Source organism: Heloderma suspectum, chromosome 3 (assembly GCF_057233095.1).
Source record: "Heloderma suspectum isolate Gila_16-S chromosome 3, 16-S_ref, whole genome shotgun sequence".
NCBI classification, from domain to species: Eukaryota; Metazoa; Chordata; class Lepidosauria; order Squamata; family Helodermatidae; genus Heloderma; species Heloderma suspectum.
This window is the reverse complement of record NC_139460.1, coordinates 175113555-175236676: the sequence shown is the minus strand read 5'-3', so window position 1 is coordinate 175236676 and position 123122 is coordinate 175113555. Positions and strand designations below refer to the sequence as shown.

The window sequence follows — 123122 nt, the reverse complement described above, 5'->3', positions numbered from 1 at the left end:
TGGAGCACTTGTATAGTAATATGTAATTTCTTTGAGGGCCATTACGAGGGGGAAAAAAGCGTATGGGGACAAATCAGGGTTATTTTCGATGTCTGCCTCCACATATTTTCCTCCTCAAGATGGTTTATTTGGAACCATTGTCTCTCTTCAAAATGGTGTATGTTAAATGTAATAAATCTGCTGCAACAGACGTTGACATCAAGACAAAGACTCTTGCGGCACCAATTTTAGCTATATGGAGTGGAAATGCTATAATTAAATGTATTAAGTCTTTAAGGTGCCACAAGACCCTTTGTTGTAACGTAAACTAAATGAGTGTGTGTGGAAAATTCCAAAAGTTTTCAGTATTGTTAACAGGAAGCTGGAGCACGTGCCTTCTGCATTTTCAGGAGCAGCCACTAGCTGGAGGTCTCTTTGTGAATACACTGTTCCTGAAGAGCTGAAAATCAGGAGGGCCTATGTTTTGTGTCTGTGTGCTATTAGTCTGGAGACAAGGCCTGTAGCAACACTTACACATGTAGATTTTTAAAAACCCTATTTTCACAAACCTAGTCACTGTCATCTCAGAACCTGGCTGGCTGAGCTGCTGAAGCAGGCCTCAAAATATATAGCTGCTGTAGGTTAAAATCATCTTCACCTTTATTAAAATGGGGGAAAGGCATATATAGGCAGCCTGCAAAAATTGACAGGAATTGCACAATAGTGTGAATTTCTCCTTACCTAAATGTTGGTTCTGACCTTGTAGTTTTCAGACCTATCCACAGCCATGAGACTTAATATAGGATCGCCATTTCTTTCTTTTCCTGGTAGCGTTTCTGAGTATGGTATGCAAAAATCCAACAGGTGGAACTTTATAAAAATATGCAGGTACAGGGGGAGGAAAAATGTCACTTGCTGAATGTACACGTCATGCAGCTGTTAAAGGTATGGGAGCTCTACTGGGAAGGAAGGGGGTGCTGATAGCCCCCTGGATTGGCCAGCCGGCATCCTGTCTGCCTCTCAGAATTGGGGAGGGCGTGTGCGTGTGTGGCCGTGCACACTTTCAAACTATATTCCGTCTCAGCGGGGCTTGTTACGCATGATATTTTGGGCTACTGCCCCGAAGCGTGCGAAGGATCTGCTTGTCTTGTTTCTCCCTCTTTATGAAGAGGTGGGCAGCCGCTGCACGTTGGGCAACACGGTTAGTGGGACAGGATCATTTAGTTCTCTCGTGACCTCTTCTAGTTGAGACTGGGTCACCGTCTTCTCCGCGAGAGAGGTGGTAAACTGGCACATTTTTCGTGAAGAGGGATGGGCGCGGCACCCGCTCGTTCGAGCCGGACGCTGCTGGACGGCTAGTTTTCCCAAGAGCACTTTCTCCGGGAGGAGGGGAAGGGTACCCGCCGGCTATGCTGCGTCAGCACGCCACATAGCCGAAAACCCTTCCTGCTTTTAACCGCCCCCCCCCCGGCTTGACCGACGGCTGGCTCTCCAATCAGCTCCAGCCCCCGGCCGCATCCTAGGAGCGCGCACATGGCAACCGCGCGGCACAAAAGAGGCGCATGCAAGCACGCAGCGGTTCTTAAGTTGGCTTGGCACAAAGAAGGCTCCTCCCTTCTCCTGTCCCTCGCCGTGGAAAGCGAAGCAAAACCTCCGGCGGGCAGACACGAAACCCCAAACGCTCGCCCGGGGTGGGGAGAGAAGGGAGGGACTGAGGCAAAGGTTGCGAGGAGAACGGCAACGCGGGGGCCCGGAGCGCCCAGTCAAATAACAAGCACGGGGGAGGGGGGGGGGAGGACGCTCTCTGGCGAATTGACCGGCCGAAGCCAGCCCCCGCCCGTCTCGGCAATTTCCGCCAGCTGCAGCCGAAGCTCTTCGGCCGCCTTCCCCGCTCCAGACGACTCCTTTATGTCTGTGCCCTGGCTGCGCTTGCGCCGCCAGCGCCATCTTTGGCCGCCGCCGCCTCCTCCCCCCTGCTCGCCCGCCCGCCCGCCTCTGGAGCAGGGAAAGCGGGGAGAGGAGAGGAGCGGAGCGGAGAGCAGGGGCTGGGGCTGAGAGAACGCCAGGAGCAGGGGAGCGCAACGTCTCCGCCGCCAGCCCGCGGGGCTGGCTGGTTGCTGCTGCGGCGGCGAGGAAGAGGCCGCCACGACGACGCAGGCGGGCAGAAAGGAGGAAAAAGAGGGGACGCCCGGCTGCGCCAGCCTTTGCCCGCGCGTCTCTCCACCCTCGCCCGGGATGCCCCTCATCTTTCGCTGCCGGCGCTGCTGCCACTGCTCTTGATGGGGACGCGTCTGGCGCACGCCGGCTCCAGCGGGACTGTACGTATCCCCGCCGCGGCTGCCTCTGCCCTTCGAGGGTCTCCTTTCGGAGGCGGCTGCTGCTGCTTTTCCTCCCCGTCTTCCCCCCCGGGAAGCCTTTTGCCGGAGAGATTTGGGGGCTGGGCGGTGGGGGCCGTCGGAGGCTTTCTGATTTAGTCGGGGGCGGCGGCGGCGAGGATTATTAGTCCCCTCCCCCCGCACTGCAAGCAGGGAGGGAGCTGTGCTGGGCGACGAAGAAAGTGAATGGCCAGGGCTTGAGTGTCATATTCCCGGAGGGGAGGGAGGACGGTGCTCGGGGTGCCGCCGGCTGGATCGCCCTCGGAGCGTGTGTGTTTCTCCGCCCCTCCCCCTCCTCTGGGTCGAGTGCCCCGGCTGGCCGGCCAGCGAGCTGCGCGGTGCGCCGGTCTCTGCCTGGTCTCCCTCTCTCCCCCTCCATTCTGGGGAATTGCGCTCCTTAAAATAGCCCTTATTCAATGCACCAGCCTGACTCAGCTGCAGACACTAGTGCGAGGAAGATGGCGCACCCGGCGATGCTTCCCCGAAGGGGCAGCAGCAGCAACGTCGTGCCGGCTCTGGGTACAGCAGGCACCAGCAATGTCGGAGGCAGCAGCTCGGAAGATTATCCGCCTCCCTTGCTCATTCAGCCGCCGCCTCCTACCGCAGCATCTTCCTCCTCGTCCGGGCCACAGCCGCCGCCCCCTCCACCGCAGAGCCTGACCCTCCTCTCCCAGCCGCCGCCGCAGCCCCTCTGCCAGGCGGGGGCCCAGATGAAGAAGAAGAGCGGCTTCCAGATCACCAGCGTGACCCCAGCCCAGATCTCTGCCAGCCTCAGCTCCAACAACAGCATTGCCGAGGACACGGAGAGCTACGACGACCTGGATGAGTCCCACACTGAGGACCTGTCGTCTTCGGAGATCTTGGACGTTTCCTTGTCCAGGGCCACTGACTTGGGGGAACCTGAGCGGAGCTCCTCCGAGGAAACTCTGAATAACTTCCAAGAGGCTGAGAGTCCGGGGGCCGTCTCCCCTAACCAGCCTCGCCTTCCGCAGCAGCAGCAGCCCTCTTTGCCATATCCGTCCCAGCAGCAGAGTGTGGTAATCAATGGGAGCATTCACCCTCTGCACGGACACCATTACCACCACCACCACCACCACCATGGGCATCACCATGCGTCACACACTGGAGTGGGAGGCCCAGCGGCTCCCGGAGGACCTCCGTCCAGCCCATCATTTAGAAGACTGTCTGCAACTGGAAGCATCGACGGTGCCACGGTGGCTGCCATGCCGGTTTCTGCTGCATCATCCACTGGTACACCTGCAGCCACTACGGTGCCTCATTTCCGCACCACTGGTACACCTGGGGTCACTTCTGCCAGTGGAGCTACTACCAGCACCTTAAGCAGTGTGGGGAGTGGTAGCCCTAGCGTGGTGAGCAGCATGCCTGGTCATGTTAATAAGCATTTAAGTAACATCTCAAGTACTGGAGGTGTAACTGCTTTGTCAGGAACGAGTGGCAGTGTTAATGTCACTGTCTTAAGTGGGGCTGGCAATGGAATGAGTGGTTCCTCCAGCACTGTCAGTAATGCTAGTAATCCAGTTGCAGCAGCATCTAGTCATCTGCAGCCTGCAGCCAGCACATCAAGGTTTAGAGTTGTGAAGTTGGATTCTAGTTCGGAGCCGTTTAAGAAGGGTAGATGGACATGCACAGAGTTCTATGACAAGGAGACCCCTGCGCCAGTTATAGAAGGAGTCGCAGTAAATAAAGCGGTAGACACTCTAAAACAAAACCCGCTTGAAGCAACTTCTGAAAGGGAGAGCACCAGTGGGAGTTCGGTTAGCAGCAATGTAAGCACACTGAGTCACTATACGGAAAGCGTGGGAAGCGGGGAGATGGGAACACCGACTGTGGTGCAGCAGCAAGCCTTTCAAGGGGTAGGTTCTCAGCAGATGGATTTCAGCAGTACTGGCCCTCAACCTGTGTCAGTACCTAGTATACCCCAGAGTATTTCTCAGTCGCAACTTGCACAGGTACAGCTTCATCCTCAAGATGTAAATTACTCTCAGCAAAAGCAAGGGGTCCAGGCTCCTGCATCAGCTGTTCCTCCACCAGTGAATATAGCAGGTGGCCATCAACAGCCGGCCATGTCAACTATGGCAGCGCAGCAGCTGCCATACACCCAGGCAACGCAACCTGTGCAGACTGTTCCAGTTGCACCACAACCACAGCAATTGCCATACGGGCAAGGACAGACACAGCACACAGCACCATCGCAGCAGATACCTATGCAGATGACCCCGGGGCATATTAAGCCAGCTAATCAAAGTTCTGTTGCAGGGCCTATGCCAGATTATATACAACAGCAGCAGATGCTTCAGACTCCAGCATCTATGCAGACTGGTCCTACAGTGGTAGGAACAGGCACACCTGTGCCTGTTGCTCATGCACCAGGTATGCAGCCTTCTGTACAAGCACAGCTGGCAGTGGCATCCTCTCACCCTGTTGCACATGCCCAGACCACAGTGCCGACTGTAGGAGCTAGTGCTCAAATGATGAATGTTGGACAACAAGGAAATGTACCTCCTGTGGTGCAGCAGCCACCTGTTACAAACCAAATTGCCCCGTCAGTGATTGCGCAAAGTGCCGCTCCTTCACCTTCCCAAATGGGACCCCCTGTTCCAGCAGGGATCATTCATCCGGGGCCACAGAGCAGCGCATCAAGCCTTCCTCAACCTTTGGTCATTGCGCCACAGAGTACTTTGTTACCAGTGCAAGCAGCAGAACCTCTTCAAGGAATGGCTGGTCAGCAGTTGCCTCCTGTTAGTCCTGTACCTCTTGTTAGTGGTGTTTCGGTCCCAGGCCATTCTGCTGCAAATGTGCCCCCTACTCCTATGAGCTTGGCTCCCTCAAAGAACGTAGCACAATCTTCAAGTGTGCAAAATGGGAACTTGGTCCAAAACGTACCTCAGCCTTCCTTGATATCCACTAGCATCAATTTGTCTGCAGCCCAAAATGTGCCACAACAGATACCACTGAACTCTACCCAGTTCTCTGCACAATCTCTTGCTCAGTCAATTTCGACCCGAGGTGAAGATGCCAGGCACTCCACAGAACCCACCTTGGTTGGTTTACCCCAACCTGCCAGTTGTGAAAGTGGTGTTGGAGCATCAGCAGCCATTTCAGATGGGGGCAGCAGCATGGCATCCTCTCTTTTCCCCCTGAAGGTACTTCCGTTGACAGTGCAGCTTGTTGATGGTGAGGATGAGAGGTAAGAGCATGCCAAAGAAAAATGTTGTGATATATTGTAAACTGCACTTACCTTATTGATCCATTTCCAACCAAATCTAAGCTTTATAACAATAGCTTCAACAACTGGTGTTAACAAGAACTACGTTTGTTTACAGACCAGAGAGTTTTATGCTAAGCTAAAATGTTTGATTGCATCCTTGCAGTAGTGCCAAAAGGACTAATGTGGGAGACTTGAGGTGGGGGAAATAACTGTGAACTATGAAGAAAACATGGTATATTCACAATCCTCCTGCGAGGTAGGTTAGGCTGAAATACCAGGGTCACCCAGTGAGTTTTGTTGTGGAGCAAGCATTTGAGCATGACTTCCAGACTCAAAACCTCAAGCTACTGCACTTGATTGGCTGTCTTATCACACATTGCAAGAGCCTGCTAATTTCCTATAAAGCAGTGGGATAGGGGCAGTTTAAAGCACAACATGCTTCCACTCTCTGAGCTGTTCTTTCTCAGAGCTTTGAGAATGGAAATAACTAATGGAGAAAAAAAAATTGAATGGGCAGGGAAAAGGTTCAGCATTCTCTTCCCTTTGGCCCTTTAACATGGCCAAAAGGGCAGTTCTCTACACACTGTAATGGAAACTTGCAGGAAATTGTCCTTCTGACACACCAATTTTGTCTTTTTGATATCTAGTTTTGGCCCTATTGGTTATGGATGTTGTTGCCCAGGTTATGGCGACATACAAAATTGAGGGTTTTTTAAAACTTAATTTAATTTTTTCTTGGGGATCTGCAGATCTCCAGCAAGGCTAGATTGTGTGTTCCAGAAATGACAGCATAAAGGCCCCATATTTTGTTGTTGTTACTGTCAGTATCTAGAAGTTGTCTTACTGACATTATAGTCTCAGTTTGAGATGAATATGGGACTCCTCTTTCATAGAACTGCAATGGAAAATGGAGGTGTTCCAGTCATGGAATAGATTACTTGGTTAAGACAGAGCAGAGCAAAATAACCCATGAAAAACATGAGGAACAAAATGATTTCTTAATGGAATTTTGGACTAGAGGTGGGGGATTAAATATGAATTCTTTATTGTACTTATTTATATAATTTTTTTATCACATCTACATCCTGTCCTTCCGAGGAGTTCAGGACAGAGTACAATGAGTTAGCCCAGTTTTTCACTCACAATAACTGTGTGACTCGGGTTATGCTGAAAGACAAATGATTAGCCCAAGGTGTGGGCTTTGTGGTTAAGCAGGGATATGATGCCAGGTCTCCAAGTCCATTACTGTATTCTAGCCCTAAATACTTATCCTAGTTGCAAATTACATGGCCTCAAGAGGAGCTGAAAGTGAATGGGAACAGACTGGAATGCCATTCTTGCAAAAGATTTTGAGGCTCCCCTTTTAATTCCCTACTATTTGAGGAAGGAGGGGATTTTCCCAAACAAAACAGTGGTGTCAGCCCAGCAGTTCCTGGTGCAAGCATAACAATGAGCAGCTTGGTGGTGGGCACAGGAAGCACTGGTGCATTGTGGAGTCCAACCTTTTATTCCTTATTGGCTTCCTGGTGAGAGAGCTATCAAGAGCGTTTTTTCTACTTCCATCATTGCTCTCCAGTTCTACCAGGTAGGACAAACATGTTCTGCTGGTCTTCAATGCTTGTTTAACCAAGTAAGCGCATCATGGGAGGTCTTTTGGTAACTGTTAACTGTATGGTACTTGAAAGAGCAGTGGGAATTGTTTAAGCAATTCGAGAAAAGGACATAATTATTCTTTGTAAGATATACCATAGGTTTCTGATGGCCAGATACTTCTTCTTGTTAAAGATATGAATGGGATTCTATCAAATTCATCCAGTTTCTCATTCCTCAAGATTACTGCTGTTTTGTGATATGGACTGTGACAATAAGGCAGATTTGCATCTGTGAAGCCCTATTCAGGGCACAATTCTATGCGTGTTTAGGCAGAAAGAAGCCCTACACCTCTCAGCATTCTCCAGCCAGTATGGCTGGATGGGGAATGCTGGGAGTGGTAGGACCTTTTTCTCTCTAAACATGCGTAGGATTGTGTTTTTAGTATGGTTGAGATCTGCTCAAAGGAGCTCTGAAAGCACAGGGAGAAGCCACTCTTTTTTCTTCCTTTCTTTTTTTAATAGTATGCAGGTGTTTGTTTTCCATTTGCAATGTGCTTTAGAATCTTGTTACAATACAACAGCCCCATGATGTAGGTTGTTGCTATTTCCAGTTTATAATCAAGGCTGAAACTGTGTGTATGTCATGCCCAGTGCTACCCAGGATTGAACCTAGCATCTGGGTTCAAGTACAGCTATCCATTTGGTCTATGATTACTCTGTTCATTGTTGTTTTCTTTGGGATAACTTTAGCTGGATGTACACAGGTGCTCTAGGGTCTGTCTTAGCTCTGTTGCTGTTTCAGCTGAGCACCACACTGTAGCTTTACTGCCTGGGACGAGACTTGATTAAAAATTCCCCATGACTTTCTACTTTTGAATTAGACAAGTGAAGCCATTTCGGCTGGCAATTCCCTTTGTAAGAAATGAAAAAAAAGAATTATTTTCTACTGGTACTACTGTTCGGCTATTTAAGTGCTCACAGTTTGCTAAATATGCTTTTTAGAGTAGCTGATGTTAATTGAGAAAGCAGCCATGACTGTCAAACATCATATTAGTTTAGGTCAATTTGTGCTGGTGGAAGAATATGCAGGCCAATATCAAGTAACTGAAACACAAAGTATAATGGAAAACTAGCTAGTTCAAACAGAGCAACAACAAAGAAAAAACTGCTGCAAGTATCAGTCACTTGAGGTTGATGGTGGGATAACTACAAAACTCCAGATTTTTAAAATTGTAAACTTCATATAAACCTTGTAACATAATTGTGGTTTTGTACAAACATTGAAAAAACTGAGCAAAGAAGCAAAAGTTCCTGCTTCCAGTGTTGTTCCTTTAACTTACCAAGTTTATGAACTTTAATTTTCAGGCACATCTCTGAAAGCTTGCATTGGTCCACTGATCGCCTCCAGTTGGTACTAGTGTGCCAACTAGTCTTACTGAGAGTGGTATCTATATGGCAACAGTTTCATTTGGAAGATAGAGCTGAGCATACAGGCTGAATCCCTGCTTGACGTTCCATCTGATACATAGTGAGTTGAGAAAGAAACGACTTAGCTATCATCTGTAAACTCTTCAGCTTGGACCAATGGAGTAGTGAATAGATGTTGGATCATTAGCTGGTTACAGATGACTATGAATGACTTGACAATGAGGTACAGTAACAAAAAGGATGAAATTATTCTTTCATTAGGTATTCTTTGTAAAGAGAAGGAAGTTTACATCTCCAAAGTCAAAATGATCCTCAGTTTTTGGAAGATGGAAAAAATTGTATCCAGCCATGTCCTTCTGCCAGTGGAATGGACACTGCTGGCAAATCAGATTCCCCCCTGCCCTTCTCCATGCCCCCAAATCTGCTCCAGACCATTTGGAGATCCTTCAAAGCAGATTTGAGAGCATAGGGGAGCTGCAGGAGGAAAGACGGGAAGGGACGCTCCCATTGTGTGAGCTGAATTCAGCTCATGTAATGTTGGATTTATTCCCAAATCATCTTGTTGATCTGTATTTTGTGTAGAATTGCTCCAATTCATATGATGCTACAGATCTCTGAAGATGAAACTCTGCTATGAAATTGTTCCAGTCACGACTATCAGGTTAAATTTCTCCGTGCCCTAAATGACTATGCCCTAGAACCAACTATGGGGGAAGGCGACCCTGGACAAGTGGTGCCGTCTAGGACCTAGTATGAGATGTGAGTGTTGTCAAACCAATTGGAAACAGTGACCACAGTGCTATCAAATTTAATTTATATTTAAGTAGAAAATTGCCAAGGAAGTCCAACACAGTCACATTTGACCGCAAAAGAGGAAACTTCTCTAAAATGGGGGGACTGGTTACAAGGAAGTTGAAAGGGGGAGTCAGGGGGGTTAAATTGCTCAAAAATGCTTGGAGGTTATGCAAAATCACAATAATGGAAGCTGGTTAAGATGGGTAGCACCAAGTCTAAGAGGTTACCTGCATAGTTAACGAGGAGTGTCAAGGAGGCTATTAGAGAAAAGAGGCTTTCCTTCAGAAAATGAAGGTCTTGCCCAAATGAGGAGCAGAAAAAGAAACTTGCACAAAGGAAATACAAGCAGACAATAACAAATGCAAAAAACGTTTTAAGGAGCATGCTCTTAATAACATCAAGGCCAACAATAAAGAACTCTAAATATATCTATAGCTAGGGAGGCTGTTGGATGACAATGGAGTTAAAGGAATACTAAAGGAGGATAAGGAGATTGTGGAGAAGTGAATGTATTCTTTTCCTCTTTCTTCACTGCAGAAGATGTAGGACAGAAACTTGTGCCTGGACTGAAGTTTTCAGGAAGGGAGTCTGAAAAACTGAGGCAAATAGTGGTGACAAGAGATGAAATTCTTGACCTTATTGACAAATTGAAAGCTAACAAATCACCAGGCCCAGATGGTATCCATTCTAGAGCTCTTAAAGAACTCAGATGTGAAATTGCTGATCTTCTAACAAAAATATGTAACAAAAAAGAGGATTGGAGAATGGCCAATGTTATACCAATTTTTAAAAAGGGATCCAGGGGGAATCTGGGAAATTACAGGTTGGTTAGCTTAACATGTGTTCCAGGTAAATTGGTAGAAAACGTTATTAAAGGTAAAATTAGTCAGCATATAAAAGGACAGGTCCTTCTGAAAAAGAATCAACATGGCTTCTGCAAAGATAAGTCATATTTCTCTAACCTTTTAGAGGTCTTTGAAAGTGTCAGTAAACATGTGGACAGGGGGTCCAGTGGTTATTGTTTACTTGGACTTTCAAAAGACTTCCAAAAGTCCCTTACCACAGACTCCTGAGCAAACTTAGCAGGTAACTGGTTAAAGAACAGAAAGCAGAGAGAAGGAATAATTTATTTTATTTTTGTATTATATTTCTATACTGCCCCATAGCTGAAACTCATTGTAAATTCTTTCAATGGAGGGATGTAAATATTGGGGAGGTCCCATATAGATCTGTATTAGGACCAATGCTTTTCAACATATTCATAAATGATCTGGAATTAGGAGTGAGCAGTGAGGTGGCCAAGTTTGCTGATGACACCAAATTATTTAGTGTGGTTAAAACAAGAAGGGATTGTGAAAAGTTCCAAAAGGATATCTCTAAACTGGGAGAATAGGCATCAAAATGGCAAATGTGGTTCAATGTAAGCAAGGGTGAAGTGAGGCACGTTGGGATAAAAATTACCAGCGTCACATATGGGATCTGATGGGATCTGAACTAGCGGTGACTGACCAAAAAAGAGATCTTGTGGTTGTGGTGGACAGCTCATTGAAAATGTGGCTGCTATGAAAAAGGCAAATTCCATGTTAGGCATAATTAGGAAAGGCATTGAAAATATACTTGCAGTTAAGGGCATACTGCCCTTACACAAATCAGTGGTGTAACTATACTTGGAATATACAGTTCTGGTCACCACACCTAAAAAGGGATATTGTAGAGTTAGAAAAAGTGTGGAAAGGGGCAACTAAAATAATCAAGGGGTTAGAGCAACTCCATTATGAGGAAAGGTGTCCTGGACTGTTTAGCTTAGAAAAAAGGTGAGTAGGGGAGACATGTTAGAGGTGTACAAAATTATGCATGGTGCACATAAGATGGATAGGGATCCATTGTTCTCCCTCATAATACTAGAACCCAGGGTCATCCCATGAAGCTGATTGGTGGGAGATTCAGGACGGATGAAAATACTTTTTTAAACAGTGCATAGTTAAACTGGAATTTGCTACTACAGGAAGTAGTGATGGCCACCAATTGCCTATGTACACCAGTTGCTGGAAAACATGGGTGGGGGGGCGCTATCGCACTCATGTTCTAATTATAGGTTTCCCACGGGCAGCTGGTTGGCCACTGTGTGAACAGAATGCTGGTCTACATGACTCTTCTTATGTTCTTATTGGATGAAATTACATTTTTCTAAAAATTCTGGGTGTTATTTTTCCCCATTACTATCTGTCAACATAATGAAAAAGAGGAAGTCTCTTCTTCTTAGCTTGTTTGGAAGATTGGGAGAACTGAAGAATACTTACAAGAGTGAACATTTGTATGATTTGTATTTTATATACATAAACTGGGATCCAAAGCACCATGTACAAGTTATCTTAGCTTCCCCTACCAACAGCTCCCTGTAACTCCCCACACACATCCCTGTTAAAGGTTTGGGTATTAGTGGAGTGAAAAACCAGTTTGGGTGGAGTTCTGATATTCAAAGGGAAACCAGATCTATAAAACCAAGTTGGGAAACTTTATAAACAAATCATATCCCATTGGTCCAAATTAAACTAACATTTCCTAGGAGACATCACAGTTGTAAAAATGGTAGTACTCCCCCAAACGTGTTCATTTCAAGCAGTTCCAATAAAATGGATGAAAATGAGCTTATTTTGTGGTAAAATATTTATATTTATTTGATATGTATCCCACCTTTCTACCAAGAAAAATGGCACAAACCAGCTTATAATAGTAGATGAAACTTGATTAAAACAATAATAAAATAATATTGCATTAAAATACAATAAAAACATGGCTACAACAGAAAAAAACAGCACCCAACCCAACAGATCAGCTTACATGCAAAAGCCTGCTTGAATAAAGCGGTCTTTGCCTGCTGATGGAAGGACAACAGAGAGGGAGCGAAGCTAGCCTCCCTTGGCAGGGAATTCCACAGCCTGGGAGCAACCACTGGGAAGGCCCTCTCGCATTGCCACCAAACGCATCTGAAGTTGGCGGTCACAAAAGAAGGACCTCTCCTGCAGATCTTAAGGCCTGGACAGGCTCGTATGGGAGAAAGTGGTCTTTCAAGTAGCCTGGTCCCAAATCATCTAGAGTTTCATAGGTCATAAGTGGCACTTTGAATTGTGCCCGGAAACAGACCGCTAGCCTGTGAAGCTGTTATAACAAGGGAGTCACGTGTTCTATGTAACCAGCCCCGGTCAACAGTCTGGCCGCAGCATTCTGGATCAGCTGAACTTTCTGAACACTTTTTGAAGCCAGCCCCACATAGAGTATGTTACAGTAGTCCAAATGGGATGTAACTAAGGCATGTGTGACCATGGCCACCTCAGACGTTGCTAGGAATGGGCACAGTTGGTGCAAACCAACTAGCCTCAGCTGTGCAAATGCACTCCTGGCCACTGCTAAGGCTTGGGTATCCAGGTTCAGAGCTGAGTCTAGATGTACACCCAAACGGCAAGCCTGGGTCTTCAGGAGGAGTGTAAACCCATCCGGCACAGGTTGAATCCCTATTCACTGATCTCCTTTTTGACTGACCAGAACCACCTCTGTCTTGTCTGGATTAAACTTCAATTCGTTTGCCCTCATCCAGTCTTTTACTGATATCAGACACCGATTTAGAACTAGAATAGCTTCCTTGGATTTAGATGGAAACATGCCACATGTGGGGGCCAGGTTGGATATGCAACCCCTGGTCGGGGGTTGTCATGTTGTGCGAACCCAGCAAGTGTGAGTTCTGGGAGGTTTAACCCTCACATAACCCTAAAACACTTTAACCCTCGCATAATCCACACTCGCTGGGTTCACACAACAGGAGAACCCCTGACAGTGGGTTGCATATTCAAAACGACGGACACACATACTTCAGCCTCACAGTGGGCTAAAGAATCCATAGTGGGATGTCATGTCATACAAACAGCCCCATAGATCCGAGTGTCATCAGCATAGTGGCACCGAACCCCAAAAGTCTCCACAATCTCAGTAGTTTCATGTGTGTGTTAAATAGCATGGGGGGATAAGATGGAACCCTGAAGGACAGCACAGGCCAATGGACATGGCGTTGAACAGGAATCCACCAGCATCACCTTCTGAAATCTCCCCTCTAAGAAGGACCAGGAGCCACCGTTATACAGTGGCTTCCAGTCCAATCTCAGAGAGTTGCCCTAGAAGGATACTGTGGTTGGTGGTATCGAAAGCTGCTGAGAAGTCCCGCAGAACCAACAGGGACACACTCCCCCTGTCCAGTTCCTTGCGTAGATTGCCCACCAAGACGACCAAAGCAGTCACTGTTTCATAATCATGCCTGAAGCCAGACTGACATATGACACTCGATTTTATATAGAACAGAAAAAGCACAGTCTGAAGAAAATAAATGGTGGGCTCTCAGTACCAAACATTAAGTTTTGTTATTGTGCAAAATGCATTGAGTAGATAACATTTTTAAAATGTCTAAAATTTGGAACAGAACCTTGGAAAATAAACCTACCAGCTTCACTGTGTTTCAAATCTAGACCACCTGCAAAAAATATAGAATATAGTTTCTTGATGATAAATGTACTTAAAATATGGAACAGATATAAGGAGATAAAATCAATAGCACCACTTATTGATAATGAAGATTTTTAATCCTCATTAAAACTGTGTTTTGTTTAAGTCTGGGAAAGACTTAACTATGGTTTAGATGGATTAATATTGTACAGTAATATTTTGTGTTTACCTATGATGAAGTAGCAGTAAAGATGGACCACCACAATCCTCCATAGTTTGAATATTCACAGTTATATTTTTAACTTAATTAGTTGAAGGTCCAACAGTTAAACCTATGACCCCTTACAAAATTTGAAAAAATAATTCTTGCCTGTGATACAAGGCACACCACTGCAAAAATAATAAAACATTATAAAATGTGGATAAGTAAATAATGTACTTCATTGTAAAATGAATGCAAGATATGGGAGAGATTATTTTACATATTATGTATAGGAATATGCTAACAGCTTCTTGCTCTGCATTAACACATATGAAAGAAGGTAGCTATGAATTTATGTAAATGCTTGAAAGAAATCAGTGCATCTCTTCAATCTTTGGTCCTGCAGAAAAAAATAAATGTTGGCTACAGAACAAAGGAGTATTAAAAAGATTATTTGTTTAAAATTAGAATGGATCCTTTTACTGTTTCTGTTGACATATGTCAAAAGCAAGGTGGCCAACTTGTTCCCATCAGCCGTAGCCAGCATAGCCAGTCGTGAGGGATGATAGGAATTGGAGGCAAAGACATACGGTGGGCCACAATTTGCTCACTCCTGTAGAGCAATAAAAGGAGAAGATGCAAATTGCTGATATCGTGTAGTGGCTAAGAGACTGAGCTACAAATCGAAGTCGTTATTCAAATCTCGCCTTGCCATGATCTTGCTAGGTGATCTGAGGGAAGCCAGTATCTCTCAGCTATCCATCTGCAAAAAAATTTCATAATTGTAAGCTTTGATCTGCTGGAGTACAAGCGTTGGTGGATATTTTTATTTTTTACTTGTTTGCCTTCTCTCTGCAGTAACTTCTTCTTAACGAAGTTGGAGGAAATTTTTCTCTCCTGCATTTTAAGGGACTGTTTTCTGCAGTATATATGTTGTTGTTTATTCATTCAGTTGCTTCTGATTCTTTGTGACTTCATGGACCAGCTCACGCCAGAGCTTCCTGTCGGCTGTCTCCACCCCCAGCTCCCCCAAGGTCGAGTCTGTCACCTCCAGAATATCATCCATCCATCTTGCCCTTGGTCGGCCCCTCTTCCTTTTGTCTTCCACTTTCCCTAGCATCAGCATCTTCTCCAGGGTATCCTGTCTTCTCATGATGTGGCCAAAGTACTTCAGTTTTGCCTTTAATATCATTCCCTCAAGTGAACAGTCTGGCTTTATTTCCTGGAGTATGGACTGGTTTGATCTTCTTGCAGTCCAAGGCACTCTCAGAATTTTCCTCCAGCACCAAAGTTCAAAAGCATCTATCTTGCTTCGCTCAGCCTTCCTTAAGGTCCAGCTCTCGAATCCATAGGATACTATGGGGAATACCATTGCTTTAACTATGCGGACCTTTGATGTCTCTGCTCTTCACTATTTTATCAAGATTTGTCATTGCTGTCCTCCCAAGAAGTAAACATCTTCTGATTTCCTGGTTGCACTCAGCATCTGCGGTAATCTTTGCGCCTAGAAAGACAAAGTCTGTCACTGCCTCCACGTTTTCTCCCTCTGTTTGCCAGTTATCAGTCAAGCTGGTTGCCATAATCTTGGTTTTTTTGAGGTTTAACTGCAACCCAGCTTTTGCACTTTCTTCTTTCACCTTCGTCATGAGGTTCCTCAGCTCCTCCTCGCTGTCAGCCATCAAAGTGGTATTATCTGCATATCTGAGATTGTTAATGTTTCTTCCAGTGATTTTAACTCCAGCCTTGGATTTATCAAGCCCAGCACGTCGCATGATGTGTTCTGCATACAGGTTGAGTAGACAGGGTGAGAGTATACAACCCTGCCGTACTCCTTTCCCAATCTTAAACCAGTCCGTTGTTCCGTGGTCTGTTCTTACCGTTGCTACTTGGTCGTTATACAGATTCCTCAGGAGGCAGACAAGATGACTTGGTATCCCCATCCCACCAAGAACTTGACACAATTTGTTACGATCCACACAGTCAAAGGCTTTAGAATAGTCAATAAAACAGAAATAGATGCTTTTCTGAAACTCCCTGGCTTTCTCTATTACCCAGCAGATATTGGCAATTTGGTTTCTAGTTCCTCTGCCTTTTCTAAACGCAGCTTGTACATCTGGCAATTCTCGTTCCATGAATTGCTGGAGTCTACCTTGCAAGATCTTGAGCATTACCTTACTGGCATGTGAAATAAGTGCCACTGTTCGATAGTTTGGACATTCTTTAGTGTTTCCCTTTTTTGGTATGGGGATATAAGGTGATTTTTTCCAATCTGGTGGCCATTCTTGTGTTTTCCAAATTTGCTGGTATATGGTATGCATCACCTTGACAGCATCATCTTGCAAGATTTTGAACAGTTCAGCTGGGATACCGTCATCTCCTGCTGCCTTGTTATTAGCAATCCTTCTTAAGGCCCATTCAACCTCACTCTTCAGGATGGCTGGCTCTAACTCACTGACCACACCATCAAATCTATCCCCGATACTATTCTCCTTCCTATACAGATCTTCTGTATAGTCTTGCCACCTTTTCTTGATCACTTCTGCTTCTGTTAGGTCCTTGCCATCTTTGTTTTTGATCATACCCATTTTTGCCTGGAATTTGCCTCCGATGTTTCTAATTTTCTGGAAGAGGTCTCTTGTCCTCCCTATTCTATTATCTTCTTCCGCTTCCACGTATTGCTTGTTTAAAAATAATTCCTTATCTCTTCTGGCTAACCTCTGGAATTTTGCATTTAATTGGGCATATCTCCCCCTAGCACTGTTGCCTTTTGCTTTCCTTCTTTCTTGGGCTACTTCCAGTGTCTCAGCAGACAGCCATCTTGCCTTCTTGATTTTCTTTTTCTTTGGGACGTTTTTTGTTGCCGCCTCCTGAACAATGTTGCGATTTTCTGTCCATAGTTCTTCTGGGACCCTATCTACTAAATCTAGTCCCTTAAATCTATTCTTCACCTCTACTGCGTATTCATTAGGAATATTCGTGAGCTCATATCTAACTGATCTGTGGGTCTTCCCTATTCTCTTGAGTCTGATTCTAAATTGTGCAATAAGAAGTTCGTGATCTGAACAACAGTCAGCTCCAGGTCTTGTTTTTACCGACTGCATAGATGTCCGCCACCTTTGGCTACAAAGGACGTAGTCAATCTGATTTCGGTGTCGACCATCTGGTGAAGTCCATGTATAAAGTCATCTCTTAAGTTGTTGGAAGAGAATGTTTGTTACACACAGTGAGTTGTCTTGGCAAAATTCTATCAGCCTATGTCCCACTTCATTTTGTTCTCCCAGACCATGCTTGCCTGTAATTCCAGGTGTCGTTTGACTACCCACCTTAGCATTCCAGTCTCCTGTAATGAAAATAACATCTCTTTTTGGCGTATTATACAGTAGGTGCTGCAGATCCTCATAGAACTGATCTACTTCTGCTTCTTCAGCGTCTGTGGTTGGGGCGTATATTTGGATCACTGTGATGTTAAATGGCTTACCCTGAATTCGAATTGAGATCATTCTATCATTTTTTGGATTGTATCCAAGCACTGCTTTAGCCACTTTATCATTAATTATGAAGGCTACTCCATTTCTTCTGTGGTCCTCTTGTCCACAGTAGTAGATCTGGTGGTCATCTGATGTGAAGTGGCCCATTCCAGTCCATTTCAGTTCACTGACACCCAAAATGTCTATATTTAATCTTGACATCTCCCGCATTATACATAAAGTGACCAAATTAGCAAAGGTCATGGACTTCTTTTTTGAGCCTTCCACTTCCTTATCAGTTTGTAGCACAGACACAGCAGCACATGGGGTATATTTCACACTGTTCAGTCTTCTTTTTGCATTGCTTCCAGTATTGCTGTTGGCAGTTTGGAGATCCTCAGACAAGAACCTTACTGTCTGCTATTCCTGTCTCTTGACTCGCCACTTTGAAAATGCAGGCAGAAGGCACTTGTATTCATTTCTTGATCTGTCTTTCAGATTGTTTTTGTCCCGTAAAATTGAATCACTATAGGCATTTGTAAAAAAAAAAAAGGACTATGATTGTGTATACTTGAAAAATTGATTGTTAAGTAAGTGCAGACTAGCAAATTATACAATTATTTCACAACGTTTAACAACCTGATTGGGGCATATAACAAAATGTGTGCATTATGTTAGCAAACTGGGCCTCTTTATCCTTAGAAAGTCATCAATAATTAATTTGTGGCTCAAGCTATCTGTTCCTGTTCACGAGAAGACAGTTTCTGCAATATATGTCATCTGCAAGCAGCAAATGTGACGTTCCTTTAAAAGAGAAACAAACAAAAATCAGTAAATATACTGTTTATGAGATTTCTGGAGTGACTTCAAATTATTGCATCTTGTAATCGGACAGTAGGTGAATTCTGAATGGAGGATCCGTTTATACCATAGAGATATGGGACTTTGGTAAGCTTCAAGTTTAGTTATGTTGTAGAGAGAGGTCACAATTGAAGTGAGATATCTGTTCTCCTACAGCTTAATTATTCAAGGGTGGCCGTCTGGCATATCAAACTCCTTGTAAAATGTGGAGCTCTAGCTGAGTTGGTTGTTCTTGGGGAAACTGAAAGATTAGTATCTTTCAGCAAGTCCCTGCCCAATATGCCATGAGAACATCCCAGACCTAGGAGACTTCAGGTGGGATTATAGGAGAAGAAAGCATCTCTACTCATTTTGGTTCCTGGGTGTCTAGATTTTGAAAGTTTTTTAGAGCCCTTTGCAGGCTGGCACTTGAATCTATGCTAACTTCTTAAAATCCTAAAGCTGACACCAGATAATTCAAAACAGTGTTATAGTCTTGTTGGTCTACATTTATGAATTGAAAACAACCTCTGTGCGTCTTAGGATATCAGAGTTGGAATACAAGACTCATTTGGAGTAAAAGACACAGTGATTGGTACACTCTGAAGTAAACATTTATTTTACTGGGTACTTGTGATGTTGCAGCTGCTTATGGGGGATAATTTGAATACTTACAGAAGAGGTTATCAATAGTGTTACTCTCTCCATTTATGCTTATTTGGGTCAATGCTACATCTGGACAGTGCAGAATGGGCCTTTTTTTAATGAAAGACTAGATTTTGTGGAGGAGTTGGTAATGTTTCCTTTAAAAATAATTCATCCTTGCAGTCAGTCACCCACAAATTATCCCAATTCCATTTTAATTTTAACTAATCAGAGGTCAAATTATGCAGTATTTCATGCAATATTTCATCCACATTCTTACGTAGATTCTTTTTAGACTGTTATTGGCAGTAGAGTGGCTCATAGCTAGATACCTTCAAGGTTGCAATGAAACTGTGTGTTAGTGATACCTATCTGTGCCTGTTGCAATCTTTGTAAATGTGAAAGTTGTTAGAAAACACCTTTTCGGTCAACAGCTTGTTTCATGTAACTCACCTGTCCTGGATATAGTTGGTAGTAGAGGGAAAAAAGTTGAAAGGCTCAGTAAGAATAGCCTGTTCCAGATTAGATCCAGGGTCTATCAAGTCCAATGTTCTGTCTTCAACTGTGGCCTTGGGAGCAGAGCAGAATGGAGGTCACCATCTCTTGTTGCTTGATTCCAGCATTGGTATTTGTTATAAAAAGAGAAGTTGCATTTAACTGGCATGTCTAATAGCCTGTGACTTTCCGTAATGTTTTTTAAAGAGCCTTCTAAGTTAGACATCATCATCATCTCTTGTAGCAATTAATTTCATGTGTAAAGTATTTTATATAAAGTATGTATTTTATGAAAGATGTACTCCATGGCAATCCTGAACCTGCTGTCAATCAACTTCATTGAATGGCTCTAAGTATTTGTGTTACAAGAAAGGGAGAAAAATGCTCCCTACTCTCTCCACACTGCTCATAATTTTGTTAATCTCTAAAATGAGTCTTTTCTCAGTCCCAGACACACATTTTCTTCAGACTGTCCAGGATTTTATGAACCTCTATCATGTCTCTTCTCCCACCCCCTTCCCTGGTCATTTCCCCTTAACTGACATCTAATCATTTTCACATAGGGAAGATATTCTAACCTCTTGATGATGCTAGTTGCTTTTTCCTTGCACTTTCTCCAACTTTGCCCTTTCTGAGATGGGATGACTAAAGTGTACACAGGTATTCCAAATGTGTCCCTCCCATATAGACATATATAAAGGCTTTATGGTACTGGTCGAGTATTTCCCCATTCTCTTTCTTCATAATGGAATTTTTTTCAGAATGTCAAAATACTGATTTGCCTTTCACTCTGCCGCAACACACTGAGATGTTTTCAGCAACTTTCCTACTCTGTTGAGTGAAAGGAAGAGTGTAGGGGGTGGAGACATTGATTATAGACTTTAGTGCACAATGTGTCTTGATGTTTGAATATGTGGCAAGGCAGCATTTGCAAAACAGCTACTTTTATTATTGGTATTGATAGCATCCTGGCGCTAATGGTAGGGGGTGAGGTGGAGAGAAGGTGTGCTACTCCAGTTTACTGTATGGGCATGTGTGCATCTAACTCTTCAAAGAGCTGTAGTTAATATTTCATAACCTTAGAAAAGTACTTCTGTGAACTCTCTCCAACATTACCTAAAAGGACTTATCACATGACCTCGCACTTCAGATGTTGCCACAACAGTGTGGGAAGGTCCCAGCTCATGATGTCTCACACTGCCACCTCAGTGGGGAGAGTTACTTCCCACAGGTACTGCGCTTTCCAGATGGCTGGATGATCTCAGAAACTCTCCTTTAAGAAGTCAATTGCTAACAACTGTCAAATGTGTTAGCCACTCAGCCGGTCAAAAAAAAAAAAAAAAAAAAGATCAAATACTGTAAAACATTCTTTTAAAAGCATTAACTTTATTAGAACATTTTATTATTGGTCAACTACTTTAATCAACAACTTTGATATTTATGGTAATTATAGAAATGAATTAACCCTTGCTGTGAAATAGTTATTTAATTAAAATAACTAACCCATTATTATAACTTATCGCTAAAATGAAATGGTCCCCTAATTGGTCCACTACAAAGGGGGGGGGTTGTTGATTTTTGTGGTGGGGAAGTTCTTTTAATGGCTTTGGCAGGGGAGCAAATGGCTTCCTCTTGCTCTCTTTTTTTTAATGGGGAAAAATGTAGTTTTGCTAGTGCCTGTGGTAGCTGTAGTGGTCAAACTACATTTTTTTCTAGTTTAAAAAAAAAAAGAAGGGGAAAAGGAGAAGAAGCTGCTGTCACGGTAAGCATCCAGCCCTACTGGAAACATTCAAAACAAGTTTCAGTCCTTGCTCACCAATTTCATGGGCCCGAAATCACCCATGTGCTCCCCGCCCCCCAATTTGCTGAAAATTTGTCTACTCACATTTATGGCCCAGCCTTGGTTTCTCCAAATATGAATGATCCACTGAATAGATATTCTCTTTGGCTTTTATCCTGGAACTCCAGGGTTGTTGTTCTTGTTGTTGTTGTTGTTACTTACAACATTTGTATACCACTCCACATCCAAACAGATTCTGAAAGTTATCCAAATTTTTAAAAAAGAAAATAAAACAAATAAAGTAACAGCAATGATTAAGAAGTAGAATCCAGCTTTTAAAAACATTTGTGTTAAGTAGGCAGCAGGCCAATTCTTTAAGCATCATTGACATCAGCTTTGACACAGTGGGATTACTTCCTGGTTCCTGCAGCAAGTAAGATGGAAGCCTCCTTCAGAAGTTACTCTTCCATGCATTGAAAGAACCACTGCAGGGCTAGGGGGCAACTGGCACTCATTTCTGCCCTTGCTAACAAAGATAAAATTAACATAAAATAAAGATGGCAAACTGCCAACTACATAGTGGCATTCTTGGCTTCATGGAATATTTAACTGACTGGCATTATAACTCAAATGAAGAACAAATTGGGGATTTTCTGTCTACTTGTATTAAATCCTTAAATATTTGGGCCATTGGTTTTGAACTCTTCTCACATTATGAGAACTAGGAAATTGTTTATTTTTAAAGCAAATTTCCTTGGAATTCTGTCAAGAAAGTACAGGTAACACAAAGTACTCTCTGTGTGCGTGTATGTGTGTGTGAGTGAGTGTGTGTGTGTGTGTGTGTGTGTGTGAGAGAGAAAGAGAGAGACATTTTGAGAATGTCTCCCAGTTGTGTGTCTGGAAGTAAAAGTTACTGGTTCTTAGTTTTGGTGAACCTGATCAACTTCAGAAATGCTGGTAGCAATTACCAGCTTTGTGGTTAATAATCTTCAAAGCTTTATAATAAACAGTAGTTGGCTGTGGTGATTATACTGAGCAATTACCAGTTTGGGGATAACTGAAAAGATACTCTAAATGCTGTAGTATATTTATGAATTTGGCAAGTGATATAATTTTGTTCTTAATGCAGAATTGCCTGCGATAGATAATATTTGCTTTGCTTAACCAAATTAAAACAACGAGGCTTATGTCTGATTAGACACATAGGATTGCACCTTTGGAGTATTGTAGCAGCTCAGTAAGGCTAAAAGTACTTCTCAGAAAGTGAGTTTCTAGGGTTGTAATGCAAAAGCTGGACATGTCACCTTGTTTATTAACAGCCTTCCCCTGTCCTGGCTCGCTCTAGATGTTTTGGTCTACAACTCCTGTTATCCTTGCCTGGGGCTGATGGGAGTTGTGGGCCAAAACATCTGAAGGGACGCAGGTTGGGGAAGGCTTCCACCCAGAAGAGGGGTGGGCATCTTGTGGCCCTCCAGATGTGACCCTCCAACCAACGCTGGATTATCCATTGGGCAAAATAGGCACAGTATCTAGGGCCTACGAAACTTCCAAGGGACTACAAAAAGGGTTTAGGGACTACAAAAAGATTCAATTCCATTAAAGCAAATTGTTGTTTGATTCAGCAGTTTATTCATGCTGGTGTAATATGTCTTAAGTAAATATAAATTAAATATTAACTTTGTGGCTTTTTTGTTAGCAGAATCACAGATTACATCTTCAAATTTTATTCTTTTACGAAAGCTCATTTTCAGTTGAGAGTAGTGCAAGTGAAGATAGTTGTTTCTGTCCCATGGTTGACATTTCAGCTTTGAAATGCAGCTTTTATACATTTCAGCTTTGAAAAAGAGCATTGCCTTTCATGACTATTTCCAAAAATGGCAAGATACATTTCAAAAGCAATGTTGACGTTTGGAAAACACGTCACCAACTTGTCCATTATTTGTGCAATAATTTCTTCTACAGGTTTCCTGTCGGCATACATAGGTAAGAACAGTAGAAATTCATCTGTGAAAGCATTTTTGCGATCTGATAGACAGGTATCCATTAATGCCCTTGCTCTAGAGACCGCATCATCACTGGGCATAGACCTATCCACAAGAAAACTAAACCTTTTATTCAGTGTGGCTTTCTGCCCATCTCAATAAGTTTATCCATTATACGATAGAAAGATTGTGTATGGAATTTGTCACTGGCACTCAAACCCAAGTCAGTATTATCCATGTAAACTTTATTTAAAAAGAAGATTCTCAGTCGCTTGCATTGTGTAGCCTCTGTAGTTGGATGGTGTGAGTTCTGTTGCAGCAGCTTCTCATTGTCTAATGGCTAGGCAAGGCTTTCAGAGTTTAATCTTGCCAAATTTTGTTAAGGGCAAGTGCAGCTATCTGTCTGTCCTAATTGGTCAGTGCTCCAAACTGTTGAAAATTGATTGGGGGGTGGGGGTGGGGGTGGGGAAGGACAACTACCTGGCAAAAAGTTTCCCCTTCCTGGAGACAAGGAATAGGATCTCTCTGGATCACCATAGTAACATTTCCAATTAGGTCTACTATATAAGAGCAGTTGGTGCAACTGCTCAGGAGAAGGCCAGAAAAGTCAATATGTTTCACTGAAAAGATATGAATGCGGGGGAGTATCTGGGGACTCTGGGCTTCCCTCTGGATATTTTGGAGGCTGGAATCTTCCCAGGGCTGTGCCCCACTAGCTCAAGGTAACACACACACTGCCCCTGTGTATAGATGGTTATGGGATCTATACAGTGTAAATATTTATTTATAGATCTATCTTGGGGGCCTACAACTATGAGAGTGCCTAGGTTCTACAAAGACTTTAATCTGGCGCTGCCTCCAGCCTCCATCACCCCTCAGCATTGGCCAAGCTGGCTAGGGCTGATGGAAGTTGTAGGCCAAAATATCTGGAGTTGCCCACCCGAGCCATAGATAATTGAAATTTTTTGCTTATAATTCTGTTGGAACACTAGCTCAATTCAGACATCACTCCAAACCATGGCTTGTGCCAACCGTAGTACAGAACCCAAACCCTGGTTTGAGAACCTAAATCTGCTTGTCTGCTTCCATTTTTCTCTTTCTTGATACTCCGTGTCATATGTTGACTCAAATCTCCATGGTACAATAGAATCTGTAAGCTGAGGAGTTCCTGTAATGATGGTTTCTCAGTTTAGTTATCATGCAAAACCATGGTTTCTGATTGCAAATTGCAAATTAATAATTGTTTATTAATTGAGATCTTGCTAAACCGTAGTTAAGCTTCCTTAACGGTGGTTTGCTTTGATGTTTGAATTGAGCCCTGTGTTGGTTGCATTATGTCATATGTGGCCTTGTACCGTAAATTCCTTTTATTATTTCAGCTTGTACTTTATTCCTGAGTGAAATGACAAGAAGACAGTTCTAGTGGTTTTTAAAGAGCTTATATTATAAGCCTTATAACATAGAACTTCTAAATGTTACCACTTCTCACAAAGGTACATAAAAGTATTAAAGTGGTAATTATGAAATTACAAGTTCATTATGAATTATGTTCATTATGTAATTATGAAATTACAAATTAAATTGCATCCGGTTGACACATAATCCATGACTACATTCAAAGTGCATTAACTTTAATTGATATGCATTGTTTGCTTGTCTGCTTCCACTGTCAGGAAGTAGAATTATGCTTGGCATTTGCTATCAGGCACACAATAGTTAAAGGAATGTGTGGGACCCCAGAAATGGAGGAGCTGACCAGGCCTGATGAAAGAGAACCTTGTTTTGTATTGCATAATCCATGATGATGATCTTAGACAACCACACTATCACATTACAGTTGTAACTATTATAAAATAAAGACTGGTTTTCCAGACTGGCACTCCAGAAGGTGTTTTTAGTTAATAAATGAATTTGAACTGGCTCATATTAAAAACTCTAAAATAGCAAATTAATGGGATATCATATAATATACTTAGACACCACTGTCTGATGGAGTTATCAAAACTAAGGTACTTCCAGAACACACAATTGAAATTTTGAATGCATATAGTCCTGAGATTTCTAAAACGTCTGAAAATGAGACATGCTACCCCTCTCCCCATCTCAAAACTCAAGACATGAATTCTTTCTCATAACAACAGCCAGCAAAGATTTGATTGCTTGGTTTTGCTTTGCCTAATTTGGTGTTAAGCAGACTGGTGGTATCTTAGCTTTGGGGGCAGGTGTGTGTGTGCAAGGAAGTTAGGATGGAGTATGAGAAGAGGTGCATCTAGTTAGATGAGGGTATTCTCAGAGTGGAATGAATGCATAGTTGAGATACGTATAAATGATGTTTAGCATATGAGTACTGTATGCAGTTGGAGAGTTGACAGAAATGGGCAACATGGACTGTGTACTATTCAGGGGATGCATTCATCTCCATGGATAGAACCTGGATGTCTTGAGGTAATGACAGTGAAGATGGGAAGCAAGATTGATGTCATCAAAACCTGATGGGATAACACTATCAATAAGCATGAAGATATTATCTAGGTGGCAGAGGCCTGGGTGATGCTTTTCCCCCCTTCTCCTCCCACTCTTGATTGTCCCCTCCTTTTGTACTCTTCCATTTTCTCGGTGCTTTGCAATTTACACAATGGCTTAGTTCACATGTAACGACAACTTAGAGTATGGTTGAGTATGGGTTGTTGAATTGTGGGTTGTCGTTATGTGTGAAACCTGCACTGTGGTTTAATCATGGGTTGTTAGCCACAAACCCATAGTTCATAACCAACAATAAACCATGGGTACTCTTCCTGGGTTGTTCATGGTTAACAGCCCATAGTTAAACCATAATGCTGTGTTCGCACATAACAACAACCCACAATTCAACAACAACCCACAATTCAGTGACAGTTGTACTTAACCCACACTCTGGATTGTCGTTATGTGCAAACCAGGTCAATGATTCTGCAAGGTAGGCTAGGCTGAGAGTGAAGTGCCCAGGGGTACCCAATGAGTTTCATCACCGAACAGAGATTTGATGCTAAGTATTGTAGATCTTGCTCAGGGGTAGGCAATGTGGTGCCCTCCAGATATTTTGAACTAGAACTCCCAGAAACCCCAGCCAGCATGGCCAGTGGTCAGGGATTATGGGAGCTGTAGTCCAAAACATCTGGAGAGCACCAAGTTGCCTACCCCGATGTAGCTGTTGTGAACCATTGTCTCCACTTGCTCTGTCCTATAATCATCCTTGGGATCTTGATCTCTGCTGTGAACAAGCTGTTCATCCAGAACAACTGTCGTGTTGTCATGACATGTATTGCAGTGTTGAGAATGTGAAATACATGCCTCTGAATCTTACATTTCTAAAGAAAAAAAAAGTTTGAAGTTCAAAATCTCTCATTTGCAACTCCTGCATGTCCTGCGTATATGAACATATGAAGCTGCCTCTTATTACAGAGTCAAGCCATTGAACCACCTAGCTTAGCATTGTCTCATCTGACTGGCAACAGTTCTCCAAGGTCTTGGGTGGATGCCAGCAACTGAACCTGGGACTTTATGCATAATTAATTCAAGCATATGCTCTACCATTGAGCTATGGCCCTACCAATGTGAACTCATATCTGAGCTCTATAGGATGTTTCCATGTTAATTTCCCCAAGTTATGTTCTTAATGGAATGTGCAGAAAAGCACATTCAGAACACAGGAAGTTTCCTTATACTGAGCTTCCTTATGTACTTACACTATGGGGCCATCTAGACCAGCATTGTCGACACTGACTGGCAGCAGTTCTCCAGGGTTGTAGGCAGGAGTTTTTCCAGCTCTACCTGGAGATGCCGGGGATTGAACCTGGGGCCTTCTGCATGCAGGGCAGGTGCTCTACCAGAGCCACAGTCCCTCCACTACATTGTACCTGCTAAATCTGTTTCAGGCCTTGTTATATCTTGATTGGTGGCAGGTCCACTTCTTAATGCCAGTCTGATCCCTGTAGAGCAGAGTGCTTAAATCTCTGAAGGTGGGTTGAAATTTCCTGCCTTTTCAGTGCCTTATATGTAACTCTTTACACATCTGAACTTGGACCTTCTGTTCAAGTCAAGAGGCCAGTCTGACAGATTTGGCTGTCTCCCCAGATCTACACCTTGCTTTTTGCTTCTGACAGGTTTTCCCAATTCATTTGCTGTTCTAATGACTTGAGATTCCCTTGAAAGATTATGTCCATCTTGATGACTTTGCGTAACTGTATTCATTACAGTATTGGAGAGTGATAATTTGTTTCTGTGACCCTTGGTCATAGAAGGAGACAGAAGTCCAAATATGTCATTCTGTCTTTAATTTATGAAATAAGCTGCGTGAGGCACTTGGTTCATTCTAAATATTTTGCTGCATACTAGCGTTTCCATCTAGTCCAGAAAGATTTGTGTGTTCAGATGTGTTTGGTACTAATACTGTGTGGCAGTGGGTCAGCAAACAGTCTGCAAAAAGTAAATGGCTATGCTACTGAAAGCTATTCATTTGCTGTGTTTTAAAAATACAACAGCCAAGGGTAGGTAAAGCATCTCTATATGAAATAGGCATTTATTTCTCCTGTTTCGCTGCATTCTTACTGTATTGAGGCTGATGGTGTATGTGCAAGTTCACTTTAATCCTGGAGTCAACCATAGGATGTGCTGCTAAGCTTATGTTGGTCTTAATGCATACTGTGACTATAACACGCATGAGTTTTAAGCTACTTGTATTTATCTTTTGTTTCTGGGATACTATGAGAGCAGAAAACACATACACTTTTAAAAATGGCTTTATGTTTCTACTGCATTTTTCTTTTGTAGTTGTTTCTTCTAATTTGCTAAACTCTCTTAACTTCTGACTGGAGAAATGAATGGAGAAATGACTTCTTCAGAGGCAACAGACAACACTTTCCACTGCCTTTAGAGACTGCCATGAAGGATGCATTCCATAACTTGAATGCAAAGTGGAACACAACCCTCCATCCCAGGTGTGTGTGTGTGTGTGTGTGTGTGTATATCAAACTGTGTTTAAGTTTGAGAACAAACACTGGCTTGATGTTGGTAATGGAAGGCAAACTAACAGTGATGATTCTTTAATCTGAAACTTAATGGCAGGCAAGTAGCTAGAAAACCCCCGTAGGAGCACATTAATGTTGGGACATGAGTTCCACAGTATTGTAAAGAGATTTCAAAATAGTTAAATTGATAGAACCATAGGCATAGTCTGAAGGCACATGAGGCAGCCACCTTGCTGAAGCTGGGCAGGTTTGGGTCTGGTCAGTGCTTGAAGGGGAGACTACCTGGGAACCATATGTAGCCGCCTTGAGTTCCATGATGGAAGAAAGGTGGGATATAAATGTAATAAATACATAAATACCATATACTTAGAACAGGGGAGATTCATGGGGTATTATGCATCTGGCCCCTTGCAGGGGCAGTAATAAGTGCCTTGATGGTATCTGGGGCTAAAAGTGCAGAATTAGTATTGGTGGTGTCTTCTTCTTTTGCTATGGATATGGTTCTGATAGTGATGAGGAGAGTTTCTCTATGAACAAGAGCCCTGCTGACATGTGCAAAGAATCATCACTATTTGCCCCAACTGTGGGGAAAAATGCCCACAGTTCTTCCTTTGGGGTACTTACTAGATCGCAAGTCAGCAACCACCAACATCCTGTTCTTTAGTTGTGGCAGTCTATTGATGGGATCCAATCAAGTGATGGAAGTGTTGGCAAAATAAAAAGTTCTGGCTAGAATAATCAGAATATTCAACACATGTGTTACTCTGGCAACTCCAGAGTTGCAGGTGGGGGATGGATATCGATAGTTCTTGCCTTTTGGAGCGTGAGGATTGCTCTCCGTTGTCCCCTTTGTTTCCCCACCAGTGTGCCTAGGAAAAATACTCCTGTGTATCCAATAAAAAAGACAAGTGTATCATTATTTGATAATGTGGGAAGAACCTGGGGCTCTTGCCCTTTTAGTAACCAACAAATGTAATTCATAACCATGATCATATGTGAATTGACTTTTCCAATGCATAGAACTGAATGAGGAATACCTTCTGTGTTGGGAAGTTCTTTGAGTGGCCCAGCACCCTATAAACAGTTCATTGGATATGTATTGAAGCTTTGTATAATTTTTATTCAAAGCTCCGTCAGCAAATGAGACAATATAAATGCATAGGAAAACACAGTTAGCGATAAACCGTATTTCCCCCCCCCTTTTTTTTCTTCTTTTTTTTTTTGGTGTAGATCTTTTGGAATTTTCACAGTGAGAATTTTGTGTTTTAGTACATATGAATGCATGTGCTGAAGGGACATCTTGGTTTCTGTCATAACTACACAGTTCTGCCTGCGTTTAAGGAAGAGATCAGGAAATTGCAGTGGTAAAAGTAGCAATTCATCAAGTATAGCTGTGCCAGGAATTTTATTTCCAGAGGGACTGTGTGATCACTAGAATAGTCATGAAGGATATTTAATAACAAAGTAAAATTGTGTGCTGGGAGGCAGCTAAATCTGAACTATTTTGGTTGGGCTTTGGGGAACATAGGAAAGGCCACAATTGTCTTCTCAAATGGGAATATGATCTCAGTTAAGTCTCTGCTTGCATGAGGCAAAATTATGATGTGTCTGTTGTAGTCATTTATTTCTAATGCGCCTAAACAAATAACTAGCTGTACAAAACTGAAGTTGATAGAGTTTCCTGCTAAGCACATAGCCCTCCCACATATGAGCCCTTGAAACTGATTTTTCCAAAGGATACAAAGTTTGGAGTTTGTCACCTGGCCTTGTGCAGTCAGTTCTCTTTGTTGCAAGGGTAATTGTGAACACAAGTGGTGTGTTTCTTTCTTATTATTGAACCTTTCAGACATTGAGCACCACATCTATTTTCCTTTTGATTCCTGTGATTTCTGTCCTGTTTCTCCCCCCACCCCCGGACCCAAAGATCTCACTTCATGATTTCGACCTTTGGGGGGGTGGGGGGGCGGAATGGGAAATTTCATTTTAGTCAGCATTGCTGGTGGGAAATTTAACTTGGTGAGAGACCACATATATCCAACTTGTTTTATGCATCCCTTGTGTTTTATTTTGTACTTTAAAGATGAATTCCTGTTTTGAAGGGCTCACAATACATGTTAGTATCTCTATAATGGAGGGTCATCTTAAAGATTGACCACATAAATGAGTAAGAAGAGTGACTAAAGGAACATGAAACTGAACTGGTGTTATCTACCTCTATTTTGGGGGAACACCTTAGTGATCTAATTCATAAGTAGTCTCTCTTTATTCCCAGAGAACCCAAGAGTGTGTTGTTGAGAATCTCCCCTCTTATTCTCACACTATTTCTTTGGTCTCCTAGCCTTCTTAGGTGGAATAACCTGCATGTGTAGTTGCCATGACCCTGTTTCTTGGATGAAGTAGGGAAGTGTTACAGCCCTATTCATTTTCTTGTGGCTTCAGTCTGGCTTGGGGACATAGCCTCTACAAGCCATGGGGTATGATAGGGACAACAAGTATGTGGCTAGGGTGAAGTGTGGCCCTGGGGTCAATTGTTTTACCTCCCTAGGAGCAGGTGTGGCCATGAGAACAAAGGAAGAGGAGACCGCAAAGAGTCTTGTGGCACCATAATGTCTTGAGAGAATTATTATGGCAAAACATTACTTGGCCAGAGATTAGGCCTCTTGCCCAGAAAATCCGCTACAACAAAGCTTAGTTTTTGAAGTGCCACAAGACTCTTTTTTGTGTGGTTTTTCCAAAAAACTAACATGGTTAGTCTTCTGGAATTTTGCCATGAACAAGACAGTGTGTATTATGTGCAGTCTTAATATGTTGGTGAAGTACTTCTCTCTGGCCTATATGTTCACAACAATAGATTTCTTGCTTCTGACACAAGGGATCCAGAGAGATCAGTAAATCTCCACAGTTGATCAGGTCCTAAAGCCAAAATTAAACAGTTACATTAAGTTAGTAGTTGATTTACCACATTGGTATCTTGGCCTTCCTGCAATGACCTCAGGGTGGCATACATGGGGTTATCTCATGTCTGACAGCATGAGGTTAGGGCTGAGTAACAATTGTTTTTCCCAAGGTCAGCCAGTGGGATTTCAAGTGGGATTTAAACCCAGATTGCCCACAACACCCTATCCACTACATGACACTGGCTCTCAAGCTGATAGGAATGTTCATATGTTTTCCTTGATCTGGACTAGACATCTAGGCCTCCCTGTCTCTCTGATTTTTCCCACCCTTGTTTTTTTTCTTAACTTTAATTTTTTAAGTGATCTAAAATGAATGCTAATATTTCAACAGATACAGAATGACTGAGTCTAACATTGCACAGTAGTATGTCCATGAAGAGGCACTGCCAAAGTTAATTATGTCTAGTGCAAAAGCTGGGAGGTCTGACTGAGCCAAGCAGGTAGGTAAAGATGCTTCATATGTGGAAGGAAAATAACACCAACACATACTTGATTTCCAGTACTGCAAAATTGTACAGGAATCATTCTGGAGGTGATTCCTTAAGGACAGAGTAAAATTTAATAGGCCTGTAGGTAGTGCTTTGCTTTGTTGAAGCAGTGTTTGTACTTTATATACCCCCCCTCCCAATCCCCCAACATCCTATAGGAGTGCTGTATGGCTTTGCTGGTTTGACATGCCTTTAGGAAAAAAGGAACTAGAATTAAGGATACTATTATGATTAGTCTAAAACATGTGTAAACTATTTAGTAGTATGTTTAGCAGCAGTTCTAGAAGCAGTGGCTCATTTACAGACATGTCAAATTAGCAGATACAGAATGCACTTCTGTACTTATGTATGTATGTTTAAAAGGAAAAGGCAAAACCCAGCCTTCAGTCTTATTTTAATCAAACAACTACAAATATTCAGGAGATATTGTATGATTTGATGAATAATCCACTTTGAGACTTCAGCTAGAGATCGTCTTCCATGCATAAGAAGATCAACAGCAGTGTTCATGTAGTGTGATAAGTTAGCAAGGAAGTTGGATAAAATGTCATTAATGTAAAATTATGGTCATACTCTGAAAGATGACAGTATAAACAGTTTTGAAAACTTAATGCCTAAAAAGGAGAGCCACTCAAGAACAACAGTTTATCTCCCAATCTTATCTCTAGTGTGATGTTATAGCACTGTAGTTCAGTAGTACTAGTACATCCATGGAAACAACCCAAATTTTAATTGTTTCAAGTAGGGGATCTAGCCATAGCATAACCCGCTCATTTTGGATGCTACTAAAGATAAGATTCTGATGTCCCAATTAAGCCTGTAACATTTACTATTCTGAAATTAAGTTGCTGCTGGAGAGCTGGACGTGTTTGAAACCCATTATTTTATGAAATGTGACAGTGCCACTTTTTATATAGTCACTGTTCAGAGCAAGGATATGTTCTATCAGCTAAGATGTTAATTAAGGAATCATTCTTTCTTGAGTGGATGTGTACCATCTGGCTAGAATTAATGGGACCTTCTTGAACATTTTAAAAACATTTGTGATTGTGTGTAAAGAAAGCAACATTTCACCATCACTTACTGTATTTGAGTTCTCCGTAGAAAATAAACATCAGAAGAAGTCATGAAGAACCAGGGATAAAAGGAGTCAGTAGTGAATCTGCTAAATCCAGTTTGAAGAATACAGATAGAATAACTGGATAGTACATCAAGCACTACTAACAGGATTTCACTTAGAGTTCGGCCGATCCTGGAAGTAGGGGAAACAACAACAACAACAGAAATAAAAAGAGGCAAACAGTGGGATCCTGCAGGACTTGGACAATTGTATGGAAGAACAGCAAAAATGACGAGCGTAATTGAAGAATTAAAGAAGCCTACCTCTTCTGAGAGCCATTTTTCAGACTCCAAAATGAATGGCATTGTGGTTTTTAAATATTCCTTCAGAGTAATTTTAGTATTGGTGGGGGGAGCCTGTTAGTACAACCTTCCCCAACCTGACACCCTCCAGATATGTTGGACTAAAGCTCCCATCATCCCCAACCAGCATGGCCATGGTGGCTGGGGTGATTGTAGTCCAACACATCTAGAGGGCACTAGGTTGAGGAATGCTGTGTTAGTGTTTTAAACAGAAACATTCATTCTTTTAAGTGTTTTGCGGATGGGAGGGAAAGTTTTTAATAAGTTCAAATAACATTGAAAATGCTTTAATGTGCTCTCATTCTTGCAAGGTGACTATAGGTTATCACTAGCAGAGTAATTGTATTACTGCTAATAAATCTTTGAAAGATGCCTTTTGAGTGGCTTGTAGATCTGTATAACTTCATTAACATTTAGCAAATTAAACATGGGAGGTGATAATTCATTTTCATCTAAGGGGATTTAATTAAAAAACCTTAAAATTTACTTGACTAACTTTTTAAAATGAAGCTTTGTGATTATTTAATATAAAATAAAGCTGAGGTCTGACAGTATTTTAGAACAGAAGAAATAACTGAGATGTTGAGAACTGTGATCTTATTGTATGTACATGCAGCATAACTATTCCTAATGGAGTCCGTAATATGGTTTACATGGAAAGAGTAGCATTTATTTCTAATGTGTTAATTCCATGCAAGAAGCGGGACATAGCTTCTTGGTAGTTTACATGCAAAATGCCCCAAGTTTAAACCCCATCAACTCCAACAAAAGCATCTTGTGCAGCAAGGTTCAGAAAAGACTTCTCGATCTGAGACCTTGGAAAGCTTAGCAAAGATAATACTTTGTTTAGGTCAGTCTTCCCCTAACCTGGTGCCCTCCACATGTTTTGGACTATAGCTTCCAGGATTCCTAACCATTGACCCATGCTGGCTGGGGCTGATGGGAGTTGAAGTCCAAAGCATTTGGAGGGCCCCAGGTTGGGGAAGGCTGGTTTAGGTGGACCAGTGACCTGACTGTGTAAAAAGCACCTTTTATGTATATGTAGTAGTCATAGGCCTGGTTCGCACATAATGCTAATCCATTGTTTTGGTTGTTGAATTCTGGGTTGTTGTGTTGTGTGAACCCAGCCACACTAACCAACAAGCCAGAAAGAAAACTTATGGTTTGTTAATGGATTGTGAACTCTGGTTAGTTTAAACCATGAGTTGTTGTAACATATGAACCTAGAACCGTGTGTTGTTTCACTGGGCTACAGAGGCCTCAAGCAAGAATGGTTAAAAACAACAACTGTCATTCTACATGCCAGTACTACAGCACCACAAAGGCATATGGTTTACAGGGAGGGAGTGGGCGAAGGAGGAGGGAAACAAACAAGCCATGGTTTGTTCAAATGTCTGCCAGACAAATCCTGGGAGGGGCAACAAACCATGGGTTAAGTAAACCATGGGTTAAGATTACATGTGAACATGGTCATTGGGTATGTTTGTCTTCAAAAACTTTTTCTTTCATTTTTTTTTAAACAACTAAGCATTAAATGTGTCATGCTAAAGTTATGCAAAATGGCCTTAGCGTGGCTGTTTTAGAGGGTGGGCCTCTCCCTTTAATATCTTGAACTGCAGGAGTAAAATTATAAGGAAAAACATTTGATTTATTTTCATTCCTGTTAAGCTAGTCAAAACTCTGTGGCCTATAGCTCTGCTGGCTGTGCTCTTGCAAAACATTCTGCTTCACATAAAGCATAGATGACATTTGAGGAAGAGATGCAGGGAGGATACCTCCATGCATCAGTCTCTCTACATAAATGCTTTTGAACATCCCTTGAGATCTTCATCAGTCAATCATTTAACTGTTTGTGAATGTTCAACTATCAATCAGGCATGGTATGTCTGGTAGAGTGTGGAGTAGAGCTAGTTGCAAGCTCTTGACATGTCAGAAAATTGCAAACAAAGATGAATTGGTATGTAAGAAAATATCGCTTTAAAGAGCCTGATCTTTGGTTTGACTGTTTGGGGAATTTACCTGGGTTAATAAACTAGATATCCTGTGTTAAATTCCATTTTGATAAGAGGTGAGAGTTTTTTACCCAAGGACTGGCTGGGGTAAGGTTGAAGGTTCTGATATTGGCTCTGTGTGTGTGTGTGTGTGTGTGTGTGTGTGTAAATCAAGGGGTGGTGGACAGGAGGGGATCATTACCTTTCTAGGATTTTTTTTCTAGGTTTATATCCCACCTTTTGTCAACTTTAGCCCAAGGTGGGTTAATTCGAAGCAATAAAATACAACAAACCTCATCCATATCATGTTAAAGACACTGAAAAAATTATAAATAATGAAATGCAGGAAATGGTTCTAAAATAGCTAGATTCACTTCTTGGCACACTGCTTTCCTAAATGAAAGAGGATCTGGCAGAACACCCTCAGAAGGAAATCCAGAGATAAAGGGTCACCTTGTCTAGTCTTTCTACTTGTAGTTGCCAATTTGATGAGATACAGTATCTCATCTACCGTACCAGATGCAGGAGTTGTAGCTGTTAGGAAAAGCCTTGTAGGATCTGGTAGGTTTTGACAGTTATTGTTGCTGGGTTTGATTTTGTTAAGAGCATATTTGTGGACTTCTCTCATGTCTCTCCACAAAATAGTTGTAGCTGTTGTTTTGGGAGAGCTTAAATGCTTGTCTGAAACAATAGTTTTATTTCCTGAAATTTCAAAGTTTCATTGTCAGCATGTATTCTTTTAATGTAGAGCTGTCAGTGGCTGTTTTAATCTCTCTCTTTTTTCATTCAGAATATCAGCCTGGTGTGTGTTCTCACTTTCCCTGCTGACCTTTACTCACTCCAAACACTTGCATGCTGTTTTTGTTCCGTTTTGAATTTTGTTTAACCAGCCTCTCTTTCCTTAGTTACTCCAAATTTAAATCAGGATTTCTAGTTGAGGAAGACTTTTGTGGTGATTCTGTTCCAGGTGTAGCCTTGGCACTGCTCTTTGGAAAGGAAGTTGCCCTGTTAAAGGTACATAATCACTATGTTTATGAATGTCAAGATTTTACATTGTTGGAACCAAAACTATAACTACAACTATAAACTGCAGCTTGGATACTACGTTGGGTACTTACTGACTGGATAGTGATGCTTAGATGCTGGTATACATCATAACCAAGAGACCTCTGCAAGAGGCAGATCCAGCCCTCCCTACAGACTCAGCTGTGTGTATGTGGGGGGGGGCGGCATTCAGCAGATTTTTCAGAGGCCTTGAATGCTTCTCATTTTCACTGAATTCAGAGAGCAGTGGACATAGAAACTGCAGCCCCATAATGCACAAGAGTGTTCAGAACGTCTGCAAATGCCTTGCATCAGGGAGACTTGCCAAAACCTACTGCAGAATCTGGAAAATGGCCCCCCAAATCACTTCTGGTAAGCCACCTCAATCTGTTTCAAGCAGAACTTGAATAGCCAATGCAAATCTCAACTTGAAGCAAGACTTTAGCTGCATTGTGGTTGGGGACTGGGACTAAGTTATGTAACCAAATGTGTCTGTATTCTGTATCTCAGGTAAACTAGATACTGTAGTGCAGAGTAAAGACTATTGTGGTGGTCAGTGGGTTTTGTTCGCCCAAGAATAATGTTGATCATGGTTCAACAGGTAAGCTTGAAAATGTAATAATGTGTGCTCAAGACTCAGAAACCAGTAGGAAGATTGGAAGAAACCCAGAATCAGATTTCATGATTTTGAATCAAATTCTACATTTTTTTATGCTGGGGAAGTACGCCTCCCCCCCAGTATTTCCAGCTGTTAGTTGTCTTGGCTCTTGTTCTGATCTCTTATTTCCTTGTACCCCTTGATCTTTTTTCCAGTTCCTTCTGGTACCTCCCAGTTTTAGTCTTTGTATGTTTGCATTTCATTCATCTTATTACTAGGGATTGATTATTTATTTAAAATATTTTATACCACCTTTTTTCACAAAGGGGAGGGTCCATAACATCAGTGGGAGGCACATGCTTTGTATGCGTGATGTCCCAGGTTCAGTTGCTGGCATCACCGGGTAACAGGTACAGAAGTGAGCTCTGCCTCAGACCCTGAAATGGGTACCTTGAATTAGACCTAGAAGCCTATTGGCAGAATATAATTCTGCACTGACTGGCTCCTCCAAAGAAAAGTATCCTTGAGATTGCATAGTATACAATATAACAAGGACATAAATATTGGTACCAAGATTCCTGTTTTCGAAGAAGTGACACCTCTGGCATTTTGGATGTAGCAGCTAAAGGGACTCCATAGCCACAGCTACCACTTTTTCAAGTAGTAAGACAGGGTCCACAAAACCCCCCAGTCTGGTTATCTGTTCTCTACAGAGGATCTATCACCTATCAACCAGGTTAACGTAATATCAAGACTGATGCTGAATGCAAATAAGACAAATCTGCTGGTCCCTGTAATTTTGACCAAAGCTTCCAGGCACTGATTCAAATCAACTAATGCTGCTTCTGAATCATTAGATAAAGAAAGAGGTGGTTTCCATAAGCATACCAGTTGTACAGGATACTTCAGATCCTACATGGGGAGAGGGTTAATTTCTTTCAAGCGGATTATTTTACTTACTGAGCTGTCAGTACCCAGCTTTTCAAGGCAAAAGACAGCTTACAATACAGCTATGATACAGTTTAAAAATAACAAATCAATAAAGATAAGTAATAGAGTAAGAGCAACAGCAGTTTAAATCAAGAGCCAGGTAAAAACAGAACAATCAATGGTAAAAAAAAGCCTTCTAAAATAGGAAGTTCTTTATAGAATGGCTAAAACCAGGAAGGAAGTGGGCTTGGTGAATCTCCCTCGAGACTGAGTTCCGTAACGATAGGGCTGGTCCTGAGAAGGTCTTGTGTTTGAGTACCTTCCAGTTGATGGTGGGACTGAGAGCATCAATTCCAAAGCTCATATAGGTTTATGTTATGCAGAATGTTACTTCCTGGATGGCTGGGTATTAAACCTTCTCGGTGAAGGTTCTGCATATAATGCAGCTCTCGACCTGCTAGTGAGAGTTGAGGTGGACTTGGTGGGCCACCAAGTGAGAGCTGGCTGTGTTTACTTGGAGGTTGCACTGTGTTTGATGCCACCCTCTTTTACTGAGAGTAGAGGGTTATTTGTTGGAAATTCGTAGGGAGGGGAGCAGAGATGTGGAATAATGTGGTGCTGGCTTAGCTTGTTTTCTGGTGTCTTCTAGTGGTTGCTTTAATGGGCTGATTTCATTTTTCTTCCAAAGCTCTGGTAGTGATTGGGACTGTGTCTCAGCAACCAATTTGTAGGTGGCTTGGAGAGGGAGCAGGAGCCCTATAGAGATTGTTATAGGCAGGGGGAGAGATGGGGCGGAGGATGAGACACATAAGCAGAAGAGAATTTTGAGTATTGGTATTGAGGACTCTTCGCCCTTCTGGCCCGTTTCCTAATCACCTGATTCTGGATGTTAGGTCAGTAGTTCATTAGGCCTGTCTGTATTGCTGCTAAATACAGACTAAATACATACTGGTGCAGCAGTAACATAGGCCCAGTGTCAGGGGAAGTAGAGTGCTTGTAGCCTGTATCTCTTTTTAGGTGACTTCTTGAATAGAAGCTGAATTTTGAGTGTACATATCTACTGTTTGTGTCTAGGACAGGGATTTTGCTAGTGCACCTTGGCACCCACCCAGCTGCCTAATGGATCTCATGACTGAGCAGGCAGAGATGGAGAATCTTCAGACTTTGGGTAGGGGAAGCTCACCATCCATATGAGTTGCCTTGTCTTTTACAGTCCAAGATGTCATAGCTGCCATGACAACAGTAGAACTGTCCCAAAAATTTGGACCAACACATGGCTGGTTATTCATGTGAATGTGATCTTTTTGATAGGTAGGATGACAGTGATCTGGGCAGGTGGGGAATGTCTTTCATATACCTTCTTTTGAGCAAAGCAACATGAATCCATTTAGATTTAGGCTTCCAGAGACTCCTAATCTCCATGGGGTGGTGGACCATTTAGGATGGTCTGTCCATGGAGCTGGTGGATCCAGATGGTTTCCTGACTGCCCTTGAGGAATTTCCTGCTGAGATGGCTAGCTGTTCTGCTCAATAGCTAGCCATATTTAGCCTATGGAACAGGAAATAACCCAGGCGACTGATGTTGTCACTCCTAGACTCCTCCTCCCACTGCATAGTCTATTCAGCTGTTTGGAGGTACACTGGGGAGCTTAGGGCAGTGAAACAGCAGGGACAACCACTAGAGTATAAGTGGACTCATCCTGAGTCTTCCTGCAATCAAACACAGCCTAAAGCCCATGTTAAGGCCTACTCTGTCACAGTGATGGAAGGCAGCAATTTTTTCTGCTACCATTGCATCTGCATGGTGCTATCCTGCACAGCATTTTCAAGTCATAAATGATCTTTAACAATCTGGTATTATGTTAAATAATAATAATGCTTGATTACAGTCAATTATTTGTGAGGCACTTTGTAGATAAAATAACTCACATCTACTATGACACGGATGTCACATTGCTTGCAAATAATGAAGCTTTGGAGCTTTAGACAACTTTATTCACAGGTGCTTGTGAGTTTCAGATTGTACAGCCTGAGATCATATATAGGAGGCTTGGACTATTTGGCCAAACACTTCCTTATTGGACACCTGCTGCTTTTGGACACTTGCTGCTTTTGATGTAATCATCCATAGTGTTCTGCTTTTCTGTGTGCGGCTTCTCCCACCTGGCAGGGATATCTCAGAAGGTAGTGCTAGGGGATTTTTGCTCCAACCAATAATAGTTGCTTTGTGGAGTGTCCCAGTGTTCCTTCTTACCCTCATTGCTATTTAAAATCTATAGGAAAATGCTGGGTGAGGTGTCATTGGTATGCCATCCAGGCTCTACTTTTCCTTTTCATCTGACCCAAGTGAAGTGTGTGTGGTCCTGAATCAGTACCTGAGAGCAGTGATGGGCTGGATGAAGGCTAACAGGCTTAGTTCAGAATAGAGAGGTTGATCTGGTGACCTTGGAGTAAGGGCTTACCCTGATTGATACAGGGTTGCATTCTGTCTTAAAGTGCATGGGTGGTCCTAGGCCTAGCCTCACGTTCATGTGGTAGCTGTGGCCAGGAGTGCATTGGTTGCTGCACTTGCTGCTTTGAAATGATCTTGCTACTGTCAGGCATGTATTGATAATCTCCAGCATAGATTACTGAAATGTAGTCTTCATGGGGCGTCCTTTGAAGACTGTGCAGAACCTGCATTTGGTCTACAATGTAGCAGCCTGACTGTTGATTGGTAACCACTTATCTTTACTTACTTTCTCTCAAGCTCAAAGCAGTTTGCCCACAAAGAAACAAACAATATAAACAAAAATCAACACTTCTAAATCACAATAAAACTGCAAATAGGATGGAGCATGCTCAGAAAATTGAGTTCCTCATTTAAGAGCTTGATGAAATAAAAAGGTTTTGCAGCCTTCTCAAGAAGGCCAGGGATGTTGGAGCCTTCCTAATGTTTTCTGGGAGGCTATTTGGGGCAAAGTTTGGGGGCTATCACTAAAAAAGCCAGACCCCTGGCCTCTGCCATCTGAACCTGTCCTGTGGAGGAATGAACAGCGAGATTGACTGACTGGATCTTACTTGGCAAGTGAACTCATATGGGAAGAAGTGGTCCTTAAGGTATGAAGGTCTCCTGTGCAAGGCTTCAAAGGTTAAAACCAGTACCTTTAATTTGGTCCAGAGGTGAATTGACAAACAGTGCAGCTGGTGCAAAACAGGTTGAATATCCACCTACTGCTCAATATCTGTGAGGAAGTGTGCAGAGGGATTCTGCACCACTGAAGCTTCTGAGTCATCTTCAAGGACAGCCCCACATAGAACACATTGCAGCTTCTAAGCCTGGAAGTTCTGATAACAAGGATCAGCATAGCAAAATCTTATCTGTCTAAAAAGAAGGAAAGCTTCCTGATTAACTGTAGTTGGAAAAGGCACTTCTACAAATAGCTTGATCTGCTTCTCAAAAGTGAAGTTGGATCTAAAAGCACATCTAGGTGTTTTACCTGGTCTGATTCTCATGCATCACCAGTACGGCTGTCCCCTCAAGACCCTGGCCGCTTCTTTCTGGTATCACCCCCATTTTGTCTGGATTTAATTTCAGTCTGTTTTCCCTGAACCACTTGGGCACAGCCTCCCAATACTGGTTCAGAACCAAGACAACTTCATCTGGGTGAATCATTTTCATCTACCAATTTAGAATATAATGTTTGTATCGATTTTTGCTTCTTACTGTTCCCTCAGTACCCTAGTGTTGTGCTTTTATTTTAAATATTTCTACTTCTGTTTTCTGTTCTCAAAAGTAGAATGTGAATCACTTGACCACTTTTTTTTGGTCACAATGGTGATTAAGCTACAACTCCAGGGCTTGCCTGTGTCCACAAACGTCCTGTACATGTATTTAAGTAAAATGTGTGCACACTAGGCCACAGGATAATTCCAAGTTACTGAAACATATACCCTAGTGCTGCTATTTCGAACAGTGTCCATTCTGCAGTGTGTCAGCTTTGCCAAAAATCTGATGCAAGAGACAGAAAATTTGCAACGGCAGCTACCCAATATGCATTGGTTGGCTTACATTTTTAGCTTGGGTTTTAGCCACAGTATTCTTTAGGTGCACTGTTGGAGAAGTTTTAACAGTAGCCTTGTTAAAATGTAAGGGAATCACTTAAATGTAGGCAAACACATACAGAAACTACAAAAATAAATTGGTTAACTTTTATGGAAAAAATGTGTTTTTTAAAAATGTAATTAATTAGTATAGCTTACATTCTATGTTTCTAAAATGTGAATGATTACCGGGACAGTTCTCATTCTGGATCATCAGATTGTGAACATGGTAATCTGGGAAAGGATTGCCATCTTTCTCTGGAATCCCCCCCCCCCCCGATCACCATGTGGAATTTCGTGTGGGAAATGGGTGGATATTTAATACCCCCTCCCAGATCGCCACATTCCTGATCCAAATTGGGACTATACATGCTTACACCAGAAGGAAACCTATCACCCATAGCTAAACTATGCATGATTACCAGTTTGGTCCTTAGATTCCTCCATACCCACTTTTTTTTTTTTTACTCTTCTCCTGTTCCCTCCCCACCTAGGGTTTTCCAGGGATCTGGTGGTGGTATTGTTCTGCAAAGGAAGTTCAACTTTTGCAGCATAGAAATCTACAATTGGAACCAAATGTGGAGGCAGAAGACCACAACTAGCAGCCTCTTTATTAGCCTGTTACTACTGTTCAGTGGTGCAGCTCAGCAGTTTTAAACCCTGGACTTAATGGTCTTATGGGAGAGCCTTTTAGATAGTTGTGTATTACCTTGGTTGTGTAAGTTAGACACAAGTAACACACACATGCACAATCACCATTCCATGCTTTTCAACTGCTTCTGCATTCCTCATACTTTAGAACAACAACAAAACTGTTTGCCAAACCTGATTTTTGTAAAAAAAAACAAAAAAAAACCCTTGAGCATGTGCAGTTTTTGCACTTTAAACTCACTTAAACCATAGCACCATAATGACTGCAGGAGTAAAATGGAGTTGGCTTCTTCTGCCTTCATCACCTGCTGCTCTCTGTGTGGTCATTTGTGGCCTGAATCGCAGGGCCCTGGACTTTGGTCCCATGGTCCAGCCATAACTGCACCACTGCTAACCATTTAACATTTATTTAGCACACAATATTACAATGTATTGAAATTAAGTATATAAAGTACTTGCTTGTTTCATTTTAAATCTACCCCAAACCATTAACGTGATATGGACCTAATAGGTATTTTCCCACAAACTATTTGTAGAAAGCAAAATTGTTCATTCCTTCTCAAAGGGCTTAGCATGAAGATTCTGGTACTTATTTCTTGCAAGCACCTATCACACAAGCTCATCTTCCATTTTGTGCTGTCTACCTCCGTAGCATCTATCAAATTGCAGACTCTTCAAAGCCTTCTGCCACTGATATAAATGAAGTTCTTGCTTCAGAAGACCTGTTTTATGAAGTGGCAGTGAGGGCTGAGGTTAGGGTTATGCATGTTTGTTGACCTAATTAGGTCTCAGATATTGGCATGACATTAAAGAACTAAAATGAATTAGCACTTTGCCCTCCCGATCGGCTCCTTTCAACTTTAAACAAAGTGTTTGTTCTTCCTGGTGGTGGTAGAAGCACAGGGGTGTAAAAGCACACACACATGGTTTAGGAGTTAACTCAGCTACAGTTTTGTTCTGTAGTTCCCACTCTGAGCTCTGATTGGGTCACCTTATTAAATTGTGGGTGACTTGGCAACATGAATAGGGGAAAACTGAAAGCAAAGCTGACGATCAGTAGAATAAGTTGGCGCATGCCTAATTGACAAGTTTAAGCAGTTCCGCTTGCTTTTGATGGATGCCAACAATGCTAACAAATCTCATTGGATAGTTTTCATATGCCCACAATCTGCAGAATTCCTCAGACCTCAGTGCTGCATTCAGTAATGTGTCATAAAAAGCAAAGACGTGTTTTAGCTCTACTATTGTTTTGAAAAATATTTGACATGTGATGACAGACACAATATGCTGTGCCTGCCATCACACAAGAATTATTATCGTGTTCTTTAAATTATTTTTCTTTAACTATGGTGCTGTATACCCACAGCTTAGAGAGCTCCTGTTCAAAATACTATCTAAAAAGCACATGAGGCCAGATGAGTTCATTGATCTGATTGTTTATCCATCTATTTATAAGCTGATCTTTAGTGCAAGACTTTCTGGGTAGCATACAATTTAAAACAGAAAAGACTATAAAAATCTATATAAAACATTAAGCGCAGGTGCAGCAGTCATAAAACCAGTAAGATCCAGCAGAGCTATACAGGCAGTAGTAAAATCAGTTATAAAACAAGCTGAAGGTCTAGGCAAAGTTTAGAAAAAAGTATTTGCCATTTAAAAGACTTCAGAGTTGTCATTGGGCAAGCTTCTCTGGAGAGGTCATTCCATATTTGAGGTGTTCTGACCTAGAAGGCCCTCTTCCTGGTTACCACCCATCTAACTTCAGATGGCAGAAGGACCCCAAGGTAGACATGTGATGCTGAATGAAAGGTTCAGGCAGAAAAAAGCAGTCATGCAGAAAAAAAGTCCTAAGTAGCCAAGACTCAGACCATTTAGCACTTTATAGGTAAATAACCAACACTTTGTATTGTGTCTGGAAATGGACCAGCAGGACATGCAGCTGCTTAAGCATTGGCAAGATGTCTTTCCTGTCATTAATCCTAATTAGTAACCTAGCAGCTGTATTTTATTATCACTGACATAAGGCAGCCCCACGTACAAAACATTACAGTATAATCTCAAAGGTGGGAGGGGCTTCTTTGTTTGATTTTTAAGCAAAGGCTGCATGGCCAACACATCGGGGATGCTGTAGCATTGGATTTCCCGCATTAGCAAGGGTTTGAACTGCATGACCTTTGAGATCCCTGCCAACTCAATGACTCTGTGAGCAGTAGTTACTGTCTGGAATCGGCCATCCAGGGAGTGGAACCACTGAAGTACCACACCCCCAGTGCTCAAGCCATAAAGCCCATCTGGATGATCAGTGGGATTGAAAACTGCCAAGAGGTGCAGGAGAGCTGTAGTCACTCTCCCCCCTGTTGTTGTCCTGGCCTAGATCATCATGGCAGTTTCTGAAAAGCCTGAAACCAAGGGATCCAGATACTTCAGTTCCACACACACTGGTGCATTGTATGGCAACTGTTCAGTTAAGCACCTTGCCCAAGGCGGAGCTATTTTTTGCAATAGGTTGAAAGTTATTACAGTCCTCAGACACCAACAAGGCTTACTTTTATGAGCAGCTTCACCATAACCACCTCCCTGGTGGTAGACCCTGTCCTTGGAGTCAATTTTTTTAAAATAACCAGGTTTTCAAGGAGAATTCACAATCTGTTTCGTATTTGTCACATGTCATGTTTACATTTACATTTTTATACTATATTCAAATTGTATAAATATTTGTTTTCATTACTAACTATATATTGGACACAAATAATATTTGAAGATTTATCTGTAATGGAAAACTAGTCGAGGAAACTAACGTTCTCCGTATATGTCAAGCCTGGGCAACACAAGACCCATATGCTTGCTTCTTCTTGACTTAGCAGCCCATGGGGGAATTTGAAATACGCATTGTTTGTGTTCCTTTCCCAGGTCTTTGTGGGAGCATCCAAGGCACACCCAAGTCAGCACCACTTCACAACTGCTCCTTCTCTCCCTGGATCCAGAAACACATAATGGAGCTGGCTCTAGTTTTTTTAATGTCACAGGGAAGGGAGTAGCACCAGATGTACAAGGCCCAAAAGGAGGTATTCCAACTGGTGTAGGAAATAGCTTTACTGAACATAGGTCTTAACATGCTTTCAAAGAATGTCTCCCTTTGGTCTACTCCTTTGAGGCCAAACAAGACCTGACACTGTTAATAGAAGTAGCAATTGTGTGAGCCTTAAAAAAAAAAAAAAAGTGGGGGACCTAGAATAGATCATAGAATAGTAGGGTTGGAAGGGGCCTATAAGACCATCGAGTCCAACCCCTTGCTCACTGCAGGAATCTAAGTCAAAGAATCCCTGACAAGTGGCTGTCCAGCTTCGTCTTGAATGCCTCCAGTGTGGGAAAGCCCACCACCTCCCCAGGAAATTGGTTCCATTGTTGCTCTGTCAGGAAGTTTTTCCTGATGTTCACCCAGAATCTGGTTTCCTGTAACTTTGTGCCCATTATTCAAAGATCATCCCTGCCCTCTGGGATGATCGAGAAGAGATCCTGGCCTTCCTGGCTCTGACAACCTTTCAAGTACTTGCAGAGTGCTATCCTATCTCCCCTCAATCTTCCCTTCTCAAGGCTAAACATGCCTAGTTCTTTCAGTCTCTCCTCATAGGGCTTTGTTTCCAGTCCCCTGATCATCTTTGTTGCCCTCCTCTGAACCCTCTCCAGTTTGTCTGCATCCTTCTTCAAGTGTGGTGCCCAGAACTGGGCACAGTACTCCAGATGAGGCCTAACCAGTGCTGAGTAGGGGGGAACTAGTACTTCCCGGGATTTGGAAGCTATGCTTCTATGAATACAGCCCAAAAGAGTATTGGCCTTTTTTGCGGCCACATCACATTGTTGGCTCATATTCAGCTTGTGATCGACAACAATTCCAAGATCCTTCTCGCTTGTAGTATTGTTGAGCCAAGTATCCCCCATCTTGTAACTGTGCATTTGGTTTCTTTTTCCTAGGTGCAGAACTTGCCATTTATCCCTATAAAATTTCATTCTGTTGTTTTCTGCCCAGCGCTCCAGCCTATCAAGATCACTTTGAATTTTGTTTCTGTCTTCCAAGGTATTAGCTATCCCGCCCAATTTTGTGTCGTCTGCAAATTTGATCAGCATTCCCTGCACATCCTCATCCAAGTCATTAATACAAATGCTGAAGAGCACTAGGCCCAGGACTGAGCCCTGCGGTACCCCGCTTATTACCTCTCCCCCACCTGATCTGGATTTGGGACCCTGGCAGAGGGTGGGAAGCTTTGACACTGTGCCCCCTACTGTGGTCCTGCTCTGGATTGGGACCCCTGCATTGCTACTTGCATTGGAAGGAAAGCTCCCATTTGCTGTAATCCAATCTCAATTTTCTTTCCAATGAACCTGATCTGATTCAGAACTATAGCACAAGGCAAAGGGTTAAACTCTACCCACTTCTCAGATCTTGAACTGCTATTTACTTGTATGAATTGTGTTTTTTTGAAAAAGTTACAATGACTAATTATGTGAATGGTGTTGCACCTAGTTAGGCCTTCTATTCCAAAAGGAGCAACTAACACCATGCTGGTTCCTGCAGATTCTACACCCATCAATGTCTGAAACATAAAGTAAGGGAGACAAAAATGGAGTGAAGTGTGGGAAGCTGAGGAGTGGAGTACAGAGAAACTTGTGGCGTTGTGCAAAGAAAGAGAGAGAGAACACTTTATGGAGTAGGGAGAAAATAGGAGGTGAGGGATAACAAAGTGGTTCAGGGAGATCTGGTAGTGAAGAGGATAAGATGGGAGAGAGGTTTCTGTGCTGTGAATAGAAAGGTTAATTGCCCATGGTCTAAAAAGGCCATACTAAGTTAAACATGTGACAGGAATGTGTTTCCATGGTTAACAGAAAGATGCAGCCCTCTTTCATTAGTAAAAATGTAGAAGCAGCTCTTAATTAGTTGAGTTGTGTGCCCCTGCTGTATGTTTTTAACACAAGTTCAGCCTTTAAAGGGGTTATTGAATATTGAAAATTTTGACGAGTTAATAACTTAGAATTCGGTGGACTAAAGACTTTTGAGGTTTAATAACTACAGTTTGGGGGGTGGGTAGGCTTCTTTGTATTTAACGTTTGATACATGATTTATTTAATTTTTTGCTATTGGTGCTTTGTTGGAAAACCAAATGTACACTGTCACATAGTGAGTGCGCTTGTGTATATTTTGTTGTGGGCACATAATTGCTGCTATTGTTCACGGCATTCCAACATGTGTACGTATGTGAGATTGATGTGAACATGCCAGGGTACAAGTGGTAGGGGCACGTAGGGAACCACTGCATGTGGAGCTGTCCTGTGCCTACTGTTGACTGGTTGGGCTTTTGGGGGAATTTCTGTGTCCATGGTAAGTGTGGCTCTGGCTTCTGTACTTACTTTTTGCTAACCACATTTTTTCTAGATTTATATTCTGCATTCTGGATATAACAGAGGGAATGTCTAGAGATTTGAGGGGGTGACTAGAGACTCTTCTTGCAATATTTTACAGCAACAGCATGGCAAATATGACTTAGAAATTCTCTGTTCAGTTTTCTGATGAAACTGCTCCTATCTGTTTTCATGTGTTTTGCTTACTAAATGTGAATAGCATACCGGCCCCTGCTTTCTAGCACAGATTGCCCACATTTTGTTTACTCTGTTGTCATCACTCTTCCCGATATCTCCCAGGAATGTTGAACAAAACATGTATTTGCCTTTTTTGCTGAGAGTAGTTTTGATTTGGTAGTTTATGGAGGGTGGACTCCACTTTGGCTGTGTGGGGTTTTATTCTGTCAGAGAAAAACTGAAGTGTAGCCTCATTAACTGTTGACCTAGCAAGATGTTTGTTCTATCTCCATAGATGGAACACAAATTTGCTTGCATCACTTTTTTATATTAATGATGCCCTTGGCACACATGGAGTAGTTTGGTGCCATGTTGATTATAGTTCTAGCAACTGAAGAGGAAAGGAATTCACATTAGATGAGGATAAAAAGACTGCCCAATAGAAGAGGCAAAAGCTCTTTCCAAAAGATTTGTTAGGAACAGCTACATCTATCATTCAATTGGTTTGACACAGTAATTATGTTAAAAGGTTGTCTGTAATGCCTGCTTGTTAATGTATTGGCATATTATGCATATTTACAGTCCTGTTTTTTGTTATGCTGCTGTGTATCTGAAATGACTAATTTTTTACTGTTAACCAACTTTGGCCTTACTATAATGAGGACTAGCTACATTCCCAATCTGCTTGATGCAGTTGAGCATAACTCAAGACATTTCCTTGCTCTTACAGTTACAGATAGCGATCCCACCTTTTATGACTGATATAGACCTTGGACCTTTGATTAATTAGAGCAAGGGGTACAGCTCTAACAGCTAAAGAGAAAATCGATCCATGTTAAATCAAGTGGATAAAAAGACTTCTACCACCCTACGAAAAACAAGTTCATTCCAGGTTAAGGAACGGACATGTCCTATTTTATAACTATTTTGTTCATATATTCCACCTTGCAGTGAGTTACAGTTCTGTTTTAGTGGCATATTAAAATTGCAGTTTTAGAAAACATTACTGGGGGCATTGCTGTGCAAATAAGCGAAAACTCTGTCAGAAATGTGACTGTATCTAGTTTTAATCCTGGATACTCAATATTTGCATATATGTATACATTTTGGTTTAAAGCTCCATCTCTGCTAGAATTGTACCAGTGTTGTGAGCACCTGTTGATATATGACTCTGTTGATGAAAAGCATACCTCCCCCATTTCCTTCATGTTGGTGCCATTTTGTGAACCATTTATAATTTTTCTTTTTTTAGCTTCTTAAAAGTTACTTGGAAATGGTGTACTCTTCCTTGAGCCTGCCTGGTCATGGTAGTTGATATCGTTCCCCAATTTGTGTGGTTAGGGTATTTTGCTATTACCATAGGAAAAAATTGCTTGTAGCAATATTGAGCTCTGGCTGGACTGTGCTTGTGATCATACAGAAAGGCCCATAGAAGGCAAAAAGTGTGTCATGCCTACTATACAAACTGTAATGCCTTATCTCAAAATGAGCCCTGACTGATGAGCCATCCAGCTCGGTATTCTTCCTTGCACGTTTGCTGCTTGTGTTTGAAAGATGTCATCAAAAGAAGGAGCTGATGAGTTTTTCCCAGTGAGATGCCCTTTCATCTCAGTTTCCTCGGCCTTGCATACAGAAATGCAAAGAGCAGATGTATACTAAGTTGTGTCCACTTCTGTTGCATCTGTATAACAGCTGAAGCCATTCTGAAGGTAGCACAGTCCTGGATCCTTGCAGTCTTGCAGCACTGTGTACAGTGAAATGGTAATAAGAGAATTCTGTGTGTTCCTGAAGTTAACTGCCAGCCTGTGGATATGTAAAGGTTTAGAAACCATCCACTGACAGTGTGCAGTTATCACACATGCCCCAAGGGGATAGAAATACTGACATCTATAGTGGCAAGAAAAAGTTTGTGAATCCTAATAATAATTACAGAAATTCCATAGTTTTACCATGATAGCCTTCGTGAATCAAAACCAATCCTTTTCTAAATATCCAGTAGGGTTTATATTAACCAATTCCACGTCTTGTGAAACAAAACGATGTATAAATTAGGCAAACAATGAGTACTTAAGAGTCAGGGTATGTACAAAAGTAAATGAACCAATGGTTGCATCAGCTCAGTTAAAGGGAATAATTAGAATCAGGTGTTTAAGTAATTAGGTGGATCTTCAGGGGTGAGTTTGGGAGGCCCCACCCTAGAAAAGAACCAGAAATGTTGTGGGTTTAGTCTTCACCATAGGCTTGGTTAGAAACACATCATGTCACAATCAAAAGATACCTCACGGATCTAGAAAGGGTTACAAAACCATTTCTAAGGATTTGTGGCTCCACCAATCCACTGTCAGACAGATAGTCTACAAATGGGAGAAGGTTAAAGACTACCCAGGAGTGGGTAAATCTCCAAGAACAAATCAGCACATCATCCTGGGAGTCAAAAAGAATCCCAGAGTAACATCCAAGGATCTGCAGGCCACTCTCACCTTGGCTAATGTGAGTGTTCATGACCCAATGATCAGACAAAGACTGAACCAGAATGGTGTCCATGGGAGGATAGCCAGGAAGAAACCACTGTTCTCTAAAAAGAACATTGCTGTCCATCTGAAGTTTGCTAAAGATCACATAGATGATCCCCAAGACTTCTGGAACAATATTCTCTGGACAGACAAGCCAGAGGTAGAACTTTTTGGCCCCAGTGAGAAACATGTTTGGTGAAAAGCAAACACTGAGTTTGAACAGAAGAACCTCATCCCAGTCATCAAGCGTGGAGGTGGGAATGTGATGGTTTGGCCTGCTTTGCTGCCTCAGGACCTGGACAGCTTGCCATCATTGACACAACCATGAATTCTGCAGTGTATCAGAAGATTCTAGAGGAGAATGTCAGGCCATCTGGCCGTGAGCTGAAGCTGAACCAAAAGTGGCTCATGTAACAAGACAACAATCCTAAACATACAAGCAGATCTACAAAATAATGGTTGCTGAAGAAGGTTTTAGAATGGCCTAGTCAAAGTCTGGACCTAAACCTCATTGCAATGTTGTGGCAGGACCTGAAGCGAGCTGTTCATGCAAAGAAGCCCTCGAATGTCGCTGAGTTGAAGCAGTTCTCTAAGGAGGAATGCACCAAAATTCCTCAAAACTGATGTGAGAGACTGACCAACAGTTACAGGAAACACTTACTTGAAGTCATTGCTGCTCAAGGGGGTACCACCAGGTACTGAATCTAAAGGTTCACATACTTTTCCATACATGGATATTGAATGTTGAATCAGTTGTGGATAAATAAATGTTGAAAAAGCATATTTGTGTGACATTTGTTTACTCAGGTTATCTGTTGTTCTTTATCCAGGATTATGGGGTTAGATTGAGATCTAATAACATTTTAGATTGGGAATATGTGACCATCCTAAGGGGTTGACAAACTTTTTCTCACCACTGTATCTTTTGCGTGTCTATGTTAGTACTTTTAACAAGTTAAAGTGATAAGTACTCTGACGCCTGGAACATTCCCCCAGAATACTTGACATGATGTCAACTCTTCTTTCAGGCCCCATCTCTTCTGTATTGCCATCAACTCTAACCTCTTTGTTCTCATCCCAAACTGAAATGAGGCCTAAGGCTGCAATCCTACATGTACTTTCCTGGGAGTAGGCTCCACTGAACCCCGTGGGACTTATTTCTGAATAAACATGCATAGGATTGATCTGCCTGTATATGTAACTGCATTAGACTGCTGGTCTGTTGGGGCAATATCTGATGGCTGGCTCTCCTGCGCCCATCAATTCCTATCCGCAAATGGTGCCTTGTTTCTGGAACGTGACAGGTCCCAGAACTTGCATAAAGGAGCTCTGTCAACCTGTCCTGATCCAGAAATGAGCTTTTCTTCCCATTTTGGGGCTTCCCCGGGAAGCATTAAATCTTGGGGTGCAAGAGAATCGGCAGAGGCATAAGCACCCTGTTGGATACTGCTCTTGGTTTTTAAAGCATTGACTTCATTAAAACTTCATTTTGAGCTGGTGCAATATTTTTGTTAGAATAATCATCGATATTTGATAATATGCGAATTACAGAAACAAATCCAGTTTATGAAACAAATACATGTAATAGAAAAAATGTAATGTATTATAAGTTTTAACAAAGTTAGGAAAGGTTTCTGTAAATGTGAATGATTCACTGAACAGTTTTTCTCTTTGACTTTTCTTCTGAAACATCAGGGTTCACATTCAGTTATAAAAATTTTAATAAAGAAAAAATGGAAATAGAAATACAATACAGTAAGATCAGCTGTTAAAAACACAGTTTTTAAAGGCATTTGGAGTCATGGCTGTCATAGGCAATGACCTTTGCCACTGGTGGCTACCTGTGTTTGTGTTTGGAGATACCTATGGTTATAGCAGATGGCTGGTAGGAAAGCTTTGCTATGCTGCTTGATTTGCCCCTGACAACTGCAGGGCTAGGGAGCGAACAGCCCTTGCTAACAAATGGCACCATAATGAAACACACACAAAAAGGCAAACTGCAACCTATATGATGGCTTTGTGGAATGTTTGGCAATATTTGACCCCAGCCAAATAATAGGTGGCCAGTTGACCTGTGTGCTAACCTTAAACTGTATTTGCTCACACTCCTCCCATGTTACCCTTTTATGTTTCTTTCTTTCCACCCACATCCCAGTCTCAATGTTGGTTGTAAGCTCCTTGGGGTAGGGATCTTTCTTGCATTACTCTGTAAAGCACCATATAGGCTATACAAAGAATAACAATGCATTTTTCATGGTATAATCCTTAGGAGAATTAATCTCCCTTTTTGAGAGTAGATGCTGGCTAGCCCAGGCACTCTACCTTTCCTCCTCCTGCCCGTTCCTGAAAGGTATGGAAAGATGGCACAAACTTTTCTGATTTTTGCTACCAGGCCCAATCTCTGACAGAAGCATTGTAAACAATCTGGGGACTGATCATTACCTGTGTAAGTAACTTTCGTGTGTGGCAGAAAACTGGTTGCCTCTGGCAACATAAGAAGAGCTGTGCTGGATCAGACTAAAGGCCTATCTAGTCCAGCGTTTTGTTCCCATAGTGGCCAAACAGATGCTCTTGGGAAACCCACAAGCAGAACATGAGAGCAATAGCATCCTCCCCAGCAACTGTTATTGAGAGGTATACTGCCTGCAATACTGGAGGTAGCATATAGCCATCAGGACTAGTAGCCATCAATAGCCTTATTCTCCATGAATTTGTCTAATCCCCTTTTAAAGCCATCCAAATTGGCAGTCATTACTGCATCTTGTGGAAATGATTTCCATAGAAGTATTTCCTTTTATCTGTCCTCAATCTTCCACCATTCAGCTTCAGGGAAGATACCACCAATCTTCCCCTATTCCCCAAACAGGAATAGGGGGAAGTTTGTTTATCTCACTTAGAACAGTAGAACTTGGGGTCATCTCATTCAGCTTCATGAGCTGACCCCAAGTTCTACAGTTATAAGTGAGATAAACAAACTTCCCCCTATTCCTGTTTTCCTTTCCTCCATGCCATTTTATACACCTCTATCCCCCTCTTACCTTTTTTCTAAACTAAAAATGCTGTAACCTTTCCTCATAAGAGTTTTGCTCCAGACGAAACAAAATCAATTTGATTACCCTGTGCTGCACCTATTCCAGCTTTATATCATCCTTTTGAGGTGCTGTGACCAGAACTGTAAACAATATATTTGCAGCTGTCCTGGTGCATTTTAAAGGTTTGATTTATTCTTCAGATAATCTTATCTGTAGACTAGTGGAGTCTCTGAAGGTCTGGAGATTGGTATGGTTACTCCTCTCTATGGAATCACTTACGTGTAATTAGAGATGGTTTCTTAACTGCCATTATAGTCAACAGTTTTAACGCAATACAAAAAATACAATGAGACAAGCACATTTGCTCAAACATTTACTTTAAAAAAATCAAAGATAAAGGTAGGGGGTAAGACAGGTGGGAAGGGCTTGGGCTGGCAGGCAGAAATTAGGGAGGAGTGTTGAAGGCTGCTACTTTTGGAGGCCACAACTACTTGATATAAACTGAGTAACTATACTTGGAAGAGTGGAGGAATTAAGAGATGAGTTTGCAAAGGAAACTTTGGAGGTGCAGACTGAGAGCTCCATGAAGTGGCAAGGGAAGAGGACGAAGGGCTTACAGAGAAAGTGGCCCAGAGAGACCTGAGGATAGTATGGCGATAGTCTGTGGGATGCAGAGATCAGGCTAGTAGTAACCTGACCACTAATAAATGCAAAGGATTATCCTGTTGTCTAGTAGAATATGCAAAACCATATTAGTTTGAGTTTTCTTGTGAAAGAGCCATTGTAGGAAGGAGGTTTCTGCATACGTTCAGAAGCAAAACTGAGTTCCACATTTAGTCATTGCTTCCTAACATCCCAGCTTTTCCTGGATCTGCAAATTCAGTTAGATGCCTATTGGCCTGGAGCAGATTCAAATGCTGCATAGGGGATAGGTTTGTTTAAAAAACAAACAAAAAAACCCTCTCCCAAACATCCCTGGATTAATGCTACTTTAGTTTTATGAAGTTTGTCTGTTTCATCCCAGTGTGACACTATCCATTTTGTTATAGCTGTTGGAGAGAGGCTCATGAAGTTTTGTCTGACTAGATCATTATATTGAAATGCTCTTCGTAAATTGCTTAGGTTTTTTTTTTTTAATATAGTAAGTGGAATATACATCTATTAAATACATCTCAGTTCTCTCTTCTGCGGTGTTTGGAGGCTGCAGGTGGTGGAAGAGGAGAAATGCAGTTTTTAGCAGTTAAGGACTTTAAAACTAAAAGACAGGCAACCACCCTAGGAGAAAGGTGTTATGCTGTCTCCAGAAGAATTTGCCAAAATGTGCAGGGCTGGTCAATTGCAATTTGTTGAAGAGTCAATAACAGACTCTGCTTTCTGTGGAACGGTATGTGTGAATTTAGCAAACATGATCAGTCTCTAGACCGTAGAAACAAATGTCTGCATTGTTCAGAGAGCATTTGTATCTAGAAAGCCTCAATTATTTTCTCCTGTCTCTTGTGACTACACCGTAAATTCTCTCCATTTGTGTCATATCCATCATTACAGAGACTTTAGAAAAGGTCCATGATTGGTTATATTCTTATAATCTTTATTTGATTCTCTAGTTCAATTCTTCTCTTCTCTTATGAAATTGTCATTCAGAAAAATACAAGCTAGGTTGGAGATGAATTGGATGACACTCTCTCTAATCCCTCATTGCTACCTTTCCTGTGTGCGCAAAGAACTAGAGCGGGAGTAAAGATAGTACGGAAAGGAGTGGTTACTGGGATAGGAAGTGAAAATGCTTCCATTTTAATTGAAAGGATGAGAAATACTGAAACAGTTGATCTCAAAACAGATTTTTTAAACTTTGATTTTGTATTGATAATCTCAGTATGTAAATTTATCAAGTAGTGCCACCTAGAGGTTGTTTTAAAGTTTGTCGCAACTCTGTGTTTTTTAAGCAGGTACCCCATATGTTACATTAAAAAACATGGGTTCCTCTTGGGAATTGCTTCTATGTCTGTAAAGACAAACCTTTTGTAAGAGGCAAAAGACAATACACTCAGCTACCTTGCAAAGTAGACCTGGGAATGGGAGGGGTCGTCTGCAGATCCCTCTCTTTCTAAGCATAAACTTGCATATACTCTCTGTGTTAACAAGATAAACATATACTCATGATGGGTTCTTTGGGTGTGCTTTCTGTCTTTAAAACTCTTCTGAGATCTTAGCTATTACGGAACTCAGAGTAGCTGCTATGCTGGAGCAGAGTTTTTCTAGTATTTCAGTTTATATCCTTCCTTATCCTAAAAGGCTCAGAGGTGTTTAAATGCACGTTGAATGTAAATAATATACAGAGACCTCCATATTGTCTTCCCTTGGCAGACTTACTTGAATATACTGGTTGAAATAAAACTGTTTATGGAGAATAGTGTGAATGCTAAGTTACCTTGTAGGTATGTTAGGGATCAAAATTTCATGCTGTAAACCAGGTAGTCAGTATATCTTGAACTTAATGTGGCTACATAAATATGAGGGAGAAAACATCAGAGGCTTGGCCAATTTTCACTTGTTCCACAAGGAGGCAGCATTGCTTTATTGCAATTTGCTTTGGAATTACTGATTGAATTATTGGCATCAAATGTTATTTTTGTATGCTTTGTTATTGTGTACTAATAATACTCTTAAAAGGACTAGAGAACCCAGTTTCCTCCTTTTCCCTTCTAGAAAACCTTTCCTTTAAAAACTGGGTTTGTATTCCTCTTATCTATATAAAAGGAGGAGACAATTTGGTAGACAGAATTTATTAAGTGACTAGAACAGTAGAATGAAAATAAATGATAAGAACCACAAGCTTCATTATGTGTGTGAATGTGTGTTTTCTTGAATTTTAAAAAAACTGCACACCGTATGACAATCCATTTAAATTGTACATGTATCTCCTGCTACAATAATTTCCTGTATTCAGAAAACCTTCTCATTTCTAAACAGAGTAGAAGTGTTCCTTCTTTAGCTCTCACTATATGTATTTCAATGTTAATATAAATGTAGCTTATGTCTCTCAATCCCACCCTCACAATTAAATAATAGTAACTACCAATTGTTAAAGTTACTAATAAAGTAACTTTTATTAGTAACCTTCATTTCCATTCTTAAAGATTATATGAAAGTTATTGTTTGGTTTTTAAAATATTGTGTTTTATGCATTTCTTTAACCAAACGGTTCCCAGGATGGCTTACAAAAACTGGGTTTGTCTAGGTGCCGCTGTTCTTCTGTACGTGTCACAAAAGACAGCATGTTTCCAAAAACGTGCTGTATTAGTGTTGCTCTTGTGCTGTTCGTACTTGATTCACCAGATTTTGTTTACCAGTTCAATATTTTCTGTGAATTTTTCTTTGTGATTTGCATAGCTCTGTCTTCCAGTTCTACACTATGTCTGTGAAGCGCTGCCACCATATCACTAATGAACTACTTATCTGAATGGAAATGTATGTCTTTGCCTGCCCTCACTCTCCATTTAATGTTAGTAGTTCTGTCTCCACTGCAGGTGCACACAGTCTTGGGTGGAATAATAAAACATTTGTTTGTGTTTAAATTTTATGCAGCACCATCAGTGTATCTGGTTCATAAGGCCACCCATCCTCAAAGAGCTTAAAATCTAAAATTTTCATGTGAATTTGAAGAAAAAGCTACTATTCTTATTTAACCAACAGAGTTAACTGGGCAACTAGTAAGAACTCCACAGTAACTCTTTTAATATCCTATTAATATCCTAATATTCTGTTCAGTTTTTCTATCATTGTGCCGTTTTATCTTGAACACTATGTCTATTATTTTTATGACAGTTAAAAACAACTAAAAGTAGGATGTATGATAGATCCTTGCAACAATGGTATCAACTGAAATATTAAATAATGTAACATTTTTTATTACATGTAGTCTGTTGTAATCTACACTTTTGTGTTTGTTATCTTCTTATGCATTGAATTTACCGAAGTGAAAGGGAAGGGAAGTGATGTAACCTTCATAAGGCTACAGCCACCACAAGCGGTTTATCTTTTCTAGTCTGGGTGCTCTATCTACAGTTCTGAGGCTGGTGCATGTTTCGGGATGCTAACCATAGTTAGCAGTGTCCTGACTGGGCAGAATATTACATCACCTACATATGGTTTTGTGCTTGATTCTCACTATATTTTTGGGCAGTGCGATGTAGGTTGCTTTTAAAAGATGCATGCATTTCCCCCCACTCCGCAATAGGTTCTAAAATGGCGCACTGCTCTTTACTTCATGGCGCTTTAATACAGGGGTAGGCAACCTGTTGCCTCCAGATGTCTGGGACTGTAAATCTCAGGAGCCCCAGCCAGCATGAACAATGCTAAGTGATTATGGGAATTGTAGTCGAAGACATCTGGAGGGAACCAGGTTGCATATCCTTGCTAATAGTAATAATGGTTGTACTAGGCAACTGGAGGTGGGTAAGCACACTGTAGCTGATCCATGTCATTGTATGCAGGCCATGTATTCTGGAGAAGGAGGCTAGGGGTTTTGAAGGGTGCAGAGAGAAGCCTTCTCCATGACTGGGCAACCTCCCCTCAAAAAGATCATTATGTTTTAAGTAGGATTTCTTTATTTAAGTGTATTGATTGCTTTATCCCGAAGGCCCAGGGGATGTCACGAAGGGGCCTAAAATTTATGCTACAGCTCCCAAACACAATGCTCACGGGCACCCATGGAGACTAACTGCACCAACCAGGCTCTTTGCTCCCCACCCCTCCAAGATGGATTTTTAAAGACATGTTCAATGGGCACCAGGCTCTTACTCCCTTCCCCTGAACCTGCTGCTGATCAGTTGTGCAGTGGGGAGGCTGAAAGAGTCGGTCACTCCCTCCCTCCCCAGCTCACTTGTTCTTCTTCTGCCATCTGTGCCCCTTCCCTTGCTCTTTCTCACCCTCTCAGCCCCTTCTCGCATGGAGCTGTGATGGTGGTAGGAGGAGCTGCTAAACAACCATGATTGCCTGTGAGCTGACAAGCCAGGGGTTTCACTCCCACAGGAAGGAGGAGCCAAGCAGGAATAATGGAGTTATATGAACTAGCATGCTGCTTTGTTCATGGTAGCGCAAGACTTAAAAACAAAAGAAAAATCTGGACTGCTGTGACGTGCACACCAGGCCATTGTCTTGCTCTTTCCCGCCCTCCCAGGAGAATTGCAAAGACTGAAGCTATGAGGGATATCCTAGCATTCTCCTGGGCTTCATTTCTTGCAAGTAAACCTCCCTTGTGTTGAACAGAGGGGCCCAGAGATGGGGAAAAGTAGCCATATACTTATAAAGTTAATATGAATGAACAGTTCAAGGAATACTAGTGCTACCAGGGCCCTGGAAAATCCTTAATGTGTGCCTCGTACTAAGAAGATGGTTGCTGTTCTCCCCATGAGGTCTAAAATGACTCCGAAGCAGTTGGGTTTTGAGGAGGGCAGTCTTATCAAGACAGTAGAGGCAAGCTACCCTGAAGCTTCAGATTGTTGCTGATTACATTGTTTTGCCAAAGGTGCTATATCACCACCTCCAGGTTTAGGGAAGAGCCATTGAAGTCCAAGTTCTTTCCTCCTTATTCTTACATGAAGAGTTCTGTGTAAGCTGAAATCTTCTGAGAGTTGGATCAGTGAAGGGTGTGAACTGTTTGATACTCTGTTTAATTTTATTCTGTCTACTTTAAGGAGCAAAGATCTGTAACTGAGTGTCAGCTCATTTCCAGATAAAATCAAACTTCTGCTTTCTCCCTGTATTTTGGGGTTTGGGGATGGAAAAGATTCCAAAGTGAAATAAATAGCTCGAAATAAAGCCTGTGTTATTTTGGGCTGACTGCCATTGAGGCCAACACCTTAAAATCTATAGGTTTCCTAGCTCCACCATGTCTGAAATCTAGTTGTTTTTCTACCATTGGAGCTAAAACTTGTCCATATCAGACATCAATATGTACCCACAGTGATAATTCATCTTCATGCAACCTGTCACTATTTATAACAGTCAGAACATTTCAGAACAAAAAAGAGAGAACATATCTTGGTGCTGAGCTTAGGAAGCTGACAGGAGAAGAAAAGAAATGAGGATACTTCAAACATTTTCCGTTGTAGCTGGAGGCTGTCTTTTCAAAGCAGTAAAAATGTTTCATCAGTTAAATCTGCAGGAGGGTGAGTTTTTACTGATTTGTTGATCTACACAGACAGGCTCAAAACACCAAATTACGTGAACACATAGGAACCAGCAAACATATGAAAGTGTTCATTAAAAATAATAAACTAGCCCTCTCACACTAACTACAGTAGCACCCATGTTCCCAGATCTTACACTAATACTAGCAAAAATGTTTTACATTGTACTTGGTCTTAGGGCCAAACTAAAAGTGACAAGGGCAGCCACATTTGTTCTTCATATGTGTGCCCCATTATAAAGTGTGGGGGAAATAGGTGGGGGTATAATATTTAAACAAAACCCACCTTATCTTGCTGTTGCTTGAAAGCCCTTTCCTCCCAGCCTTTCCTCACTTCCAATATCTGAGCTGGGCTAGGAGATCAGTGTCTGGGGCAACGGAACACAGGCAGACAAAGCAGGGGAGGTGGGTTCAGCTCATCTCACCTGCATGTACCTTTGGCTATGTAAAAAATATGTAGATGTATATAAATTAGACGCTACCGCCCACCCACACACTATATGTGTGCCTGCCCCCATCACATCTAGTTTTGGCTCTAGCAGTAGTAAAATGGGAGAAAATGAGCAAATGGTGCTAGTTCCAAAGCAATCTAGTTCTTGGAAATCTAAAACGATAATCTGGCCCAGTCAGATCCACAAATTGTTATAGTCTTCTGCCTGGGCAAGCCAGTTTCAGCTCTTTCATACCTTGAATGTGGATGTTACCAGGTACATTCCAAGGTGGTTTTACACAAAGAGAAGCCAACTTGTCCATTAATATCCATTGTCCCACATACAATGACAAGGCATCACCAAAACCTACAATGGGACTTTTCATAACACGATAGCATTGGTTACAACAGTACCAGACAGTTAAAAGGTATTAAATCACATTTTGCAGAGTAGCTTTAGTTTTCCTTCATTAAAAACACTTTAAAGACTAACAAATTTATTATGGCATAAGCTTTCACAGACATAATAAATGTGTTGGTCTTTAAGGTGCCATAAGACTCTTGCAATCAAGGAATAAATTCTGCTGTGTTGCCTATGTTTGAACATAGATTGCCTATTCTGTAGGAAAATATTCAGTAAATGATAGTTTGACTCAGTGGCCCAGTTTGCATGATCAAACTGCCCAGGATGGCTTATTTAAACCATGGAGGGCTGCAGTGCACGGAGGTGCCATTTTTGAATATCTGATGCCTGGCCGCAGCTTGTCGTATCCTGTGAACCTGGGACCATGGATTATGCGAGGGTTAAACCACCCTCTTTTGGGTTATGCAAGCACTGTTTAATGTTCACATAATCCCTGGGTTTGCATGACACAACAAGCTGCAGCTGGGGGTTGAATTTTCAAAATGGCCACCAGCTTGTGCTCTAGCCCATTGTGGCTTAAATAATCCCTGGTGGGCTGTTTGATTGTATGAGCCAGGTTTTTGGGAGAAGGAAAGAAAGGTAGCAGTGTGAAAGATGTTTTACCCAGTATTTATATAGGGCTTTCAAATGTTCAGAGTGCTCCAGATACATTATCCTGTTGTGATCCTTACAACAGCCGTGTTAAGTAAGTCAGTATCATCCCATATTTGCATCTGGAAGTCTGGGGTTGGGGAGAAGTGAGGATGAGGAAATATGGCTTACCTGAGGTGATATTTGATGACAGAGATGGTATCTGAACCTGGGATTTCCTGATTCATAGTTCAGTGCAAACTAGATGCAACACAGGAGACAGTGATAAAATCTCTAAACGTCCTTTTCTTTGCATCAGAAGCAGCCAGATCAGGTGAGGTGAGTGATTTGGATCTGAGATGTGGCACTGGGGAAAGAGGAGAGTAAATCCTTTCCTCTTGCCCTCTTGCCCTGATTTAAATAGCTTTCTCCCTAAAGCTGCCCCCTTTGTAACTGTTAACTTTGGCAGGGGATTTTAACACAGGAAATGATGCAAGATGAAGACTTCTGCCTCCCTTCTCCCAGTCACAGTGCAAATGCCCATCCCTTTCACAGCTGCTTTTAAACAGAGAAAAAGAAGCTTGGAGATCCGATAGTGGATCTTCCATGTCATGTCTAGTTTGGCCCTTCATTTCTTAGCAATAGTGCTACACCAGCTCCAGCCAGTCTGAGTGCTTCATATCACTTTATTTCTTAGTCCCTTGCCTTTTCAACAGTGCTTCTATCTGCAGATGTACTGCCATTCTTCCCATTTTTACTTTCATAATATGGGCTCCAAGCTCTGTCCTCGGAGCAGTTGCAGGCAGACACAGCATTATTCATAATCACCACCAAGGAAATTCAAATGGCATATTCAGATGAACATGTGGGGGGGGGGGTGCGGGTTCTCTTTCAAACTGCTCTCTTCCTGCTCTTTTTCCTTACAAGAGATGTCTGAATATTTGTAGAATTTATCATATTAGGGCAAGGAGTTCTGATGTGGCAGATCCACATCATCATGTGGATGATGCCATGAAATAAAATACTAGAGGCCTGGGAGCGGATCGGGAAGCCATGCCAGCAACAGTAGCTTCCCTGTTGGAGCACGAAGGCCATTTGCATGTCCTGCTTGCCTCATCTGCACAGCAGTGGCCGGTAGTTTTCTTTCCTTCTCTCTCTCAATCCCCACCCCCTTCAGTGTCTGTGAAATTGTGTAACTAAAGCAGACAACTCTGGCAATGGGTGTACACCAAAAGGAAAGTTGCTCCCTCGGTACTGTTGTGGTTTTTTCCTTGTGTATTTAACATCCCACCACTACCATCTGTGGCGGTGGTGATTTGGAAGGAGCAATGTCCTCAGGTTCATTAGGATAAACCCAAAGTAATCCAAAAGAGCATTGGCTAAATAGAGTTGTCCCCAGTTCAGTAGCCATGACTGTGTATTTTGGGATTTTGCACGGTATGAAACGTTCCTGTGAAATGGAACTAAGGTTTTCAGACCACATAAAAGCTGCGGGGCATTCTGCTTGTCCTCAGCAAGTAGCTGAGGGCCAGCAGTTCTGAGGGATTCTATAAATATCCCCTCTTATGCACTATGGAACTTTCCTCTATCCAGAAGGAATAAAATACATGAATGATGTGTAGAGAGAAGAATGTTCCATATGGGTAAAATTATCACTAAGCTAAAAACACCCATGCCAGGGTAACAGCCACTACAGAAACCCTGCCTAAATGAAATTGCTTTGATGCTGAGTCTTGAGGGGAAGGGAGTTCCTAGGTATGGAAATCTTGCTTCTTGTCCTTACAGTGTGAACATGGAACATTGGAGTCACCCTGTGAAATAGATGGGCAGAGAGATGAAGAAAGTACTTCACACAGCGCATTAATTTTTATTGAAATCAGCTATCATAAGTGGCGACTTATGATAGTGGCAACTGGCTAAGAAGTGGATTAGATAAATTCATAGAGAAGGGTATTTCTGTCAACTAAATTATTGTTGCTGCTTTTGAATTCTTTTAATGTGTTTTATCATTGGTTTTTTTATTGATACTTGTTTTTATTATGTATGTTGCCCTGAGAGCTTCAGCTATAGGGCGATTCATAAATTGAATGAATGAATTAACGTTATTATTATTAACTGCCATTAGCCACAATAGTTAAATGGAATATCCGGGTTCAGCAGGGCACCCCTGAATGTCTGCTGCTCAAGGAGGGCTGTGGCATTCATGCCTGTGCGAGCTCCCTGGAAGCATCCGCGTGGCTACTGTGGGAAGCACAGCACTGGCTGGGATGATGCCTCGGGTTGTTCTTACATTGTAGATAATGGGTTGGATCCACACTTCTTATACCTAGAGTAGACTCAATGGGACTCTTAAGTCTCTCTGATTTCCATAGGTTTTCCTAAGCATAACTAAGGCTTGATCCAGCTTAATATTATTTTGAAAGGGCATTCTGTGAATTTTGGAGGTCTCAAAAAAATGCAGGACAAGAGTCGGTCTCTTAGGTATCCCGGAGCTAACAACTTTGACTTTTATTTTTAAAAGCTCTCATAATTTTAATAAACTGTTACCACATAGTGTTCAGATGTTAAACTGTAGCTTTCAGTATTTATTGTTTTGCGAAAAACAGTGCTTAATTGCAAATACTGTTAATAAAGAGATTGATCGGGCTGGTCATAAGCAGATGGGACTAAATGCCTCCTAAGAAATTTCAGGTCGAAATCTGTAATCTTTGGATTCACTTTCCCTCTTGGGAGAGAGGTGCTTTACTGCTGACACTGGATTGATGTGCTATGGGTGACATGTGATTGCTGCCAAAAGCAACAGCCCAGCATCTCCTCCTTTCCTCCAGTAATATTTAGTAACACAGAACATGTGGGGTACAGTCATTGTGTGGCAAATTTGCCTGCTTTGCATAATTGGCTGCTGCTTGCAGTACTGCTGCCGTGTTCGTGCTTGATCTGTTGCGGTTCTAAAATCAGCGCCGGAAAGAAGTGGAAGGGCTTGTTTCTGGATTGGGACAGGTAAGCAGAGCTTCCTTCTGCAAGCTCTGCTGACCTGCCCTGTTCCAGAAACCAGTGTTTCTGCTAATGTCAGGTTGATTTTAGAACTGCTAGTTCGCCGTTGCGCAGTGGTGGGTCCCACTGACATATGGGCAGGCTTCGATACTGCCTGATGTACCTGGAGATAGTTTTCCTAACAATTCTCCAAGGAACTGCATTATTCCATGGAGAAAGATTGTTAACTGGCATGAAATAGCCTCAAACTATCGCATCTATACCAATAACTGCAGTAGTTTATCTGATGCATTAATTGATTAGTGAAAAGCAATTTGTCAACCTTAAAAACAACTCATCCTTAATGTCAACCGTGGCAGTATTGAAATAAATACCTTAAAATATTAATGTTCTTGCGTTTCTTTCATTGTGTTGATGCTACAGTTCCAGAACATGGAAGAAGTATGCCTGAAACCTATTAATATTATTATTACTTTTTAAGCGTCTTAAATCACTAGCTCACTTCCCAACCAAAGCTTTTGAAACAGCTTTAAGGTTGTGATTATTAATTCCCAGACAGTAAAGGCTGATGTGGAGGGGCTTCTGTAGATTTTCTAGTTAATCCTGCCCTTGTGGTTGTCCTTCACTTAATTAGAACTTTGAGAAACAAGGTTGCCAGATCTTAAGTTGGACCTGGTGTCAATTTCTCTTACTGGAAGGAGATGCAGCTTTCTCTGTCCTAGTAATCCATAATAGGGCAGGTTTATGTATTTTCCCCCTCCCATATTTTTTTCTTCCGTCTTATTGTGGCTGTGGGGGGGTGGGAATGTGCAACTGGATTGCTGTGAGATAAGGTCAGGAGGGCTGCAATGACCTCTTAAAAAACCATGCTGCTGAGAGATCAAACATGCTGCTGGGAGATCAGTCCACTGAAAACCTTCTGTGAAATAAAACAAGCATGAACAATTACCATGTATATTTTATGCTGAGGAGAGAGGAGAATGAGTCATCAGACTTGGAGGAGAAAACGCGTACTTCAGAAAGATGCTGGATGTAACTGCCAAGAGATGAAATCCTGATCAGGAAGATTTTAATCTCTCTTGATGCTTTATGTAACGGGACAGCACGTGATCTCAAGCTCTGTGATGTCATCACTTGCCCTTGTTTTGTTGACCATAACCAGCCAGTATTATACATGGTAATCTTTGAATAGGAGCATCTGTCTGATCTCTACCTGCATTTAAGATCCCTTAAAGAATTGCCTCATTCAGGAAGGACAATTTGTATTACTACTGCTAATGCTACACATATTCTTGCTGAGAACTATTACATGTTTCTTTTGATGGCTGGTTGTGCAGTAACTAATTGATAGGCACAACACTGAGATTGATGTAACCAACAGTTCTCCAGGGACAAGTCCTCCACGGAGTAGTCATGAAAGTTTTTTTGGATTTGGAGCAGCATCTTAAGAGGTAACTGTAAAATGATGTGTTGAATTTTATATTCTTTGGGGTAGGGGGGTTAACTTTAAAAATAATCCAGGTTAGATATTTTTGGCTGTCCAGTGCCATTTTGTTTAAACAAGCTCTGTCTGGAAGCATGATTGCTTTCTCTGCTGGAGGGAAGGGTTGCTTGGATTCAAATTTGCATTTTTAAAAATGGCAAACAGAACAACAGATGTTTTGAGTTAGCTTTAAAAAAAACTGCATCATTTATATAGGGTACCATATTTAATCTGTATATTTAAGCTTATAGTGAACAATTTTATGAGCCAGAGCAGGTCAGGCAATAGGGTTGCATCTGAGACGGTCCTGGTCCAAATCTCAGCTCTGCCCTTGTAGATGGACTTGTGCAGATCACTAACCCTGTTTTTGAATCCCACCTATCTCTGCAGCTTTCAGCTTGCACAAAGTGGAGTCTATTTAACTTGTTCCCGAGCATTTGAGCTACCACGTATGCCAGTGCAGAAGAGTCAGGGTTTTTGGTAGACTGTAAATATAGTCCACTAATCAAGTTTCTTGAAGACTGCTGTATTGGCGTGATGGGGTCTTTTGTGAAGCCTTCCAATCAGTAAAAATTGAAGTGAGCCATCCACCCCCTACTCCACTTGCCTGAGCTCTGCTCCCACAGTCCACACTTCTGCTCTTCTCCCTCCCTTCTAGTCTTACAGCCCAAACAGAGGGAGTAGAGCTTGTAGAGTCAATCATAATTAGTGCTGCTCTGTGTATATTTGCATTGCTCTGTGGGTGATTCTCCAATTCTTGTTGACCTAGAAGATGAGATGAGGCAGCAACAGAGATCAATTCTCCTGCAGTGGTGGGAAGATGGGCACAGGATCTAACTTGGTCCCAATGATGGTTCTGCTGCAGTGGGAACATTCATTCAGGAACCAGATCCCCCACCCTGGACTTGAGAGTCCGAAGAAAACTGGCAGAGATCTCTCTGCCTCCCAACCTGCTGCTTCCACATTAGGCTGTGCACCCAGTTCTGACTACATCCTGTTGTAAAAGGGACATCTAAGGTAGAAGAAAGCTAACAAGTGCAGCCTGATGGGGAACTGAGCTATGTATGCAACTGGCCACGGCTTGGGTGTTTTGCCTGGAGGCAATTGCTAGTTGCCCCAGCTGAACAGACAAGTGGCAATTGACAGACCTACACCAATTGAATTCAGAGCTTTGCAAGATAGAGCAGATTTTTAGAGGATGCATAACAGTATTTTTTGGGCTTGATATCTGAAAAATGTGGCTGCTGCTATTCATTAGTTCATTTAGTGCCAACTGTGTCTAGGTGCTGTATATGGACAGGGAATAACGGAGTGTATAGGGCTAGCAAGGTTGTAGAAGATGCATTGTGTGGTATGCAGTGCTGTAGGAAAATGTTGGGCTGTGGTGGTTCTGGAAAGTTTTGGAGGAGAGAGAGGTGATATGACGACTAGAGAGAGAATTCATGTCTGGGAATGGGAAATAGCTTTGCAAAAAGCATAGAAACAAGAGTGGATTAAGCAAGCTAAAGAGCTGATGGAGAATGTGTGATCGAAGTCGATTTGGAAAGGTGTAGGAACTAAGAGTGGAGGAGGTGATTTGACTGTTTAGTGATTTGACTGTTTAGAGAGTTTAACAATGATATATTCTGAATTAGCTAAGGTTGCAATGTAAAACATTTTGTTTCGGTTGCACTCAGATAAAAACAAGTCTCATGTTTTCCTATGACATGTTCTCATTTCATATATAGCAGACATCAATTTGTTAGGTCAAAACTTCCTTCAGAGATTAAGAGTTTCCTCCTCCCAAGTGACTGAAAAACTATGCCCAAGATACCCAGGTGGTATCCACTCTGTCCAGCCAGCTGGACATACTCTGCTCCCTGCTTTAACTTTTATTGTTGTCCTTATCTGCTCTATGCCTTCCAAACAGTTTTGCTTCAACATCCCCTAAGCTGTTTTACCAGCCTAGGAATGGGGCCCTTCTGTTATGGAAACAGAGAGAGAGAGAAGTGAGAATAACTTAGATTTCTTTTGGTTCCTCCCTCCACCTCTGAAATAGAAACAGCATTCATATTCTTTCATTCTTAATCTCATTTTGTGTGTTACTTAGGTGACTGCAGTATAATTTGAGGAAATGTTGTTCTTAAACACTTCAATGCATATGAGGATTTCAGAGCATTATTTGTTATCCTTACCATTATGTGATAGGTTCCTACAACCTTCAAGAACATGAGAATGTTTGTTTAATCATTCATAGCTTTATGCTTCCAGGCACTTTTGCCCAGTTTGATAAAATAACACCTACAGACAAAATGTAAGCACTTTTGGGGTAGGAGGGAAGCCTGACTCCTGAATCCTGACAAGGCAGAGGTACTGTTAGGTACTTCATCTACTGACGGTGGTAGTGTTCAACCAATTCTAGATGGGGTTGCTCTCTTCCAGCTTCAAGCTTTGTCCCTTGAAGTATCCAGTGCTTTCAAATAACACAAAACTCATGCAACATAGGAACCTGGCTAAACTTCTGAACTGTGTATAGCGATAAAGAGAAGCCCAGCATACATGACCAAATACTGGTGGGGTCACTTGTGGCTATGGTGTAGGCAGCCCAGTGCAAATGCTGAAAATCTGTGTGTGAGAGAGAGAGACAGAGAGAACTTCCCCTTTCTTGCCTCACTTTTTATTGTTATCACAGAAGAGCAGGGTAATTCAATTCCTCATCATTTGCTGTCTTGGTGCATTAGGGATTAGAAAAAAATGGGGAATGACTTACACTGCATCTCTATGCTTATAAGAAGTGTAAAGTGGGATTCCCTACATTGCAGGGGTCAGGAGAAGTTGGGCTAAAAGGGCAACTGACATTTGGTTGCCACCGCAGCCACAAGTGATTTGACTCTACTTCAAACAGTAATCGATTCAACCAAGAAAAGATTCAGAGGTGCATAACAACAGTTACAGTTGTTTGTGCTAGGTACCAGAGCGTTTGGTTAAGTAGTCCAAAACATCTGGAAAGCTGCAGTAGCTCCTGATTTACTCCTTTGAAGCATGCTTTTGAAACATACTCAAAACCAATCAAGGAAGCACATATACCCACTAATACTACTCCTTTTCCAGCAGTATTTGGTCATGTATGCAGGGCTTCTCTTTATCCCTATATGCAGTTCAGAAGGGGAGTACATAACTTTACTAATGGTGTATCAGGGAACGCTACCTATCTAAATTATTGTTTTATTACTGCTTCTTATACCAGCAGTTCGTATGCAAGATGTGATTTGGATGCTACTGACATATCATTGCTCGGGGCATGTGTTTGTTGTATATGGAGCAGAGGAAAGAAGCTTGGGAGATATTATATTTTACAAACTTTGGATATAAGTTATGCCTCATTTCCCAGACTTGCTACTTCAGTGTGGTAAAAGACCTTATGCAATTACTTTATTGTGTCTACTTCATGTGATAAACCTACCTTATGAAGGCGCTATCACATGGGCCTAGTTTTCACTGCAGAAGTAAATCTGGCTCTGGGATGCTCCACTGCAGAGGGAGGCTTGCATGACCCTTCCATACATCTCCCTTTCATGCTTACCATGCTTACCTTCCTCAAAGTAGTGATGCGGGTTTTCTGGAAAATTTTGAATTTCTGGAAAATTTCCCCTGTGCAAATTAGGGTAAATTGAAAATGATTTTGAAAAAAATGATTTTTTCCCCAGAAATTCAAAATGTTCTGGGTAATTAGCATGATTTGCATAGGGTAATTTTCTGATACCCAAGAAAGTTATCTAATTTAATACATTTATTTTACTTGTATTTAGTAACCTACAAAGCTATAAATAGTGCCCTGTGTTAATTTTTTTGTCCCAGTACTCCACAAGTATTTGACCTGAAATATTTGAGGAGGGGGGAATGAAAGCACACTTAATGTGATTTAAGTGTTACGTTATATAGATTTTTAAATTGGAATACTTGTAACAGTTGAAAGACGATAACATTCACTTCCCTTACATTGCTTAAATTTAAGAAAACAAAGGTACTGAAACTTTATAAGTTCCATTTCATACTGAGACATACATGTATTTCAATGACATATATGTATTCTCTGAAATACTTGCTAGGGGTAATCATCTGGAAAACATTAGTTATAACTGGGATTGCTAGTACTGTATTTTCAGTTGACATCTATTCATTTTTACTAATGAATTTATGAAATGGACAATTTTCTGTGGAAAATTTCTGCCCCACATCACTGCCCCAAACTGGTGCCCTCCAGCTCTTTTGGACTACAATTCCCATCAGTCCCCCACGAGCATGTTCAATGATCAGATATTATGAGAGCTGTCGTCTAAAACATCTGGAGGGAACCAGGTTGGGGAAGTCAGGTAAATAGGCTGCAAACACAGCTGCCACATAAAATGCAAACTGGCTCTGAAGCACTAAAAGAATTTTCTTTAAATTTTCTTTAAAAGAATTTTCCTAAATTCATATTATGTTTTAAGTTTTAGTTGATTTGCCGGTATGTGTCTTAAATAGATCTATTATGTGATTCTATATCTTCAGCAATGGCCAAGTATTATATTGTCATATGTTATATATTATGAAACTTGGAGGATTTTTGTGTGTGACTAATTGTAGTTTTAATAGAAAGGGGGAAGGTAGATCAGAGTTGTTTAATCATGAGAGCTGAGAAGTGTGTGTGTGTGTGTGTGTGTGTGTGTCTCTCTCTCTCTATATATATATATATAAAGTGATGGGTGGAAAAATGAAGGGATAGTCAGAATTAAAAATACAAGCCCCCCAAACACCACAATTCACAGGTGAAAGGGTTTCTGACATATAGTATCACACATGCTTCGGTTATACCCAGGTTGGACTACTACAATGCACTCTATATGGGGCTTCCTTTGAAGACTGGAAATTACAGCTAGTTCAGAATGCTGCTACTTAGGCTGTTGATGGGTGCTTTTGTATCTTTTTTAAAAAATATTTTATATGTGGCCTTGTAAGGGCTATGCCCTAATAGGCAGCTCATAAATAAGCATATAAATACATAAAGTGCTGTTTGTTTAAAATCCTAGATGGTTTGGGCTCAGGATATCCGCAGGACTGCGTGATCTTACATGATTCTGCCCACCTGTAAGGTCTTCTGGTGAGGCTCTGTTCCATGTGTAATGTGCACTTTGTAAGTGCATGAGATGCCACCCCCCAGTAGTAGCACCTAGTCTCAAACTCCCTCATTTAGCCCCTTCCGTCTCAGTCTTCAGAAAGATTGTTAGAACTCCTTTCTTTTAAATGTGCCTTTTATGCTGTCTGATCCTCAGAGTTTTGTTTTATGATGCTGCTGTTTTTAGTAAATTGGGTATTTGTTTTTAAACTGAGTTTTTATTGAGACTTGTGAGCAGTTTTGGCTTGAATACGACTGAAAAGTGGCATATACGAATACTCTTACAACCCCACCTGCTGCATTGATAAAGAGGCTATTGATAAAACTGGTTAATTATATTATTTGGGTTCTTTTATCCATGTCATTTTATGACACCTCAGTGACCTTTCTCAAATGTCTCCTTCATAATGTTTATAGTGTAACATACTCATAACATTGTATGCCCTGGATTGTATGCCCTGGCTGTGGCTACTAAGGTTTGGAGGTGCCAAGATAAGCCAGATCCAGATTTGCGTACAAGGAGACTTTATTGAGTACTTACAGGGCACCGGCGTACCCAGGGGTTGGATCAGACAGCTTGTTTGAACCCAGAGCCAAGGGGTACAAACATACATAAAGACTATGATTTTTGTTTACTACCATTGTGTATCCATGCCTGATTTGCAATTTGCTCATGACTTGTCTCTGCTTTCGCAATAACAATAACGTTTAGCATTTATATAATGTGTTTTTGAAGAATTCAAAGCACTTCACATTACGTTATGTCAGTAATATTTTATTTATTTATTTCTATACCACCCAATAGCCGAAACTCTTTGGGCGGTTCACAAAAATTAAAACCACAGAGTGCAGCATAAAACAATATAAAATATGAAAGCTTTAAACCACAGTATTACAATACAACCAGAATAAAACCTAGCAGCAATGCAGAGATTTAAAAGACAGATTTAAAACACCAGAGCTAAAAGATTAGGAAGCGAAAATTTTAAAATACTGGGAGAATAAAAAGGTCTTCACCCGGCGCCGGAAGGAGTACAATGTAGGCACCAGACAAACCTCTCTAGGGAGCTCATTCCACAGCTGGGGTGCCACAGCAGAAAAGGCCTTCTTCCTGGTAGCCACCTGCCTCACTTCCTTTGGCTGGGGCTCCTGGAGAATGACCCCTAATATTATTCAACTCCCTGCAATATTATCACCAAATTGCAGCTTGGGAACTGATTGATGGTGGCTTTTCTAAGGGTCTTTAGTGAGTTTATGTCAGGGTGGATTGGCTAAATGAAGGCAATTAAAATTAGTCATTGAAATAATGATTTAAATCAGCAAGAGAAAAGCTGATTTTAAATCATGATTGAAATTAAGTTTCCCATTGATACTACTTGATATTTCCCAAACAATGGTGCAAACCTGAACACTAAACCATATTAATTTTTAACTAAAGAGAGTATAATTTACATTGTTTTTTCATCCTTACTACCTGGCTTTGCATCTCTTTGTCCCATTTCGCACATTCTGCATGTTTCTCCCTCTCTTTCCCCCTCTCTCTCTCTCCCCCTCTCTCTCTCTCTTTTTACCTATAGAGGGAATGGGCCTGTTCATATGATCATGGAGGGGAAAATAAGCCACGGTGGTTAACAACAGCCCATGGGTTCTGGGTGGCTTGTTAACCATGCCAACAAGCCACTCTTACTGGGTTCATATGAGACGGCAAGCTGCGCCGGCAAAGGTAGTGCTAGCACTGACAAAGCATCGACCTGGTTCACACAATCAAAACAAGCCACCCTGGCTTATTTGAGCCACAGTGGCTTGTTCAAATCACCAGCATGTGCTGGGGCATGCTGAGGTCCATTAACCTAATTACCAGCCTAGGCATGGCTTGTTGTGTCATCCAAACCCAGAGGGCATGGCTTGTTTGAGAGGGGAAATAACCCTCAAATAACCCATGGCCTGTTGTTGGGTTATTTAAGGGTTGTTTCCCCCTCAAACAAGCCATGCCACCCAGTTTCAGATGACACAACAGGCCATGCATGAGTGGGTAATTAGGCTAATGGCACCTGGCATGCACTGCTGATTTAAACAAGCCACTGTGGCTTATTTCATCATGTATACTAGCCCATTGTATAGCAATTTCATTTTTTCCCCCTTAACGGATTTTCTATAGTGAGGAAAAAGACGGAAGAAAACATGGGAGTGGGAATACATGGGAGGGTTATGATTGGACGATGTCATCTGGACACATCATAAAATTATGTGAATGAGAGGCAGGGTGTCGGCTGTATAAAAGGCACCCTTAAGATTTATGAAAACTGATACTTACTTCAGGGTACGCATACTTGGGGTTGCATTGTAAATATTAGAATATAGGAATGTGTGTACTGGACAGTTTGGTCTTCTTTCCAGCGTTGCTCCCTTCACTCTGCCTTGGCTCAGCCTAGGGATGTTGAAGGAATCTGTTTTTGGGTGGTGCTCAGCAAGTTTTTGTCAGCTTAGTCTCCTGATCTCCAGCTCGCTTGCCTGCAAGCTGGCCCGACTTGACACAGGTTGAGTTGGGCCAGCTCGCGGACTTCTGCTGCCACCGCCATTGTGCCAGCCACACCGTAGGCAAGTCGGTCCTTCTCCCTCCTGGGTTAGGAAGGAAAAGGAGACACTCAAACGCAGCAACACCGCCATGGCTTTGAGTTGATGAGTTCCAGCAGGGAACCCGCAGATCAGCCCGCTAACACAGGCCAAGCTGGGAGCTCAGGGAAATCCATCAAACCCCAAGAAGGCCAGATTTCCCCACGCCACACATCCCTAGTTCATCCCAAGTGTCACAGAAGCAAAGGAGCAAATGAATGATCTGTTAAAACAAGATTCATTCTCTCTCTCTCTCTCTCCCCTCCCCCCCCCTTGTTTAGAAAGAATGCTTTATCATGTCAGTTGTAAAGATTTCAAAGATCAGGCAGCATTTTAATTATAAATAAAAATTTTCTTCAAAATACATAGGCTATGCTGATCACAGATACGCTATACACATTTAAACAATGAACATACGGTACTCTTTGCCATAGGAGGAGGGAAATGGTTTTGAATTTGTACCTCCATGTGATGTGCTCAGTGACCACCACTAGGCAAAGGATGGCTCTGCTTGTGTTTACTTTGTGTCATTTTCCTTGCAGTTTATTTCTTCATTTCATTTCTATACCGCCCAATAGCTGAAGCTCTGCAGTCTAGTTGTGTTAGTTACGCCTTTCTGGTAGTAAGTTGTACAGGCCACAAGAACAAGGGGCATCTCTACACCAGCCTAAAATTCTGCATTTACAATGGGACTTTCGGCTTCCATTTTAAATGCAGGATCACAATGACTCCCTTTTTCACATGCTTCCTTTCTCCCCTCCCCTCCCCTCCCTTCCCCTTCCCCCCTCCTTCTCCCCATATCTGAGTCTTCCATTATCTTCCATTGATTTCGTTCCTCTTCATGCCACTTTTCCTCTTTTCAGGGAGGAAACTGAAGCGGAACACAATGGGGTAATTTGATAGCTCATTATCTGCGATGTATTTAAAAACAGAAAAAAGGGCATTTAGTGCAAGAGACGCACTAATTGTGTTAGAGATTCACAGCATCATGTAAAGAGCCCACAAACTTCTGTGAAGGAGCAATCTCAATCACAGGATAAAAGCTCTGTGTGAAGAATGCCAAGGAAGCTAAAATAAGATCCTTAAGAGGGATGATGACAAGCTGCTAGTACTGGAAGTTAAATGTAATTCAATTATTTCTTGGCTTTCTCTAGGTATGTTGTGCTTCTGCGCTAGCAACACACCACAGGGTGGTGACTTTGGTCTGGATGCTTGTTTGCCTTTTTCATGTAAGGGCACAATCCTATGCATGTTTAGACAGAAAAAAAGTCCTACAAATCCCAGCATTTCCCAGCCAGCATGGCTGGCTGAGGAATGCTGGGAGCTGTAGGAATTTTCTGTCTAAACATGCATAGGATTGCATCCTAAATTGTGTTAAAACAGATTGCATAATACCCAGAAAGAGTCTCAGGAAGGCCTTGATGAGGAAGAGAGTTCACACACTTGGCTAATCAGATAGGATAAAGTCTATTGAGAACAATTAGATTGAGAGAGGACAACACCTTGAATCCCTCTTATCTGGATGGCAGACACAACTCTGCTGTGCAACTTGTAGAATACTTTTCTTTTTGCAGTTGAGATAAATAGGTCAAGCAACTGTTGAAAGCAGCAATATTCCCTAATCCATAGGCTGAAGAGTTATTGTAATAAATGTAGAAGAGAAGCTCTCAATTTGTGGCATATTTCTTTTGCCATTTATTTTTTTCCTTCTTTTTTTTTTCAACTCAACCTCTGTAAGAATACATGAAGTATAAGATGGGGTTTCACATGAGGAAGTATGGAAAAATGGTTGTGGGGGAAACTGGTTATGTGGTCCTATGCATCACTATAAACAGTGACGCTGAGCCTGTGGATGCAATAAATTTGTATTGAGAGAGTGAGGAAACTAAAATGATCTTAGGTGTGATGGTTCAGGGTCACACTACACTATACATTAAATATGTAGCATGCAGCTGACCCTCTTTGTTTTTTACTCACAAGAAAGTATGTGGGGACCTGATCTAAATCAGGACCATCACATGCAGATAGGGGAAGTTTGACCCCAACAGCTTGTTTTCTGAAATTCTCCTCTCCTGGCATGCAGGGGCCAAAACAAAGAGAAAAACCTCCACAGTAAAGGGAGAGAATTTGCAGAAGGAGGAAGTGAGACTATTGCCCTGCCTTATTCAAAATGCAAAGCATTTTATGGAGGGTCCACAGTATATTGTCTTCAGCTTGTAACCCTCTCATGTTTTCCCATGCTGCTTCTGTCATTTCTTTCCACAAAAAACAGTTAAGGAAGAAAAGATGGAGTAGTTACACAATATCTTTTGTTTAGAGCACAGTCCTATCTATGCATGTTTAGACAGAAAAGACTTACAACTCCCAGCATGCCCCAGCCAGCAATGGGACATGCTCTGTCTAAACATGCATAGATAGGACTGTGCCCTTAGTAGCACTAGGAACCCTCCATCTGGAAACACCCTGGACCTCTGAGGAAAGGGCTTGATGAAATATTATTTTCTTGTACACTGTGTGGGAAGTTGAGAATCAGTCTCTCTCTCTCTCTCTCTCTCTCTCTCTCTCTCTCTCTCTCTCTCTGAAATCTTCTTCATGCCCAGCTGAGCAAAGGATAGCCCCATACACTAAATTTACAGGTAGAGAGATGCACGCATATAAGTTGTGAAAAGCTTGGCTAGCCAACTGCTTTGTTGTTTAATTGGGCAGTGGACATATATCTTTCTAAAACTTGCATATGTTTAACATTCTTTGTCTGGGGCATCCTCTACTTGGCACCCTCCAGATGTTTTGTCTTCAACTCCCATCAGCCCAGCCAGCATAGCTAATGGCCAAGGATTCTGGGAGTTGTAGTCCAACACATCTGGAGGGCGCCAGGTTGGCAAAGGCTGGTCTAGGGCTTTGTGGTCAGAGGTCTGGGAAATGTCAACGTAATTTCCAGCAAAAGGTCACTCCTCCCAGGAGTGGATGGTATGCCTGGTAGTGGTAGCCTAAGGCAGAGGTGGGCAGAAGGTAGATCTTTCGGACTTCAGTTGTCAGATGTTTTGGACTTCCATTCCCAACATTCCTGACCACTGGCCATGCTGCCAGGGGCTTATTGGAGTTGAAGTCCAAAACATCTGGAGATCTACCCTCTGCCCAGCCTTAGCCCAAGGAATCAGATCTTGGGGTCACAGTGGTTTTAGCAGGAGTTTACCTTGTTGGAATTATCCAGTGTATGTAAAGATATCTTGTGAAACCTGATAATTAAGGTCCTAAGCTTGGTGAGCACTAGAGAAAGGGGTCTTCTTAGTGGTGGCCCCTACCCCCTTGGAATTCCCTTCCAAGAGATACATGGCTGTCTTCATCTCTGGCTACTTCTAAGAGTGCTTTAAAACTTGTTTCTCTGGCTTTATGTTATTTGAGGTTTTATGTTATTTCCTGCATTAGATATTTGAAATTAAATTTTAATTGACATTTTAAAATTGTTTAAATTTAAAGTGTGTTTATAATCTGATACTGAATTTTACTGTTTCTGTATTGGAAGCCACCTTAGAAAGACCACACTCCTGAAAGGAGGCTAAGAAATATAGCAGGCTCTCACTGAAGGAGCAGCCACCTCATTCAATCACCTTGCTTTCCTTCTGAGTGATGTGGTGGTATGGATTGGGTCAAATATGACCAATCCTCCACACCATCCAGTGAAAGAGGGCAAGTGGGCAGGCAGAGGTGGCAACTGTTCCTCCAAGGAGCAGTCATCTTTTGCTCGCTCCCCCCCTCTCGTCCACCTCAAGGGTAAGTGAGGAGGCCACCGACATTTTGCTCCCTCTGGATGGCCCTGCTATGCCCAGTCCCTTCTGCATTGCCCAAAGGGAGATGTTGAGTGAGCCAAGCTGGTAGAGAGTTGCAGAGGGTAGGTGAGCAGACAAGCACTTGCCCAATGCTTGCCTCTTGGAGACAGAGAAGCTGAACAATCATGTGGAGACAGTGGCTGCTCTTTGCTGCCTGCCTCTCTCTCTCTCTCTCTCTCTCTCTCTCTCTCTCATTCTCACTCTCACTCTTTGGCACTGCAGGGAAGATTTGGTTCATGGGGCAGAATCCCCACCACTGTGCTGCCCAGAGGAAGGATTCAGGGGAGCAGTCAAGGAGAAGGTGGCTGCTCCTTCCGTGACCAAGCCCGTAGGCTGCGTGGCCCAGAGAGAGCGCACGAGTGAGCAGGCAGAGGCAGCAAAGCAGCTCTCTCCAAGTGGATAGTGCTCTCTCTGAGCAGCACCATCCACCCTCCTGTGGTGTTGCCCTGACAGGGTGAGCAAAAAGGCTGGAGCCATTGCTGCCTTTTCTGGTTTGCCCCTCCCCCTCCTCCAGAAGTGTGTCCAGAGGGGTGAGAAAGCAGTGGCCACCTCACAGCCTCTCGAGAAGGGGTGGACAAGGGATGGTTGCTGCTTCCTCGGATCACTCATCTACTCTTGCTCTCTGCCATGCTCCGCCTGCATTCACACCCACACCTTTGGGTGATGCAGCAGGAGGAATTGGGCTTGACCATCCAGAAGGAGCAAGGGAGTGAAAAGTGGCTGCTCCTCAGAAGAGCAGTTGCCACCTTTGCCTGCTCACTTGCCCTCGCTCACTGAGGGTGGTAGGAAATTGAGCAAGGTGAGCCCAGTCTTCACCACCAAATCAGTCGGAGGGGGAATAGAGGTGTGAGTGAGAGAATAAGGTGGCTTCTCCTTCAGTGACCAGCCCTGTGTGCTGCACTGCCTAGGAAGAGAAGACAAGTGAGCGGGCAGAGGCAGTGCTGTGGCACTGATCCTCCCTGCTGTGGTGCTCAGAGAGGAGGGAGGAACAGCCACTTGCACACTTCCCCTGCTCTCCCCACCACCAGCAGGAGCAGAACTTGGAGGAAGAGGAGGGGGTGCAGGGGGCTTTCTGGCTAGGGACCCCTCCCCAGCTGTTTTTCCAGCCTGTGCTGCAGGGCAAAGGAAAGGAGGAGAGCTTGAATTTACTGGTCGCCTCTCTTCACCGGTTGGCTGCTTTTCCTTCGAAATAAAAACAGCAGCCTTTTTCACAGACAACTGTGTGTGTAGTTAGGCGGTGCTTTTTCAGTGTTGCTATTCACTCTGCTGTCCCTGGGAGAGCATCTTGTTTTCCTGTTCCCTGAAAACCCACTTTGGTATCTCAAGAGCAGTGCATCGGCATAGAGCAAAGGAGACAAAATAAAAACGCCAAGGTCTGCTGCAAAAGCAGTAGCGGCCACATTCCTCGCTGAGGAGGACCTGCCTGTGTCCCTTGGAAATATTACTTTCATTTTCCCCAGAGCTTCGCCTCCTGTGTGCCGTTAGGTGGCGCAATTGGAGTGGCGAAGGCTACTTGATAAGCGGCCGGGCTGGCTGGAGGTGGTGCAATTCGTCCTCCTGGCACGTCGAGCGAGCCTTTTTTCCGTTTTCATTTTCAACGTCCAAAAGTTCGGGCATGCCTTTTTGTTTTGTTTTTTTGCCGCCCCAGCCACGTGTGACCTGCAGCAAAGCATAGTTCTGCAAGCGCTCCGCTTGGGGCTGGGGTGGTGAACAGGGCGCTTGTGCTGCCCCCTTTTGGGGGGCGGCGGTGCCGAGTATCCCTGCTCTTTTCGCTCTGACGTTTTTACGCACCCGGTTGGCTCCTGCCCAAACTGGCTTCTGATGATTCCAGCAGGGCTGCTGAGGCAAGCAGGCGGGGGGCGTGTCTGAGTGGCCAGGCAACCAATGGGCGCTGCCGTTTTTGCATGTATTATGCAAGGAGGCTGGAGCCCCCGCCAGGTTTTCGGTCGGTGGAGCAGGCAAGGAAGCGGTGGCCACGGAGGAGGAGATCGATTTTGCGCAGCAGCATCTTCATCTCCCTGGGTTCCTCCGCCTTTTCTCCCGCTGCCCATCCCCCGATCCGCCAGCCGCTCTGTTTCTCTTTTTCTTTGGCACCATTGCGGCGCTCCATCAGCCCGGCCGCGGATCTCGTCGCCTGTCGTTTTCTCCCCCTTTTCCGCCGTTGCATGACTGCCCAATGGTGTAGGAGGCGGGTGGCAATGGATCTAGGAGTCTACCAGCTCAGGCACTTCTCCATTTCCTTCTTGTCATCTCTGTTGGGCACCGACAGCTCTGCCCTCAGGCTCGACAGTAGGTAAATAATCCGAGGCTCTGGCTGGGATTTGGGGGGGGGGGTGTAGGTCGCTCCCCCCCCCCCGGTGCTGCAGGCATCCCTGCAGCAGTGCAGGCGGCCTTCTTTTGTCCGTCGGGTGGGCAGGGAGGGATCTCTGGTTTGACATCTCCGGGCTCTGTCGCTGCCGACGGACCACTGCGGTGCCCCGCATTATGTAATTCCGCTGCATCTCCCTGGTTTATTGGGGGAGGGGGCTCTCCTGCTCGAGTGTGTTGCAGCTGCCTCTGATGCCCGCGCGCCCCCTCCCACACTCCCCATCTCGGCGGCCGCTAACGTGCTCTGTATGTCCCCCTCCCTCGTTTGTGTCTTGCAGCTCCTCCGGTGCGAGCGTCGTAGCGATAGACAACAAAATCGAGCAAGCCATGGTATGTGCACCTTCCCGTCCCAGGAATGCGGTTGGGAGGGCGAGGGAAGGGCTGCTGCTGCTGCTAGAGCGCTTTTTCCTGGTGATGCTTTATTTCAGATAGCTGTGGGGGTTTACCAAGGGCAAGGACTGTAAAGACCCACGCCCGCGCCTACCCCCCCCCCCAGGAACGCAAGGGTGGCTCTTTGGTTCCTGTCCTTTTCTAAATTCCTGCAGCGAAATAGCATTTGTTCCTTGCAGTTCGGGGGAGAGGGAGGCGGAGTAAAAAAATGCACTTTTCTTTTCTCCTCAGCTCATTTTTAAAGAGGATGAGGAATCTTAATTATTATTTAGGGATGGCATCCTCCCCCCACTCCCCGGAATCCAAAAGTAGGTGGAGTGAGGATCGGGCTTGATTCTGATGAAGAGCATTTGCTTTTTCCTGTGCCCCCCCCAAAAAAACCCAAGTTATTCCCCCCACCTTCCCCCCTGGCCTTAGTTTCCGCTTTGCCTTTGCGCTTTTGTTGCTGGAGAACTGCGTGGGGCTGTTCTCACGGGATCCTCATTTCTCCCTCTCCCTCTCCTCTGTTGCTAGGCAAACTCCGAACTATAACTCCTGGCTATAAATAGCGCAGCCCGCTGATTGGCTGAGGCTGTCCTTCGGAGGCGGCCTGCCCTGGCCGGCTTGACGTCACCGAGGGTTGGTGGGGAGGGAAATGCGGCAACCAACCTTGCCCTCCAAGAACAAACTAGCTGCAGCCGGTGCTCCAAGGAGGCAGGGCTTGCGGATGGGGGCGGGGGGAGAGGAGATCAGGCAGCGAGGAGTGTTGCGGGGACAGTGGACCCACTGATGCTGCAACGCTTGTGCCAGGCAGTGGGGGGAGCAAGCACAGTGCTTGCGGGGCTAATCTGCATCCCTTCTGAGCACATCTCCCAGGAGGTGCTGGGCTGGCCTCCCTCTCCCTCCCCCACCCCATGGACAAGAAGAGGGCGGCCGCTGCCTGCCGGAGGGCCCTGCCCAGCCAGTTGCCATTGGGAAAAGGAGAAATAAGGCCGCTTGAGAAGTCATGCCAGCTTTTGAGTGATGTGAAAAGTGTGACTGGGAGGCTTGCCTACATTTTCCCAGCAGAAGTGCAATGAGGCACAATTCCAACCTTGATTCTTTTGTATCCATTGCTCTTTCATGTGGCAGTGAGCAATATAATTGTATCTTTCCGTGTCCTTGTCCCTTCTCTTCCATGCAGTTGGGGAAAGTGAACACAAGTGATATAACGTTAAAATGTTAAGAGGTCTGTTAGCCCGCCTCAGATTATATTCCTGCTACTTACCGTGTATGTGTAAACAACCTGCCATGCTGGTGAACCCCTTTTCTTTGCATAGGAAACAGTTGTGTTCAACCCACTCTCGGTTGCACAGGGGCCCCTGATCCATCTGTTTGGGGCAAATGCAGTGCTTGGCATTCCCATGTTACACCTCTTGCCTAAGGCCCAAACTAGGTTTATGGTCCTGACCCCACATTTGCCAAGGCAACAGGGGATGTGGTGGTGGGGCACTTACAAGGCAGTTCAGAAAGCAGGAGGAAAGGATGCTTAACTCCTCTTGCTGATTCGGCCCTGCTAATGCTGCTTGTGCATACACAAGACGCTACTGTGATCTTCCTTTTGGAAAAAACATTTTGGGAATGTCAATAAACTAAAGGGATACATTAAACAGGGCTGGCACCATGAAGTTCTGAGTACTAGACTTGACTATATCCCGCAAGGCTTGCAATACTGGATGCTTTGCCTAAACTATCTGTCATTAAGAATATTTTTAAAAGGAAAAAAGAGCTCACCTTCAGGGTTGGGGGAGGGGGACATGGTGTATACAGGTCCTGGGATTCAGCTGGTGGAATGTCTACAAAACTCAGAATCACAAGCGGTGTGGAGGTGTGTTCTGATGTGCCATTATAGGACTGCTTGCCGTTGCTGCTTTGCCTGCGTGTGCTGCCCCTTTCTGGAGCCCTGACGTCCTCTCTCCTTTTCAGGATCTGGTCAAGAGCCATTTGATGTATGCTGTAAGAGAGGAAGTAGAGGTTCTCAAAGAGCAGATCAAAGAGCTTATCGAGAAGAACAACCAGCTGGAGCAGGAGAACAACCTTCTGAAAACGCTGGCTAGTCCAGAGCAGCTGGCTCAGTTCCAAGCACAGCTGCAGACGAGTCCTTCGCCTGCATCCTCCCAGCCACAAGGGACCACCCAGCAGCCTTCCCAGCCAGCACCACAAGGCTCGGGACCTTCAGCATAGTTTGTAGTGTCTAAGTGCTCCGGACTCTGTGGAGGCAGGACTGCCAGGAACCCAGCGTTCCCCCTCCGTCACTGCATGCTGCCACCCAGTCATGAAGACTCTTCTGTGCCCTGCGAACATAGTCACAGAATGTTTTCTTTTCCAGTATTAAGCTATTCATAAGGAGCGAGGGGGTTGAGGTTTCTTTTTTATATTTTTCAGTTGGGGGGAGGGTCTCACAAACGTTCAGGGAATTAGCACAAATGCACTGGGGACTTGAGCAGCTTGTGCAGGTGGCTGCTAAGACACATGGATCTGTGTGGCTGAAGCTTTTTTTCCTTAAAATCATCCTCCCGTATAGTGTCACAATTAATGCAAGTGCTACTAAGCATGGAAATGTGAAGAAATTGGCTGGGGTGGTGGGAATGAAGACCCATTCTCCAGCATTCCACCAAGAAGCCAAAGCAATGACTGATGAAAAAGGACCTTAGGAAATATGGAGGGAAGTAAATGTTGGCTTTCAATGCCTGCAACCTTAAAATGCAGATACGCACTCATTGTTTTCTGTAGCCAAGAATGGGTGCAAAAGTATTTCTAGGAGGAGAGCAGGTAGGTGACACATTGCTGTGACATAGGATCATAAAAATGAAGGTTTATTTGCTTAATGTATATTTGTGTATTTAGTGTAATTACTTTGTAAAATAGGAACTGTAACTACTCATTAAGTTGTACAGAGTGAATTAAAAAGGATGAACTGGACAAGTTTGGATAGGGTTTTTTAATTTTATTTTTGACATGAATAAGATTTGCATCTACACAGCTCTTCAGAAATTGGCTGGTTGATGCTGTTTATGTAAGTTCTGAAAATTGCCTTGGAACTGAATACTTTGAAGTCAAACTCTGTTCACTATAATTCAGTTTCATGCAGGGGGGAATCAATCCTCAAGAGCAAAGTTTAAAAGCGATTTCTCATAATTTTTTTGCATATGATCTGTATAGTAGTATGCATATGTTCCTGTGCATGTTCTTGAGGAGCGAGAAGGAAAATTGTAAAATGTCAGTATATTTAACTATTGCACTTCTCAACTTCCAATAAAGCATAAAATGTTGATTTAGAAGCTGTGGTTTGAGGAGAGTTGTTACTTTCCACGTCTGCTTTCGAGTGGAATCTAGTCTGATAAAATGCTTTGATTTTGTAAACCTATTTTAAAGTGCTTTACTGGGGGTGGAGAGGGGTGTTAATGTGTTTTAACAGTGAAGAATTTAAATATTTGCTGTTTCATAAAGCAAATATTGTTTTAGTAAAACGAATGCAAACTTTGATTCAGACCAGAAGAGTTTTGGTAGGAGCCAGAGTGTTGCTAATCTTGCTCTCTGCTTTGGCACAGTCGTATAAAAAGCTGCTCATTCCTACAAGGAAATTGTCTGCCTTTTACTCTTGTTTTCGGCCCTCCACTCTGCAGCCTGAGCCAAGTGGTGAGTGATCAACATCCTGCAGAGCTGAAAAGAGCGACTGTTTCTTAGCAACAAACTAGCTGTGCTGTTTCATGTGACTAATGGCCTGTTGGTGCTTGGTAGCCCGTGAGAGTGTGGAAAGTGCCGCTGCACCTTTCTAAATGAATCATTCATCTGTATTAAGTACTGGATTTTATCTAACTGGCATAATAATGGTTAGCATTTATAATTATAGTGCTTCGAAGCGTTCACAGTGCTTTGCATACATCATTTGGTGTAATCCTTACACTAGCCTTGTGAGGTAGGTCAGTAATATCCCCAAATTGCAGATGGGGAACGGAGTCTTAAGAGTGCAGCTTGTCAGAGCCCATGTAGGGAATTTGTTGCAGAGGTGAGATTCCAGTTAGAGACCCTCTGATTTGTAGCTCAAAACTCTTAGCCACTATATACTTCACTAGCTCTGAGAAATGCAGCTAAACTATGGACTTAATGTATCACCTCTGCCCCCTTAAAATCTTTTTTCCCATTCTCCTTCCCTGCCTTCTGTGAATCGAGATGCTGTCAGCCTTCAGGACACTGCATAAATAAGCTTTACAGAAATGGCAATGGCCATTTCTTTGGTCAAGACACAAAATGTCTAGCCCAGCCTTGTTGGCTGGGGGATACTGGGAGTTGTAGTCCACCACATCTGGAGGGCAGATGGGGGAAGGCTATGCTAGCACATGTAATAGTTGCTACTATTGTGAATGAATTAGTGGTTCTGAAACCACTTCCTAATGGAAGAAACTCCAAAAAGGTTGCAAGGAGGCAACAACGAAGAATGATGTCAGCTGGAATTAAAGTGCTTTCATTTCCATCTAGGTAGAAAACATAGTCGAACATTTCAGTACTTTTGGAATTTGCCCTGTTTTAAATTTTTAAGGTTATCCAACTCCAGACAAAGAGCATGGAGGGCAACCAAGAGTTTAATATGCATTTTCTCCAGTGCTGGAGGAAATGCTTTATGACAGATGGCATGCCCTGTCCAAAGGCTATCTATGTTTGCACAGAAATCATAGGATCAGAACCATTAACACCATAACTTTACTGCAAGACCTTTTGTCTAATGTTTCTATTGTTCATAGCTGATTAATCTTTCAAGATTTGTTATATATTTCTGCAGCTATTAAAACGAAGGATTTTTTAAAGTCAGTTTAGATATTGGCAAAGTAACCCTTATGTAGCCAGGAGATACTCAAAAATATTTTTGAGATTAAATATACAGCATACGTTTTATTCAAAATGTGTTTAACTCTCCAGTGTTCAGATATTTGGCAACTTGTTTTTCTCAAAGACTCACATGTCAGTTGCTTTTTATGGTTCTTTCATTAAGATGCATTTTTGAAATTTGAGTGGATCCCAACATTAGTTTGTTGTTTGAGGTTGTGGAAGGATAATAGGTTTTCAGCTGTAAAACAAAAGTCTACACTTTCATTTCCTCTGTAGTGGCTTTGTGACTGGTGTAAGTCTTCCCTATATGCATAGCAATGACTACATCATGTATTTTTGAAAAAGTGCTGTAGGCTGGAGAATAATAAGACTACTCATTCCACTACATTTCCCTGTCATTGTAAAGGATTCTTGCAAACTACAACAGAATCTGCAGAGATTATATCTCTGTCCAAAGGGGCTGCTCAGTCCAGCAGCAGTAGGGTTAATAGCAGCCATGTATTTTTTTAAATTATTGATTAGATTTATATACTGCCCAGCTGACAAATGCCCTCAGAATGGTTTACAATCATAAAACCCCAAAGCAACAATAAGATAACAAATGGAACAGACTGTGCACAGCACCTGCCTGTTCCCTTTCTTTCAGGATTTCTCCTCGTGTGAGCTGCTGCAGGAAAGTATCCAAATGTAAGTCCAGCATTCTGTTTCCAACAGCAGCCTGATAGATGCCTCTGGAAACTCAAGCCAGGGTACAAAGGAATTCCTCTACTGTGTGCCACCAGCGCCTCATATGTACAAGGAGGGAACTAAGAACTGCTGATAAACCATCCTCAAAACTTGGCCAATCCTTTTTTTTTTTTTTTAAGTCTTTCAGGCCGCAATCCTATTCAGGTTTAGATAGAAAAATGTCCTACAACTCCTAGCATGCCCCAGCCAGTATGGCTTGCTGCAGCATGCTGGGAACTGTAGGATTTTTTTCTGTCTAAACATGAATAGGATTGCACCCTTAAGCACATGGTCATCACTGCATCTTGTGACAGTGAATTCCATAAGTTAATCATATGTCTTGGGAAGAAGTTTTATTTGCTCTTGCTGCATATCTAATCATTCTAACTTTGTGACACTGAGTGCTGTCATTACTGCTGTCCAGCGTAGCTAGATTTTATGTAATGAGGAGAGGAAGACAGCTTTTAAAAGTTGTTTATGCCTTTTCATATTTACACTAAAAGAATTCCTCACCTTACAACAAAAGAAAAAAAAGCACTTGGGAAGATACAAGGAACAAATAATACTGCCCTCCCCACCCCCATCATTCCCTCTATTTCTAGTGTTTAGGTGTGAGTGCCAATGCATATATATTCAAAGTGGTGCCACACACCTGGCTCAGCAGAGCCCCATGGTTTGTAGAAGTACAAAAAATCAGGTGGAAAAAAGCCCCAAGGGAGCCCCATCCAAACAACCCAGTAAGGACTGGGCATGCTCAGTGGCCATGGAATGCTCGCTGACCATTAGGAAAAATGGAAAACGGGGTGGGAGGGGGAATGGAATGGAGTATCCTGGATAAGTGCATGGCTGACTGACTGGAACACTGAACAGGAGCATTCCATTGTGCAATACTGTTTTCCTTTATAGGTCTTAAGAATCTTTATACTAAGTGCATACATTAAATATCTATATACATTAAAATAGTATTCAGTATATGCATATCATTCTATACATAATTGATTTGCTCAATGACCTACCTAATCTGTGTTTCCTAAATAGTTTTTTTAAAGCATGAAGACCAATGGTAGACTCCTGTCCTTATTGTTTAGGTGGTACATTATTTTTTTCTTCCCAGCAATGTCCCCATGGCCACAGAACTCATTGTTGCAATATCACCATCCTATGCTATTGTTATAGGCAGCCAATAGCTTCATAATATGCCACACTCTGTGACCCATCCATGAAACTAAGGATGCTTCCAGATGAGGCTTTTATTGTGCTATTGTCTGCCTCATTCACTGAAATTTATGTGGGGGTCCAGACAATGTCCTGCACATGCAACCTGTGTTTACCCACCACTACTTCTGTCTTTTTTTTTTTCTTTCAACAAAAAATTCAACTGGAGCAAAAGACAGAATAGCTGCACATTCTATTTTAATTGGTAACGCTAGCAGTGCTCTCTGCAGAAAACACTCGCAAGTGCTGCCACTTCTTACCTGTGACATTTAATTTTATGTATCAACATAATTTTTCCCCAGGTGGATGCCAAAGTAAATTGTTCGTTGCTGTCTGGGTAAAGGCACTGTATACTTTCCATGAAGCACAGAGGCCAGAAACATGTTTTCACGAAGTGTAGAAACGAGAAAGGTAAAGGATCCCAATTCTATAGGACTCCCAGAGGCAATATTCTTCACTGACAGAATCCAAGAGGACAAATAGATCTATGCTCTGCATTCAGGCAGAGCTGTACTCCTGTACGTTGCCGGGTGTGGCTGATATTCAACTTCACTTAAAGTCCGCTGTGGCTGAATCAGCTTCATAATTTATACACCCACATTGAAAGTACACAACCAGGGCTAGGCAAGCCCTCTGATGCCTGATGCAGGAAGTCTATCTGACACTGCCCCGGCACACACACTATCAGGGGTCCCAACCCATCAGGAAGTTCTCAAAACAGGCGTACACAGACCTTCTTCCCAGTGTATTGGGCCCTGGGGGTCTGGTTTGTTTAATTCTCCCTCTGCCACCTTTAATGGGATTCAAAATCCCACCTCACCTTGCCTCATGGTTGGGTTGCCTCTGCATACCACAAAAGCAGTGTGGGAGAGGGAGGGCCCCATCCATTCAGGGGGTTAGATCTAAATTGAGACATGTGCAACTGGGCTGGCAGAAGCAGCCTTCCCCCCCACGCACGCGCACACACACACACAGAGCCCCTGAAAATTGGGCAGAGGTACCTTCTGTGAGCAGAAGGCAGATCCTGGATCCAAGCAAAAAGCTGTGCAGCAGTCAGTTCACGTCAAATCTAAACCAGGCAGTGCAGGAAGCAATATCTGTAGGAGAAGCTGCTATTGTTTTTCCAATGGTGTTGCAGTGTTCCTGCATGTGGATTTCGCTGTGCATCTGTACCCTGCATCTTCTGGCGCATCACAGCCAAACACAGAGATAGTGAGAGCTCTTGTGTGGCTTGCAGGGACTAGATCTGCTGGTTCAGCAAACTGGAGCTCTGAGAGAAATCTTACATTTATTTATTATTAAATTTATTAATCGCCCATCTGGCTGGTCACCCATATATCCTCTCACCCAGGCACATAACAGGATCTTAAGCAAAACAGACACAAAACAAAACACAAAACAACACCCACACAGAGAAGCCACAAGAGCCAGTCAACCCAGTGTTAGGGGGGTGGCCCTTGCCCTTGCATCTCCCCCGAAGCGCTCCCTCCCTGGGGCTGGGCAGATAAGAGTCTTCCCAGGGAGTTTGGGCCCAGCCAGCTCAAATCAGCCGTAATTAGCCCGGGGAAGTTTTTTCTTTCCCTCTTCAGCTGAAGCTGGTGTGTGTGTGTGGCAGCTACTGGCAGCTACACAGTCCCAGGAAGGGCCAGGAAGGTGGTAAGTTGGTCCACCTGCCTCTGTTGGATGTCCCGGCTGCCTTCCCCTGCCTGGTCCAGGCTTCGAATGGCTGGTCACTGATGGCATGTAACATCCCTGGCATCGTGTACCTGCAGCCTCTAAGAGCTCTTAGCTGTGCCAGCATGCCTATATTGTGCTTTCTACTAACTCCACCTGATGGTGGCCTCTTCTTTCAGATTCCAGTGATCCAGACATGCTTTTATAACCTCAGCGTTAGACTGCTGTAAAGTTCTTCGCATGAGGCTGCAATAGATGACCGGAAAACTTCGTGGGAGCTGGATGCAGCAGCCCAGCCCCTGGCAAGGTGGGATATGCCAAGAGTGGCTGGGTGACCAGCCAGATGGGCGATTAATAAATTTAATAATAAATAAATAAATAAAATATGTTGGCAGAAGTGCATTTCACCAGCACTCCAGCATCAGCAGTGGCTTCTTATCTGCATCCTATAACAAAATTTAAATCCACAAAGTACAGCATTAAAACAATATGAAATATAAAAGCTTAAAACTACAGTATAAAAATGCAACCAGAATAGAACCCAGCAGCAATGCAGATAGGAAACCATCAGCAGTGTTTTCCTATCTGCATTGCTGCTGGGTTTTATTCTGGTTGCATTTTTATACTGTAGTTTTAAGCTTTTATATTTCATATTGTTTTTTTATGCTGAACTTTGTGGTTTTAATTTTTGTGAACTGCCCAGAGAGCTTCAGCGACTAGGCGGTATAGAGATGTGATTGATTGATTGATTGATTGATTGATTAATTAATTAATTACAATAAATGTTGAGACACCACCAGCCCTTACAATAAAATAAAATAAAACTGCCCCCTCCACTGTGGCAGCCAGAATTTGGCACTTGTGTATGTCCCTCAAACTCAGGAATGTCCCCAGCAGCAAACAGCAGTATGTAGGTGCTAACAATTAGCTAGTGGTGTTATACTGAGGGGAGACAGGTGATACAGAGCAATAGAGGGATAGGATACATTCTGCAGTAAGCAGATATTCTTGTAAGCCCTCTGGCAGTAGTATGATCTCCTTCCTTCACATTGTGGGTGTGGGGATGAGGTAGGCAAAACTTTAATTTGAAATAGGATGAACAAAAAACCTAGTCCCTATTCAAGCATACATACCACATTAGCCAAGATTCCTTCACTGATTCCTTTTCACATTCATATATATTATCTACTGATTTCTGTCCAGAAGCTCAGAATATAAGGCTCAGTCCATCCCCTCTCAAGGACTCCAAACCTCCCTAAGCCCCCAACATGAAGGCATCAGAGAGCGGTGGGGAAGGAAGAGTAAGAAGATAATTTTCTATTATTTGGGGATTCCTGCTGGTGCAAAACAATGTCCACAGGAGAGGACATATTAATAATAATAATAATAGCACGCGCATGCACGCGCACACACACACAGACCCCTTTCTCCAAGGGTGTCTCTACATTAAGCAAACCCCCCGCAAAACCCCACATCCTTTCTGGAGCTTCCTGCTTTCGGTTTCTTGATGGCCTTGTAGGCCCCTTCCAACCCTACTATTCTATGATTCTATGATTCTTTGCTGGATTAAGTGCTTCTTTACACGGCAGCCACGTGGTTTGAACTGAGGGAGTGCCTCCCTCTCTCCCTCCCTCCCTCCCTGGCATGTGTGCGAAGGAGCACGGTGTGTGTGTGTCTTGTTTTTGTAGCTTAACTTCTGCTGTACTCTTTTCTCACAGCCCCTAGGAAACCTCTGACTTACTTCTGAGTAGACATAAGATCACCCTGTAAGTCTGCAACCCTTGGCACTCTTATTTGGGAGGAAGCCCCATTGAACTTAATAGGGTGCTCTGAAACAACAGAGGATGTTGCTTCTGAGCTTGGTGGGCTGGGGAATCAGATGTGTCTCCCTGCATTGCAGGGAAGCATTTTACCCACTTCTCCCGCTGACTGAGAAATACAGAGGCAGGAGACGCAATCGGCAGGTGATTCTTGCCTTCGTGCCTGTCAAATCTCATCCTGACTGCGCCCCCAACAACTGAAAACAAATGCCCACAGCAGGCAGACACAGTGGTGTCACTCTTAGAGTGAAAAAAAGCCCAGAGAGGGAGCATGATGGATCTCCACAGGGAGGGTATAGCAGCACTGCTGCCATGGGAAAGGAACCAGCACTGTCTTTCCTATGAAATCAGCATGGGTGTGTGTGTGTGGGCGGGTGTGCAAGCCAATTGCAAGCCAATTCCATGGGAAAGACCTCAAGCAGCTTTCTCCAACCTTGTGCCCTCTGCATGTGTTGGACAGCAACTCCTAGCATGCCCAGCCAGCATGGCCAAGGTGACAGCCATGCTGGCTAGAAATGCTGGGGGTTGCTGTCCAGCATATCTGGAGAGCACAAGATTGGAGAAGGCTGACCTATGCAATCAGCCCAACAGATGTGATTTGACCATTTAAATGTTCTTCAAGCTGCAGAGACACTGCTTGGATAAGCAGCTTCCATGCATCTGGGAGAACTTCTAAAGAGATATATTTGGAATGATATCAGGGGGGGGAAAAAATAGAAACAGGGACCCATGTGATCATATATAATGATTTTAAAGTCAATGGATCACAATTTTCAGAGCTGGCAGGTTTTCATGCCTGAAGATAGCCGGTTTAGAACAAAGACACCAAAGAACAAGCATGAGATGTCCCAGCTTGTGGTTTGGAGTCTGCTGTGCTCAAGGAAGTGAGATATGAATTAGATTCATTATCTGCAGCTATATATACTAAGCAAAGGAGCCATGATGACCATAAGTAAATGCCCAGAATCCATATTAACGTATACCTTTATTAGTCAAACCAAAAGATCGCTTTCAAGATCTCCAGATCTCTTCATCAGGCAAGATGTTATAAAATCAAGCAGGTGGTGGTGGGGATATGGAAGCTATTCATGCCATGTGTGTAGATCCATGGTCCTAAGTGTAGATCTTAGGGCTCTATAAATTCCCTGCCCTTGTTCTTATGTATCCAAAATCATTGTGATAGATAAGAGAGCTGGAGCTGAACTTCAGAGAGAACCAGATTCAAATCCCAGTTCAGTTGAGATCATAGGGTAGTCTTTGGCAAGATACTATGCCATACTGCTTGTCCCCATCTGTAAAACAGAAATTACTGAGGTCCCACAGGACTATTTCATGAACAGAGGCACAAAAGTGATACATAAAACTGATACACAATAACATGTATAGAGCAAGGGAGAGCCTGAGTATTATTGCCTAATTAGCTTGACACCAGCTGTAAGTAAAACAGCTAGCAGATAATATATATACACTTTTGGAATATATTAACAAACAGTCGGCTGATTAAAAATGGGTCATGAAATCAATTACCTTCAATTGATGTAATTACTAAGATGAGCTAAATGGATTTATAAAGCAGTACCACACACTGATCATTTATATCCCCTAAGGCTATGCAGATACACATATCATGTGCCTGAATCTTGTCTGGCCTAGCAAACCAGCTACCTTTACTGACAACTTAGAATGTTGTTCCCACTCCTATGGTGACTTTCAGGGCTTCAGCTGCTGCTTTAAACAACAACAATCCCAAAACCAAACTGTTAATTTAGCTTCAGCACTCCACGGTAAATAGTGATTTAGCATAAGAAAATAGAAACCTGGAAGCATGAGATTTTGCACAATAACTAACAACGGTGGACAATCTGCAGCTCAAACACAATGTGGTCTTCATTGTTGTACTTTGTACACCAGTAGGTCTTGCTGGGACCCTGAGAATCAACCCTTAAAAAAAACACACCTAGGTCTCATGATTGCAGAGGAAATCTAACAAAAAATCACCTGTGTTCTCTCTCTGTCTTCCTTAAAAACAAACAAACAAACAAACAAAGACATGCCTTTGGATCCACTCACCCTGCCCCAATTCAAAGCCTGCTTTGACCAGCAAATAAGTGGCCTTTCACAGTAAGTCTTGTAAATTCCATAGGATATCTGGTTTTCCAGGAACCGACCTTGGAGCCTGCACTCCAAGGTCAGTTCCCGGAGAACTGACCTCCCCTCCACTTTCATGCTGCCTTGGAGGCAGTGTGGAACAGCCCTGTGTTCCACACTCACAAGAGGAGTGTGGAGCGGCTGAAAAGGGATGTTCCCGGAGGGTGTTCTGGGGCGGGGAGGGCAGAAATGCCTGCATGACACATCCAATGTGTCGTACAGCAGCTTCCTCCCCCGCTCTGCCCTCCCACAGCTAGACAGCTGCAATCAGCTGTCTAGCTGAAAAAACAGGGAAGGAGAAGCGCGGAGGGAACAATCCCCTCCGTGTTCCTCCTGCCGTACATTGGATAGGCGGTCTCCTCCAATTTTGGAGGCAGCTGCCTATCTGAATAAGATTGAGCCCTTAATGCATCTGATGAAGTGGACTCTAGTGCACAGAAGCTTCTGCCATAATGAATGTATTAGTCTTTAAGGTGTCATAAGATTCTTTGTTGTTTTATCCTTCAGGCGGTATTAGATTTGTAAATCCATCCATGGTTAAATATATTTAAAATTCTCAAACATGTGGCCAAGAGGAAATACCAAGAGCTTCAGCTGGTGCAGACAGAATCTGACTGGTTATTGAGAAACACACAGAAAATGTTGAACATGCTTTCCATAGCTTCCCAATTTACTTTTGGCTAGAGTTGAAAGTGTTCCATTCAAAATATCCTGGATTGTATGCTTACTTGATTAATAAAGGTGCATATAAAGTGAAGCTACTGTGGTTGTAATCACTCAGTGTCAGAAAACTCACAGCCCAGCCCTTCATATCTTTATGTAGCAGTGAGTTCCATTCAGACTGGTGGGACAAAGAGAGAGACAGAGAGAGAGTGAGCGAGAGAGAGAGAGAGCACCACTGTGGTGTAGTGTCTAGGGTGTTGGACTAGGACCAGGTAGACCCAGGTGCGAATCCCCACTTAGCCATGAAGCTCACTGGATGACCTTGGCTAGGAACTCTCTCTCAGCCTAGCCTAACTCACAGGGTTGTTGTGAGGCTAAAACTAGGGGTGGGGGAGAAAACCATGTATGTCTCCTTGAGGTCCTTTCAAGGTAAGTCAGAATATAAAAGTAATAAATAATAATAGATAGCGCAAGAATAAGTGTGTCATTTCCCCTCTAAGAAACAGGAGATTTGGGATGTCGCTGTTCAAAGGTGGTGTTTTAGCTTTGAAGCTTCTCACCATGATGGACAGAAGTAAGCTAATATACAGATTGTACTCCATAAAACATTTTTAAAATATAGTGCCTGGGAAAAGAAATGTCTTGGAGACTTTTACTTTAGTGGCACCTCGAATCATATTTTGGAGCACACCATCAGTTCCCTGAGAATGAATCTTCAGGGGAAGAATGTGGCACCTAAGCAGCCAGAGACCTCTATAAACTCCGCACTGGTCACATGGGAGACCCAGAGTCAGAGGTAGGAGCAGATTAAGCAGTTTTGAACATATTTAATGGATAAATCATCTGCTGTAGACTGCTCAACCAGAAATTGACCAAAGTTTCAACTAAACTGTTAGAGTTTTCCAAGATGGTGAACAATGGGATACTATATGCTGGGACTTAACCCAGCAGGACAGACATTCTCTCCTATGAACCACTAATTCATTAAAAATTAAAATGAGGAACTTTGGAAATCAAAATCACCTTTCAAATCTAGGAGTTCAAGGGATCCCTGGATTGAAAGATGGAGTGCACATGATTTATTTTCTTCTGCAGGGATTTATTTATTTATTTATTGCATTTATACCCCGCCTTTTTTCCTCTTGCAAGGAACCCAAGGCAGTTCACATTATCCTCCTCCTCTCCATTTTTTCCTCACAACAACAACCCTGTGAGGTGGGTTGGGCTGAGAGTCTGTGACTGGCCCAAAGTCACTCAGTGAGCTTCCATGGCCGAGTGGGGACTAGAACCCAGATCTCCCAGCTCCTAGTCCAACACTCTTACCACTACACCACAGGGATTATCTTCCCTGCTGCCAGATATAGCTCCCACTGATGTGAACATAAAGTGGGCCTGCTATACTTTGGAACCTATCTATTTTATTGAAAAATATTTATACACCACTTTTCTATCACAAATAATTCTGTTGAACTATACAAAGTACAACATAAAATAATAATGCCTTCTACTCTGGTTAAACCATAACATATAACTCTCCTCTTTGTCCATAATTCAGAACCGTTCTACACAAGGCAATTATTGTGTGCTCATGATTCCTCACTCACAGTAGTTTGTGGGTGCTTTATATGATGTCATCATCCTCCAGGCCTCTCCCACTCTTTGCAACCATGTTAGCGGGGGGGGGGGGTCCTAACAAAGAAAATCTGGTATTTCTGTGAATGGCGGCATGAAACTCTAGTGTATTTGCGCAATTCTGCTATACCACAGCACCACCTACTGGTTGTGTAATGGAACATATAAAAAGAAAAACCTTTGAAAAAAAACACGTGTAAAGGAGCCAATCTTAAAAAATCCAGAAGCAGAAGCCACGGTAAAGTGGCAGTTAAAAGCTTCATGTAGAAAAACCCTCAGCTAAAGGAAGGCTATATGGGGGCTCTAACAACTGCAATTCAACAGGACTCTAGTTACGGCTTTTCAAGATGCATCTCCTGGGACACAAAGGCATTTGTCCCTATATACCAAAATTGTGTGAGGCTAATATTGCCTAAAATTGTTGTGTCGACTGAAATTAGTAACACAGCAGAAGGATCATATTTGGTTGACTGAGACTCACCCAGAAGCTCATACCCTCCTACAACAACTATTAGGCACTGAATATTCTGATGGTATGGTTGACCATCAGGATGATTTTGATTCTTGTGACAAACGGAACGACTAATCTAAGAAAACAAAGAAAGAAATGAAAGTTAACGAAATCCAGCGAGGACTCCCTTTTTTTCTAGAAGCACCCATCTCACAGTCATCTTCTGTACCTACTCTTCAGAAACCTCCTGCTGAAATTCTCCTGCTGAATATGGAGTAACCTTTTTTTTTTTGTCTCAGGACATTCATCACTGCTTGCACAGAATCTGGAATCCCCTTTTATGCAGGGTTCAGATGGAAGGGAATTTGTTTCAACTGTCCCTATTTTCCTTCAACACAGAATGGTTTTGTGGTTTGGCTAATATTTTCTTGAACAAGAAAACTTCAAGTACCTTCAGGAGAGGTTCTGGATAAATCTAGCTACTTATTATAAGCCAAATAATAAATAAGCTATACATATTTCAACATGGAATCACTAGCCACTTAATTTTTAAATGTGAAAGGTTTGTGGAATCCAATAAAACACCAGAGAATATCCTATAGAGGTGTGCACCAACCACAACATTCGACTTGGACCCCAATTCAGCACTTTGGAAAATTGCTCAGTTCTGCTTGGACTGATTTTAAGTCTCCTTGCTTTGACTCAGGTATCAAACCCAAGTTGAGATTTGGAAATCCAAGGCTTCATGCTTCCAATTGACTATAATGGGGGGGGGGGAGCTATAACCTTTATTCTGTTTGTCAAGACATGGATGAAATTTGCAGGTGTAGTAGCCCCTTCAAAGAGAACTACACCAGCCAAATTCAGCAAAATAGGTGCAGTGGTTTTTGTGCCACACACACACACTCTCAATATTTTTTTAAGGAACTGTGGATATGTTTTTTATTTATTGGAAGATGTGGATGAAATTTGCAGGGATAGTTTCCCTTCTGAGGAATAGGTGCAGGGATTCTTATGTAAGAGCAACATTTACATTTTGAGGGTATCCAAAAAAGGATATGTTTATCTTCCTGTTTTCCTTGTGGACCATTCTTCTGAAAAGGACAGACAGCACAGAGGTGCCCCTAAGTAAGAAAACGGCAAAGTTTCAGAAAACTAGGTGCAACAGTATATGCGGAAAGGAAGTCCTCAAATTTGGAAGGGGTGGTGAGTGATTCACTTTCCCTTCTCTCCCCCCATGTTTTTATGGGCAATTTGCATGAAAATAGCATACATCAGAAGTGTCTCCAGGCAAGAAGCTTGCAAAGGATAGGTGCAGAATGATGGGCGCAGAGGCTGGGGAGTGATAATAATTGAGAACAAGTGTAAGGCTTTTTTCATAGTGAAGCAAAGTGGCATCGGAAGAATGGCCATCACAAGATCCCATCCTTGCTCCTCCTCCTCAACACAGCGATTGGAGTGCCCCTGGTAAAACATGCCCTATGATCAGAAGGTGGACTGTCAGTCACTCAACCTCCCTCTCCACCATCAGCATCTGGAGAAAGAAAGCAAAAGAGGGAGACACTGGGCCTGTTCAGACATTACACTAAGCCATGACGGTTAGCATTTTTGACCTAACCATGATGGCTTAGCGTGATGTCTGAACAGTGTTTTTCCCAGCCATGGTGGTTTATTAACCACAGACTAACCATGCTCACTAACCACTTGCTACAAGATAATTAGTGGGCTCTACCATGGCTCTTCATGGTTAATTGACAGCTGCCATAGAGCTCCATGGCAAGAGCGGCCAAAGAAGGAGTAGCTGCTCATGCCTGAGCGGAAGATCTGTCTAGCAGCAAATGACACAGCTGCCATTAGCCTGCCAATACGCCCCCCCCCCCCGCCCACTGCATGTCAGCAGAGAAGCAAGCATAGCACTGCGGCTTGTGGCCGCTTGTGCCCCGACCCACCGCTGCTACAGGCACAGCCAGGCGCTGCCATGTGCGATGGCACCTGTTACAATGTGACTGCAGAGGCAGCATGGACTCCAGCACTGTGCCTGCAGCAGCATAAATGGTCGGTGGAAGCGACAGAAACTGGTTCCTGATGGCTGCCTGTGTCCGTTTGCACCACAGGGGGCACTTAAATGCGCTGTGCATTGGGGAAGCAGATTACAGTGGTGAGCGGCGATTACAGGCCTCTGGAATGGGGAAGTCAGGCCTCAGACCATGTGAGACCATGCTGCGGGATGTGGACTGGGGCCATGTGCTGTGGCACAGGAGGCAGCTGGCTGTTGAACTGTCGAGCACCAAAATGGCCAGCAGCGCTGAGCACCAAAATGGCCGGCAGCACCAAAATGGCAAGCAGCACAAAGGCCACTGGGATGCATGGCTGCCCATCTGGAGGACTGCAGGTTCCTGCAGGAGGGAGGGTGGTTAGAGAATGGTTAGTCTAACTTGGCTGCAGAACATAGTTACCTGCACATGTGGCAGTAGCACACGCAGTGATTAGTGGTAATCAACATGCACCATGGTTAGCCTAACCACCCTTCCACAATGTGCGTCTGAACAGGGTCACTGTTTGCCTTTCTAAAGCTGATTTACAAATGAAGCCTCATGCAATTCTGGTCACTTTGGAGAGAAGCACTAAAAACAGTCTGAAGGGGCCCAATTCAGTTTGGGCTTCAGGCTTCAGCTGAACCTGACACACATCCCTAATATCCAATATTATTAGAAAAGAGAGGCCTAATCTCATTTTCTAGAGGAAATCCGTCACAGAACTCAGGTTAGTGAAATGCCAGTGGTTCTGAGATGGTTATTCTAACCTGGTTCCTCCCAGTGTGTGGCTGTTGTTTTGACCAAGAAAATGGCTCTTGGTTTGGAAGACATCCTTTGGGACCCTGATAGCATGATGGACACTTCTAAATCAATAAAGTGTATTATTTTATGTATCTGTTGCCACAGCCTGCTACATGAGCCTGGGCATTGCAAGCATGGAAAGAATAATTTGACATCCAGTGTACCACCTTGGCAGTTTTCTCTGTTCTACCTTTTGTTCCTGAAGGGAAGGGAAAGATGTACAGATATAAACAAGAGATGAGAGCTTTTAATCCATCTCAACAAAAGAGGGTAGAAGTTCTGCCTGGCTAAGTGGATTAAGTGTAGTCTAGTTTCAAAAATAGCTGCAGCAGTCTGGCCTAAGGATCTACAGACAATAAGATTATCTCTGGGCTCATTTGCTGCCTCTGTATATACAGAGTCATGAGAGAGAGAGAGAGAGAGAGAGAGAGAGAGAATGCCCCGGCCTAAATTGCCCATTTATGATCGTCATATTCAAGAGCTGCCTTAACTGTTGACACTGTCACATACTTACGCTACATTCCTAAGCACAAAATATAGTACAACCCTAAGCGTGTTTACTCACAAATAACTCCCACTGAATTCAGTGGGGTTTTTTTACTTCCTAGTAGGTATGCTTAAGACTTGAGCCTTGCAGGCATGTTCTGCTAGAGTCTATGGCCCTTATTTCCAAGCTAATATTCTTAGGGCTGAGGCCCCTGTGTTGTTTTTCGTGTAATTTTTTAATGTGGCTTGATTTGGAATAGTAAAAAAAGGATTCCAAAGGGCGAAAAGGCCATCAGGTCCAACCATCGTTCATCAGACATCCAAGAAGATCTAATACAACCCAGATTCAGAGGATTTACACCGATTGCTTAAAACTGCATAAAAATATATGGGCTGAATGCTGAACATATATATGTATAGTACTTGAAACGTCACTTTGAAATCTTGATCATCTTTCATACCTGGATGCATATATTTAATAAGCAGAAATGTGTCTGCCTGTATTTTCAACTCTGAGATACAACACTGAAAATGTGACAGGAAGTGGCACAGAGATAAATTAATATGTATCTGGTCAATTGTTTGACATGGAATAAAAGTAATCTGAAGCAAAAACGAGAGAGAGAGAGAGAGAGAGATTTATAGATACAGATATAGATTAGATACACACACATTTTACAGGAAAGTGAAGTTGCTTTCAAAAAGACATACATTTTTCCCTTTTGATGTTTCTAACAAGTAAATGAATAATAATGATTTATAAGAAGAAAGAAGACACCAAGGGTTTTAAGGACTTTATTTATAATTATCTCTGAACTTGGGTGGTTGAGTATCGATCAGTTTAGAAACAAAAACAGGGCCACCAAAAATAAGGCAGTGGTTTTTACATATGTAGGAGTGTGTGTGTGTGTGTGTGTGTGTGTATTAAAATTACCCCCATGACTTGACAGGACCTATAAGCTTCCAGGATATACAGAATGTTGAGGTGTCAGTTCAGGGGGAAGGGGGGGAGGAATTACCTTGCTCAAGCTCCTAACAATTGATACTAAGTAAGTGGGATTAATGTTCAGGGGGCGGGGTGTGCCATGAAGTTAAAAAGCCCCCCCCCCCCGCACTATGGAGGGATATTTCAGGAAGAAAAACTTCCCTCCACTCCTCTTCCCCTATATAGCTACAATGCTCAAGTTCATGGCTAGCAGCTAGCCCCCAAACATGTACCCTCTGGCACTATAAAACACAGCAGGAGAAGGCCTCAGGAGAGTGGGGGGGGGAAACCTTTATCCTTCTCTGTCTGAATTTGCCTCCCCCCCTCCCCCCCCCCGGGCCTCAACAGCATTACAAGGTTCCTGTTCCATGCTGGCTAGAACCCTGAACAGAACCACTCCTTTTAGGGGTGGTGATATGTTGCTGCAAATCCCACTTGTTCAGTTCTAGTTTTAGACTCTAGTTCCTGTAGTTACCTGGGACATGGCTGTGAATGTACATAAGTAACTGTAAGGATTCAAAGGCAAACATTGTCATATCTTTATACAAAGGTATTATGTTCATGCCATGTTGATTGATTGATTCTGGGCACATCAATGCAATTGTGTGTTTCTACAGTGTGTCCAGTCCTGCTTAATTAGGTATAAGCATATGGTTCTTTGTTTGTGTTCATACAGCTAAAAAGCAATGTATGTTGTGTCCTGGTACTCTAGAGCACTATTGCAAACACTGCCTGGATTCCAAGAGGGTGCCCAAGTGCCAGGACAGTCCTTCCAAGCAAGAGAGATGTGTTGCACATCTCTCTCTCACACATACACATCGTCAGGGAATATCCAGTATGTATTTGCAAGATGGGTACTTCCCACTGTCCCCCCCCCCTTTAGATGAGCTAAGTATACAAAAGATGCATTGTTGCATTTATTGAAAGCAGGGATTTTAACATTTCATTGTAAATAGTGGACAGAATTCTCCCTTAACTTCTGTTGGCTTGTACATCAACCTTGGTGGTTAACTATTTGTACCACATTGGATCCAGGGCGTACTTCTGTGAAAGGAAGGACTCCATTCACTGAAGTTGCCTCCACCCAGTTTTCAGAGATCCCCCTCGGCCCCTTCCACTGCACCCATGAACAGCTCATCCATTCAGGAGGGTCCTGGGACCCTTTGTGTAGCATTTTCACTGGCTGCCATGAGGAAGAAGGGACACTTCTGCCAGCCCAGCTGCATGCATCTAAATCTGGATCCAACCCACTGCAAATAGTTACAAAAATGAGCAGAAAAGGCTCTCAGACAAGAATAAGGTGACGTTTGTAAAAGCTGTTCTTAAATAAGGCGGGGGAGTCTATTGAACTTCTGGGAAGCATATTGAGCCAAGTATTGTCCTGTGTTTCTAAATTTGGACTTTTCATTTCTTTGTTGCAGAAAAGAATTATGACAGCAGCACAAATCCCAGGATAACTTAGACAAATAGTTTCATAGCTGAGTGCTTCTATTTGTTACAGGTCCAAGAAATGTCAGCTGCTATAATCAGGACTTATGACAATTTCAACTAAAAGGTGCCTAAGAGTAATGGAAAAACAATTCCCCTCCTTCTTCACTTCCTTAGAAACTAAAACTGTTTGCAGTGCCTGCGCTTTTGTCAGTGAATGAATCAAATTGATCATAGAAGCTGATACCATAACTACCCCCCCAATTCAATATAAAATGAGAAATTGCCCTATTATACACACATATTTGATATCAGCAATTTTTTAATTTGCAAGACCATATGAACAGTAATTCCATTGCTCATAATTGTGCTTCCCCCAGTCCCTGAGTGCTTTATTAGTCTTGCATGATATTGGTATCTGTTCAACTTTACATGAAGTAGTATGGAAAAATTAGATGAAAATGCATATGATGGGTTAATATTATTATCATGATTAGTAGCACAATGTCCCCCATATGGTGGGAAATCATGTGGAAATGTGCCTATAAGATCAGCTGTAGCTGAGTGGGATGAAGCTACAGCCTGTAGTTCTATGGCACACAACATCTTGATGTGCAAAGAGTTCCCTTATATAGAAGCTTTGAAAATCACTGGCTTAAATTATGTGCTCTTTTAAATGGGTTGCCGTAACTGAGCATAGAAATTAAGCTGATTCTGAGATAAAGACAGAATTTCTTTGCTAAACAACAACAACAAAAGGAAAGTATTACCTCTCCTCCAAGTAAAGTAAAAGTAAAGTTGAGTAGGGAAAAGACCTTGATTGTGTTACTTACAGCTAGAAGTGCCTTGATTAGGCAGAGTATGAAATAATAGGGAAAATCTACTGTGACAGATATTAGGCTGGAACTATGTCCCAAGAAATGGGGTGGATGCCCCATTGTGCAAGTTATTTTAAAACTGGGTCAGATAACGCATGTGATAATGGCACTGCAGGCCTTTCCTATTTGTACAGCAACACCCCCAGCCCCAACAAAGCAATATACTTTCCAAGCTATGCTCTCATCCTTACAAGTCTGAGCCTACACATCCAATACAAGGCATAAAGGAGGACAAAACACTACTGCAAATAAATAAACAAATCCTTCTCTAAACTAGCAGATGTACTGCTTGTTTATTTTTATCCTGTCCCACCCTAAATGTTACCCATAGAACTCCCTCCCTCTCTGCCCCTGTTCCTGTGTCTTTAATAGCAGCCCAACGCACACACATTTGAAACTTTTCCAGGCATAGAGGTAAATAGAAGGAAAAGTTTTACTAAGCAAAGTGTGTGTGTGTGTGTGTGTGTGTGAGGCTTCTCTTAATGGCATAGGAGGTGGGTCATTCAGAAAGATTGCGATTCTCTTTTTATAGCATATGGATGGATTTTATTAAGAAAACACAAAGTAGAATGTTTTTGTAGGTAAGTTTCCCTGTCTGTCCTCTATTTACTGAAAAACAGAGTAGTTTTGTAAGTCTGTCTGCCACTTTTATTTTAATAAATATGCTATAGATTCTATATGTTCTAACATTTTCTAAAAAAAATAGCAAGTCCAGTTCTATTCTTCAGAAAAGTAAATAAATATCTCCTTTTCCAGAGGATGACAAATAAGATGAACTCTGAACAATGAATAGCGGTTCTATTTCAGCTTTTGTTTTGTGAGTCTCAGATGAATCATAGATAAATGATCTAAAGAGGTAGAATAAGTCAGGTAAGGCCTATTATTTGTGCCTTGGTTGCCAAGGAGACAGTACTCTAACTCTGATAAGATAATAGGCAACACTGAGAAATAAGGAAAACGGTTGTTGTTTTTTAAAATGTGGATTGTTTCCAAAGCAACACTCCCCTCCTTGGTGACTGATAATTTCTGCTTAAGTCAGTGTTGTTGGTGAGTAATCTAGTCAAGCTGAGTAACCAATGGGTACAAAATGTGTTTTCCCCAATGCTAGAGCATAAACAGTCAGAAAATGAAAGAACAATTGCGTTATAGGCTTGCATTGATCTTCAGGAACACTGCACTGTGGCACTACAGAACTGATTATTTCAATTCTACAAGCTGGGCCACATGATCAATTATTGTGGTAGGGTTTCATTTTAATGACAGAAATTGCAGTTACAATTGGATTACTTCTTTGTGGGATTCTGGAATTGAAAGGTTTAGCTGGACAACCACAATGTGCTTCCCTTCCTTCCATGTGCTGGCATGCTGCTGCTTCTGACGGCCACAACAACTACCTGCTCTCTCACAAATTAGGGTGGGTGGGTGAAGAGAGCAGTCAACACATGCATGGATCCTTGGAAAGGGGGGATTCGACAGGGCAGTGTAAGAAGACTCATTACAGAAGTCAGTCTCAAAGCTAAAGTCAGCTTAATAAAGCAAACTAGGGATATTATATATTAATGTAGCATATTGGCTAAGAAGCTGAACCATGAATCCAAGACTCCTTGGTTCAAATCTCACCTCTGCCATAAACTCCACTGGTGGCCTTGGACAAGACAGTTTGTCTCATCCTTAGCCCCTATATCTGCAGTATGGGCATAATAATACTGACCCACAATACAGGATTGTTATGAGGATTACAACAGATGAATTATAAATTCCTAGTTACACGAGCTGCTCTGAACACTGTGAAGTGTTATATACCTGCCAAAATAAGAAAGAGCCACCCTTTTAAGACTGGAGGCACAGGAATATCCTTTTGGTTAGGAGTTGGTAAACTAACATTTGTTACAGAACTATAGTTTTCTTCTAAAGTAACTGGTCCACTTTTACTCAGACACATCTCAGGTATGACTGAAAACTAAGAAAAGGGGAAATGGCTAATCAGTTTGACTGCTGATTTCAAAAGTCCACTTTATTCAGTTACCACCACCCTCATTGTGAATTTTTGAATAGAAAGGCAGAATATAAATATTCTAATAAAATATAACAATATTTAAATCCAGGCAGTTTAACTTCTTTTCCTGTAACCTCCTAGATTATTATTTTAACATTATTTAATGGCCTGAGACAGCAATCAGGCACAAAAGAAACATCTGCCCAATACATCTGTAAAGAACTTAAAATTGCTACTTAGTGATGCATATGAAATGGCACAGGGTGGTCTGTGCAGACTGAGAACTTCTGGAATCTTATAAGTCATGGTCCCACTGATTGGAAGGGAAATTTTAATTGGAGAATATTGCTTTCATCAATCACTCTTGCCAATTAATCAGCTACAGAGTGCGACTGTAAAAATAGTCAGTGTATTCACAAGTCTGGAAATTAACTCTAGATAGCACAGTATATTTCGGGTCATATTTACATGAATCAGCAATGCTAAGAGAATTACTAATTTAGAATTACTAAATTACTAATTTTGATTTGCCTTGTCTATTCAAAAATATGTATAATCTTTCTGCCCAGAATACTTACATTTGAGAAAAGTGTAATAACCTGTTTGAACTAGTAACCGATGCTTTCTGTAGTCCCAGTGTAAGAAATAAATAACAGCAACTTGCTCTTTATAGGGCAGTCTATTCCGCTTTACCAACTTTCATCTCTTTAATTAGGATGGGCCTCCATACACAGATGTCCCCAGAAGCACACCTTGATTTAAGCAGAATAATTGAGATCATCCAGCCATGATACCCTGCAGCATAATTACATTCCTGGTTTCCCTATTACTCTACTAACCAATCATCCTTCCTGAAGCAGTAGGAAGAGCGTCTGACTCAGTGGCTAGGAATTAAAATTTATCAGCAAAGGCTTGTTGGGTAGATATTCTTTGTTTCAACGAACAAAGGGTGGGATGTGGAAGAGGAAGATCAGCAATGTGGGAGGTAGTGAGGATCAGAACACAGCAAAGGTGTGGTACAAAGAAACTTCAAGTAGAAGAAAGAGTGAAACCTGGAATTTTACTCACTACTAGAATTAAGATGATGCATTGGGGACAAAATGCAGGCAGACTCAGGGCTGGAGAATTCATGTTCGGACAGGTAAACAAAGCTGCAAACCTGGATTGCACAGCTGACATAAAGAATATTGATATGAGAGGAAAAGACGGGGGGAGGGGGGAGAGAGAGAGAGATTTGTGTATCTCTCAGGGCTAAACTACATAATTAAATACATAGCGTGCAGCTCACCTACTCTTTCTTTTTTACTTGGAAGTAAGTGTGTGGGGCCCCAGCCACTTGTTTTTCTAAATTCACCCTCTCCCCACAGGGGCAAAGGAAAAACCCTCCACTGGCACCCTGCATGCTTACTTGTGAGTGAAGAAGAAAGAGAGGATAAGTTCCACACGATGTATTCAATGTACCATGTTGTTTAGTCCTCACCGTTAGTAACATACGAAATTGTTTTCCGTTCGTTTTTTTTCTATCAACTTAGCAAAGTCATGTCTACAATGTTATCTCTCTTCACCATGACTTTGTAAAATATGGGAGATCCTGCACAAGTACAGCTCTTGGGCGGGGTAATCAGGGGAATCAGGCAAGCATAAAAAATGATCGAGTCTGAGCTAGGCAACGCCATGGGCTAAACTGCAAACATCAACTTGGCCATCAACACAGAAATGCTGCGAAGGGGAGAAGAATTAACTCATATACCTCTACTCTCCAGTTTCCTGGAACAGCCGAGCCAGTGCCATTGCCTTAGTCACTGAATTTGGTCTAGCTCCTCCTCTTGCTGTTTTTATTCTTCTCATGGAGGGGACTCAAGCAGAACACAAGCGGGGTAATTTGAACATTACCTTTCAAATTTCAAATTCAAATTTGAACATTATCTTTCTTTCACTGAAAGAACTGGGCATGTTTAGCCTTGAGAAGAGAAGACTGAGGGGAGATATGATAGCGCTCTTCAAGTACTTGAAAGGTTGTCACAGAGAAGAAGGCCAGGATCTCTTCTCGATCATCCCAGAGTGCAGGACACGGAATAATGGGCTCAAGTTACAGGAAGCCAGATTCCGACTGAACATCAGGAAAAACTTCCTGAGTGTCAGAGCAATACGGCAATGGAACCAATTACCTGGGGAGGTGGTGGGCTCTCCCACACTGGAGGCCTTCAAGACGAGGCTGGACAGCCATTTGTCAGGGATGCTCTGACTTGGATTCCTGCATTGAGCAGGGGGTTGGACTCGATGGCCTTGTAGGCCCCTTCCAACCCTACTATTCTATGATTCTATGATTCTATGTGGCTGCAAAAAAGGCAAATGCTATTTTGGGCTACATTCATAGAACCATCGCTTCCAAATCCCGGGAAGTACTAGTTCCCCTCTACTCAGCACTGGTTAGGCCTCATCTGGAGTACTGTGTCCAGTTCTGGGCACCACACTTTAAGAAGGATGCAGACAAGCTGGAGAGGGTTCAAAGGAGGGCAACAAAGATGATCAGGGGACTGGAAACAAAGCCCTATGAAGAGAGACTGAAAGAACTGGGCATGTTTAGCCTTGAGAAGAGAAGACTGAGGGGAGATATGATAGCGCTCTTCAAGTACTTGAAAGGTTGTCACAGAGAAGAAGGCCAGGATCTCTTCTTGATCATCCCAGAGTGCAGGACACGGAATAATGGGCTCAAGTTACAGGAAGCCAGATTCCGACTGAACATCAGGAAAAACTTCCTGAGTGTCAGAGCAATACGGCAATGGAACCAATTACCTGGGGAGGTGGTGGGCTCTCCCACACTGGAGGCCTTCAAGACGAGGCTGGACAGCCATTTGTCAGGGATGCTCTGACTTGGATTCCTGCATTGAGCAGGGGGTTGGACTCGATGGCCTTGTAGACCCCTTCCAACCCTACTATTCTATGATAGCTCATTATCTCCAATCTTTTTAAAAATGGAATAAAGGTCATTTAGTGCAGGAGATGCCCTGGAGGTTCACAGAATCATTTAAAGGGCCCGTAAACATCCGTGAGTGAACAATCTCAATAGCAGGATAAAAGCTCTGTGTGAAGGAGTCCCAGGTGACCTGTTGTAGGGGACCAACAAGGGACTGGATGGCCTTATGTAGCTGCTGCTTCAGGTTTGGTTCGTCAGTCTGAATAATTGGTTACTTGAGTAGCTACAGACTCTGAGCCATGTCCCACTGACTTTTGCAACCTGAACATTTGCCTGTAGCCCCTCTAATTGTTGTTCACTGTTCTGTACCCTGATTTCTGCCAGACCTAACTATGCCCCTGCCCCTGTCTCTTGTTTGCTGCTCAGTACTTAAACTTTGACCTGACCTGCAGGTAGGGATGTATGAAAGTGACTTACCTTTCGCAGATTATGTTGATGGTGGGGAGGGAGGCATTCCGTCCCTCCCCCTGGAATCCTGGCCGGGGGGGAGGCGCGCCGTTCCTCCCCCCGGAATCCTCGAACAGCCAGCTGTGCTCCGCGGCAACTCTGTGGAGCAGCTGGCCAGGCCCGGCCCGGCCAGGCCAGAGCCGTCCGCAGCCGGATTTCCAGCCGCGGAGGGCTCTGGGTATAAAAAAAGAAAAAAGCGTACGCAAATGGCGGCGGCTACAGCCGCCGCCATTTGCGTTCCTTCTTTTTGGCCGTCTTAATCTACGTAAATATTTACGTAGACTATGATGGCAAAAATCAAGGGGAACGCAAATAGCGTAGTGGGCGCTATTTGCGTCCCTTTTTCATTCACCGTTTTAGCCTACGTAAATCTTTACGTAGGCTAAAACGACAAATCAAAAGGGGACGCAAATAGCGCCCGCTACGCTATTTGCGTTCCCCTTGATTTTCGTCATCATAGTCTACGTAAATATTTACGTAGATTAAGACGGTAAAAAGAAGGAACGCAAATGGCGGCGGCCATAGCCGCCACCATTTGCGTACGCGGTTTTGGTTTTAACCCACCCAACCATGATAGGCTACGTAAAGATTTACGTAGCCTATCACGTCTTTTTTCTTTTTTTTTTAAACCTAGCCATGATAGGCTACGTAAATCTTTGCGTAGCCTATCACGTCTTTTTTTTTTTTTTTTTTTTACACAAGACTGGAAATGGCGGTGGTGGCAGCTGGTCGGAAGACTGGCCACCGCCCAGAAGATCCGCCACAGGTGAGTCTCGTCCCGGGGGGGATCCACGGGGGGGCGGGGGCGTGGCAGATCTGTGGCGGAATTCTCTGACATCCCTACCTGCAGGACAAATACTTCATGGATGGCACTAACAGTAAGTTGCTGGAGAAAGAGGAGATGAGAGGAGGGGAGTACAAAAAATAAAATGGCCTTATCGCAGGTTATAAATTGTGATAGACAGACAGACAGACAGACAGACTATCTGTCTATCCATCCATCCATTATCTTATAACCAGTGTTGAAGTTTATATAGAAATGTATGAAATTAATTTGTATGTTAAATGGGTTCCTATATATATCGACACACACATTATTTATCCCAGAGGCATTATTTGGCATTATATTCAGGGTGTGAGGCATGAAAAGAGACAGTAATCAAGCCTTGATTATCTTTTCAAATGGTATCCCTCTGGATTCTCTGTCCAAAGCGGCGGCATCATGATGCCTTATGGTAAGAGTGGCCCTGTTGTATCATGTAGTGTGTTATCTCAGTGAGGTGACAGAACCTGACAGAGCTTCCTCTCAAAAAATGCTTCCTGATGAGTCTCAGATTTTCTTACAGTTGTGATATTCGCAAAACCTGTTCCAGTGTCCTCCAAAAAGGAAGGTCTCAAAACCTTTGATTTCGCCTTCTTTACCTCTGGCTTTTGGTTTGTTTTTGTTTTTTAATGTTCAAAGCAAGGACATAACTCATATTACAACTAACAACGGATTGGTGGTCTGGTGTTCCCAGTGCTGGCTTTTCTATCCCAGGCCCAGGTTCTCCATATAATACACATGGCCCATATCATGATTGCCTTTACATACCAATCAGCTCTGTAGCTTTCTCTTATTCTCCCAGTCCCCAAACTCCCACCTGTCTGATGTTCTTGGATATTCTAGATTTCTAGCACGTCTACATTTGGTATGTTTTTTATTTTATTTATTTACAACATTTATATACCACTCCACATCTAAACAGATTCTGGACCAGTGTACAATAAAAGGTAAAAATATACAACAATAAAACACCATATTAAAACATGTTATTTTAAAAAACAGAACACCAGTAAAAACTATGGTAGGTCAGTCAAGGAAGGCTTCCTGAAATAAAGATGTTTTCAAGAGATGCTGAAAAAAACACAAAATTGGCACCTCCCTGACCTCCAGAGACAGGGAGTTCCATAGAAAGGGGCCCACCACACTGAAGGCTCTTCTCCGGGCAGACTCCAATTGGGCCATAGGCCCATGCAGAACCTCCAGGACCATGCCATCTGATGACCTCAGTGACCGGGCAAGGGAGAAGGTGCTCTCTCAGGTATCCTGGTCCAAAATTATTTAGGGCTTTATACGCTAGTACCAAAACCTTAAACCTGGTCCGGTAATGAATAGGTAACCAGCACAGTTCCCTCACCAGAGGAGTTGCATGATGAAAAGGGGAAGTTGCATTCTGGACTAGTTCCAACTTTCAGATCAGTCTTTAGGGCATCCCCTAAATGCACATAGAGTGCATTACAGTAATCCAGTCTTGTGGTTATAGCACCTGCACCATTGTGGCCAAGCTATCCCTGTCCAGGAGAGGCCATAGCGAACCAGCCGAAACTGGTAAAAGGCACTCCAAGCTGCCATGGCCACTTGGGCCTCAAACAACAATGATGAATCTAGGAGTACCCCCAGGCTACGAACTTGATCTTTCAGAGGGAGTGCAACCCCATCCAGAACAGGCAATACAAGTATCTCCCAGGCTTGGGAACCACTCACCCACAAGGCTTCCTTTTTCCCAGGATTCAGTTTCACTTTATTTGCCCTTATCCAGCCCATCACTGAGTCTAGGCACTGATCCAGGGCTTGCACAGCTTCACTTGATTCAGATGTCACAGAGAGATAGAGTTGTGTCTAATCAGTATACTGATGGCACTTGGCTCCAGATACCCGAGTGACCACTCCCAGTTGCTTCATATAGATGTTGAACAGCACTGGAGACAAGATGACACCCTGCAGAACCCCGTAGCTCAATTGACAAGGAAAGGGCCAAGGAATGGTAACCCAATGTTACTTTCTGAAATCAGCCTTGCGGGTAAGACTGGAATCACTGTAACACAGTGCCTCCAGTGCCCATCCCATGGAGTTGATCCAGGAGGATACCATGGTCAATGGTAGCAAAAGCCAATGAGAGATTGAGCAGAATTACCAGGGCTGCACTCCCCCTGTCTCTGTGCCCATAAAGGTCATCTATCAGAGTGACCAAGGCTGATTCGGTTCCATTACCAGATTGAAACCCAGACTGAAATGGGTCTAGATATGCAGGCAGTTGCTGGTGGGGATATCTGTGGGTGGATCTTTGTTTTTTTTCTGAAGGGAGTTTCCTATTTGGATGCCAGCTGGAAGGTGAGCACATTGTTTCAGCCACTTCACCATCACTGACGGGACTGGCCTTCCATACAGGAGACCTGTGGGTCAAATGAACTTGGAAAGAGCTTTATCCAGGTTTGAGGGGGGCCTTGGCAAGGTGACATCTGTGAGATTACATTGTTACATTGTTACATTGTTGTTACATTGGTGGATCACGTGCAGCATAAAACAGATTTAATATAACACATGTCCACTCAATATGTTCTAAGTTACACTGACTAGTGCTGGGCTTGGATCTAGCTAGCACTTGTAGGATGTTATAGCTCCCTCTACATGTGGAGAGTGGCTGTTTAGCATCAAGGGAAACAGAATGGAGAATTGGCCATTGGGTCTCAGGGAGCCAGCATAGCTAATGGTGAGGGCTGATGGGAGTTGTAGTCCAAAACATCTGGAGGGCTACAAGTTGCCCATCCCTGCTCTGTTTAGTTGTCTGGGACTCAAGGTTAAGAATTTAAACTGGCAATAATGTTGTTCTCTTACCAAGAACGGGGTGGGAGGAACTGAAAGTGTGTGGTGGGAATTAGAGGTCAAAGAGGAAGTGCTGTCCCTTCTGTTGGTTTCTGTTTGTAAAGGAAAACTCTCAAAGCAAAATTACACAATGTGAAGTGGTTTCAAATATGAATTTGTGGTTTGAAATGAGGAACCTAAATCTGTAAATCCTCCCTTCCTCTGCTTGCCGACCCATTAACATGAGCAAAAAGGAGTAATAATGTTTCTTTCCTTTGTTGGCTTCCCGTTTCGTTTTCTTACTATTATTTTGAGCTGGAGCACTTGCTGGTAATTTGCATGTGCAGTCAGAAGATTTTGTTGAAGTCACGGCAGGGAAGTCAGAAGATTCTGATTTCTTTTTGCTTGGATTGTAAATGGACTGTCCAATTTTATTTCTTATTAAAACAGCCTGCAATCCTATACACCAGCCTTCCCCAGCTTGCCGCCCTCCAGATGTTTTGGACTAAAACTCCTAGCATTCCTGACCATTGGCCATACTGGCTGGGGCTGATGGGGGTTGAAATCCAAAACTTCTGGAAAGCATCAAGTTGGGAAAGGCTGCTATTCACACTTACCTGGGTGTAAGTCCCGTTGAACATAAAAAGTAAAGGTGTCCCCAACCAGTCGTGTCCAACTCTAGGGTGCGGTGCTCATCCCCGTTTCTAAGCCGAAGAGCCAGCGCTGTCCAAAGACGCTTCCGTGGTCATGTGGCCGGCATGACTGAACACCTAGGTGCACGGAACGCTGTTACCTTTCCCGCCGAGGCGGTACTTATTTATCTACTTGCAATTTCTTGCTTTCGAACTGCTAGGTTGGCAGAAGCTGGGACTGAAGACGGGAGCTGACTCCGTCACGCAGCACTCGGGTCTCGAACCGCTGTCCTGCCGACCTTCCGGTCTGCAGTTCAGCGTCTTAACCACTAAGCCACCGCAGCCCGTTGAACATACTTCAAAGTAAACAAGGGCAGGATTGGACTATTAGCCTCATTTAAACCAACCTTTAAAACCAAGCTCAAAAAATAAGGATCCACTCATAAAAAATCACAAACACAAATTCACTGTTCTCCTTACCTCCCTCCCTCACCACACACACAGTGAAAATTTAGCGTGTAAGTTCTCCTGTTCAAGGCCCACTGAAATGAATGAGAATTGCTTGCACAAGAACACTGCCATAGGAAAGGAGCTTGTGGCAGCCTCACACAAAGGCAAGGTACTCCACTGGTATTCACAGCTGCTCTGGTCCTCTTGTGTTTCCTGCCTAGTTCTACACAAATGACTTCCTCACTGCTATAGATCACGTGCTTGGAAAAGGAGGTAATGATGGGAGTGCCCAATGGAGCAGACAGATTCTATGATGGCATGAGTGCGTGAGAGTAAAACCACCACATGTTTCTTCTCAAGTCCAAGCTGAAACAACATGTGTTGTTGTATGTATGTTTTCTTTGGACTTAATTTTTTTTTTTTTTTTACCAAGTGCAGCTGTGGAAGATTGCAATCTTGACAAGAGCATGTGGGGAGGGGAGGGGGAGAATGTTCTGTGGTCCATAGATCATTCTTCAAATATTACTAACAAGGTATGTCAATAATAATGGAAATACACCTGCCACATTCTTCCAAATTGCTTTAAGTGAGTAGAACAAAGGGCCTGACTCCAAGGAAGAAGCTGGATCTTCTACTGAATTTGATTGTGGCAGGTAGACTAGTGAAAACGAAGCCCTGGAAGGATAATGTTGGTTAAGAACAGTTTGGGATATTCTAGTAAAACTAATTCATTGTATAAAATTAAGAGAAGGCAATATTTTGTTCTGTTGTACAAAAAGTTCCTTTCTTTTAGCAACGGATAATTAGAAGGGTGGCTGTCAGTATATCAGGCAGGGGTGCGCCTACAATAAGGTGGCACATTTGGGGGGCAGCGAACTGTAATTGTACTTTTACCACAAGGGCGCCACTTGGATTTTCTGCCTCAGGCAACAAAATGTATTGGGCTATTTCTGACCTCAGCAGCTGCAACAAGCTCCACAGTTACTTACAGCACAATCCTAGGCACATCTTCTCAGGAGGACGCCCCATTGGTGTGCAATGGCTGTTGTTCCCAGGAAATTGTGTACAACAGCCTTTCCCAACATGGTGCCCAGCTGGGGGATGCTGGGAGTTAACACCCAACACATGTGGATATCTGTTGTCTCTGTGCGCGCTGTCTGTTTATATATTTGTATGTAGATGGTTTTAATGATACATTTTTAAGTTGCCCAGAGAGCTTCAGCTACTGGGCAGTATAGAAATGAAATGGAATGTGGAGGGCACAAGGTTGGGAAAGGCTGGTGTAGAAGATTTCAGCCTGAACCATGCAGTTCTCATCTGCAAAGAAAGCAAACCCCCCAAGTAGGTGCACCTGTAGGTGCTCACACTCATTCCTTAGGACCCCAGCCTCTCCCTTCTGTTGCCTCCCTCCCAACACTGTGAAAATGTAGACTGTAAGCTCCTCAGGGCAAGGGACCTGTCTTTTGTACTGATGTTTTTCTGTAAAACGAACTGAGGCTATTGTATAAAATAAATGTAGTAAAAAATGCTGTCTCTGAAAGCCTGTGATTTTCCTAAAGTTTAATTCCCTATTGTTAAGGAAATATCCAAGGCAGGTTAGGTTGAACTGTCAGAAATTTATTAAAGCACATCATGGCCATGGGAGAGACAGACAAAACTGTGTCTCACCCCACAAAAGAAAACAGGATGCATTTATACAGACTGAAAGTTAGAGAACAAAGAAAAACACACTAAGCATGCTCAGAAACCAATTAGTACTCAGCACAATCTTACCAGCACAGTGGCCTTCTTATCTTTAGGGATGAGTTACTTTGGTGGACAGGAATTTCTTGCTTATAAGGAAATTATAACTACCTTCTCATGGTCACACACACACACACACACACACACACACACACACTTAATCTCATCAGGCACCTTGCCTGAACCAAACTACTTACAAGGCCTAGTCAGGCCTACTTTCACAATTCCCCCTTTGAGCCTATCAGTCTCACCATCTACGCTTGTATTGTTATCAGTTGTTCAATCTCTTTACTTATGTCTTTCTGTTCTTTTCACATTTCTCTTTGCATTCTGTTGACCATCTGGTGCAGTTCAGCTTTATGTATAGTTTTTGTAAGGAATTTACAACATTTAATCAAAACAATGATCACATGGAACAAAACAATATAAACAATTATGTTTATTACATTGTACATCTTGCTAGGTGGCTGTTTCTGGAAGATCTAGGTCATAGGGTTTAATCATTTTAGTCTCATTTTGTGGAATTGGGATCATTGGTATGCTTCTGTGAGCATGGACTGGCTCATGGCTGCAGATCTAGCAGTTGGATACATTCAAGTCTATTTATTTATTTATTTATTGCATTTATATCCCGCCTTTTTTCCTCTTGCAAGGAACCCAAGGCAGCTTACATTCTCCTCCTCCTCTCCATTTTATCCTCACAACAACAACCCTGTGAGGTAGGCTGGGCTGAGAGTCCGTGACTGGCCCATAGTCACCCAGTGAGCTTCCATGGCTGAGTGGGTGAATCTGGTTCACTACTTTCAGGAAAGTGTTCTTTGCTTTCATGCAACTAAAGATGTCAGGCAGGAGCAGGATGCAGGTGGACCACATCATGAAAATGTGCCTCTGGTGGAGGCTGAGACAACACTTTCTTCACTAACAGGAGCTGGGCTCGCTGCTAGGATTATGCTCACCTCGCCAACAAGTGCTTGGCTCACTACTAGTCCTTTAGAGGTGGCTATTTTGTAATCCAGAGGAGGCCAAAGTGCCAAAAGTCTAAGAAGATCTCACACAATAGCAGGAAAAAGGGCAACAAACCAGTACCACGATGGCAACCAGAGATGTTCTTTTCTTTCCGGGTCCAAAATGACTTAAAGGGCTGATAAACTCTGTCTTAGGGCACATTTAGCATTGTCTGGTTCTGGGGCACATCGTCTCCAGGGAGTAACAGTTTCATAGAATTATAGAATCATAGAATAGTAGGGTTGGAAGGGGCCTATAAGACCATCGAATCTAATCCCCTGCTCAATGCAAGAATCTAAGTCAAAGCTTTCTTGCACTGGGATGTAGGGATCCAGGTAGGCTGTCTTTGCAGCTTCAAGCGGTGTGGGTGGTCAACAGCACCTGATGGGATCTTTTCCCATGAGGCCCAAAGGAAGACTTCTTCTGAACTTTGGATGGACTTTGATGTAGACTCAATCTCTAGGCTACAAGTTGTGACACTGTATCGTAGGAACGTCTGGAAGCACTTTTTAACCTGTGAATGGAAAGCCTTCACACACTACATTAATGCTTCGCAGTAGTTCAGCATAGTCTCATCCCTTAAATGCAAGCTAGTAAGATGTTCCTTAATAGGTTCTGAAGACAGGAGTCTCATGGGCTGCTTTATAAGGATCTCATGGGCACTGAGCACAGTTTGTTGGTGTGAAGTGGCATGTATGTTTATCAGGGCAAAAGGCAGAGCATCTGGCCACTTAAGTCCAGTTTTAGCACAATTAGCATTTTGGCTAATTTGTTCTTTAAGACTTCATTCTTTTTTTTCCTACTAGCCCTGCTGGCTGGGGATGGTAGGGCCACTGGAAATGCTGTTGAATTTGAGCTTTGTACACACAACTACTAATACATCTTTAAAAGAACATTTCTTCATTTGAATGAAATCTATTTGTATGTTAAAAGAAAGCTTACATTAAGCTTTTTAACATTAAGCTTGTTAGGCTACATAGAAAGCAAAAAGACAAAGCAAGAAAATAACAATAACTAACAAAACAATGGGACAATGCACAACACATAGAATTTCAAATCCACTGTTACCTCAGTGTACAAATATATCTCACCAGTGACTTTCAATAAAAGTTTACACTTGCTTAGAATACTTTAAAATCTCATTCTCGTCTTGACAGCATCATTCCAGCACATGCAGCTTCTCTCAACAAACTTTCAGTTTAGCTTGCATTTTCTTCTTTGTGAAGTAAAATTTACTGGTACCCACAGAAGGTTTAGCCTAAGCTACAATACATGTTCAAACACATTAGCTAATACATGACTATACAGATGATCCTCAGCCAACACTCACTCTCTATTGCCAGTCACACACAGTCATTGTATGATATCTTGATTTTTACACCGGAGAAGCTGATGCTATTGTAGGTTTTAGGTGGCATAGAGGACAATCCGTCTGGCAAACTCAAAGGACAGGCATTTGATGACTACGAGGAATAAAAAGCTCACACTCTCACTTAGCAAGAACAATAGCCACAAATACAGATATAAAGACATTTTTTTCTAAAAGCAAAAACAATGTTACTGAGTACATTAAACACAGTATTCACGTTTATGCAACTTCCTTGATCTAAATCATTGTAGCACCTTCACCTCTTAGGGAATTGACTCAATCCACTCTACCCTTCTTATCTGCTACTACAAGGTGGGGAAGAAGGACTATGGGTGCTACCAGGCGACTGTCCGGGGAGTGCCACAAATGGTCAGTGTACCGAGGACAACCAGCCTGTCTCTACTTTTTCAACATTTGGGCCTGATTTTGGAGTTGTGAAACATCTTCAGAAGTTGCCATGGGAGACTGGTTTATTGATGAAAGGAATAAGGCAGTAGCCCTAGAGAAGGCTAAAAGTTCTGCCACTTAAGCAGAAGTACAGTTGGGCAAAAGAATTTTGTTCTATTACAATATGGGAAGTACAGACAGCCTATCTCTTTAGCATTACTTGACAAGACGAAACCGCAAAATATACACAGTCTACATTAGTCAGTGGCTCATCTGACAAGTCTGGGCGTGGCTTTGCTAGGTGCTCAGCCACTTCTAAACAATCATAAGGGATGCTTTCAGAAGCATCAGGCAGCAAAGAAGCAGGATTTAGAGTGGCACAACGTTGCACTGTAATATAAATGTTAGAGAGAAGCAAAATGTCATACCTGAAGAGTGTGACTGAGATAGGTGCTGAATCTTTGCTTTAAGTAGAAGAGCTGCTACTGAGTGAGGTACACAAAGAGTTAAAGGAGAACTTAACACAATCTTTTCAGAGGCTTGAACAAGGAGGGCAGTGGCTGCAGAATCAAGGAAAGTACTGTAATATGTTACTGGTCAGTTTTTATTTCTATGCTTTTAGGTAAACACACTAAGACCAGAAGATTTTTTTTATAACAAAAGAGCCCAAGTTGTTTTAGAACAGAGCTTGTTTTGGAGCAATGGAAGCAGATTCAGCTTCAGAAGAATCTGAAGGGGAAGAGCCACCAGGGAAGTGGCTCAGGAATAACTGAATATATTCCTTGAATATCTGTCAGGGAACAAAGATAGTGCAACCAAGTTTACACAAAAGGTCTCTGGTCAATAGAAAGAAAAAGTTACAAACCTCTCAGCTGTCTTAGAAGTTTTGAGAAGGAGAGGGAGGAGGGGGATAGGGATGTATGAATCCCACTTACCAGTCCGCTGCCTGGGTCCGCTGAGGGGGGGAGGCAATCTGTCCCTCCCCCCCAGAATCCTCCCCAGCCGGCTCTGCTCTGTGGCAAGGCCATGGAGCCGCTAGCCGGGGCTGGCCACAGCCAGACTTCCGGCCACTGCCGGGCTGCTGTGGCCGCAAATGGCGGCCGTCGTAGCGGCCGCCATTTGCGTCCTTGCATTAGGCCGTGATAGGCTACGTAAGTATTACGTAGCCTATCATGGCAAGAGGCAGGGACGCAAATGGCGGCTGCTACGACGGCTGCTATTTGTGGCCAGAGCAGCCCGGCAGCGGCCGGAAGACGACCTGGAACCGCCGCCGCCAGGTAGGTCCGTTTCGGGGGGGAATTTGGGGGTGGTGATGGGAGTAGTGAATTCTAAAAGAATCCGGCCTCACTGGAGTCCATGGCAGAATTCTCCAACATCCGTAGAGAGGGAAGCCGCTCGGAGGTGTGAAGTGTTTCCATCAGCTGGTGGGGTACACTTATTTTTCTAATGCTAAACTTGCCTACAGAAAAGTGGCAGCAATGCTTGTATATATTTTTCAAAAATGTCTTTACACAATCCATGTAGTCTGCTGTAGTCTCACTTTTGTTGTGCTTACTATTGATGATTTTCTTTTTTAGCCTAATCGGTTTTCTGCCGCATCTGATGAGTGCTTGGTCTAAAGTATTAAGATCAGCTAGTTCTTGATTTGGCCAGTTTGCTTGTTCCTTTAATCTAGTGCACACTTCTTGGGGCAAAATAGCTCGCATGAGTGGGTTCATGCTAGCACAATTAGGATTTTAACAAGTGATCACTGTTTACAATTATTTTCTAAATTTCTGTGGCTTTTCTCTGACATTTCAAAATTTTACCTGGTCAGTTTTTCTGGGGAGTCCTTAACACTCTGCTCCCCGGGACTTAGGTGATTGGGTTTTTTTCTGACGTCCCAACATACCAATCAAAGAATGCATTCTCATTGACCCTGTGCCATGTTGGACCTCAAGATTCCAAGGCTCCCTTTAAATGCACAATTTTGTCCAAATCAAAGGTCCCAACCAAGGAAATTGTTTGGACAGGTCAAGTCCCATTTGTCCAAAACTTGCAAGTCTTCGGTCCGTAATTCCTGTACATGTACATTGAAGGCATCCCTTTGGGGGCTACAGAATTTCTTTGAAAGAATCCCACCCCATCCTCAATTCACACAGGACCACACAGGAAAACAATCAGGAGGTCTCCACAGTTGAGAGAAATGAAAGGCACTGCCAAATTCCGAGGTACAGTCAGAGGCTGACTCTCACTGAATTGGAGGCACGATCAGTAACTCACAGTCTAGGGAGCTCATACCATGGCAGGGAGTGAAGGAAAGGTCAGGTCACTCACTGCAATCTCCGTTCATTCAGGAATGATTTATTCAGGAGGTCCGTGCCTTGTTGGCTGGGTCATACCATGGAGGGAAGAAAGAAGACGCACTCACACAAGGTTCCAGTGACGATAATTTGCCCTGCTCCCTTTTACCTCAATTCATACCAGGCAACTTTCGTTCTATTCTTTTCCTCAGTTCACAGAAGGCAACTTTCATTCACCTGATGCCATATCCCACGGACCTTTGTAACCCCCCCAAACAAACAAAAACAAAAACTTACCAAGTGCTTAAATTACTGACTGTCTCTTTAAATGTGGTATCCCATCAGCCAAGGCAGAAGCATCCCACAGGCAGCCTCACACTGAGTCCCAGACTTAGAGATTTCAAAAGATCTCTTACCTTGGTGCCGCTTCTGGGATATTCAGTGAATGGCGGTCCAACTTGGTTCGATTCTCCTCAGCATTTGGGATCCGAGTCACGGCACCAAATTGTTAAGGAAATACCCAAGGCACGTTAGGTTGAACAGTCAGAAATTTATTAAAGCACATCACAGCCGTGGGAGAGACAGACGAAACTGTGTCTCTCCCCCCAAAAGAAAACAGGATGCATTTATACAGACTGAAAGTTAGAGAACAAAGAAAAACACACTATGCATGCTCAGAATCCAATTAGTACTCAGCATAGTCTTATCAGCACAGCGGCTTTCTTATCTTTAGGGATGAGTTATTTTGGTGGGTAGAAATTTCTTGTTTATGAGCAAATTATAACTACCTTCTCATGGTCTCTCTCTCTCACACACACACACACTCAATCCCATCAGGCACCGCGCCTGAACCAAACTACTTATAAGGCCTAGTCAGGCCTACTTTCACACTATGGAGGGCCCAAAGCTCAAGTGGGCACATGTTTTGCATGCAGAAGTTTCCCCAATTCAATCCCTGGCATCCACAGTTAAAGACACTTGGCTGTGAATGATCTCTCTGCCCAAGTCTGCAGAGAACTGTTGCCAGCCAGCCAGAGTTTGACCCAGTATTAGGCCAGGGGACCATGGGTCTCACTCAATACAAAGCCGTTTCATATGTACTATCGCAGCCATGCACATCTCAGGAAGCGTATCGGATAACCTTTTCTCATGCTGCCTCATACCCCTGAAACCCTTCCCAGATTTAGTTTCCCTGCTGTTGCCTTTCAGACTGTACTTGGATACATCAGGAAGTAATCAACTGTGAATTGTTACACAGCTGCACTTCCAAACCCACAGCTGGCAAGGGATCATCAGTGCTAATGTCTTCCATCACTTACTTAAGTCTGGCTCTTTGAAACCCTCCTTCTCAACTGCTGGCATTTCTCAAGCCCTTTTCTTGATGCTGCCAAAAATACACAGTTATTTGCACAGTGTAATTTCTTGGCAGCCCAGCTGGCAACTAGAGTTTTGATGCACACTTGAATAGCAGTTGGGATTCTGAGTGGGTGAACCAGCCAGGGTTTTTTTGTTTTAAACATCCTAAATCACAAGAGCCACCTGCAAAGGCAGATTTGGAGTCCACTGATTTCTAAAGATTTTATAAATCTTATCTAAATCATCTGTGCTTCTGCATAAAATGGGCATCCACACAAAACTTGGATTTCTCATGGACTGGACCAGTGTCCAGAAATAACTGGAATCTGTTAGATCCCTTTGAGTTTCTACAAAAATTTGGCCAAGGGGAGCGGGTTTGTTTGGGGTGGTGGAGGAGGAGCTTATTCTATGGAACCAAACGGATAGCTTTGTGTAATACTTATCTAGACCCATGTGTAGGAGTCATCGATCCAGTTTTCTTCCCCCATTCCTTTATTCTGAGGACAATTTTTACACCATGAAATTGTCCACAACCTACACTCTACAGTGAATTAGTTACCTCAGAAGGAAGACTAGAGTGGAAGCTCTGTCAAAGAGTCCACCCTGTATCCCTTGCAATGTGTAAGATGATTTTTTTTTTAAAAGGAACATTGGCTCCTTAGACTCAGTACACCCAAAGCCAACTGTGTTATTTCTGTGTTCTAATTATAGTAAACCAAAGAAGCAGTTCATTGAAAGCAGGGACAGTGCTGGCCCAAAACACTTCTGTGCGTAATGTGAAAAACCCAAATGGCACCCTGACCCTTTAATTAAGATGAGGTCATTGTGCTTTTGACCTACCATTGTGCCTTTGTGCTTTGGGGACTTACGGAGGAGAACTTCCTGGGGGGATCTTCATGACAATGGAATGAGAAACACATTGGAGTATTAACTGGATTTTCATGGAATTGGCTTTGGCTCAGGGACACACGAAGCAAGAAAAGCTGAGTGTACCATACCTTTAAAATCCAGTTTTCATGGGTCACACAGCACTTGAAAGGAACATACTTCCAGGTTGGGTGTGGGGAGTAGAACTGAATGTTATCACCCTGGCAGGGGCTGCTCAACCAATGAGAGAGGCTTGTTTCCTGGTCCATGTCCAGGCTCCCCCATGCTACAACATTATTATGAATGGAGAGTAACTAATTCACAATTCCATTCCAGCAAACTGTCACAGAGTTAGAGCTCCTTCTTTTCCCCAATGTGCACACTTTTCATGAAGAAGCCAGTTTGAAGGCTCCCTATGAAAGCACCCCACCACCCCAATTTCACCCCATTTCAGCAAACTGTCACAGAGTTATAGCTTCCAACCCCCCTTTCTCCTTCCCTGGGTACTTCTCCCTGCTTGCAATGACAGGCATCTCTGCTCCCATGATCCTGAGACCGTGGTAGATCGCTACTGCAATTAAGCCCTTATGCACATAAGGGCTTGTGCCCTTAAGCCCTTACTGCAAGCATCACAGAGAAGTGAAGTTACAAGACATCAGAGAGGCAACTTAACCTCAGAGAAGCAGTTTAACACATCACAGAAGCTAAGTAATGCAAACATCAGAGAAGCGCATAATTACGAAGGCTAATTACTCCCACTGGCAAAAAGGAAGTGCAGTGGGATTGTGAAGCTCTCACTTTTTGATGTGTTGGAAAGGCAGGCTAATTATTCTAGTTATCTAGGTGACTGAGAGCATGGCCAAGTGAAAGACACACTCCTAGGAATGCCCCAGTCATACTAAATTTAAAGCAGAGGGATGGGCACACAGTAGCTGAACTGCAGGGGAGCTGAATTAAAGAAAAACAATGGAGTAAAAGTACTGTGCAAAAATGCAGCTTCCCCACAGGTAAACTCCAGGTGGCTGCAGAGTGGCCACAATGTCATGTGTTCCTAATGACTTTAAGCCACAGCAGCATCAGAGAAAACCTCCCATGTAGATGGGCCCCTGGTGAATCCAGAATTATGCCCCATTTGTCAGATCTATTTGTGTCCTATAGTGATGAATGTAACAGCACTCAAAATCTGCTGCCTCAGTGGGCATCATGCTTTACCTTATGGTAGGATTTATCTCAGCTGGAAATATTTGTATAAATTAAGGGGGCATTGTGGTACAGTGTCACACAACTAAATGAATTAGAAGTAATATTTCCAGCAAATACTTGACTTCTGATCTAAGTAATTACTTTTCCATGACTGTAGAACTCTTTCATATGGTTCCACAATATCAGTGAGGTCTTCTCTACTTCTGATTTGCACAGATTTAACACAGGTTTACATGGCGCTGGAGCCTGGGGGGTATCCCCACAACGGAAGGAGAAGTGAATGGAGGATTATCTGGATTTTCCTGGGAAAGGACTTTGGTGCACTTTGGTCCATGCAGGGCTCCACAAGTGAGTGCACCACACCAGCATAAGTCACTTCACAGAGCATACTTCCAGGTGAGGTGGGAGTGGGGGTTGGAGTGAATGTCATCTGACTGGCAGGGGCTGCTCATCCAATAAGAGAGGCTCCACCCCATCCAGGCTCTCCCCCTTTCTCATTCTATAAAATCCTAGGCTGTTTCTTCCTGTGATAAAAGCACTCTTTTTCTCCCCCGCTCTTCTGCATTAACAATTTCCTTACAGTAGGAAACATTACAGAAACACAGCTGTAGATCCTTCTCCTTCCGTTAAAGCTCCTGATGCTGTGATCCAGCAAAGCTCTGCATTAATTACTCCCTTACAGCTGGCAAAGCACTTCAGAGCCTTTAGGAGTCTTAACCCTGTGAATACTTGAAGTATCCTGGCTCCAACCAGCCCTTTTTCTAATCTTCTTTCTCCTTTCCCCTGAAGCTCCCCATGCTGCAATAGAGCGAAGCTGCAAATTAATTACTTCCAAAAAGAAAGGAAGTAAACATCAAAGACAAGCCTGATTGAATGCAATGGGAGTTACTTCTGAGTAGACACACATATGTTTGTGGTGGGAAAGACAGGGATGGGAAAGCAGCCACCTATCTAACCCAATGCAGTACACGATCAAAGGTATGAATTAGT

General features: G+C 42.9%; 1 protein-coding gene across 8 annotated transcripts; it reads left to right on the top strand.

Moving 5' to 3' along the window:
• Positions 1-1758: 1758 nt before the first annotated feature.
• TSC22D1 (TSC22 domain family member 1) lies at positions 1759-83307 on the top strand. 8 transcript variants are annotated; one of them, XR_014789279.1, is made up of 4 exons: positions 1759-5562; positions 8541-8703; positions 79897-79948; positions 81953-83307. XR_014789279.1 is itself a non-coding variant. In XM_084844953.1 (4 exons), exons 1-4 carry the CDS (start codon positions 2771-2773, stop codon positions 82208-82210), a joined length of 3225 nt encoding a protein of 1074 aa, XP_084701079.1. In that variant the 5' UTR covers positions 1761-2770; the 3' UTR covers positions 82211-83307. The 8 variants fall into 8 exon arrangements, 3 of the variants coding, with proteins under 3 accessions (XP_084701078.1, XP_084701079.1, XP_084701077.1); XR_014789282.1 differs by lacking the exons at positions 8541-8703; positions 79897-79948; positions 81953-83307 and adding exons at positions 31595-31703; positions 32856-36178; positions 36449-45708; XR_014789280.1 differs by lacking the exons at positions 79897-79948; positions 81953-83307 and adding exons at positions 28110-28276; positions 31595-31703.
• The last annotated feature ends 39815 nt before the right edge of the window (positions 83308-123122 follow it).

Coding starts and splice junctions, on each gene's coding strand:
- TSC22D1 (XM_084844953.1), top strand. CDS start 2,771: ATGCACCAGCCTGACTCAGCTGCAGACACTAGTGCGAGGAAGATGGCG. Junction 5,563..28,153: donor GTTGATGGTGAGGATGAGAG/GTAAGAGCATGC, acceptor TTCTGACTGGAG/AAATGAATGGAGAAATGACT. Junction 79,949..81,952: donor ACAAAATCGAGCAAGCCATG/GTATGTGCACCT, acceptor TCTCCTTTTCAG/GATCTGGTCAAGAGCCATTT.